This window comes from Cyprinodon tularosa, unplaced genomic scaffold (assembly GCF_016077235.1).
Source record: "Cyprinodon tularosa strain WSP-4 unplaced genomic scaffold, ASM1607723v1 ctg829, whole genome shotgun sequence".
Classification (NCBI taxonomy): Eukaryota; Metazoa; Chordata; class Actinopteri; order Cyprinodontiformes; family Cyprinodontidae; genus Cyprinodon; species Cyprinodon tularosa.
Window position 1 is genome coordinate 213004 of NW_024039595.1, and position 137307 is coordinate 350310.

A 137307-nucleotide genomic window follows, 5' to 3' on the forward strand; every position below is an offset into this window, starting at 1 on the left:
AGGCAAAGCTTTCCTACAACCTAGCAAGTAGCATGTTCTTTCACCAAACTGTGGCACTTTATAATAATTTAATAAAAGAATCTGACATCTCTTCTACTTGTCCAAAGTAAAGATTGTATAGAACTGGTTTACATGTTTGCTCTTAAGGAGATTTTAGTTTTGTTCTTCAGTGAATGAAGACAGACAGTTTTCCACTGGTGTTGATGGATTATTTATACCAGTGTCATGAAGGGTGAGGAATAACACACAGTAGCAGCAGACAGCCTATTTATGGAGGTCCTATCTGATTTTGTGGCCGAGTACCAAAAATAAATATCATACTGTAAAGGAAAGATTGAAGGGTGATGTAATTGGCTGCTTTCTGCATTCATGACTGGGACACTGTGTAACACTGAGCTAAACTGAACCACTGTTTGCAGTGACTTAAAAAAAAGAAAAAAAGATGAGCTGTAGTCTACATATACTCAGTCTAAAGGAACTTTAAGGAACTCACTATATGTTTATGTTTAATTTAGTCACTAACAGTGGCGTAGCCAGAAACCTTATTTAGGGGTGACCGATAACAGATAGGCGTCAATCTATACTGTTCCAAGGGGAAAATGAATAAGAAAAACATCTGTATTTTCCAAATAAATACAAGCTAGTTTTTCCTGAAGCCACTTCTAATAAATAAGGGCATATATTTACATATATCAATGCTGTCTGAATGAAAGGTATATTTCAGCTTTGATTTTTCAGAGATAAACTGAACACTATGCTTTTTAGAAATAATTAATATTGGCATATACTAATACCTCAATTAACTTAACTTATTTCTAATTACATTGAATATTCCTACATAACCTGCAGAGAAATACAATTTTCTGTTCAAAGCAGAAGTACTAGTTCTGAAAAACATGCATACTGTATTCATCATCTTAAATATTACTATATATATATATATATATATATATATATATATATATATATATATATATATATATATATATATATATATATATATATATATAATTTGTTAGAATATTCCACTTGAGGGTATTATTGCTACCAGCAAGTCTGATTTAGAGGGGAACTGCTTGTGAATTATGTTCATATAGGATCAACTGGTAGGGGTGGCCAATGATGCAGTAAGGGTCGTCACGGCAACACCTGGCCCCCATCTAGCCCTGTCCCTGCTCTCTAGACAAAACATATTTCTATTAAAGTACAGCATATGATTGAGGCCAAATAACATTTTGTACAGCATTTGGTCCACTTGTACAATTTAGTAGATTTGGGTCTAGTAGACTGGAAATGTATTAAATATTTTTTATATAACTAATACTTGAATTACACTTTTTTTTTTTGCCTGACTCAGAAAATTATTGTAAATAAAAGAACAGTAATTTCATTTTCAAGTTACTTATAACTCTTTAATACATATTCTTATCCTCTGTTAGTAGTACAGCAGTGACCTTCTTTCTTTCATAATTAACTCAGAATGACTCATACAGTAGTTACAGGTACTAATACTGTAGTACAGCCTCTGTTTTGATCTAGACTCCAGAGAATAACGTATAATGTGACTAACGTCAGATTTCATAGCTATGCACGTGTTTGTGAGCAAAAACGTACCGATTGAAACTGACACCCCTAACGCCTTTAGTAAAAGCTGCTTTGCTCACCTGCTAATTTATTTATAGGCCAATGTTTTACTAACTCTATTATTTCAAAGCATAATCTTATGTTTTAACTGGCCTCTTTCTTTTTAAACATCCAACGCAGACAAAAGCATTCTACTCCTACTGGTCAGAACCTTCAACCATCAGGAATCTAAAAAGAGGCATCACCAGCTTGTTGCAGTTTCAGATCCATACTGGGAAGGTTGTTGAGGTGAATTGCACTGCCGTTCTTATATCACAGATGACCATTTTGTCTTTAGGCTTTTTAGCCAGTAAACAAACTCAAACCATGTCTCCAAATAGAATGATGTGTCCGGGAGATGTACAGTTCAGTATAAAGCAGCAGAAGGACAAGTTACAAGAACCAAATTCCTGGAGACATGTAAGACTTCAGAGACGGGATTCACCACTCATAGTACGGTTAGTCAGCATCCTGATCAACTCTTTGTCTTATAAAATTGATTCTTGGTTGGTTACGGCTTGTTTATTTTCTTTGATTTCTCGTCTCATTCAGGTGTTGGGTGTCAGCAGGAAGTCCAGTTCTGTTACAGTGTTTAAACTTGAAGATGGTTTCATTAAATCTGCCGTGGCTGAAGAAACTCACTCTCTGGCTGTTAGCGCTCGTCGTTCCACCGCTGCTAAAATTGTTTCCAGGTAATAGGGTTTTTCCAATTGATCTACTTGAAATCAGATGTAATATAACAAGAGGTTAACTAATTTTAGTTAGCTTTAAAATTGTCTAAAAATTGTGTCTGATCAGTCCTGTTGTGGTGTGACTGGAAGTTAAATAAGCGAATTGGTGTTTCCCAGGCAAACCCTGCTGCTGGTTGGGAAAGAGGCTGGACCAATGGAGATGGCTGGAAAAGATGTTGCTGGGGTTGTTAAGTCCATTGATGACAAACTGGCAGCTGTTGGGATTGTTCCTGAGAAGCTGAAAACCCAGTGCAAAGGCTGTCCAACTGTGAGTTTCATGTTGGGTTTTTAAGTACTGTAGTGTTGCCTGTTTGTTCTTTTATTTGACTTCTGTGAATAAGAGACTTCAAAATTTTCCTTTAAAGAAAGATACCATGTTTTAAAACCAAAAAAACTAGGAGCCTTGAGATACTTGCTCCCTGACTTTCCTGCTTATTAAAGATATTCATGAACTTCTTGCATGGAAATAAAGGTCAGCACAATTGAAAAGACAATATATGCAAATAACACAAACATATCCTTTAGCAGCCCCTCAAAAAGCTTTTTCTAGACATATCTTAGCTTAAATGTTGACGGCAACAGAGCGGTGCAAAACATTAGGGTTCTCATTCTATGCCAATCCTGCCCTTTTCTCCATTAGTTGATTATGAGAACAAGTCTGGATGACTAAATAACTTTTATCGCACTGTTTTATTAATCAAAGTGTATTTTTATATTTGAAATGCTAACTGAAGATGATATGTCCTCTAACCCTTCTCTGCCCCCTCCCCAGCTCTTCGAACATTGGCAGGTGGTGCAGAAGCAGCTGGAGCCAGCGAGCCTGTCCAAAGCCACAGCTCCTCGCAGCTTCCTGGGCTTCATCCAGAGCATAAGGAAGGCGTCCAAGGATGAGATCCTTAAAGTGCTGAAAAGTGCCAGCAAGACCACCCTGTAAACCAGATACTCCTTCCTTTTATAGATTTGATTTCCCTGCTTTTTCACGCTTGCTGATCATTTCACTCTTTTATGATTCACAATTTCGATGCTCTTCCAGATTGCTTGTTGCTTTAACTACCTTCCTCCTCTGACAGGCCTCAGGTGGTAGATGCAGTGACGTCTTCCCAGACGCCAGCATCTCTGGACGCCATGCTGGAATTTCTGAATTTCACAGATGCAAAGGGTTTGGTTCTGCAGGAGCGTTTTCTCTATGCATGTGGCTTTGCCTCACATCCAAATGAGAAAATGCTCACCGCTCTGCTGGTAAGTTTGGCAAACTTACCAGTACGCTTGATGTGTTGTCACATTAAACTGTGGATTCAGTTTAGTTTTGAAAAATGCAATAAGAATTAGCTGAAAACATCAACCTCAGGGTGTTTTCTTTTATCACTTAATGCTCCCTTTTCCCTAAATTTGGATTAGAGAATTTATTTTTAGTTGTATTAAACATTAATAGAATTAATTAATCAGCTTCATTAAAAAAAGGAATCCTGTTGATTTTACTAAAATTCTGTTATGTTACAACCCCAAACAAAATATATTCTGTTTATTTGAATTCTGCAGACGGCCTTGGGGTTGTAAATGGCTGTGATGTGAAGACCAAATAAGTTATTTTTCATTTAAAATATTTCAAATAAAGAAATGACTGAACATCCTTTTGTTGCACATTGAACTGTATCAGGTCCATACATCCCCCTAATAACTCCTAACAGCTTCCCTATAAAAGCATCTCCACAGCATAATGCAGCCAGCACCATGTTTTACAGTGAGGTGGGTGTTTTCAGTGTATTTAGTGTATTTTTTTTTCAGTGTGGCATAAAATGAAATTTTGTTCTCATATGTCTAAAGCGGCCCTTCTATATGTTTACTGGGCATGTTTTCTTTTTTTTTTTAAATAGGACAAATGTGCATTTTGTTTTTGTTTTTCTTTTCTGGTTTGCTTTAACAATGCCTTGATGCAATTTTATATTAAAGCTTATTTTAGGAGTTTAGCTTTTGCTCTATCTTTTTATTACTAATTAGAAAATTTACTATACTAATAAGATGACCTATAGGGGGTAATTATGTGTTAGATAAATTCTAATGGGACTTTCTTATGCTTGATTTTTCTTCATTTATTTTAGAGGGCCCTGAATAGAATTTCTGCCCCTTTTTCTCATAACGTTATTAGCAAATTTATTTGAAATCTTATATTCTTTCTCTTCCTCTTTGTAAATACCATCTTATTTGTGGTCTACCATATTGAAGTCCATTAAAAAGTATCAAAGTTTATTATGAATAAAACTGAAACAATCGAAGGTTTATGGTAAAAGCTAAAAGATGTGCTGTACTTTTAATTGAAATGCAACAATGATCTGTGTCTTTACAGAACATTGCTAAAGGAAAGATTGGATCTACAGAGATCAAAGAATCAGTGGTGATTATTATGGGAGCTCTGGTGCACAAGTTGTGTCTGAAAGGAAGCTGTGATTTACCGGTGAGTCATCAGTATGATTCATCTTAGAGATGCTTTGGAGATTAAATTAATTTGAACATGTTTCCCTTTCAGACAGTGGTGCAGGTGAAGAACATGATTCTAGAGGGTCCTGAAAGCACAAACGTTGAGTCTGAGGTCCAGATGTACCTTCTGGCACTGAAGAACTCTTTGCTCCCTGAGGCAATTCCCATTCTCACCAGGTTTGCAGAGTCAGAGGTGGGATCTTACAGCACCATCGCCCTTACCGCACTGCAGCGATATGATGTCCACCTCATCACCCCAGAGGTAAACCACACCAAACATCCCAACTCATTTAATATGTACAGTATCACTCCTATATGCAGGTAGACAGACAAATCCTAAACTTTATTTGACTTCCAGGTCAAACAGACAGTGAACAGGGTTTACCACCAGAACAGGCGGATCTATGAGAAGAATGTGAGAGCTGCTGCTGCTGACGTGATTCTCAGTAGCAACCCCTCATACATGGAGGTAAAAAATCTACTCCTGTCCATCGGAGACCTGCCACATGAAATGAACAAGTACATGCTGTCGAAGATCCAGGACATCCTCCGCTTCCAAATGCCTGCCAGGTGTTTCCTACAGTAATCCCAGAATAACAAAATTGAGAAATAAATCCATCAGACATAAAAATAAACTAATATACATAGAATTGTAATACACACACCATTATAAAGTCTTATAACATGAACTTATTTCATGTATTTCTGCAGCAAAACTATACGTCAAGCTTTGAAGGACATGATTTCCCATAACTATGATCGCTTCGCTAAAGTTGGGTCCTCCTCTTCATACTCAGGATTCATGACCCGTAAGTAGCGGGGGGGATTTTCATTTAGAAAAATTGGAATGCAGATCAGTGCAATATTATCCTTAACCCTTACATGTGTCCCCATTTTTATTTTTTAACTGTAATATTTTACTGATAATATTATACTATAAACAAACAAAATTCAGTCCTGGGCTTTTTTTTTTTTATAGCAGCATGTATTTGTATATATAAGCCAACACAGTAAGCACTAACATTGTCCTTCTTAATGGCGATGCTGGCTTTTATTAACCAGGTACCAGATTAAAGGTTAAAAGAACACTCCATGCTTTTTTAGATTAAAAGCTCTAACAAAGTTTAAGAAATTGTGTATCTGGTTCAACTATAATTAATTACAACTTTTGTCTTAATATTCCATATAAAATATGACTTAAATGATGTGAGAAAAGAGTTAAAAAAATTTTTTTTTTAGTTTTGCAAGGCAGTACATTTACCAGCGATAAGATTTCTACAGGCCACAAACTGATGAAAAGCGGCTCTGGAAAATCAAAGCTGGCAGAATTGGCACCACTTTAACACATTATAATGGGATATTTTATGTTATTCCTATTGTTAAACCCGCAGAATCCCCTGATGTGACTTCCACGTACAGTTTGGACATTCTGTACTCAGGATCTGGGATCCTTCGCAGAAGCAACATGAACATTTATGGTTCAAGTCAAGGTTCAATGCTACATGGACTGCAGGTGCTTGCACAAGAACACAAGTTTTTTATGTTGTTTTCTTTTTTGTGAACTAAATGTAATGCCATTCCTTTTGTCTTTCAGGTGGCGATTGAGGCTCAGGGTCTGGAGACTCTAATCGCTGCCACTCCTGATGAGGGGGAGGAGGACCTGGAGTCATTTGCTGGTATGTCAGCCCTGCTGTTCGATGTTCAGCTGCGACCAGTCACGTTCTTCAAGGGTTACAGTGACCTCATGTCCAAAATGTTCTCCATGACTGGGGAGCCCATGAACGTGGTGAAGGGACTCATCCTGCTCACGGATCACTCTGAGGTACACGGCTTGACAGTGGAGTGTTTTTGTCATTATAAGTCTAAAATCTTTCCTAAATATTTATTGAAAACCAACTTACCCTGTGTATGGGTCATTATTTCCTTTCAAACTGTTTCAATTAGACTGTGGTTGCATATGATTTAATAAGCACGATCAGAACAGGCTTTCATACTCCATCCTTAGCATGTGCACCATAAAGTCTTTTAATTTTCTGATATGGTGAAGGTATATCCAGCTTCTCTCACCACAGTGTTGGTATGTCTGTGTCAAGCCTCCAGCAGCTTTAGGATTTAAGGGAACTGTGTCTTCAGGACTGAATACCGTCGCTTTAACGGGTTGATGAAGCCATTCTTATCTTATTTCTGTATGAGAGCTTATCCATTTGGATGTCTGTGCCCTTTCTGTTACAGCACCTGCTAAAGAGAGGGATTAAATGTATGCAGTTAACACTAGTTGGACAAATGTCAGTCACACCAAGTTAAATAGTGATGTCTTAGTTCTGGTCACATATATTGACACCTCAGGTGAAAGTATGGGGAAAAGGCAGCCTTTATTTCCAGTGTCATAACCAAAAATCTTCATCGTATTTACTTTGTAGGCCTAATCCCACTTTTTCACATAAACTGACACATATAAAAGAAGTGTTGACATTGCTGCTGTTAAAGCCTTCTACAAAATCCCAGTTCTTACTCTGCAAAGTTTGAGCATACAGACAGGGAATTTTTCCATTCTCCTTTAAACAATCTCTCTGAATCACACTGGTTCCTACCTACTGCTATCAATCGGATTCAGGTTTGAAAAGTGGGATTCCATGGAGGGAGAACGCTTTTGTCTCCAGTGCATTATTTCTGCATTGATTTACCCATTTGTTTGGCATCATTATAAAATGGAAAGATCCTTAATGACCCATATTTATTTTTTTTTATGTTTTTTTTTTTACTTTTTACAACTAATTTCTTTAGGAATGCATTCTAAAAATAATGACATATCCAAATTATCCCACTGCACTGCTTTACAATAGAACAATAGGACACAGAAGGCTTTTCTTTTCTGGCATTACTCCCAAACAACCACTGGGTATAAGGAGGGTGTATCACTCTTCTCAGCTTTTCACCAGAAGTTTGGTTTTAGGCCATTGTTCTGGGAATTCTTATCCTAAAAAGTCATGTGAATTTGACAAATAATTGATTTTTTAAAGGGATCGTTAGGGCTATTAAGCTTAAATTCAATCTGGAATACTCTTATCAGCTACACTTGAACCACCTGTCATGTCCCTCATTCAGCTCCAGCCAATCAACTTGGGGGCCGCACCTTTTCAAAAGTCATCGTGTTTCATCTTGCAAGATCCCCTTCATTTAGCTCCTGGCCTAGCCTCTATCTCCCGCACGCAAGCAAATTTTCGCCCACCTTCACCCAATCTCCATCCACATTCTCAGTCCCACTCACCCTCTGGCTTATTCCACCATCAGTGTCTGGGCCCCGGGGGGAAGACTATTCTAATCCTTTTTTAGGTTACTCATCCAAGCATATATTGATTCACAGCATCATCTTTTGCCAGGGCCTGGGCGCCAAACACATAATTTTGTTTATGTCTTTATCTGCTTCTGTCAGCACATGGCCGCTAACACTGAGCCTGGTTCCGCTGGACGTTTCTTCCTGTTAAAATTTATTTTTTTCTCGCCGCCATCTCTATATACAGTGTGAGGGATTGCAGAGTCCATCAGCTGCTTTTTCTTGGATAGAAATACTTTAGACTTAGACAGATTTATCATTTAGTATACACAAGTGTAAACAAAACGAAATTTCGTTTAAAACAGCTCTCTAGATAATTTCATTTTTTTAAGTGCAGCCTTGATAAGGTAAGCAGCAGTTGTTGTTGAGCTGCTACTACTGCCTCCAGCTCCTGAAGCACTCGCTTCTCCTGGCTCAGGGGAGGAAGAGGACGATGATGACTTTTGATTGTGTTACCGCTATAAATAAATGTTATATTTTCTAATGGCAACTTTTCTTTGTGTGAGTCTCTCTAGGTTGAATTCATTGGTAGCTCCTCTTCTCATGCTTTAACTATCAAAAACTTATAATACTGTGATGGGAAAACATATTTTACACTCTATTCCTGTCAGGCCTCTAGTTAATGACTGTTGTTGTGAGCTTCTTTTGTTTCCTTTACTACACAAAAGTATTCACTCTAGAGCACCTGCTAGACCAGGCTAGATGTGCGTCTTTTCTAACTGACTCCTCAGAAGCTGTTTTTCAGTTTTAGACATTTTGGTGTGAAGCTAGACTCTTTTAGGTCAAGGTTATTTCAAAAATCTTTCAGATTGTGGAAACTGTCTACTTGTCTGTGAGAATCCATCCCTGTGGTTCTAAGTAGATTGGAAAATCCTGTTTGACCTGAAGATACAGAAACCTTGGTAAAGACTGTATGTTCTCCCTTGCAAGGATTAATAAATGCTGCTTGAATGAAGAAAACAGATCTAATTTAATGTTAATATAAGACTTTTTTATTCTGATAATATTACAGAGCCGATCTCAATATTTATATGTAATAGAGACCACTGAGGTTTAAATGCTTTTTGTTGTCCTGCAGGTCATCCAGCTTCAGTCAGGCCTGAAGGCGAGTGCAGAGTTTCAAGGAGGCTTAGCCATTGATATTTCTGGAGGGATGGAGATAAGCCTGTGGTACAGAGAGTCAAAGACCAGCGTCAATAACAGGTACCGGGCAAAGACAATAATAAAAACTACTTGCATCATCAGTGAATAGGTCAAACATCTGCTATGTTGTATGTGTGTGAGTCCTGGCCAAAGTGCAGTCAGAAATGTATGGATTAACTCTCTAAGTCAAAGAAATACTATATGTGCAATATGACGTAAGGCACTTGCAGGTCAAAGGGCTTGTTGACGTTTAGGCAATTCTTAGAAAACAATCTTGGTGCCTTGAAAGGGAGATAATTTTAGAAGGATTTCTGTTGATGGATTTATCTGAAATTTAGCAGGTCTATAAGGACGGTCTGATTCATACCTTCCACCGGTCCCCTGGGCATGCTCCAGGATCGTGCTTTACGCACAGATCCTTTGTCTTGTGCCGGCAACGTCGGTTGTGTCTGCTTCTTTATTTTAAAATCATTACAGTCAGCGCAGATGGCTCCTGGCATCCGGTGATGAAACAAGGCTTAAGGGGAACACAAAAATAATCTAAACCTTGAAATAGAGTTTCAGGGCTGGGCTGAATCATGTTACTGTGGAAGCTACATTCAGGTTTAGTTGATGTGCTGAATTCCTAACGACCAGTAGTTGAGTTTTCTGAAAGGCTGAATTCTCTGCAACCTTTGAGAGGGTCACTAAAACAGGATGTGACTGCAGTTATGTAGAATTTCCCTGAATCTTTCCAAATGTCCTGAGTCACATTGGACTCGAAGATAATTTCTGTGAATGCAAATGGCAGAGGGCAGGTTAACTGACCAGCATAGTTGTACCTCTTCAATGCTGATTATAGACTGAATGGCTATCTATAGGGAAGGACCAAACCACAGTGGTATTTTGACCGAGGATTGCCTCCAAAGGCCTAGATAGACAGGTTTGGTTTTGCTTGCATTGTAATTTTGAAAACATTGTTGCAACTTCATTGTTGAACTTTGTTTGGTTTTGTAAACCAAAATGCTTTAGAAACAAGAAGAATAAGCAAGATATGGTTAAGGTATTTGATAGTTCCCTGCACACAGTTTGGACCTTACTCACACAACCAATTAAGTCCTGTCTGTCTGAGGTCACTTGTAGACAATGATTGTGTAATCAGTCTATAGACTTTTTAATTTTTTTTTACAGCCTAATGGGCATCGGCATTCAAGTTAAGAGCCGTCAATTTAAAAATGGGTTTTATTGCTGCTTTAAACCGAAACAAATAGCTTATTATCTTGTAGACCTTCTACAACTTCAGGCGTGCAACTAGTTTATTGAAAAACAAACAATTGAAATTGTTAATGAATAGTTTTTACTGACAGTTTTAATTATATTTTACATGTCAATTATTTTGGATAGAAAGCTGGTTGACTTGTTTGTTCGGGAAGCTTATTTTTTTCCCCCTCATAAAATAAATCAAGATTTGAAGGTGCTTTTTGTATTTTTTTTGGATTAATGTTCGATTTTTGAAATGTTTGTGTCTTGTCAAATGTGACAAAAAATAAAAACAGTAAAGATATCTGATGGGGCAAATTATTATTAATAACTCTGTAAATTTCATGTCTGCAGAAATATGAACGTGCTTGTTGATTTAACATAAAAACAACAAATCTTTTATTATTTCTCAGATGAAACTTTCAATTTTTTTTATTTTTATTTTTTTAAGAAAAATTAGGAATGAGGTTATTTATTAACCCAGTCTGTTAATTTCCTGAACCACGCTGACCGTGCGATCCTTTGGTTTTCTTTCCAGAGCGGCATTGGTTGTCACCGGCAACGTAACAGTGGACATGGACTTTTTAAGAGCAGGTTTGGAGGTCAGCTTTGAGACAGAAGCCTCATTGGATTTCATCACTACAGTCCAGTTCTCTGAATACCCCTTCCTGGTGTGCATGCAGATGGACAAGGCTACTTTCCCTGTCAGGTTAGGATCAACTGAAAACCAATTAATCCTCTTTTAGCTAACAAAAGCTGTAACTTACCTCTGATTTTTTTTCCCCTCTCTTAGTGAATACTTTACCAGGTATGAGAGCTTGCCATCGGGGAAAAGCATTAAATCACGAAAGGGTAAAAAGCAACTTGTGCCTGGCTCTGAGTTCCCTCTCCATCAGGAGAACTCCAACATGTGCAAAAGGGTGTTTGAGTCCAGCTGGTAGAGAGGCCATCATGATGACTTGACTACAAAAAGTGTAAACTGCTTTCAGAGGCCGCTGTCACAGGCCAACATGGAAAAAGTTTGTTAAAAGGGGAAAAAAAGAAATGATGCTTTTAGCAACATAAGCAACGTTTACATTCTGTGAGTATTTAAGGGGGTGCTGGTCATTTTGACCCTTCAGCATTTCATGCCTTTATGTTTTTAGCCGTTTTGTTTCCAAATTTCTGATTTGAATATGAAAATAATTCATTTTGTTTTATACCTTACCTTACCATACCTTATTTGTACCTCTTTAGGATTTCTCACATTAGGTAACAAAAATATAGGATTATTCATCTACATAATTCATAATAAGTTCTGAAATAGCATGCTAAACGGATTTACAATTATTAGGTTCTTCCTACAAAATAATTTCTTTACAGATTCAAATACAAAGAGGTTGGTAGGATATGGCTATAAATTTAAGTTATGAATTGATGAAGGGGCAAAATGAGCAAGGGTTATATAAAAAAAACATTTGAAGGCATTCATTTTATGTTTTTTTTTTTCAGAAATTGGGAACTTTTGCCTTAGTATTTTTGGATTTCTATGAAAATTGTATTTATAATGGGCACATAGAATAAAGCATATTTTGTTCTGTGTGTACTTAGCATGCATAGTATTGTTATCCCCAAAACCCCTAATAAAGCTGCAGTAACGAAGAACTTGTAAATATTGGTAAAAGGAAAGTGTGCATTATAAGATTTCAGGACCAAAAATATTATTTTCCACTGTGATATTGTATTTCCCTGTGATATTGTATTTTTTAGAATTAATTTCCAAATGAAAATTAACAGTTTATCCCAAAATGTTGCTGTGCCCTAAAACACAAATGTGAAATGAATAATATTCTGCAAATGTGATAATTCTGTTTGTTTTAATCTAGATGTTAATACTAATACTTATTTAATTATTGGTACATTGTTTACTTTGTACTTGGAAGATTTGGGATGTAAGTTAAATGCAGCTTAAATTGCGAAAAAAAACAAGTAACAGTTGGATTTCCTGTTTTGTTTGTTGTTTGTTTGCTTTTCAACATTTGTGGCTGATGTGGCTCTTGATTTTAGAGATTTGTCTCCTAATGGTGGTTGCCATTGTTATAATTTGGCTAATATTATTAGTTGATGAAAAAAAAAATATGTTCATAAAACTTTAATTTAAGCTTTTCATATTTGGCGCTGAGCTAGAACAATAAAAACGTTCCAAAGTATTCATATGAAAAGAACATTATGACATGTATGTATGTATGTATATGTATATATATATATATATATATATATATATATATTAGTGCTGTCAATCGATTAAATTTTTTAATCGCGATTAATCGCATCAATGCCTGAGTTAACTCGCGATTAATCGCATTTTAATCGCACATTTTTTTCCTGATTGAAAATCATTTAAATACTCTCGATGACATACAAAAAAATACATACAGGCTAGGTTTGTGCCAATGTTCTTTTTTTAAAATGAGAACAGGTCACAGACACTGATTTATGCCAAAAATAACAAATATGTAGCCAAAAAAAAAGGCCCTGAAAACAGGCTGATGTAAAAGACAGTCTTTACAGTTAATACAGTCTTTTGAACAAAGACAAGCATTTTACCCTACTGCTATAAAATTTAGTAGAGTTAACATTAGATGTTAATTAACCAAGATAATAATGAACAATTTTCAATCAATACATCAAAATCAATAGACCGACATCACTAGATGGAGGGTAGTCTATGCTCTAGAAAGTTACTTTTCAGCCTCTTACCCCAGGCTCACACCGACTCCGGTCTTACCGTTGCGGTGCGGTGGGTGCTGCGCCGCAGTGATTCCAAGTCATTAAAAACACGTAAACCTCTCTCACCGGCTGCTGAGCTGTCCGGCTGCGGTTACCGAGACACTCTGGCGCTGCAGAAAATTCCGCAAGAAAGCTATTCTTGCGGCGTGCCGGAGCCCTCCGCAACAAGCTCTTGCAAATATCCTTATTTGGGCCGTGTTATCGCGTGAAGTTACGTGAACTCAAGTGAACTTCTGTTCTCGCGAGTTAAATCTCCGGACCTGTTGCCGGACCTGCAGAGCCGCACCGCACCGTAGTCAAAAGGGCGGTGTGAGAGGGGGTGTGCGGGAGTTGCGGTCTCCGTCGGCTCGGTAACCGCACCGGAGCCAGTGTGAGCAAGGGGTTAACAAAAATGAGAACACACACACAAGCACCCACCCACCCACACACACACACACACACACACACACACACGCACACACACACACACACACACACACACACACACGATACCGACCTGTGGCGTACACAGACAGCAAGAGTGCCGTAGCAGATTCCATTTCACCTCAGTAATCTGTTTTCTCAGCGTATTTCAGGTTGCTACTAGTTACCAGACACTCAACTTGTTTGTTGGTGGTGGGGCTTAAAGAAAAGGCACTAGCGTCACCCAGTGTATGAGCGTCTTTTTCCCTTGAGGAGGTCCGCTCTCGAAGCCTATGGAAAATGCATAGACTGGGGGAAAATAGCCCCCATTTATTTATTTATTTTTTTTATTTATTTATTTTTTTCCTAATGAAAAAAATCTCTTAGATTCATCTGGCCACAGATGTAATTTAGTCAGCAAACAGAGTACATCTCTGTCTTCTTCAGATGTAGTCGCAATTTTACTCTTTGCTTATTAGGCATGTGAGAACACGCCATCACTACTGTAAAATGCAGTGAGAGCAACTTAACTCATTTCACACATTTGTTCTCAACCAAATCAGAGGGCAGTGCTGCTCCCTGCCTGTCTGGAGAGACATAATGAAATAAGGCACCAGGCCCAGATGGTATCAGCTCCAGAGTTTTAAAGGTCTGTGCAAAGCAGCTCTCTGGGATGCAGGAGTTCCAATAAGAAAAGGACCAAAAAGTACCAGTTCCAAAAAAAAAAAAAAAACTCAGTCCAGTGACTAAAGACCTGTTGCTCTGACATCCCACATCATGAAGGTCCTGGGGAGACTTCTGTTGTTTCACCACTGCAAACAGGCAGCAATCAGGACCCCCTGCAGTTTGCTTATCATTGTGTTGGAGTTGAAGATGCCATCATACAACTGCTTAAACAAACCAGCTGTCATTTAAACTAGGCAGACAGAAATGTGACGATCATGTTCTTTGAATTCTTCAGTGCATTTAAAACAGTTCAGCCTGACTGACTTTGTGATAAACTCCAGAAAAGTCAGTTGGAGGCATCAACAATCACCTGGATCAAACTGTGGTCTGTTTGTCAGAAGATACCTGACAAACAGACCACAGTTTTTTAGACTGAAGGGTCAACTGTGTAATCACGAAGTCAGAAATACACAATCACCACTGCGGGCTGTATTTTTTTTACTCTGTACACCTGACAGGTGCAACTATGAAATCTTTTACAAGAAAGGACAGAGCAGACTCTGCAGCAAGATGCTACATATCTTCCATAAGAATGTTGTGGAGAGCGTGATCTCCTCCTCCATCGTCTGCTGGGATAGCAGCATCAGAGCAAATTACTGTAAAAAACTTCAAAAAGTTGATAGTCTGACTCTGCTCTAGCAATTCCTTCAGAAATTGTGGAGATTATTTCACAAAGAAGAATTCTTATAAAAGTGAAGAACATGATGGACAACAGTGAGCAACCTCCTCAGAAGATTTTTTAAATTACAGTGTCTATAGGCTTCTCCAGATGTGGTGCAAAATATACAGATGGAGAAGACACTTCCTGCTATTAACATCTACAACTCATTTAAAGCTACAGTGTGTAATAATTACAGGGATATACAGTCAGAAATGTAATATACATAACTATGTTATTTATCATCATCTACGAGCTCAGCCTCTTAACCTTAATATTTGCGTTGCCTTAGAATTCGTTATTTATAATTACATAGGAGCGGGTCTTGCAGCCATGGAGGTAGACATCTTTGCGCTACGGCAGCGCAGAGCCAACAAACTAGCGATTGCGAGATCGCCCATTATGCTCGAAAGTAACTACGGCAAGTTGAGAGAGATGAACTGAGACGGTACTGAACAATAGATGGCAGTATTAAAATTATCTATGTAAACAAACCTCATCACTTGAGAAGGTAGGTGCGGACGTCGTGGAAGACATTTTGTCCCGTAACGCTCGCCGTACTGTTGGGGGGGAGAAGCGGTGGGGGGGAGATGTTCATGTTGCTGCAGTCTGGACGTTAGATGTTGCTGAAAATTACACACTGTAGCTTTAAAACAGAACAGCGAGTTACAACAACATTCACAGAACATGGAAGTTCCTTTCTGACCGACTTGTTCTGATTTGAATTAAACTGAGAAAGTAAAGAATAAGTTAATGGTAACAATTCAGTTTGTTCACACAAATGTTTAATTGAACGACACCTTCATGACAGACCCGACTCAAGTGTGAGAAATATTGCTGTTTGTAAATAGTTTTGAAAAATACTGGTATATATGGGAAGATAAATAAAAAATCTTCTGGCAAATTTGAATGGAATCTCAAATGAAGTACATTTGGGTTAACTTACATTAAGAAATGCTGTCTACACCAGGTATGAGCAACTTAACAAGTTAGGCAAAAGGTCAACATTATTAAATTATTAAAGAATTATAGGATCATTCTGATCAAAGATGGAACTTTATAGTTCCTTAACACCTTATAAATGAGCCCCATAGTTTTTATTCAGTTTAACATTAAAGCTATGCACTTATAATTTGTTTATACAAAAAAGCAAATTATATTTTACCCTTTTTTCTGACAGATTCTAAATGTGTTTAATTGCATGTATTTTCTCCCGAACTGATTCAAGGAAACACTTCTAAGATGACTTTAGCAAAAGTCTGCAAAGACGAGATGTACTTTGACAGCTTAAACATGACACTCCCTCGCTGATCCAGGTAAGGCCATAAATCTTAACTCTTCCCATGTCACAACTGTGACATCAGAGCCCCTGCTGGCATCCAAAAGCAACAACTGGGCCCTAATGTAGATTCTTTAGAAAGCACAGGGAGCAGCTGGGGGCAGGCGGGTGTCTGCCAGTTTCACTGCATCCACAGCAACCAAGTAAACACAGCAGCAAACTGTCAGGTTAAACTTAAGCACCGGCGGGTGATGTTTCACTGTCACCAGAAAGCTAACCTCGCACGCATGGCACATGCCAAACGTGTTCTCCTGCTAGCATAAATCTACTTGATTCCCTCTCACCTATGTTATTTTGAAGTCATTTGATCGTATTCTATACATATGGGTAGTATGTTTTTATGATTGTCAGTGGGAGTTCTAAGGGATGACTTCCTCTCTCTACGCCACCCACACGCTATTTTCTTTAACCTTATTTAAATGGAAATGAAAATAAATTGCAGTACATTGAGACGTATTCTTATTAGGTTTTGATCGAACAGAAAAATAATAGTCCCAATACATTATGGCCTAATTTTATTTTACAAAACATTTGAATGCGTTTTATGCATCATGAGTAAAAGTTTCAATTACTAAATGTCAAGTTTGAAAGAACCTGAAGTCAAAATAGAGGATTTATTCACACTTACTAGAAAATTTTGTATTCAAGCCAATTCTGTGGATCATGTACAGTTATATCCCAAAAAATTCACACATCATATAGATATATGTTCAAAGTAATCATTTAGAGGCCTAAATGTGATCAAAGATCTGTGAAGAAGCCAAAGTTTAGAGTAATGGTCAGGAAGCCTTTCAGCCTCAAAGGGACTGGAATAATCACCAAGATTGATTATAAAATTAGAGTGAAAACATAACAAAAAGTAGGCCAGAAATGATGAGGGTTGTCTTTGCCAGTACAGATTTTCTCATCATAATTACATATATATATACTTTTTTTTCTCGATTAAATATAAATTTAGAAAGATGAATTTTGTTCTTTATTTTTTTTTTTAAACAGAAATCTTATTTAATTTTACAAAAAACTTAAAGGAATAGTGGAGGATGTTCTTTTTCCAGCTGGGCCATCAAAATAAGTAGTCCTCCTAATTGGAGGTGACATGATGGTGATATGTTTACATAAGGCTGTCCTACTTGCTTGTCCCCATTTTTACTTACCGGTAGTGAGTCTGATATTGTGGAAAAATTGCAAATCTTCTTTTGGAAAGTAAGCTTGTATGAGCGAATCAAACAGCAACTTTGAAATGGGCTTCTGCATGCTCTCACACACATTTAGAATAGGCGTTCCCTCTCGGGAGCAGGTACAGGTTGGAGATGGCGGGTGTTTTCAAAAATTAGCAAAAATCCTCCACTATACCTTTAAACCTGAGAGCTTGTCATATGGTCTGCAACAGCACAAAAAAATCATCTTCTTAAGCAGGAAGACATTAACAGATTTTATGTAAGGAATATGGGCCTAAGACTGATGCCTTAGCGCTGTAGTGGGTTTTGTTCAGAACAAGGTCAACATTTTCACCTTGTCAGAAAGTGCTCTTAACATTTTGCTTAGTTGGGGCAGTATTCAACCTCCTGAAAAGAGACTATATATTAGAGTCTCATAAAGTAAAAAAAAAAAAAATTCTAACATTATTTCAGTTGAGAGTTCAATTTCCTTTCTATGTTTTTTTTTTATCATAAACACCCATAAAGTTACCACTCTGACCAACAGGTGGTACGAAGAACACAAAAATATCACCTCTCTGACTTTCTTTAAGGCGACAGCAAAATGAGACAGAATTACAAACATCCATCAAATTATTCACAAGGAAGAAACATTTTCGTGGTTGTACATTTTGAAATTTATTGCCAACTACTGTGGATGCATAAGTCTGCATTACATTTATCCGTCACACTTCTTCCTTTCGGTACAGTAAAAGCAAATACTGCATTTGCATCCCCCCTTAAAATAATCACACCTCTCTTCCCATCATTAAACCTACTCACAGGTACGGAGGACTATTTCCAATCAGTGATGGTATCAATCTAAATAGACTTCAGACATCTGCTCCTTATCTTTAAACTTTCTCTATGCACGTATCTCAGACCATCTCAACTTTATCGTCACATATTCCTCTTTTCTTATACAAGATCATGGATAAGAGTCAGTTTCCCATGTTTTATCTCGAAATTCCGTCAGGTTTCATGACATGACATGCGAACAGTACAGAACCTCATTATGGCATCTATACTGGTACAGTTTGTCTTTAATGTGTTATTTTTCTCAACAGTTTCACCTGATTTTAGTTTCCTCTCACTGTGACTCTCATTTGTCAAGGTAAAAGATAAGAACTGCCCTTGGTGTGTCATTCACATGTAATGCCATAAACCTGAAGTCCATCTAAACAATGTTATAAAACAGTTAGAGCTTTGTTAATGGTTTTTAATGCTGTATGAGCTATTTACCCTGTTACAACCACATTCTTGAATGTACTTTATTCAGATTTTATGTGAGAGACCAAAACAAGTAGCACGTAACTGTGCGGTTTAAGAATAATCGCTACATCATTTTCAGGGAGTTGGGGGGTATTTCATATAACATTTTCCCCTTTACTCTAATACCGCTTAGTAAAATTATTGCAAGAAATTACATTTGCAGGTAGATGGAAAACAGTGTGTACAGCTCAGTATAAATAAAGCTGAACAGGAGGTCATGTGTTCAGTTTGCCAGGAACCAAGAGGGCAACATGACAAAAGTAGGAGATCATCATTTTTTGGCTTACATTCAAAACACTGTGGAAAATCAATATCTCTATAGATATAGTGGCACTGTGCTTCTGGAATAATTTTCCTTTACAACAAGAAAGCTGGGCAGAGTTAATAGGAAGGGAGAATGAGACAGGCTAGCTTGGAAGGAAAGGTTGTTGGAGGCTTCAGATTCCCCTTCCCTTTTACAGTTATGCACTACTTCTTGTTGGTCTTCACATACAATTCTAAATACACATTTTAAGAGGTGTTTACACTTCTAGATGGTACTGATTTAAGAAAAAGTAATTTAAAAAGTACCAATAACTCTTTCCTGATGAGGGGTTAAAGCCATTTCGTACCATCGTATTTGGTATCTAACCAAATGCAAGATTTAGAAAAGCTTAAAAGCTAAATATATTTCAAATGTCTGTTTTAATATATAATTCTTACATGTCTCAGTGGAATATACACAAGAGCTCTTAAAAAGTTCTTAAAAAAGAGAGAAAACTATTATTTTTAGTCATCCAACACTGGAAAAACTATGTCAACTTTACCCACCGTGAATAATAATTTTGCTTTTTATTCAGTTAAATGAGCCTCAGTAGCTTAAAACATTTCACCTCAAATTGCACCAAATGCTCCATTTTTGATTATGCGTTTGAGGGGAACTTTAAAAAAGTGAAAAAATATGTTAAAAACCTGGATAAATCTTAGTAAAATAAACTTTTAGGGAAAGAGGAGAACTGATATGTATTTTAAATGGAGGTAAGTAGACTGACCAGCAGCTCCAAATACCTTTTATTTTGTGCTACGCTTTGAAACATTCTGCATATAGCAAATCTACAGAGGGTTGGTGGTATACATCAGCACAAAGGCAAATGAAGCCCTGCTACATATTCAGCTGGAAACAGGACAGAATATATTATTACTTTTATAAAAAAAAAAAAGTCAAAATCAAGCGAAAAACATTGATCCTTCTGGTATAGTGTTTCTAGTAAAGGTTTCACATCAGTCTGTGTCTTTTAGAACCTGGTATTACGGTGAGTGTTAATTGTAAAGATATGCTTCACACGTGTTCTCGGGGTGATCCTGTTTGCAGTTAAGAAACGCAACTCCTAGTTGTGCTCATAGAATGCTCAAATGCCACGCATAGCTAACGGCCACAAACACGTACAGGCACACGCACATCTCATTACACAAAAGTGTAAACTGAACCAAGACAAATAGAGGAAGTTATCCTGTAAATGTCTCAGCTGGCTCCGACTCATTAGGCCCAACACTACTTATAGTGACCTGAGCACACTGCTAAATCAGAGTCGCAGCTCTGTTTTCATCTGAGGAACATACATAGTGTTACTACTCCTGCCTCACTGGTAAATACAAGAGATGTGCATTAAAGAAAGAACAATAAAACACTTCATATATACATTATTCAGGTAGGCATTTGGAGCATTTTACAAACCTCAGCAAAAGGTTTCTCTTGTGATGGCAGACAGAAAAACAGTTTTGTTTAATGATTGATGATGAATATTTACGTGGAAATAAACAAATTTGAAATGTAAATATTTCAAATAGGATATGGACCAGATCCATCATAGAACGAATGATTCATTACAGAGAAATGGTCCCTTTCCATAAATAGGTGGGAAATCCCCATTAGCGCATTTATATCCTCTTTAACTGCAATACTACAATATTTAAACAGTCCCATGGCATCATCTCCTTTCATTTGGAACCACAAATTTATTCTCTTTTTTTAATTCCATTGTTAGAAGACAGCACCGTCATCATTCCATTCATTGATTAATCACTAAGGGTAAATAAATGTGTGTAATTTACACTTTAGCATGTTAATATTATAGAGGCATGTATTAATCTGAGCATGTCTCTTTCTCTTTAGCAATATTTCATTTTTTTTCTTGGAGGACCTTGAGGCATTCCTATCCAGGACAGGGTATGTAATTCCTTCAGAGTCATCCGGACCTACCCTGTGATCTTTTTTTTTTTTTTGGCGTGACATGAATATCTCCACAGAAATCTGAACAAGAGCCTGATAGATATTGATGATAGGTCAGAATTATATTTATCCATAGATGTGTGCCAACAAAGGAGGGGGGAGGTTTGTTCAAAGCTAAACAGCTCTTATAAATTATCTTTCTATTTTTGCATTATATCAGAATTTTATATACAAAAGCTATAATTTTTGCAAATATTATAAAATACACATGGTGATGGTTTACTCAAAAGTACAGCTAACCCTATTGTTGCCAAGTTTCAAGTTTGAACAACTTAGTGAGGCAATTCTTTGCCTATACACAGCAACGTTAGCTTGTTTGATTTAATGAGATGCAAACAATCTAGATTCCAAACAAACAGCTTATAACTACATCTTACCAAATAGGCAAGAAGTGGCAGCCATGTTGGATTTTGAAGTTCCTGTGAGAAACCTCTAATTTCTAAGTCAGAAATACAGACATCATATCGATGCACCAGTAGTTTCTACTGACTAAGTACGACCGAGAAAATGGAACACCACATTGAAATGCTTCCAAGCAAGCTAAAAGCTATACGAATGAAGCAGAGCTGCAGCACAAACTGCAGTGAACCAATTATCTACTTGTTGACTAGTAAATCTGGTTCTTCAAACCTGTAACCCCAAAGAACACAGTTAAACGTCTGTGGAAACTTAACTGGTCTGCTAATTCTCCTAACAAACACTACAGGTCTGAGTTAACTGTTAGCTTTCCATTAATCCATCACTTATAGACTAATGAGGAGAATTCGCCTCAACCCACAACACTGCTTCATCATACCACTGATGTCTGTTCATGCATTTTCCTGAACACACTAAGGATCACATTGAAAGTATTCCAATGGTTAGAGTTGCATCCATTAATTTAAAAATGTTGCTAATTTGCAAGCTAAAAACCTCAACTTTTATATTTAATGTGTGCTATATTTCCTACTTGATTTAATAACTGCTAGATAAAATTAAAAAAATGATAATTCCATATCAATTAAGGTAAAATAATGAGAGAACAAACATGTCTTCATATTAAATCCTGTTGGCATTACAGTACATACATGATGCCTCTGTTAATATCAATATTTTGTTAATAATAACAGATAGCATAAACTGTCATTAAGCAGACTCAGGATGCTATAGAAACAAATCTTCTGATTTTAATGATGCTACCTTTTGATTTCTAAGGAACATACATTTCATTCATATGAGCATATTTTGTGCTTTCAAATTAAACACAGTCTCACTTTAAATACATAATAATCTTAAGTTATTAATAAAACAGATTGGCTGTAAAATACACTTTATTTTAAACAGAACTGTCTTGTTTCCTTATGAATAGATTGCAGGGCACACATGGCATTTAATTACAGTTCGATCTAAACAGCACCTGAATGGAAAGTATCTCTACGATTCATATCTATAAAGTGCTACAATGCGTACAGAAAACAAGAACAAACAGCAGAGGAGAGTAACAGGTGACGACGATGGTGGAAGTTGTCCAGAGAGAGGTTCACAGGGATGAAAACTCCACTTACGGTGATTGAACGCAGATTCCTCTGCAGAGTCATCTGAAAATAAAAAAGAGATGCAACAATGTTAGTGTGAAAAGTGAGGTGGTATTATAGGCTTTGATAGTTACACATTTTTACTTATTTGTTTCTTCTGTGGATAATAAAGCATCTTGAGCTTTATCAAATGTATTTATGTTAAAACCACAGGCTTAAATACTGTATGTATCACTGGGTTTTGTGGCTCTAGAACCAATACTACTAGCAGTGCATTATTACGAAATGAGAGTTCGGATATTAAAGGAATTAGAGGCATGATGAGGAAATTAGACTTAAATGCCGGTAACTGCAGAAACCTGCCAAGCCTGAAGTCTTATATTCACAGCACTGCGCTGGTGATGCTGTAATGATGTTTACTATGGGACTTTTTTTACCCCCTTGTTGCAGTAGATGTAGATGCAGGAGGCTTCCTGCATCAAAGCTGTAGGGGGTAGCGTCAATTGACCTCACACCTGGGTCATTGGTTTTTAATGCTTCATCAATTCATTTATATAGCGCCTATTCACAACACATCACTCAAGGCAAATTGATTCAAAGGGCCGGATCTATCAAAGGTTTGCGTGTATAAAAACGTGAGCTATTTCACTGAAGCAAGGAGACGCAGAGAACGCATTTTTTCACTCCGTGTGAATATTTTTGGAATGAACGAGGAAACGATCATCAAAACATATAGTTTATCCAGCATTGCCATTTTGAGGCTGTTGGGAGAATCCGAATGGATTTGGAGCCAACCACAAGGAGGACCCACGCAATACCAGATAACATAAAACTCCTTGCAACATTGCACTTTTTTGCATCTGGGTCATTCCAACGTACGGTTGCAGCGAGAGCTGGGATCTCCCAATCTCGTTTTTCAGAAGTGCTGTCCGACGTTCTAAATGCCGCCCTGTCGCCCTACCAGAGAACCCCGACCTCCCCCCTGCGCCTGTGGAGCAACATGCCAATGATGCGGGGATGCGTATGCGCAGAAATCTCATCCATAGTCACTCCTTGTGAGCCACTTGGTATGTGCATTTTTCTATAGGCCAATACAAAACACCTGTTTTTTTTTTTGTTTTTTTTTACTGCAGTGAAGTAGAAATTCAGCCACATAGGCTACCACCTTAGGGAATAAAGGTTGCCAAAGTTTTTTTATATATATATATATGTATATATATATATATATATATGTATATATATATATATATATATATATATATATATATATATATATATATATATATATATATATGTATATATATATATATATATATATATATATATATATATATATATATATATATATATATATATGTATATATATATATATTATTTTTTTTTTATTTTTTTTTTTTGGAGGGGGGGGTGTCACTGTAAGATTTAAATTTCTTAATGCACTAGTTTGTACAAACTACAAACTACTTTGCCGCAAACCACAAAACGCGCAAACCATCATTTAAATAGGGCGTCTCCAACAGTTTTGCGCCTGCCACCAGTTACGCAATCGCTCTTGTTAAATCACCCGCAAACCATGGTTCAGCCCCTCGCGCAAAATTCCAGTTTGCGAGCGCAAATTACTGCACGCAAAGTTGGATCTTGATAAATCAGGCCCAAAGTTTTTTATCTAAGTAAAACCAATTGATTGCATTGACTCATTGACTCAAAAGCAATCCTCACACTAAGCATGCTTGCAGGGACAGTGGAGAGGAAAAACTCAATTTTAACAGGAAGAAACCTCCAGCAGAACCAGGCTCAGTGCTCATTACCCTTTAGCATTAAGAAAACTAGACATGCATGTGTATTTTTTCACAATTCCTGACCCTGGTTCCTTTAGCATTCGATGCTTCAGTGATTGTTTTCTAAATAAATGTGATTGAATTTTTCTACTAACTAAAATGATTTAAAATCGTACTTTGTACAGAAGCTCAGAGAGGCAAGTAAGAAAAACATTGGATGAGAAAACTTCTAGGTTTTTTTTCTCTCCACCAACACAATGCAATTATTTTTTTCTCCACCAACAGCTTGATGAAAAAAATAAACTTCACACCTGGAGAGAAGTAAAGGTTATTTTGTCCAATAAGAAAATTATGGAGCAACATTTTGTATAATAAAAGGAAAAGGCATTTAAAAACACTTGCAAATATGATAAATAGCTAATGGGAAAGCCTTTTTTTGGTAGTTTTTAATCAAACTTTTGTCCTCTGTAGATTACATAACATTAATTGTTTAGGTGTGATTTTGATATATTTTAACTTAAACATTCTTCATCTTTAGAAGATTCTGAGGCACTTTTCAATCCACTCATCTCCCAGAGTCCTTACATTGAATTTTAATTGAATACAAGTGAAGTAATTTATTGGGCCATTTTACCAGTTTCACTTTATTATTATAAAAATAATCAAGAGTTTACATAGCTGTATTTAAGTATATCTTGGTGCACAACTGTCCATCTTATTCCATTTTCAGCTTCTCTTAAAAAACACTTTATCTTATCAAAAAAAGAAATATTACATTTCTCAGTACACCTTTGCTTCATTTACATAAAACCTCCCAATATGATCTTTTTTAAGACCTACACCATATAGTATTCCCTCTTGCAAACTTGTCTTTTAATGTTGTGGGTTTTTTTTTTTTTATTGGTGTGCTTAACTGTTCCTCCTGCATGTATGATGTGTTCAATTCACCTAAAAGCCTCAGCTTTGACCTCTCCTGACCAGACTGTATTCGACCAGTATTTCAGTGTTTTTTTAAATCTACTGCAACAATTTTTAAACAAGCCATAATGCAATTTTTGGCGAGAAGTCTTGTGCTGGGAGTTTGTTTCAAGGCCATTACAGTTGCTGGACTACTTTTTGTACTATGAGTGTTAATCTTACGAGAGAAACTTGGCAAAAGCTGGTTTTTGGTGAAATTCTGTTTATGGCTCCAACTACACTCACTGATATATTAAATGAAACTGATCCCATTAAGTAAAGCTTTTTTGTAAAGGTCTATTTTCTATCACTAATATTACCATTTATTAAATCATAAGTTAATGATTAACCAGTGGATAATCGTTTTCACACTAGAGCATGATGTTTTTCTAAACACTACGACGGAGTATTAGGGCCACACATGAAGAGAAAAAATATTTTTGCCATGACGAGATTAAACTCGCCATTTCGAGAATAAAGTTGATATATCGTGGCGACTTTAATCTCGACATTCCAAAGTTTGGAGAAAAGAGCAACCGCGCTCCACAGCTGCAGTCTGCGTTTTAAGAGTGAAGGTAGTCTTTGACGTGCTGCAACTGTATAATCATCACAGGAAGCGGTGGCCTACCAATAATAACGTAACGTCTTTCCCTATGCTTATCCAGGCTCGCAGTTCTGAATTTGAGAACATGTCAGTCATTTCAACTTTATTCTCGAAATGGCGAGTTTAAAGCAGACAGGGCGAGTTTAAAGTCGACACGTCGAGATTAAACTCAACATGATATTTCAACTTTATTCTCGAAATGTTGAGTTTAATGTCAACATGTCGACTTTAAAGTCGACATGTCGAGTTTAATCTCGTCATGGCAAAAATATTTTTTCTCTTCATGTGTGGCCCTAATACTCCGTCGTAAAATACAGACAGATTTCAGCTGGTTTTTTATATTTCTTTTTATTTTTGCGCATCCTCTTCTTCATGCTTCTAGTACTGTTTGGAATACCTTTCCTTTGTATCATTAAAACTCTTAATCCTTAACTTCATTTGCTGACTTTCATGCCAAGAAAAGTTTAATGCAGGATTAGTTTATTGGATAATATGCATAACTCTGAACATCCCACAAAACAGCTTTTTATCTGTCATTCTGAAATTAACAGAGCAAAGCTCTGCAGATCTAAAAAAACATGGCAACCATACTGGAACCAGCAAGAAAAAAAACGTCCCAAAAATACCTCATACATCAACCAAAGATCGGCTTAGAATTAACAAATGGAAAGTCATATGAGTTAAATAATTGATCTCGATAAGGTAAGTTATATTAGGCTATTCCTGATAGAAATGCCTCAAATATCTTATAGCTGAGTGTGAGGAATGGAAAATTGGGCCAAAAGTCAGATTAGTTATTAAAGGGAATAATAATAATTGATCTTTGGATCTCACATTGGAGAAATGTATCTCCTCATTTAACCCATCCCCTTGGGGAGCAGTGGGCTGCCATCGTGTGGCCCCCGGGGAGCAGTGTGGGGTTAAGGGTCTTGCTCAGAGACCCAGAGTGGCAGTCTGTGGGAGTGGGACTCAAACTCAGAACCTCAGGATTCCAAGCTCTATGCCCTAACCAAGATGTTCAAACTTTTACTTGGTCAGAATACACGTTTGTCCATGTCTTTGATTTAATTAGTAAAACAAGTCTAATTTTGCAGATTAGTGAAAAAAAATTAAACAGTATCTTTCAATAATTTTGAAAGAAAATGGTATTTATTAACTTACTGTATTATTTATCTGTATTTAAACTTCACCTTCCTGTCCTGTGCTAACCTGTTTAGAAGTATGACATATATCTAAGTTAAATACAAATGAAAAATAATGATTACAATGTATAAAAAAGAACAAACACTTTAGCGGATATGAACATTTGTTCATGATACAGTGGTTAGGTTTTGGGCTTTTAACAAGCGTTGCAGTTTGGGCTAATTGATCAGTTTACCCAGAAGGAATGGAGTGATTTCTAACTCCTTCTCTGCATTTAGTAAAAGGCAGAGGTGGGGAAAGGGGGTGGCAGGCCGGGTGTGTGCGTGGGTGTGTGTGTGTGTGTGTGAGGCTATAAAAAGTTGACCCTCTCGCAGTCTGACAGACTCGCTCCCAAGTCAGAGCTGCAGCAGTATCTGATCTGACCAAGCAGCTGTCCTCTCCCTGCATCAGCACAACAAATACTTTGCATTGCCTGACCTTTTCCTTCTGCGTCACTATTCCAGCCATGCCCCCATGTCCCCCAACCCCCAACGCCATCGGCAGCTACACACAAATCCTTTAGCACTCACACCACTACTCAACCCCAAACTAGGCCCCTGGCTGACACGCTCTTAGATAATATCTATCCCCGTGCTCGTGCAGTTGTGTTCTTGCTCTGACACATTAGCTGTGAGAGGTCTAAAGCATGGTGTGAGTGTGTACATATGAGAAAATATTGATAGTTTGAATGTTTTGGAGGATAATCTTGAAAATTACTCTGTGTGTAGTTTTATGTTAATGGTTGGTTGAAAAAATTGCATCAACTTTTATTGCTCTAAACCGGGCCTGCCCAACATTGGCCCTCGAAGGGTAGGTTTTAGATGTTTTCCTGCTTCAGCACAGCTGATTTCCATTGATAGCTGATTAGCAGGCTTTTGCTGAACAGCAGTCATCAGAATTAGCTGTGCCGAAGGAGGGAAACCTCTAAAACCTGGTGGACAGCTGCACTCGAAGGCCAACTCTCCTTGAAACCCAGTCGGCCTCAGCAGAGGGCTGCTCACAAAGAGCCCGGTTCTGCTGGGGGTTTATGCCTGTTAAAAGAGAATTTTCCTCTCCACTGTCGCTACATGCATAATCAGTGTGAGGGACTGCTGAGGATTCAATGACAAAATGCAAGTGAAGGTGATCGCCGCAAGCTCATTTGGGAGGAATATCTCTTGCAAATAAATGACTGGATGCAATCAACTGGTTTTCCAAACCCGTCTGACAGTCTCTGTAAAGGTTCTTAAGATGACGTGTTTTAAATTTGCTCATTATAAATAAACTGAATTGAATAGAATTGAGCTTTCGGCAGGCCTGCTCTTAATGTTTTGATAAAAAAAAAAACATCTATGTGACATACTGTAGTGATAGCAGTGTAGAGTCACATTTCAAATAACAGTCATTTATTGATTTTTGTTGTGATACTTGTGGAATATTCATATTTTTATAAAAGAACTTCTCTCTTGAACCTGATTTCATTCAGTAGAATCCTGAGGGAAACAAGATTGCAGGCTGAGGTGCTCAGCCCGGTCCCTCTTTACCCATGGCTGCAGCTCCAATATCTCTTCCAAGCCTATAGTTGATTTGCTAGTGACAGCACTATAGAGATGTGTTGTGCACTGAATAGGTTAATATTTTTACTGAACGGTAAACAGAATGGATCAGATTTGAAATAATGAACGTAAACAAGAGCAACACTCACTCTGAGAATAATGAGCCAAACACAGCTCACATCCGCGTTCAATTGATAACACTTTTCATTGGATATCGTCAGGTCTTTGGCACTTATTATAGCAAACAGCATGACAGGCCAGCATGTTTACTGCTAGTACTAGTCTGCACGATTCAGACTCTTCTACTGGTATTTCGGATTCCAGTTTTGCAGAGCGCTTGGCAGAATTGGATGAACTACCAAAGTAAGTCTCAAAAACTCATGTTTTTGCGCAAACTGTGCCCACTGCGACTTAAGAAACAAGTCCGTACATCAGCCACTTCCACTTCAAATTTATAGCGACACATCGAGTTAAAGCATCCGAGCTATCTTAGCAAATATCAGCTACTGGTGAAGGAACATAAGAAATTATTTTTCGATACAGATCTTTTCAGCAGAACCTTAACCTGAATTTAGCTGTATGTTTTGTTCTGTGTTTTTGGCTAAATAAAGGTTTCAATGCACATACAGTGTACCTTGACTGCATCGAGTATTTTCAGTTTAATTCTATATATTATGATCACACATTTAAAGGGTGAAATATGGAGTTCTATTGTGTAGGATTGTGGCTTAATTTACCAAATGAACTTGAACTAGTTAATTTAGCGGTTTTTGAACTTTCATTTTAAGAAAAAGTAAAGTATGAACATTAACTACTTCATTTTCATCTGTGTGAACTGAAATTTGAGCTTGTTCTTTTTAATTATGAACTGGCACAACATTGCTGTACTGAGACTCATTCTTGATAATGATGACAACCATAAAGAGGCAGGAGTGAAACATGTAGCTGAGTTTTGTTTAGCCTAGAGATGCTTTGATCCATTTTTCCCCTGATCTAATGAGATCCCAATACAGGAGCTGAGCATATCAGCTGATATCTGATACCGATACTAGACTTAGACATTGCATACATTTACTGACAATATAATGAAATTGCAATTAAAAAAGATAAAGCAGTAGCAGCAGTGCATAGGACTGGATCATATTGCAAGGAGAAACAGTTTTAAAAAGTGCAAAAGATTTTTTAACCATGTTGTCAGTACAAAAAAACAAAAAAGTTCTAAAGGTTTTCGATTAAAATGGATATAAAAATGTACAACCGTGTGGACGGAGCAAAAAAGATGGTGCAAAATGGCTGTAGAAGTTCAGTTGTGAACTTTTACATTTAAATGGATTTTTTAAAGTTCAACAATGTTGGCAGTGCAAAACAACAGTGCAAAATGGGTCCATATTAAAAGCTTAACAGTCTGATGGCAAGCGGGAAGAAATTGTTACTACTGATTTGGAGGAAAGACTTCATGCCGGACATTAAAAAAAGAAAAAAGATAACTTAACATCAACGCTCTGTGTGATGATGTAATCATACCTGCAGTCATTAAATCTAAGTCACTAAAAGGATGTAACTGTATTGCTGTGTATCATATCAATAACAATACAAATGGCTGGATCAGAATGCTGTATCAGCATTGTTCTGATATCTGATCCACCTAAATTGTCAATATCGGAATCGATAGCTGATCAGATTCATCTCTATTTCAGACAAGGGTTAAGTACCAAAACTTTAGAAAATTGTTGCAGGTTTAAGTAAACCCAAATTGACCATATTGCCTCCACTCCTCATAATTGGAAGGGACTTTTCTTAAAGCCCCTTTTTAAATTATTGAGGAGCCTAAATTTTTTTTATATCAACTAAAAAATCTTTGTAGGTTTTTCATCAGAAGGTTGGCTTCTTACTAATCTTTACAGAAAGTCTCTGGGGGCACAAGCAGACCTATATGCTACGGATGAAGAAGCACATTTAAGCATCCTGTAGACTGATGTGGGGCATCATCTTGAAGACATAAAGGGAAAACTGTGCTGTGATGGTTGACTGAGTAATTTCTGATTCTCACTTTATGTTGTGCAAGGGAACAGAATGTTTGAGTCCTTGCCTTACAATACATACATAGGTGTGCCTATTATGATCCTAACAAAGGTGTGTACCTATTCCCTGATATTAGCATAAAGCTCCAATTAGATTTTATCTTATGAAGTTAAGTAAAGTAGTAATCCTGACTGATGTATGATAGGAATGATCTGATTTATTGCCAGGGATTGAGAAAATAAATACTCCAATTCATCCAGCATTTCTAAAAGCCTGGTTTCAACTTTGAATAGCTGATTATTACAAAGTAAAATGTAGCCTATAGATTTCTATTGGCCGACGGTAATCCTTTTAAATAAAATACCACCATTTAGCAAAATGTTGCCTCAGGGGATGAACAGATTAGTGAGCTGTAATTCTATATAAAAGCTTTAACATCTGATTATGAATAAGTTAATGTTAAGGCGTCACTAACTAGAATAGTTTCCAGTGACACTCTGAGAATAAACCGTGTAAACAAACTCGCCTCACACTATTAAAATAGTCCGACGATGTGTAATGCAGAAAAAAAGCTAAGGCTCGAGGATGAAAATTGAATCTCTCGTGGGAGTCAGGTTACCTGTCATGAAGCTACTGCATGTCTATTAACACTGTCAGAGCGCCGCTTAAGTGACCAAGCTCTACTGCTGCTAAGAGAAAACATGGAAAACTTAAAACAACAGCCCAAATAACACAAACCTACTGAGAAAATGTACAGGCAAGATGGGTTTTTATCTATTAAACTTTATGTTCTTTAAAGTCCCTTATTTTTTGCCTTCTGTGATACTTCTGTTTTTAACATGAGATCCTTTATTCTAAACAATTAGTTTACCCTTTTTTCTATCTATCTTTGATCCTTTTTAATCACCTTTTTGTCACAGGAAAAACCTTTGTCTCTAAACTCTTAAAAGGTTCTGCAGCACACAGATTTCTTTCAGTTAATGCCATTTGCTGCGGTGCTCTAATAGTGAGCTTTGTGGATCTTCTTTGCCATCTCAGCCAAATCTCCACTATTGACAGGAGACGGGGCAATATAAACATAGGTGCTTTTCCCCAGTCTTAAACAGGTCGGTTACAATTTGATTAATGTGGTTTATTTTTAAGTAGCTATTTTCTTGCATGTTTCCTGACTTTCTAATTTAGATAAATGGTCAAGAGAAATTACTTCCTGTTAATGTGGCATTCATTTTCAATCTCTTTTGGGGGAAAAAGGAAGCAGCGGAATATTAATTAAATATTCCTTCAAACCCTGATCGACAACTGATGTATGATATTAAAATAAATACAATTATGGGATCTAAATTCTTAAGTTTGAATTTTTTTTCACCTGAATGAATGTTCTCCAATGAAAGGTTGGATTCTGACCAGATTTATAAGCGTGAGATTATGCTGCTCTAATAAAAGAACAATTTATTCTTGGGGTTTTTACACAGCTTTACAAGGGTTATCAGTAAATATATTAAGATAGGAGTATCGTATGATTGTTTACCTTTGGAAGGGGGAAACCCTAAAGCAAAATAGGTTAAGCAAACATATGTGTGTTTAAAAGTAAAAGTTTAAAAAACTGTATCTCAAAATGCTGTGCCAGTTTCTACTGATGCTAAGTTTGAGCTTGTTGAGTAGAGTGAAAAAATGGCACTGTGAACTGGCAAAAATGTAGTGTCAGCATACGATTTATCATGCAATATATTGCGATACAGTGACAAAGATGAGATTTTGCTCATTTTAAGATAATATAGCTCTGTAAAACTTCATGAGATCTCATCGCTCTGCTGCAGCCAGAGAAGAGCTGCTGAATTATAGGCTCTTGGGCGAAGTACTGCCAAGTAACTGATTATATAAATGTTATATATAAATGGGTTTAACTTTTATATAAAAGAAACACAATGAAACTCATATTTTCTTATAATTAGATATTTTTTTACATTTAAGACTGATTCAATATTTTGCATTAGTATAATTTAATGATGTGTCGCTATATTGGTATTGAATTGATATGGTTTCACTTACACCCCTAGTTATTACCCAGTTCGGAGTGCAAAACAACCAGTATGATTCATATGATGCCTAACAGCTGACAAGATATTGCATAAATCATTCTAAAGAAAACTGACCTCCCAATTACCTACTTATAAGAAAGTCTTTCTATTTCTGCCTATATAGGTACAATAGCTCTCTCCTCACATCCCTTCTTCTGAGTGTCTGTCTCCTCACCCCATGTACATCTGCACTTTCACAGACCACCTGTGGCACTGGGCTGTGTGCACTACTGCTACGCCCCTCACTGCCATCCTAAGGGCCCTGCAAACACTGAAATGTTTAAAAACCGGAGAAAACAATCTTTTTGAACTATATTCTACCTTTTAGATTCTATTAGACCTATATGCCAGAGGGATTTTATGTTCTTTGATGCTTTTTGGAGCCTAATAGTGTTGTTTTTTTACATCTATCTGCAGCAGAATCTATGTAACTTTTAATTGACTCAAAGCTTTTCTTTCTGACTCCAACTAAACATTTTGCCATTTAGTCTGAACCCTTCACCCAGACGGAGCATTTTAAGCTGGATTGTTTCATTAACTTATGCGTATATTAACTCACATGCATGAAGAGAAGTCGTTTTGGTCACCGATGTTCAACAACAAAGCTCATTGTTTTTCCATCAAATGAGGGTGGAGCGATGATTCTTGGACCCTGCTGCGTTGTTATGCTGATAAGTGGCTTTCTGTTGGAGCTTGCGGTCCCTCCTTTGGTGGTCACGTGTCCCAAACTAAGGGGTGAGTGAAGAGGTCTTTGCTGAGCCTCTGCTGTCGCGCTGTAGTATGCCTTCTCTGCACCATGGCTCAATGGGTTGTTTTTGATGCCTTCTCCTGCTGCATCCTCTGAGTGACAGGGAGACTGCGGCATCACCGCCTCTGCTGCCAACGTGGGAGAGATGAAGCCTGGGTAGACCATGTAGGTGGGGGTGAGGGCTAGAGGGGGCAGAGGGAAATGCATGGGTGTGACCTGTGCCACTGGTGAATGAGGCATGGGGACATCCACATATTTTCCCGTCTCGGGGTCAAAAAGTCTCTTGGTGGCCTGTATGGGGGTGTCCACCAGATAATAATGTCCAGTTGTGGGGTCCAGCAGCATCTTGCGCTGGGTTTGAGTTATTGCTTCTCCTCCAGACTGAGTGGGGGACATATTCTGGATGGACGGGGAGAAACACAACACCTGCTGCTGTTTTTGAGGACTTGTTGCTACTGTTGGAAGATGGTAGATGGTGGCAGATGGACAGTCCACAGTTACAGGAGACCTCTTTTTTTCAGGTACCTTGGTATCACCTGGATTATCTCTGCTAAAACTTGAATCCCCCTCAATTGACACACACTTCTGATTGTGCAGCTTGGTTTCATTTGTGCATCTTGGTATGGTTAGGTAGTTCTCAGGGTCGGAGCAACCTTTTGTATTGGTAGGATCAGTGGAATTAGTTTTCTCTTTGTCCTGCTCCACCATTTTTACCGACACCCGATTCATCGTCGATGTTTTAGAGCTTTTCAGTGCAGATGTTTGTAAAGCAGAATCTTGAGAATTAATGCTGACATTTTTCTTATTGCCAAAATAAAGGGCACTTTTGTTGGTGAAGGTTTTACTTTGCTGTGATTGTGTTTTAAAAGTGTCATGGTCATATGGAACATGTATGATATTGAGAGATTGTTTTTTCTGTGTATCTTTGCTGGTTGTTAGAAAGGGAGGAATCCTGCCACCGTTTTTTACTTCCAGATCAGCAGGAGGTCTCTGTTCCTGCTTGGTGAGGAGAGGCAGCACATGGCTGTCTGCGGCCGGTTGAGAGGCTTGAGTTTTCCGCTTCCATTCATTCCTGTCGAAAACATAAAGCTGTTCCATGGTCTTGACTGCAGCTTTGAGCTTTTCCAGCGCATCCTGTTTTGGCATTGCAGGATCATTTCTTCTCTCATTTGTCTCCCCAGTGAACCTGTCCTGTCTCTGTTTTCCCAGTTTGGTCTCAGGATTTTGCTGCATCTCAGATAGATCTGGGTTCCCTTGCTTTGTTACAACTGTGGGAATTCTGCTGGATGTTTCAGAGTGTGTATCCGCCTCCACCTGTGCCTGGGCCGTGTCACCTGTCTCTGATTTGATGTTTGTTTTAACAGAGTTGCATTTGATCACCATAGGGGATGGTTTATCTGGCTCCACTTTGGTGTTCTCCTCAGCCACTGTAGAACATCCCTGATCACTTCTGTCCAAAGAGACAAAACGATATGAACTTTTCACCAACTTGCGCACATCCCTAACATGATATATTGGTGTCTGAAACTTGCACTTTGTGTCCCTGATGTTTCTAACAGTGAAGCTCGGAGCCTTGTCTGCTGAGGACAAAACATGACACCTACCGTTGTCTCCTGCCCTGAATTTATTGACGTTATAACTGATTTTAGGAGTAAGAAGATTTGCAATATTCAGTGTGCAGCCTTTAGTTTCTTTTACATTTCTAAGGCAGATTTTAATCTCGGGTGGTTTTCCCAGCCTCTCATTTTTTTCTTTACCCTCTGTATTTGTATCATCTACCTTTTGCAGCTCCTTCCCACATGACTTTGCACCTGTGTTAGGTGTGTGGGGGTTTAAATCCTCTGCCAGGCTTCCGTCTTTTGAAAGTAGCTGGCAGTTTGGAACAAAAAGAAGTTTTGTTAAAACGCTGCTGCTGTCCAGGTCTTCCCTTGCTGTGTTTTGAGAATATTTCACAGATGCAGGCTCTCCTTCCTTGCTAATCTGTGGCTCCTGTGGTGCTTCTTGGTGCTCCACAGAACAATCAGTAGTCTTCTTATCACCCTTAGAATCCTCTGCAGGCCCACAGGAGCTGGGTCTGTGATCAGTGGGGGAGTTTCCGGTGAATCCTAACTCAGAGGTTCGCCCCTGCAGACCTCTGCTCTCACTCCTCTCCTTCCCACCCTCCAAGTCTTTGATTTGAATACAAGAGGACACTGAAGGATGGGTATCTGAGATTTCCCCTCTCTCCATTTTGCGTTCCTGTTCAAACTGCATTTTTTTGGAAATGACATTTTTCAGCAGACTTGAGGCAAAAATAGCCCGCTTATGTGTGTCCCCTGAACCATCTGTGTGATGATACTGCATCTCACACCCTGATCTTGCCAACACCTCATTGGGTCGGTCCTTTTGAAAACACTTGGGGCTCATGGGAGTTCTGGATTCCACATTACAATGAAAGTTTAGGGTAACTCCTTGCTGTGCCGACTGCTCTTTCATTTGGAATTTTCTGCCAGTAGATGTCTGCTGTGAAGTTATTCTCTTATTCAGTGCACAGATTCTTGTCTGTTTATCTTTAATCCCAGTTTTGCACCTGTTATTCGCCCTGCTGTCCACAGTCTTGTTCATTGCCAGTGTCGCACTGGAGGTATTATGCGTGATATTTCCATAATTCCAGTCCACATACGTTGACCACTTATTTAGGCCATATTCCGACATGGATGACTCGCTGGAAGTGCTGAGATTGATGGCATCAAAGTAGGGACATGCCAAGCTTCGGAAGGACTTGGCGGTTAGGTTACGCACCTCTTTATCAGCGTCGTCCAGTTCACTAATGGAGCTAGACGCTCCGCTGGAGTACTCATTAATATCTTTCCGTCTCAGCTTGGTTGCGAGGTGCTGACGGCCCGGAGCTGGGATGAAATATTGACCCCTATCACACAGGGGCCCCGCTCTGGCGCCAGGGTTCACAAAGGAGAAATGGCTCCCATCTCCGATGTGTTTCGGAGATAACCACTGCGCGTTATTGTCAAACACGTCTGCAGGGTCATTCAGCGTCCTGGAGGAAGCTTTAATGGACAGGTGGATTTTCCCCGCTGACTGCTCGCTCTGTGTTCTGCACAGGCTCTCATCAGAGCTGGCGCACAGATCGCTCTCCTCCTGCTCGGTGCTGACAGCCGCTCCGCTAAGATTAGACTGCGGCTTCGCCTGGCTCCGGCCGCCCTCCAGGATCAGAGTGCCCTCCTGGGTCTCGTCGCTCTCAAAAGAGGCGTAATCCACAAAGGCGTAGACCAGGTTGCCGTCCTCGAACTCCCAGCGCGTCCCCCGGCCCAGGTCGTAGTCCACGTCGTGGTCCAACTCGGTGAGCTGGATCTCATGCGTGGTGATGTAGTGGGACTCGGACAGCTCGGAGTCGCTCCTGCCGTTCAGACACATGTCGGTGTAGCGCAGCTCGCCGCTCTCGCTGCAGTCGCTGGAGTCAAACTCCTGCTTCTCGCTCTCTGACTCCGGGTCAGCGGTGGGGAGCTGGGTCGGGGTGTCCAACAGGGACTCGGTTGAAGTGGATTTGTTCTCATCCTGCTTCGAGCTGTCTCCTTTACTCACGGACAGCTGGTTCCCCTTTCCGGTGAAAGTCACTTTCACCGTCTTCAGCCCGTCGGGTCTCATGTCCAGATCCACATAGTTTGACTCGTCGCTGTTTTTCTCGGTGTCCTGACCCCTGGTGTCCTCCTTTTTGATCGGTTTAAGCAGCTTGTTGCTGTGAAGTCCGGTGTCATCTCGATAGGTGAGAGTTTTCTCTGCTGCTTCCATTTAGTTCGGACTTCACGGTCAGGTGGTCCTGGTTTACGATGTTACTCTGACACTGGACGGAAAACTCTGCAGGCAGGAGCGTGGGGGCAGCTGGGAGGGTGGGTGTGTGCGTGAGGGAGTAAGTGACAGGTTGGAGGGAGGGGTGTTCCACAGAAATTCCCACGACACTGTCAGGCATTTTTGTGTAACTCTAAAACCAACCTTAACCGTTTTCAGCACCTCCCTTAGAAGAACAGTTCCACACAGAGTCAGAAGTAGCTATTTTCCATCTCCAATATATTAGAGTTTTTAATCTTAAACAAATATTCTCCCATTTTCTATTGAATTATTTAGTTTTAATTGTCAAATTTTTGTCATGGAGAAGAGAAAATCTTTATTTTCCTACATCAAATAAGAGTGAAACTGCTGCCTTAGCTTCTGCGGTTGAAAAACCTAAATTAGATGCTGTAACCTACTTCCCTTTATGTTAAGGATGAAAAGCTGAAAAAGATGGAAAATCGAGAACCATTTACTTTTTTTAAGTACAACTAGTGTTTACTTTCTGTCAGTACAACAACAGGAAAGAGAGCATTGGATTAAGATAACCAGTCAAGATTTAGTTGGGTGCTGGTCCTTATAGAGTTTTCTGTGGCATTTTCTCTTTATCTTGGCATGTTGTTTGGGGTCAGCTCTGAGTTCTTAACTGAGAAAGGTTCTGCTCACCAACAATACAGCCAGTTAGTTTGGAGCCCTGTTATGGGTTAGCTTGCTAATGGGCTGTAAGAAGCAGATTTTCCTTCACCATTGGCAGCAACTAATGTATTACAATCCATTATTGGTCTTTCATCCTTTTAAATGTTGGATTTTATTTTGGTTTTGTTCTCATTTTTGTCTGTTCTAATCTCAGATTAGGTCGCCCTGACAACAACGTAAATTTTCTGTTTAGAGTTTTGTAGTCGCTCCAGAGGTTTATATTTGGATTCCAGTTGTAGTCCATAGTTTCTATTTTTTCAAGGAGGTTATGTTTTGTTTTATTTCAACATTTGCCCTCCTTTTCTGCTTTTTCTCAGTTAATTCCCCTTCTTTTGTCACAAAAATGGTTAATAAATGTCATAATTATTCAAGCAATGCAGCATTTATCACAAACTCAACCTAAACAGATAATTTGATTAATTTTAAGACTAAAACTTTTGTCTATGTTAAAACCTACATTCAAAGTGGCTTATCCAGAGCTATCTGTTTAGCTGTGCTACTATAGGCTTAGGCTGCAAGAGGACATAAAGAACACTTTTTCTCACTCTGCTACATTCTATTTCTATTATCCTTGTGCGCATTATTTTTTAAAACCTGTAGTTAAAGTGGCTTATCCAGAGAAATCTGTTTAGTTGTGCTACTGTAGTTATTGGCTGCTAGAGGGCATAAAGTTCACTTTTCATCACTGTGTTACATTCTACTTCTGTTATCTAAATGTTCATTATTATTAAACCTTTTTAGCTTCTTACTCAGTCTGTCTTTTTTTGTCATGATTAATATATATCTGGCTTGGCATAATTTTTTAGCTTTGAGACTGTTCTAGAGGGAGGCATCAACTTGGCTGCTGCTGTCAATAACTTGGTGTTGTGGATGATGTAGCTGTTTTTCAGTGTTTTTCATTCTTTCGCTTCTAGAGATCGACCAAGCTACTCCAGCTAACTGTATATGTCCTCTGTTCCATCTTTTGACCTTTAAATTTGCCCTCCACAAAACTACATATACATCTACTTTACCATAATCTTTTGAGAATTGGTAATATTTCTATATCAGCGCTTCTGTGTTTCCTTTGTGTGTATGCTGTGTTTGCTCAATCCCCCAGTCTGTTGTGGCAAAGGCCTTTCTCACTATGCATGGTTCTCCAGGATGTTTCTTACTGTTTAAATTGACTTTTCCTCTCTACTGTCAGTATGTGCATACTCCATATGAAAGATGGTTATAAAGGTAATGTCACTATGTAGGGACTTTCCAATATCGCTACAAACACAGCCAGGAGTGATTGCTCTAATCTTTTAGCGAATTGACTGTAGAGCTCTGAAAAATCACATATGTCAGGAAATAGTGCTTTATAAATAATGGCTTTATAAATAAAATTGAAATGCACTTAAAAAGGAAAAAGTATGAGCTATCCAGTAGCTTTGATTTCTTTATCCACTGTGTCACATATTGGTATTTATAACCTTTGTAGACACAATAACATCCGTCAGTTCGCTCTACATTTGAATGCCCCAACACCTTTAGCACTGATGGACTCTACCTGAGCATTGCTGAATCAGGATGCCTGCATGTTGGGGATCCAGTTGTCAGACGTCTGTCTAGGTTTTGAAGGCACAAGTGTTGTTCCTGGACAGGGCCCCAGATTGGTGGTATGCAGCGAGGGAGGGGATGGGCTAACAGCTGTTGCATGTGGAGGGCACACTGACTGGAGTATCAAGGACAGAGGCCACAAGTATAAAGCTTCTGACACCCTCGGATCCTGTTTTTAGTTTCATTGTTAGTAACATGGAGGAGATGCTCTGTCAAACTTTGGAAACCTTCAAATGAAGTAATCTTTGTTTTTATTGAATAGCGGACACATAAGGTCTGCAGATTCCAGCTTATTTCATTTATATGACATTTCAGTCCTCTACAGTTTTTTTGGTATTGAATGTGACCCGCCATATTCACTGGGACAGCTGTAGTTATTTACAGATTAATCTTTTCCATAAAAGCAAATCTAAGAGATTTGATCAGCTAATAAAACTGTCCTTAACCTTTTTAACAGGTGACCTCTCTTAAAGACTGTTGTGTCAGGTTTAATATAAAAAGAGTGAGAGTGTGTGTGAATTCCAGCTATGAAAGGATTTTACAATCTTTGAAAGCATAATAATTTGGCCTTAAAATGTTTTTGTATCAGTATAGAAGAATAAATGAGGATTTCAGGTCTTTACTCTGTAACGTTTCTGTAAGGTTTTCCCTCATGTTACAAACATCAAATGTAAACAGGTTGAACAGGCTCACACAAAGCTGATAAATTTAGGAGGCTATTTAAAAAGGGAGCATGGCTCACGCAAGCAAGTTGAGATCAGATTCTTACTGGGGCCACATTAAAACAGCAGGTGCTAAATCATGAGCGCCATTAATCAAAATATAGAATTGAATGAATGAGGAACACCCCTCTCAGCCCTTAAACCCCTTTTGCTCACACAACTCTTAATGCAGAACTAAGAAAAACTTTAGAAAGCTTAAACGCTGCTCTGAAGTAATTCAATTCAATTCAGGGAAATTAGATTAATTCGATAAATTGGTTCAATAAATAAAAGCCATAGGTTTGACAGAAATTGTTAGGGTGCTGGTTTATTCTGGATGTTTTTTTTTTTCTACATAAAAATAAGTCAAATTCCACCTTCTAATCAACCAATGAACTTCTCTGTTCCTGCACAGTAAAAGTATTCAGTAGCAGGATGCAGCCGGTGGGTTAGTGTATTCAAGCTGTTTTAAGCGGGAATGTACAGTACATTGCTAGCATTGCCACCCACATCTAATGTGACCAGAGCACCTTATTCTATGAGTTTTCTGTGACTCCTACACGAGTAGGAACATTTTAGATTAAAATTCCCTTTGCTAGCTTTTAAAATTGTCTCTCTTGTTGTACTTCTGTCATAAAAAGAACAGATTGGTGGTCTCTATCTTTTCATGATTCTACCAACTTAGCTTTAGCCCTCTGCAGCTCCACTGGAGTTACACTGGGAACCTTGATGTATTCGAGACACACTTTCATTGCCAGCCTGTCACATTTTGGCAGATGTCTTGATAGGTTTGTTGAATTAAAAAAAAAACACTCCAAGCTTTGATTAATTTTTCTAGCCTAACTTTCTCCCTTTCACAACTAAGTTTTAGTAAGACACCTCTGGTACCTTCATGAAACTCCTGGATTTATATCGAGATATTGTAAAACACAATTAGACTCTTTTTACGAAATAGCTAAATCTCAAATAGCCGCACTTAACTACATTGATAGAGCCCACTGAATTATTTCTGAATACTACACACTGGACTTTCAAGTTTAATATTTGTAAAGTAATAGGAAATCCACTATGTTTCCATTAAGTTTCATATGAAATTGTTTTTTGAGTTTGTGGTTGTAATGAGATAAAATAAAAAAGTTCAAGGGTTATAAATATTTGCAAATATAAGTGTTAATATGAACATATCTACTTCAAAAAGAGCTAAATTATTCAACTCAGTTTAAAGAGATGGTGTTGGAGGCTGGAGAAGTTCCACCCTTCTCCAGCAGAGTCCGCCGTGGATCCTCCTGAGCAGAGCCTCCTGCACAGCTGCTGCTCGTTACCATCATCAGAGGATCCACTACTTAAGCTGTCTTCAGACCTTGCCTCAATGCCGCAGTGTTGATCCAGTTGGTTAGCACCTAAGCCTAGAACCTCTGAGAACCTTTGTTGACTTTGAATCCAAGCTTGATTCTAACTTTGTCTCTGTTTTTCCAGGAAACCAGTTTTTCTCCCGTGAAGCTCTGGAAGAGCTTAACCTGCCGAGCCTGCCCTCTGAGTCAAACCTGAAGACTCCCTCTGGTTTCCCATGCAGCTCTGGACCAAGAGCCTGGGCCCGCCAGAGGATCTGAGGAGCCTGGCGGGCCGAACTAATTCTAAGAAATCTCCTCGACTGATGCTTCCAGCCACCCTGTTTTTTGATAATCAGAACCTCTCCTTCTCTGCATTTATTGATTCAGGCTGTGAACGGAACCTCATTTATTCCAACCTCGTCCAACAGTTAAAGATTGAAACTATTCCACTTTCTCAACCTCTTCGTGTCTCAGCTATTGATGGGAAGAAACTCCACCAAGTCACCCATCAAACTCAACCCCTCGAGCTACTACTCTCAGGTAACCATCGTGAAATCATTACATTTTTTGTTTTTCCCTCTGCTTGTTCGCCTCTGGTCCTCGGCTTCGAATGGTTGGAGAAGCACAATCCACGTATTAACTGGTCCGACCGTCACGTGGAATCCTGGTCTACGTTATGTCATGAAACATGCCTTCGTGCGGCAGCCCCTATGGTGGGGTCTCCTAGAGGTGGGGGGGAGATGGACTCTCCTGACCTTTCTACAGTTCCCTCTGAGTACCATGACTTTGCTCCGGTCTTCAGTAAGGTCAGTGCTACGTCCCTTCCTCCACACAGACCATATGACTGTGCTATTGAATTACTACCTGGAGCACCGTTACCCAGCAGCCGTCTATACAACATCTCCAAGCCCGAACGAGAAACCATGGAGAAGTATATTAACGAGTCTTTAGCTGCTGGAATTATTCGCCCATCTTCTTCTCCTCTGGGTGCAGGGTTCTTTTTTGTTGGCAAGGAGGATGGTTCTCTAAGACCTTGCATTGATTACAGAGGTTTGAACCAAATAACAGTTAAGAACAAGTACCCTCTGCCTCTCCTAGCCTCTGCCTTTGAGCCTGTCCAGGGGGCTACAGTCTTTACCAAGTTGGATTTAAGAAATGCATATCATCTCCTCAGAATCAGAGAGGGAGACGAATGGAAGACAGCCTTCAAAACCCCCTTAGGTCAGTTCGAATATTTGGTGATGCCCTTTGGATTAACTAATGCCCCCGCCTGCTTCCAAGCTCTAGTGAATGACGTCCTCAGAGACTTTCTAAATGTGTTTGTGTTCGTTTATATAGACGACATACTCATTTATTCAAGGAACCTATCTGAGCATAAAAGACATGTCCGCCTGGTGTTACAGAGGTTATTGGAGAACAAGTTGTTCGTCAAGGCTGAAAAATGTGAGTTCCATCAATCTTCAGTGACATTTTTGGGGTTTGTGCTCGAGGGCGGGCAGGTTAAGCCTTCTGAAGACAAAATAAAGGCGGTTTTGGAGTGGCCAGTTCCTGAAAATCGCAAACAGCTACAGAGATTTTTGGGGTTTGCCAATTTTTACCGCCGGTTCATCAGGAACTATAGCCAAACAGCTCTACCATTAACCTCATTAACATCTGTTAAAAGAACTTTCCAATGGTCTCCCGAAGCTCAAACCGCTTTTGAAAAGCTGAAATCTTTGTTTTCCAGAGCACCCGCGTTAATTCAGCCTGACCCTTCTAAGCAGTTCATCCTGGAGGTTGACGCTTCTGATTCTGGCGTTGGAGCCGTTCTGTCCCAGAGACTCGACACAGATCAAAAGATCCATCCATGTGCTTTTTTTTCTCGTAGGCTCTCTTCAGCAGAACAGAACTACGGCGTCGGAGATCGTGAGTTACTGGCCATTAAGTTGGCATTGGAAGAATGGAGACACTGGCTTGAGGGAGCTGAGCACCCGGTTCTAGTTTGGACAGATCACAAGAACCTTGCTAGCATCCAGTCAGCCAAACAGGCCAACCCTCGTCAATCCAGGTGGTCCATTTTCTTCTCAAGATTTAATCTCATTATCTCCTACAGACCCGGATCTAAGAATGTGAAACCAGACTCCCTCTCGCGTCTTTACTCCGTCGATCAACCTGAGACACCTGAGCCTGTCCTTCCGGCATCATGCACTGTTGGAGTTGTGAACTGGGAGATCACTGATCTCATTAATTCCGCCCTGGCCTCGGAACCCGACCCAGGTAACGGTCCGGCTAACAGAACCTATGTTCCATCTTCTGTCAGGTCCCGATTGATACAATGGATGCATGCTGCCAAATTTTCCGCCCATCCGGGAGTCAGTAGAACCATCGCTCTCATTAAAAGACGTTTCTGGTGGCCCACGCTTCACAGGGACGTAAAAGAATACGTGCTGGCCTGTCCCACCTGTGCCAGAAACAAGGCCTCGCACCAGCCACCCTCGGGTCTGCTACAGCCTCTTCCGATCCCTTCTCGCCCATGGTCCCACATTGCTATTGATTTTGTCACCGGTCTCCCAGTCTCTCGAGGTATGTCCACCATATTCACCATTGTTGGTCGTTTTTCCAAGTCATGTCATCTCATTCCTCTCAGGAAGCTCCCCTCTGCATTCCAAACGGCTCAGCTCCTTGTGAAACACGTTTCCGGTTACACGGAATTCCCCAGGAGATTCTGTCAGACCGTGGGCCTCAGTTCATATCTCAAGTCTGGAAAGCATTCTGTGCAGCTTTGGGCTGCAGGTCATCCCTGACTTCTGGCTATCATGCACAAACCAATGGTCAGACCGAACGTATGAACCAGCATCTTGAATCCACCCTCCGCTGTCTAACCTCCAACAACCCCTCCGACTGGTGCCAATATCTACCTTGGATTGAATACGCCCATAACTCCCAGAGATCTGCATCCACCGGTCAGTCCCCGTTCCAGGTCAGTCATGGTTACCAACCTCCACTTTTTCCCGCAGATGAAAAGGAGATTTCCGTCAAAACCATTAATCAGCACATCCGTCGCTGCCAGAAGATCTGGAAGGAAACCATCACCACCCTCCACAGATCCTCTGAAACCACAAAACGCTTCGCTGACTCCAGGAGACGTCCCGATCCCGAGTACTCCATTGGACAGGAGGTATGGCTGTCTACCCGAGACATCCCCCTCAAGGGTATGTCTCGAAAGTTATCCCCGAGATTCATTGGTCCGTTTAAGGTTTCCCAGGTCATCAACCCATCTGCAGTTCGTCTCCAGTTACCTCCTACTCTACGCATACACCCCACCTTCCACGTTTCTCAGATTAAGCCCGTGGTTTCTAGCCCCCTGTGCCCACCATCCGACTCCCCACCACCCGCCCTGGAAGTCGATGGCCATCCTGCATTCACCGTCCGTCGCATAGTGGACTCCCGTCGGCGAGGTCGCGGCTGTCAGTACCTCGTCGACTGGGAGGGCTACGGACCAGAAGATCGTCAGTGGGTTCCTGGCTCTTACATCCTCGATCCTTCCCTGATCGAGGAGTACGAGCGTTCCTGCCCATCAACTTCCTCCGGACCGCCAAGGGGCGGTCGTTGAGGGGGGGGTACTGTTGGAGGCTGGAGAAGTTCCACCCTTCTCCAGCAGAGTCCGCCGTGGTTCCTCCTGAGCAGAGCCTTCTGCACAGCTGCTGCTCGTTACCATCATCAGAGGATCCACTACTTAAGCTGTCTTCAGACCTTGCCTCAACGCCACAGTGTTGATCCAGTTGGTTAGCACCTAAGCCTAGAACCTCTGAGAACCTTTGACTTTGAATCCAAGCTTGATTCTAACTTTGTCTCTGTTTTTCCAGGAAACCAGTTTTTCTCCCGTGAAGCTCTGGAAGAGCTTAACCTGCCGAGCCTGCCCTCTGAGCCAAACCTGAAGACTCCCTCTGGTTTCCCATGCAGCTCTGGACCAAGAGCTGGAAACTCAAACCCAAGGTCAGCTCCCACCTGAGAAGCAAGACGCTGAAACAGCTTGCGGACTCTGCAACCAAACCTTCTCCAGTTCCAACAACCTTCCTCTCCAAGCCTCATTCAAGGACCCACAAGGTACAAGCCAGAAACAATCCTAAAGACAAGTTCCTAAGTGCTCCGCTAACTAAACTGTCCTCCACACAGACTCCGGTGTACCAGTCTCCCAGGACCAGAACCAGAACCCGTTTCATTGTGCTTGTGAACAGTAAACTCTGTTAAACTTTTAAACCTGTTTCCATCTAGTGGTGTTCTGCATCATTGGGTTACATTAGAGAACCAATCATGACAGATGGTAGCTCAGCGAAGAAAAGCCAAACTAATTCTACAATTCCAACATAAATGTTAGGAATCCAGTTTGTGTAGGTTGTTTGTGTGTTTCTCCTCCTCCCTGCACACCTGCGGCTCGTTGGTTAATTACCGGAGGAGTATTTGAGCTGTGGGCTGTCACTACCTCGGCGCCAGAGTGTTTGCCAGTTTTGGGTACTCTAGCCAAGCTGAGATTACCAGAGTCAGCTTTGTTTCCCTGAGTCTTATGTGTTTTTGTCTTTGCTCTTCAGCAGGAAGCATTCCTGTGAAAACTAGATACTTGGACCTTCTCCCCCTGGAAGGACTTACTGAGTTTACACTGTGCAGGGGAAAACTTCCACATGATCCGTTCAAGTCCCCATCGGAAATCCAAGTGACAGTCCGCTCCATTACTCCTCTGGGTCCAACGTAGTCTACCTGTCGGCTCTCCAACGAGTTCCCTCTTCTCTGGATAAACCCACACAGACTGGATTCAAGGATTGACAAGCCCTCTCAAACGTTAGTCCCTATGCAGCATAATTCAAGCTGCAGTCTCATTTTCCACGGTCCCTGAACTTATCTCTGTGATCTCCCCTTCAGACTTTCCAGTTCCATTTTACCAGTTCACTGAGTTCCAGATCCAACCTCTGTTTACATTACATCAAGTAAACCTGTTAAACTTTTCCCCATGTTCTCTGAGTGGTTTCTTTGCATGTGGGTCAGATTCCTTAAACCGATCATGACAGTAAAGTTATTAACAATCAGATTGAATAAGGGAAATTATTTGACAAACCTGGAAGTTAAAAACTTAAACTTGAAAACAAGCAAGATGAATGTTATACGTGCAAAAAAAAATGCAACAGATAAAAAGAAAAACAAAAAAACACAATTTGACAAGGATTAATATTTCATATTTTATAGGTAAATAAGATGTTTATTTTTATAGCAGCTATAAGTGACTGTTTGTTCTCCCTCTACAGAGCAGATGCCCACTCAAGGGTCTAAGCCCCAGTCTCTACCATTGCCTGTTCAGGCCTCTCATTCAGGCGAAAGGGACTGCGAACCTATGCAGGTGGGACATACCAGGCTCACTCCTGAGGAGAGACAGAGGCGTTTTCTAAGTAGACTATGTATCTACTGTGGTGAGAGTGGACACTTCATCGCCTCCTGCCCGGCAAGATCAAGTGGCCGGGGCCAAATAAACACTAATAAATCTCCTCAATTGTTGCTGCCAGCCACACTCTTCAGTGAAAACCAAAGTCTCTCTTTCTCCGCTTTCATCGACTCAGGTTGTGAGCGTAACCTAATCGACTCTAACCTCGTCCAACAACTCCAGATTAAAACCGTTACCCTCTCTCAGCCTCTCAGTGTGTCCGCCATAGACGGAAAAAGACTCCATCGTGTTACCCACCAAACCCAGCCCCTCGAGCTACTCCTGTCAGGTAAACACAGAGAAACAATAACTTTCTTTGTTTTTCCCTCTGCATGTTCCCCACTGGTCCTCGGGTTCGAGTGGTTGGAGAAGCATAACCCTCACATTAACTGGACTAAACGTCTCCTGGAATCATGGTCCACTACGTGCCACGAAACATGCCTTCGTTCCGCTGCCCCTATGGTGGGGTCCCCTAGAGGTGGGGGGGAGATGGACTCTCCTGACCTTTCTTCAGTTCCCTCTGAGTACCATGATTTAGCCCCCGTCTTCAGTAAGGTCAGTGCGACGTCCCTACCTCCACACAGACCATATGATTGTGCCATAGAACTTTTACCTGGTGCTCCTCTTCCTAGCAGCAGATTGTATAACATTTCCAAACCCGAAAGAGAAACTATGGAAAAATACATCAACGAATCATTAGCTGCTGGAATAATCCGTCCTTCTTCCTCTCCTTTGGGCGCCGGTTTCTTCTTCGTGGGCAGGAAGGATGGTTCCCTGAGACCTTGCATTGATTATCGAGGTTTGAACCAGATCACAATTAAAAACAAATACCCACTGCCTCTTCTGGCCTCTGCTTTCGAACCAGTACAGGGTGCAACAGTGTTTTCCAAGCTGGACTTGAGAAACGCCTATCATCTCCTTAGGATACGAGAGGGCGATGAATGGAAAACTGCCTTTAAGACACCCTTGGGCCAATTCGAATACCTGGTGATGCCCTTCGGTCTAACTAACGCTCCAGCCTGCTTCCAGGCCCTAGTAAATGATGTTCTCAGAGATTTCCTCAACGTGTTTGTTTTTGTGTACATTGATGACATTCTCATTTATTCCAAAGACCTCCAAGAACACAAGAGACATGTCCGTCTTGTCTTACAGAGACTACTGGAGAATAAGCTGTTCGTGAAAGCCGAGAAGTGCGAATTCCACCAACCTTCAGTCACCTTTTTGGGGTTTGTGCTCGAGGGCGGCCAGGTAAAACCTTCAGAGGACAAGATCAAAGCAGTCTTAGACTGGCCAGTTCCTGAGAACCGAAAACAGCTACAAAGGTTTTTAGGGTTCGCTAACTTCTATCGTCGATTCATAAGAAACTACAGTCAAACCGCCCTTCCATTAACCTCTCTGACTTCCATCAAACAAACTTTTCAGTGGACTCCCGAGGCTCAAGCAGCATTTGAGAAACTAAAATCATTGTTTTCCAGAGCTCCTGTACTAATTCAACCGGATCCAACTAAACAGTTCATCTTAGAGGTGGATGCTTCAGATTCCGGGGTTGGAGCGGTTCTCTCCTAGAGGCTCGACTCAGATCAGAAAATACACCCATGTGCTTTCTTCTCCCGTAGGCTCTCTTCTGCTGAACAGAACTATGACGTGGGTGACCGAGAACTCCTGGCTATTAAGCTGGCGTTGGAAGAATGGAGGCATTGGCTGGAGGGAGCTGAGCATCCGGTTCTTGTGTGGACAGACCACAAGAACCTGGCTTACATCCAGTCAACAAAGCAGGCAAATCCTCGCCAATCCAGGTGGTCAATCTTCTTCTCACGATTCAACCTTATCATTTCCTACAGACCCGGATCCAAGAACGTGAAGCCCGATTCTCTCTCTCGTCTCTACTCCGTCGATCATCCAGAGACACCTGAACCTGTCCTCCCTGCTTCATGTACCATTGGAGTGGTCAACTGGGAGATAACGGACCTCATCAATTCTGCCCTAGCCACTGAACCAGATCCAGGTACCGGTCCGCCTAACCGTACATATGTCCCATCATCTGTCAGGTCCCGTCTTATCCAGTGGATGCATGCCGCCAAATTCACCGCTCATCCAGGAGTGAGTAGGACAGTAGGTCTCATCTCCAGGCGTTTCTGGTGGCCCACACTCCACAGAGACGTAAAGGAGTATGTGTTGGCTTGCCCCACTTGTGCCCGCAACAAAGCCTCACACCAACCTCCTTCAGGCCTGCTTCAACCACTTCCTGTTCCCTCGCGTCCATGGTCCCATATAGCCATTGATTTCGTCACCGGTCTCCCTGTCTCCCGAGGTATGTCCACCATACTAACCATTGTTGATCGTTTCTCGAAGTCCTGCCATCTAGTTCCCCTCAGGAAACTTCCATCGGCCTTCCAGACAGCCCAGCTGCTAATCAAACATGTTTTCCGGCTTCATGGCATTCCCCAGGAAATCCTCTCGGACAGAGGCCCACAATTCATCTCACAGGTATGGAAGGCTTTCTGTTCTGCTCTCGGCTGCAAACCTTCTCTCACTTCAGGTTACCACCCTCAATCAAACGGCCAGACAGAACGAATGAACCAGCAACTGGAATCCACCCTCCGCTGTCTCACTTCCAATAACCCCGTGGATTGGAGTCAATACCTTCCGTGGATAGAATATGCCCACAACTCCCTCCGTTCTGCATCCACTGGACAGTCCCCATTCCAGGTCAGTCTCGGATACCAACCACCTCTTTTCCCTGCAGATGAGAGAGAGATATCTGTGCTGTCCGTTAATCAACACATCCGTCGCTGCCAGAGGATTTGGAGGGAGACCATCGCCACACTCAACCTATCATCCGAGTCAGTCAAACGTTTCGCCGACGCCAAGAGACGTCCTGCCCCCGAGTATTCTGTGGGCCAGGAGGTGTGGCTCTCCCATCGAGACATCCCCCTCAAGGGGATGTCTCGAAAACTCTCCCCGAGATTCATAGGACCCTTCAAGATCTCACGCATCATCAATCCTTCTGCTGTCCGCCTTCAACTTCCCCAGTCCCTCCGAATCCACCCTACTTTCCACGTCTCCCAGATCAAGCCTGTTTCCTCGAGCCCTCCATTTTACCAGTTCACTGAGTTCCAGATCCAACCTCTGTTTACATTACATCAAATAAACCTGTTAAACTTTTCCCCATGTTCTCTGAGTGGTTTCTTTGCATGTGGGTCAGATTCCTTAAACCGATCATGACAGTAAAGTTATTAACAATCAGATTGAATAAGGGAAATTATTTGACAAACCTGGAAGTTAAAAACTTAAACTTGAAAACAAGCAAGATGAATGTTATACGTGCAAAAAAAAAATGCAACAGATAAAAAGAAAAACAAAAAAACACAATTTGACAAGGATTAATATTTCATATTTTATAGGTAAATAAGATGTTTATTTTTATAGTTTTTTTTTTTTCAAAGAAAACTATATCTACAATTCCCTAAACAGATGATGTTTAATATCTACTTTAAATACCGAATTGTTTTTGTTATAAACATCTTAGAATTGAACTATAACAATTTAAAGTCCTCAACAAGTCCTCCTGAAATCAGCAGAACCCAGAAAGAAATGCTAAAAACCAGGAGAATATCTCTATAAGTGTTGGGAGCTGGATAAAATCCCATCTTTCTCCAGCAGAGTCCGCCGTGGATCCTCTGAGGGAGCCTCCTGCACAGCTGCAGCTCATCTAGATCATCAGAGGATCCACTATATAAGCTGTCTTCAGACCTTGCCTCAACGCCGCAGTGTTGCTCCAGTTGGTCAGCGCTAAAGCCTAGATCCTTGTTGTATCTCCATGACTTTGAATCCAGGTTGGATTCTAACCTCTGTCTCTGTGTTTCCAGGAAACCCGTATCTCCTCCGTGAAAGCTCTGGAAGAGCTAACCTGCCGAGCCGACCCTCAGAGCCAAACCCTGAAGATTCTCAGAGAACCTCCAAGCAGCTCCGGGCTAGAGCTGGGAAACCAAGGCTAAGGTCTGCTCTAGCTAGACGTAAGACGCTGAAGCAGCAAACGGACTCTGCTGAAAACCTCTTCTCCAGAACCAACAGTGACTCTCCCAAAGTTAACCTCAAGAACCCTCAAGGTACAATCAGTGAACCTTTGGAATTCAAACCCTGTCAGCAGTTACTAACTGTGCTGTCTCTCACGCAGACTCCGGTGAACCAGAATACAGACCAGAACCAGAATCAGTACATTCTGTGTGTTGTGCTTTAAATAAACTGTTAAACTTTCCTTCCTTGTGTCAGTGGTGTTCTGCATAACTGGGTCTCCATTTGAGAACCCATCATGACAATAAGATACTGAAATAAGAAAATCAGAAAACTCTGTCATCGATGAGTTAATAAAAACTACAACAAATATGATAATTAATATAAAACAGATCCTTAACTCTCAACAAAAATTTTTGGATCATACACACAGCATACTAGGGTGATATGTTAAGCTCTTGTACTGTTGATCGGCACCAGTGACTTTCTGACCCTGGTTACTGAGCTCCCTGCTGCTCCCAAGTGAGAAATAGAGAAGACTAAGAGTTCTAACACCTGCTGCAACGTAGTCCAGGTTACACACATACACATAATCCTTCAAGTTTTCACAGAGCAAAGGTTGAAAGGCTACTTCTGGAGCAGGAAGTGTTGATTGTTGGTGGTGATTTTCTAGGTGGTCGCCATACGGTGATGCCAGTTCACGTAGAGAGGGTAGCACTCTGTGGTTACTTGTTCTACATTACTTGTGAAACATTTTATAGGTTCACCTTTATTGTTCATCACAATGAGCTTAAAAAATACAAATGTGCTGCTTTACACATAATAAAAGCTCAGGTAATTTACTTTCCATTTTATCCATTTATTTCATTTATTCCATTTTATTTCATTTACTTTTCTTGTTCTTTGTAAATCTGGATTACCAATGTAATTCTCCAGCTTTTTTTTTTTCTGAATTCTGTTTGTTTAATGACATAACATTTATTAATGGAATTGTTTTAAACTCTTTTACATTTTTTTTTATATATCGTAAAATTGCTTTTTAGGCCTAATCACTTGGATATCCTTCCAAAGGCTTCTAATAGATGCTGTCATTTTGACACTTTCCTTCTGACAGTGTGGTTTGTCTGAGTCAGTTTTGTGGTCTTCCTTGTTTGTCCCACATGTCTAAAACTTTTCTATGAGAAAGAAGTTAGAGGTTTGTGTCTTTACATGTTCACAATGACACATTTTCCAGCTTAATATAGCAACTTCACATGGTATTTTTCTTTAGTTCTGAGGCTGATACTCTCAGAAGCCATTTCCTTCCTGAACACTGAGAGCTGTGCATTTCCAGGATGTTTATACTTGTTTATACTCTGTTTTGAGAAATATTAGTCAAGTATAATGCAGAATTATGTTCCTGAATTCTTGATAAATTTGTTTTGCTTTCTCCATGATCTCGAATAAGATAGCAGTGGTTGGATGTGTTGTCAAAATACATGTAATGTCTCCTTCCCTGAGTTTGGAAGCATATAAAGAAATTCTACCATCACTCGTGTTTTCTAGAACGGTTTAAAAGCATGTTAATATTAGTGTATGCAAACATTTGAATCTGAAGAGTGATAAAAAACAAACGTTCTAAACAATCTTATTCTTTATTCTGGCTGTTATAGAATAGAAATCATTTTTGATAATCGTAGCTTTATTATCAAATCGTAGCATTATTATCAAAGAGCTCAAGATGCTTCAACCTCAATGAACTTTTTCTTTATAAACCACAGATAAATTCAATGGACAAGTATTTTTCAAAGGTTTATATATATATATATATATATATATATATATATATATATATTTATACATGACAACCTCCTGATTATTACAACAACAAAAAAAACACTGCAACATTTGCTGCAGTTTTCTAACAATAAGATTATCTCTCCCCATCCCATCCTCCATGTAAGTTCTCAACAAACGTGGGCCCTCCTCCAACTTTGTTTGTTACGGATCCAGTTGTTTTAATCTTTACAATGACTTTTTATGATCGCAGGTATGGGAAGATAAGCTCTTTTTCTGTTTTACAAAGATAAACACACATCTTCTGTACTTCAAGGGTATCTTAGTTTTTCTCTCCGATTCAATAAAAGGCAACAAGAAAATAATTTCTGGTTGACAACACCTTTAAGCTCTGGAAAACTAATACTAACAGATTGCTAATATAAATTTGCTAGACACTTGGATCAACTTACAAAAGTAATGCATACATAATAAAAGTGATTTGAAAAAGGGATATGTTCCTTTCAGTGAAGTCAACCATGAGAAATTTGAAAATGTGTTGGCAGAAAACAAAAACAAAAAAAAGCTACAAAGCACACCACTTTATCTAAACCAGTAGAGTATTTCAAGCTTTCTGTTGTGTGCTCAGGGTTTATTCTGTTTCATGTGAAGTCATTCATCGATTTTTATGGAGCTGTGCAGAAATCCAAGACACGAGAGAAATGCAAGACCTGTCAAAGGTCACCACTGACGAGATACTAAGGGATGTTTTTTGGACACTTAATGGGCAGATTTATGCTGTTTGATGAGAGATGCACTATAAAACAAATTTCCTTTAAATAAACACGATTGTTTAAACATGCATGTGACTAATGACATGCAAGTGAAGCAGCTTTTGCTGAGGGGCATCAGGTTTCAGCTTGCACGTTTCCTGTCAGTGTTTGGGGATTCTGGATCCTAAAAACAGCAGTGCATGAGGCAGAGCTGTCATGAATTATGCCAGCCATTGCAGACATGTATGGTTGCTCCCGGTTATTTGGTTTCACTCAAGTTCACAAGCTGCTGGAGCTTCTGGAAAGGTCACCACCTTGTTAGGACCCACAGGGACATCAAACGACTCCATTGTTCTGTGTTTCATCCATTTTAAGAATAGTGCACCCCCGTTACCCTGTGCAAACGACTTCATCTTCAAGAAAAAAAACCTGAAACATTGACTGCTTGACACTTTGCATGAAAATGCTTTAAGAGTCAAAGATATTTACTTTAAAACTGTTATTATTACAAAAATGTTTTAGAATTGTTTGGGTTTACTTCCAATGTTTTTGTTAATACATCTATGTATTCAGTTCATTCACCAGTGAATCAAGTCAATGATCGAAAATGGTGGAAAACAAAAGCAAGAAAGATTTCCCTTTGTATCTTTGCTCAAGGCAAAGAGACAATTCAATCATATTTGTTTATTTTTTCTGTCTTAGGAAAACCAGCTGAATAAATAAAGTCTTATGATTTTCGGTTGGATTCTGCTTTTGGCTCATCACCAATCCCACATAGTGAGCATGCATGCAGCGACAGTCAAGAGGAAAAACTCCCTTTTAATAGGAAGAAACCTTTAGCAGAAGCAGGCCCAGTGTGAGCTGCCAGCAATGAGAGCACATACAATTAGTAACAATAAAAGCTAAGCCCATAGCTATTGCTAGAAGAGAAACATGACTAAACACTAAGAAAAGAGGCCAAACTCTGTCATCTATAACTGAGGGAATTGACAGCAGAAGCCCAGCTGATATTTCTCTCTAGGATGGTGTCACGACCCAACAGGAAAAGTCCAGATGAAGTTACTATGATAACAAAGAAAAAACAGAGAGCAAATAGTTGGCGGTTGAACTAACAAATACTGCCAAAAGGGAGAACAAAGTTGGAATGAAAGAAAATGATGAGAAGCGGTTCCTATGTCCTCCAGGAGCCTAAGCCTAAAGCAGCACAACTAGAGATGGCTCAGAATAACTTGAGCCACTTTAACTATAGGATTAATAAAAATAAAAAAAAAAGTTTTATGACTACCCATAAAAGCAGATGGCAAACGAAAACTGGTCATTGGTTCCACAGGAGAGGAGCCTAATAACTAAAAGATCTGCCTTTCATTCTACTTTTGGAAATTCTAGGAACCATTAGTAAACCTGCAGATGGAGAGTGATGTGCTCTGTTATGAACATAAGGAACAATCATTTCTCTGAAGTAAGATGGAGCTTGGCCATTTAAGGCTTTATATGTTTTTTTTTTTTTTTCAGTTTAAAAAAAACGTGATCGGCTTTTTAATAAGGTATTTCAAGTGTCTTGTTCTTATTTCTCTGTTAACAGCTTCCCTCTAGTGGTATGATTATGTAACTGCCCTTGACATCCTAGTGAAATTTTCATGGTATGTTATAAAGGAGTAGATATGTTTTTATCACAAATATAAAATAGTTTTTATATGTAGTTTTTTTTTTCTTTTTGACAGACTTGCCACTTATGCCCCTTGGTTGCAGTTGTCCGGGTCATTTGTGAACTTTGGTTCACTTTCTTAAGATGTGTCTCCAATGTTAGTCATACATTTTGCAGAGTTTATATAGGAAGATATAATTAAAGAAAAGCACCAATGCCAGTCTGTTTGCGGAAACTTTATTGAAATTACTGCAGTCATTTGTTTTGCATACAAAAGGAACTAAAACTCAGACCTTTAAGTGATGAAAGTTCATTCAGATAGAAAGGAGAACATCTAAATACATTCATTTGTTGCTTTAAATCTTTTTGCATTTTGTTTGGTTCTCCATCAATTTCAAATGTTCTCGCCTCAAACTCCAGCAATCTAGCCCCCTTTTTTAAATCCCATGTCAAAAATCTCGGGGTAACATTTGATAATGGGCTCAAATTTGACAAACAGATTAGCTCCTTTGTCAGCTCAAGCTTTTTCCAGCTCCGTCTTTTGGCCAAATTCAAGTCTTTTCTCAGTCGGCAGGATCTTGAGATGGCAATCCATGCTTTTATTAGTTCAAGACTGGACTACTGCAATGCCCTTTTACGTTGGCCTCAGTCAGTCAACAATTTCTCGTCTCCAACTTGTGCAGAACGCTGCTGCCTGATTTTTAACAAACACATCCAGACGTGAACACATTACTCCTGTGCTGTCGTCGCTCCACTGGCTTCCAGTCCGTTTAAGAATCGATTTTAAACTTCTGCTGATTGTTTTTAACGCCATTCATGGCTTTGCCCCTTCTTACTTGTCTGAGATTTTAACTTTCCGCAATTGTGGCAGAGCTTTACGCTCCTCGGGTCAGCTTCTGCTAGAGGTCCCTAGGTCAAGACTCAAACAGTGGGGTGATCGTTCTTTTGCCGTCGCTGCTCCCAGACTGTGGAACAAACTACCCCCTGACATCCGCACCACTAGTGACCTAAGCCTTTTTTTTAAAAGGCTTAAAACACACTTTTTTAATTTAGCTTTTAATTTTGACTATAATACTGTCTCTTAGATGTCATCTTTCTGTGTGCTCCTTTCTATGCACCTCTGGAAGGCTTTTAATGTCCTGCAGCACTGCACCACTACAGCACTTTTAATTGTATCTTGTATGTTTTTATATGTGTTATGTATTGTTTTTATGGCTTTGTTGTAAAGCACTTTGGGTACCATTTGGCTAAAGGGCTATACAAATACATTTGATTTGATTTGATTTGAAGAAACCCATCCCCCACAGCATGATGCAGCCACTAGCATGTCTAAGTGCAGCACTGGTGCTTTGAGGGTAATTTGTGGATTTCAATGTTTTTAATCATTTTTGCAGGTCCTGCAAAAATGCTTGGCTTCTTCTCTGATTAATTTCTTGTTTAGATGGCCATCGTATAATATTTTTTAAAAATTTTATTGCTTATTCCTTGAACATAACGTCTTTGAGATTTTTAGTCACTCATTGCATATTTTTAATAATCTAAGCTGTCATTTTATTCATAACTGTTATTCATAACACTACAATTATTCATAACTTTGTGTTTTATATTATAAAAAGACACTAAGTACAAATGGTTTTAGTTTAGATCATTTGAGATAAATATAATGTAAAACTCAGGCCACATTTTTTACTTTCTCATTACAATTATTTTTCACTTTGGTTTCACATAAAACAACAATAGAGTACTTGAATGGTTGGAATATGAAAAACTGCAGTATAGTCTTGCAGTATAGAATGAAAGAAAGCACAGCATAATACATTTCATAAAATTTAATAAATCTTAAAATTTTATAGGGAATATAAGAGCAGTTGCCCATAAAATGTATGGGCTTGTCATGCTGACTTGAAGGAAGCAGAAGTCTAGCCAACAATGCAGTATTTTAAGCTGCCATGGAGTAAGTGCTGCAGAATTTTATCTAACTCCAGTGCCCTAAGCATTCAGCGGATTTCCAAAGAGAAGATCTGCAGAAAAGTTACCAGAGAAACATACCCCCCACACACAAAAAAAGATGTAATCTTTAATATATATATATATATATATATATATATATATATATATATATATATATATATATATATATATATATATATATATATATATATATATATATATATATATATATATATATATATATATATATATATATATATATATATATATATATATATATATATGGCGAATTCCCTCTGCTTTCTGGTTGTTTTGTCAGGCATGAATGCTGTCCATGGTCCTGAAAACTTCCTCCACCTTTGTTCCAATCCATCCATCCATCCATCCATCCATCCATCCATCCATCCATCCATTCATCCATCCATCCATCCATCCATCCATCCATCCATCCATCCATCCATCCATCCATCCATCCATCCATCCATCCATCCATCCATCCATCCATCCATCCATCCATCCATCCATCCATCCATCCATCCATCTCTGTCACGCTTATCCCAGCTCGGGTCACGAGGGGTGCTGCTGCCTATTTCCTGGTGTCTAAGGGCAAGAGGTGGGGTATACCCTTGATAGGTCACCAGTCTAGTCAGGGAAACACAAAGACAAACAGGACAAACAACCATTTACGGAAACCTTCTTTCTGCAAGGCAGCAGTGCTCCCAACTGTTCCACACATTTGTTCCCTTGGTTTAAAATTCATATCACCAAAAAATGTTTGATTTTTAAGAAATATTTTCTTGTAGTTTATATCATACTATCTTTCAAGCTTCTTATAAACAACTTATTTCCCCGAAACCACATGTCATTAAGCATGCATTGATTTTTATTTTGCCCAAGCTCAGCAGCCTCTCAGCTGCAGCCGTATCAGTCTGTGTCAGGTCTTTTCTCTGTGCTGCTGCTGCTGCATGCTGATGTCCCGCAGCTACCAAGCCAGACTACTGTTTCATTAGCATTTTATTCTCAGCTTGAAGGAGCAACATGACACTCCTTGTGCGCTGGCTGGTGGTGGTTCTTATGTTATTGTGTCTGTCAGGAGCTGCTGAATCTAAAAGAAATGTTAAATGTCCTTCAGGATGCACCTGCTCCAAGGAGACTCTCATCTGTGTTGGAGCTACCCAGATCCCTCGGACCATCCCGGCTGAGATCAATTCACTGTAAGTAAACAACCAAGGAAAAGTGTTTAAGGGAAAAATTAAATATCCTGAGATGAATTATGATTAGTGTTTGAGCTAAAGCTGCCTTGGCTCTGGCTTGGCTATTATTCTCTCCTTTTTTTCCCTTTCTGTTCTTCACAACAGAAGCGTAGTTAATGGATCCATTGCAGAAATCACAGAGGGGATGTTTTCTCTTATGCCTTCTCTTCAGCTGCTGTGAGTGCCATGAATCACCTAGCATTGTCAGCAAGGACTTCTCTTGGTGTAGTTTTCCTGAGTATCATCCTGTAAATGGATGATACACAAAAAACTATAAACCTCCACTGACATGAGGTTTCAATTTTAATCCATATGTCTTTTGCAGACTTCTCAATGCTAATTCTTTGACCACAATCAAAGATGATGCCTTCTCTGGCCTGTCTCATCTCGAGTATTTGTGAGTCCACTTGAGAAATATATTTCACCGCATGTTTATATGTCTTTTGTAGAGCTCATCTCATTTATCCACTTTTACCCTTCACAGACTACTTGCAATGCCATGCAAATGTTTCCTTACCTACAATTTGACAGATAAAAACCACAAACTTCAACTTGTTTTGTTGCAATTTTATGTTAGAAACTATTTTAAAAATTTAAATTGTCAAAATAATGGTACATTCAATACATCTTAAAAATAGAAAAGCCTTAAAAGGTTGCATATTGACAAAATTAAGCCTGTGAAGTCTCCACAGATTTGTAAAAGAATATCTTTGAATAAGAGGAAGAAGGAGAAGGGGGGTTAGATTACAAAAGAATACCCCAAGCTTTGAATCTGTCATGGAGCACTATTTAAAGCATTTTGTGCAAATGGAATAAGCAGCTAGACTAAAAGCAACTTTTCACAGGTGCTCCTTATCTATTCTGACTTAAAACTGTTTGAAAAGTATTTTGGGCACATCTTATCTCTAGATATCAAACACTAAAGATTTTGTGCTCAAAGGACGTGAATCTGTAATTGGAATGGAAGGTTGTTTCATCAACTATTTATTCAGGGGACTGGATAACAAGAAAAAGTGTCAATTTCAGTTAACACAATTTTTTTCTTTAACACAATATTTTTCTTTAACTTCTCAACTACAGCATGCACAACATATTGAAGTCTGTAGTTTTTATTTGACTAACATAGCTAAAGAGGTATATACAATGTGCTCTTATAATGAAACTATATTATATAGTTACATATAGTCATATTTCACTTTGTTTTTTTTGTTTTTTTTACTGAAAAACAGATTCATTGAAAGAAACAAGATTGAAACCATCACCAAAAATGCCTTCAGAGGCCTACGAGCCCTCACTCATCTGTAAGTTATAATCTCTATTAAAAAAGAAAAAGAAAACTGAGCAGAAATTTTTAGTGTTAAGATTTCATAACAGTAGGCAAACTTTTGCTACTTCAACATAAAAATAGAAATAGAAAAAAGAGAATGGACAAAAAATGCCTGTATTGTCCCCTGGTGTGTCTGCTGCAGATCCCTGGCAAATAACAAGATACGGTTTCTGCCAAGAGATCTCTTCTTCGACTTGGATTCATTGCTGGAGCTGTGAGTAAGCAGTTGTGCTGCCAACGATGTGTGTATATCGGTGTGTGTTTCTGTGGGCTTGTGTAAGACTCAGCGGTATAGAATGCAACCGTTTACTTTTTCCATAATGCGTTTCAAACTGAAGCTTGCCTTACTGTTTGGGTTTAAATCCCTCAAGACTACAGAAGCATACTTCAAAACTGTTTAGTCATCCCACATTTCTTTTAGCTCTTACTTCTAAAATATATTTCTTTTTTCTTTGTCTTTTATTTTTTGTAGCACTTAGAGATTAGAAATAGATTAAAACATTAAACTCTTTCCACCCATCACACAAACATGTTTACTTTCTATAATGCTTTGAGCATCAGGGCCACACCTACCACAAACCTTCTCGTTTCCCATCAGAGATCTTCGAGGCAACTCCTTCCAGTGCACTTGTGAGAACAAATGGCTGATGATGTGGCTGAAAAACACAAACGCCACCGTATCAGATGTCTTTTGCGCAGGCCCCAATGACATGAAGGGCAAGCGGCTCAATGACCTTCCTATTCCACCGGGTGAATGTATTTCTACAGGTAAAATAACAAAGACACTATGCAAAAAGATACAGCAGCAGATAGGAGATGGTTGAGTTAAGAATAAACAGAATAAGCCACAAAAAAAGGAAAAAAATTAATGAAGTGGTGTAATTGTTTAGGAAGATATCCGTGAGTACATGAAATTAGGAAACCCAAGGTCAGCTGGCATGCACATATCACACATTCACTTTAATGAAGCAACAGCCTCACAGTGCGCAGCTCACTTTAAACAGTAGAAGCTAGGTTTATAAAAGGCTAATGTGCTAACAAATAATACAAAAAACATGATATTCTTTGTTCATGTGAATAAAAACAATCAAGATGTCTCATCCACGAAAAAAAAAAAAACTTTATTTAAAATGGGACAATGCATATTCATCTACATGTTCACGGCAAAGTCTCAAATGTAAAAATACCAGTTTTAGCCATACAAGCTAATTTCTAAAATGTTTGCTTTATTAATTGAAAAAAAAAAATTATGCAGCAAAAGAACATGTTACCTTGTTTCACACATTAAAAAAAAGTTGAAACTAAAACCCCAAAATATATATTTATGTCTTTATCTCCATTTTCTGTTTCATCCCAACAGTAGTAAAACCTTTCTGTAGCAACTTTTAAAATTATATAGTTTTTGGAGCCTTCTTTGAGCATATTGTCTATCTAACCTTAGATCCAAAACGCTGCTGCCTGCATTTTCACTGGAACTAAGAAAGTAGAGCACATCAGCCCGGTTCTGAAGTCCTTTCACTGGCTCCCTGTGGCGCATAGAACAGACATTTTTAAATCCTTCTGTTATTCTATAAATCACTGAATGGATCAGCACCTCAATATATAACAGATTTGTTTTCAGTGTATCAACCATCCAGAGCACTCAGGAGTTCTTCTAGTTCAAGCCTAGTCTGTACACCCAGAACTAGAACCAAACATGGAGAAGCAGCATTTAGTTCCTATGCTCCACTTATCAGGAACAAACTCCCAGAAGACTGTAAAAGTGCTGACAGCCTGAGTTCTTTTTAGTCAAAAGTAGAAACCCATTTGTTTAGAGCTGCCCTTGACTGTTAAACTAAACCGAGGTATTATTAGTAGTGCTTAATTCATATACTTTTAATTGTCTTTGTACTGAATTGTGCTATACAAATTCACTTGCCTTGTCTAGTACTATTTACAGGCAGACAATAAATACTGAACCCAACAGAAGCTGAACAATTACTTCAGTATGATTAAATAGCATAAGACTAAACCTAAAGGCAAAAGGAAGATTAAGAGCTGATGTTTTATATATATATATATATATATATATATATATATATATATATATATATATATATATTGAAGCATTATTGTAAGTGTTGTTCTAAGCACTTTTTTGCAAATGAAAAAATTTTATTACAAAAAATTAAATAACAATAAATGAAATTTAAAAAGGAATGAAGTGGAGTTCTTATGATAGAATTCTCCTTTTCTAATACTGTTTATTCAGTTTTGTGTTCCCAATTTTTTGTTTTTTTTTTATCTCAACTGTATGTTGCCTGCCTATTTGCTGCACCTCTTCACCAAAACAAATTCCCCATATGTGTAAAACCCTCCTTGGCAACAAAGCCTTTCCTGATTTTGATGCATTTATAGAATCAACATAGAAGAAGCCCACAGAGATAATAAGAAAACACATCACTGACTCCTACTGTTAATCACTGCACTCCATATGTTAAGCTTGTCACTACGGAAACAAGCCCTCGATCCGCAAACTTTGTTCTGTTTTGCAGACTTCGTGCGTCATCAGTCTATTCCCATTCAGTCCATGTCAGCAGACATCTTTTCCTTTAAAGAGGACATCTTTGTAGCCTTGGCTGCCCCAGACTCCAGCAGCTGTGTGATCATGGAGTGGGATCACATTGAGATGAACTTCAGAAAATTCGACAACATTACAGGTCTGACAGCTGTTTTCAGCTACAGCAACAGTTGTAATCTGACAAAGTGTGAAAATGTTTATCTTATATGTAAACCTCTCCTAAAGCATTAAAAAAGAAAATTACATTTCTGATCTAAAATCAATATTTATTTTTTTATTTTTTTTCATACAGGGAAATCGGTTATGGGATGCAAGTCTTTTCTATTTGAGAACCACATGTTGATAATAGTCACCCAGCTCTTTGGAGGCTCCCATATTTACAAGTTTGATGAGCAGCAGAACAAGTTTGCCAAGTTCCAAACTATCGAGATCTTCAACATCTCAAAGCCGAATGACATGGAGGTCTTTAAGATGGATGGGCACTGGTATTTTCTGATTGTGGACAGTTCAAAGGCAGGCATATCTACTCTCTACAAGTGGACTGACCAACCAGATCGCAACGAGACCGGTTTCTATTCTCACCAGTTCCTCCACGAATGGTTTCGTGACACAGATGCTGAGATTGTTGAGGTGGATGGGAAGTTCTACCTTGTTTTAGCAAGCCGCTCGCAGTCACCTGTCATATATCTGTGGAACAAAAGCACCCAGAAGTTCATCTTTTACAGTGACATCCCAAATGTTGATGATGTGGTGGCAGTCAAAGCATTTCGATTGGAGGGGGAACTGCACTTGGCTCTGGCTTGTTACATTGGTGATTCAAAAGTTGTCAGGTGGGTCAATAAGCAGTTTACTGAGGTGCAGGCTCTTCCCTCCCGGGGAGCTATGATCCTCCAGCCTTTTAGCTTCGCAGACAGACACTATCTAGCTCTGGGCAGTGATTACTCTTTCACGCAGATCTACCTGTGGGACACAGAGACCAAAACGTTCCACAAGTTCAAGGATATTTACATGCAGTCACCCCGCTCCTTTACTGTGGTGTCCACTGATCGCAGGAGTTTCATTTTTTCCTCCAGCCTGAAGGGAAAATCCATGGTCTTTGAACACGTGTTTGTCGATCTGAGTTTGTAAAAATAACACCAAAGAAGCCCCTTAAATCAAAATTGTGTGAACCCTCACGGAGGAGTCTTCCATGCTGTATAACATTACTTATGGAATCAGATCTACTGGAAAAGTCTGGTAGTAATAGAATATGTCAGAAGGGTTTCTGCAAATCCAGCTTAACGGAAGTGCCGCCAGAATAATGGACTTCCAGAACTTAAGGACGCAAAAGCAACATTTGAAATGAAGATGCATGAAGATACTGTCTTGGCAAAGCAGAGCCTTGCTATGTGATGGTTTTTATAATAATCCTAGCAAACAAACTAAAGCTGGTCCAGAACCTTTCCAGTCTCATAGAAGACTTTAGGAACAATAACTTGACCAATTTACATCTGAAATGAAATAATTTATTCAGGAAAGCCCATGATTCTTTATTAAATCTGTTATCTAGACACAAAGTTTGTAGTTTCAAAGAAGTAGACAACAAACATTTCTGATGATCACTTTAGTTGCTTACTTTATGATACTCTGGCAATAATTTTAAACTATGTCAGGGGAAAAGAGCCAGACCTCCCTTAAAGTGGAGCACTTGGTTAAATTGATCTTTACGTTGTGGTAGGTTTTGATTTTATACATTCTATTGAACTGAAGTTATTTATTTTTTCTAAAGTAGATGGAGTATACCACAAACAAAATTATGGAATTTCAAAAACAAGTTTAAAGAAGAAAGGTTAGAATTGATTTGTATTACATTTTTTCTCAGGTTTGATTTTAAAGTAATATTTTAATTTAATGAAAGAATGATTCTTCTGGGGTGAAAATTAATTTTGGAATCCAGTACAGAATTTCTGGAGGACTTTGAGTTTATCGCTAAATATAAATAATTAAAATACCCCTGAAATCATTTAAATGAATTGCTAACATGGTCATTGTTAGTTAGGGTATTATTTTCACTGGATATGTCCAGATTAGCTAATTTTTGGAAAAATCACTTTAATTCAGAAGGGCTTAGCCCTACTTAATCCTTTCCTAAACCATTTTTGTCTTTGGGAGCAAGTTTGCAGAGTAAAAATTCTGATTTGAGGATTTTATTATTCCATCCATATTCTCCAATGCTCCCGTTCCTCTGTCAATAAAACAGACCTTTAGAATGATGCTTCCACCACTGTTTCTGATAGTTGCCTCAAAATATTATCCACACTCTTTTAAACAGTACTCTCATCCCTGTGGCCAAGCATGAACATCTTTGGAACATCCGATTATAACACTTTTCTTCAATCGGCATTTTACTGGTCCATGCGGCTCGTTTCATTTCTAAGGGTAGAAACCAATTAACTTTGTTTAAGTTGTGACAGTTTGGTTTAGAAAGTTGAAACTATGATACAACAATGCTTCAATTTACAATATCTATAAAAATCTGCAAAGAGTAGCAGGGAAATATGCAGCCAGGATGACTCCAGCATCTTTGCAGTGGCTTTTAAATTATGCATTTTCTCTGAAACTTGCTACCAGATATTTAGCTAAATAATCAGGGATGTATTTATTATCCTAAACCTAGATTGATAAAAAAAAAATCTGATATCTGATATGAAACATAATTACTGATGTATATCCACAACTATGAATGAAATGTGGATAGAGTTCAAAAACTGTGCATGTTCATGCAGCAGAGTCTGTTCAGCTTTTCTACCTGCCATCCTGACTGGGATTATTTCTTCAAAATTAAAAAAACTGAATGCACTACATTACTAGTGTAAGCTTGAGTGTCATAACCATAACAAGCTTTTGCAACTAAGAGTGTGAATGACAACAGGAATTATATCTTATCTATGCAAAGTATGTAAATAAAAATGAAAATGTGTGTGTTGCTATAAATTAAACATTTTTAAGGAGGAACTTGTAATTATTCCTCTGAATAAATATAGTAAAAATATAGTTTTCACCAGCTGTACTGGTCTGACCACACAAATCATGCCTTGGTGTAAGACTGACTGATGAAAGCTATGCTATGTTAACCCTTGTAAGCAATATGTTTTTGTAGCATAATGATCATTTGTGTAGGTAATAAAAAACTGTATTTCTTTCTCACAGCTCCTTTGTATGATCCTGTGGTTTTGTTTTTTTATGTTTTAATTTCTAATAAACTGAAAGCAATTATAAGGAACAGCACGTTCAGCTCACCTACTACTAGGTTAACCTAAAAATGAATTGTGGAAATGCATTAAAGACTCAAACTATGTGGAATAAATTTGGATTTATTGTATTTTCTATAGAAATGCACAAGTGCACCAGGTAGTTGAGAGACAAGATATTTAGAAGTACAGCAATCAGTGAGTTGAAGTTGAAACGCAAACAGTAAATAAAAAAATTATGAAATTCCATCCATTTTTATTGAAAAGGTTTCACACATTTTTGTTAGTGTCCTCGTTGAATTCTATTTTTATCCCCAAGCTGCTCCTGAATACACCAGACACTGCAGCTCTGAGAGTGTTCATAACATAACCTAATACCTGCAGGTATTGAGCCCTGATTAAATTCTGCAGTTTCACTTGTTCTCTGCCAGCTCCTCTGCCATTGTACCTGGATGAGGTTTATTTTTTTATTTTTTTTTTATTAATAACCTAATTTATGTTTTGGTATAGTTTTGCTTCTCTGACTGAATTGGAGAAAGGTTTCTGTGTTTTCTGATAGGAAGCTTCTATGACGTGTGAAAACTAACACATTAATGGCATACGGTGACCCAAAAAGACTTGCAAGCTGGGATTGATGGTGTAGGCAGCCTTTGTTAAAAATCAAGTGATGCTAAATAAAAATTTTCCCGTATCCTAGCACTGTGGCAAAGACATTTCTTAGAAATTAATCGGTATGATTGTTATGGAACAAGGATATTCATAACTTGCCTTTTCCTGCATCTCTGAAGAAAAAAAAATATTTTTAATAATATTTGTATTTATGCATTGAAATTATCGTATAATTACATCAATGGCACAGTAATTGCCACTTAGCCAGTTTTACCGTCATTGTCTGCTTAATACAGAAGGGCAAATGAAGGCATGACGCTTTAGCCATTGGTAAAATCAACTAGATTCATGGATCCTCAACCAACAATGATCAATTTACACTGTAAACAGGGCCAGTTTTTTGCCCAGAGTACCACTTAGTAAATCTTTGCTTTGAATCAGCATATGTTCACCCCTACTCCCTAGCTGTGTTTATAAATTGATCAGGAAGGGAAGAGTTTCTTGCAGCCATTGCAAATGCTCCCCATCCCATAATTTCATTCTACCGGACCATTCCTCTGGATTCCTGCTCATCCTGCAAAGACGGGTGGAAGACCTCCATGGAATAAGAGGTTGCTTTTACCCAAAAGAGTCAAATGAATGGATAAATACATAACTTTATTTCAGACAGTCACTGTCTGAAATATCAGCTTATATATCAGCTAGATATCAGCTTATATTTGAGTTTTTGAAATAGTTTAAATCATATAACAGGATATAGTTTTTTTGCCATGTGGTCCACACTCCAGTTGGTGGCGGTAATGCTCATCTAACGTTTTTGCGAACCGCCATAAAAATTTCAACAAGAAGGAGAAGAAGAACGCACCATGGCGCAGTGACGTAGACACCATGTCGGAAGTGATGCAGAACACGTCCTCCATCAGCTAATCCAATTTGATGATGTGAAATGTCTGAATTCAGCCGAACTGACGCAGTAATGCAAAGCTGAAATTGAGAAGGTTTTTTTTCAGCTTCACTCGGTTGAATAGAGCTGAGATGGATCCATCTAAGAGGAGCGACAGCGACTGGCAGGGGCTGCTTAATGAGGTGATTCTCTTTAGACTTTAGTCAGATTTTATTTGTCATTTTGTTTACACAAGTGTAAAACAAAAAAGAAATTTCGTTTGGAAACAGCTCACTGGACAATTTCATCTTTTAAAAGTACAGCCTTGAAAAATAGTAAAAAAAAAAATACTGTAAATGTACTGTTCTAACAACCCTAGTTCTATATCCCCGCTAATGTATCCAGTTTGGTCTGAAAATGAAGTTAGCTATCGTTATTTAAACTAAGTCTGGCTCCACAGACAGATAGATACTGCTCTCCAGGTCAACAATGCGCATACAGGTGCTGGTCATAAAATTAGAATATCATGAAAAAGTAGATTGATTTCAGTAATTCCATTTAAAAAGTGAAACTTGTATATTATATTCATACATTACATACAAACTCATATATTTCAGATGTTTATTTTGTTTAATTTTGATGATTACAAATGACAACAAATGAAAATCTCAAATTCATCATATCAGAAAATTAGAATATTACTGAAGACCAATAAAAACAAAGGATTTATAGAAATGTTGGCCAACTGAAAAGTATGAACATGAAAAGTATGAGCATGTACAGCACTCAGTATTTAGTTGGGCCTCCTTTGGCCTGTATTACTGCAGCAATGCGGCGTGGCATGGAGTCGATCAGTCTGTGGCACTGCTCAGGTGTTATGATAGCCCAGGTTGCTCTAATAGTGGCTTTTAGCTCTTCTGAATTGTTGGGTCTGGTGTATTGCATCTTCTTCTTCACAATACCCCATAGATTTTCTATGGGGTTAAGGTCAGGAGAGTTTGCTGGCCAATTAAGAACAGGGATACCATGGTCCTTCAACCAGGTACTGGTAGCTTTGGCACTGTGTGCAGGTGCCAAGTCCTGTTGGAAAATGAAATCTGCATCTCCAAAAAGTTGGTCAGCTGCAGGAAGCATGAAGTGCTCTAAAACTTCCTGGTATGTGGCTGCGTTGACCCTGGACCTCAGAAAACACAATGGACCAACACCAGCAGATGACATGGCACCCCAAACCATCACTGACTGTGGAAACTTTACACTGGACTTCAAGCAACGTGGATGAAGTGCCTCTCTTCTTTTCCTCCAGACTCTGGGACCTTGATTTCCAAAGGAAATGCAAAATTTACTTTCATCAGAGAACATGACTTTGGACCACTCACCAGCAGTCCAGTCCTGTTTCTCTTTAGCCCAGGCAAGACGCTTCTGACGCTGTCTGTGGTTCAAGAGTGGCTTGACACAAGGAATGTGACAGCAGAAACCCATGTCTTTCATACGTCTGTGTGTGGTGGTTCTTGAAGCACTCACTCCAGCTGCAGTCCACTCTTTGTGAATCTCCCCCACATTTTTGAATGGGTTTTGTTTCACAGTCCTCTCCAGGGTGCGGTTATCTCTCTTGCTTGTACACTTTTTTCGACCACATCTTTTCCTTCCCTTCGCCTCTCTATTAATGTGCTTGGACACTGAGCTCTGTGAACAGCCAGCCTCTTTAGCGATGACCTTTTGTGTCTTGCCCTCCTTGTGCAAGGTGTCGATGGTCGTCTTTTGGACAACTGTCAAGTCAGCAGTCTTCCCCATGATTGTGTAGCCTATAGAACTAGACTGAAAGACCATTTAAAGGCTTTTGCAGGTGGTTTGAGTTAATTAGCTGATTAGAGTGTGGCACCAGGGGCCATCAATTTTGAACCTTTTCACAATATTCTAATTTTCTGATATGATGAATTTGAGATTTTCATTTGTTGTCATTTGTAATCATCAAAATTAAGCAAAATAAACATCTGAAATATATGAGTTTGTATGTAATGTATGAATATAATATACACGTTTCACTTTTTAAATGGAATTACTGAAATCAATCTACTTTTTCATGATATTCTAATTTTATGACCAGCACCTGTAAATCTCAGCTGCTGCAGCATCAACCTGTTCTGGTTTTAGGAAGTCAGGTTTATCTTCCTGTAAAAAGTCTTTTCACAACCCATAACCTTAGCATGTTAGTTCACTTTTCAAACTTTAATGTGTTGTTTTGTTGCTTTGATTTTAAAAGGTACAAATGGAAGTATTAATTGTGATATGAATAAATAAAATTCTAAAATGATGTTGTGTTATTATGTTTTCTGGCCCTTTTGCGCTGCAACATGGCCAGTTTTAGATGGGGGCCTACTGGGGGCCAGTGCCCCTATAGGACCGGTCCTAGCCCCTGTGGTGACCTCTATACTGAAAAAATGATACTAAAATAATTTCTTATGATATGAGCTGACTGAAGGGACTGAATTTGACTGGTCCCTTGTATCAATTTAATATTAACCATTACTATTTAACTGAAAACTTATATAGAATCTAAGATGTGGGACCCTAAGATTCAGTTGAATTAATATAAATTCACAAGCCATGTTTCCATCCCAACAAAATTAGAATTTTAAGCAAGCTTTTAAAAGTAAAAAAAAAAGAAAAAATTGAAAGGAAAAAAAAGGAAATGTGGATTTGCGTGTTTCCATTTGGTTTGAAGGGAATTAACCAATCACCACGTAGTGTATGGCCGTCATAGGTCCTCATCCAAATTACATCATAACGCATCACAGTAGTAAACAGGAAGTAGAGACTGCAATCTAACACTGACCAAAGATCAGTAATGGAAGAAAGTTTTAATACTGTGTTGCTATTGGGAAAGTTGTTCCCGTATTGATATGTCAGCTAGTAATGGCGATGTTGCTTCCGACCATCTGTATGTGCATAATAAGAACGTCCAAGAAGACGCTGACAGCAGAAACAGCTGATTAGTCATGCAAGGTAAAAATTTGCTACATCAGAGGTGCATACCCCCACCTTTTGTGAAAAAGGTGGGAGACTGAATAAGCTGGTAGGTAAGGCCACTTCTGTCCTGGGCTGCCCTCTGGACTCGGTGGAGGAAGTGGCTGAGAGGAGGATGCTGTCCAAACTCACATCCATCATGGACAACACCTCTCACCCACTGCACCAGACTGTAGAGGAGCTAAGCAGCTCCTTTAGTCAAAGACTTAGACACCCTGTCTGTAAAAAGGTGCGCTACCGCAGGTCATTCATTCCTGCTGCCACCAGACTCTATAATAATGCACTATAACCACAATAACTCCTGTTAAAACCACTGTGCAGCTATATTCTAGTTTTTTATTTATTGACTGTGCAATATTCTGTGCAATATGCGGACTGTGCAATATATGTGAATAGAATAGTCATACCACTACCTCACCATTGTTCCTTAACTTCTACACTTTAACGTTAAAGTAAATCCACCTGTATATAAGCCACCTGGATTGTACATATGTCACCTCAAACCTCTGTGCTACTACCTTGTATTTTTTTATTTCTTATTTTTATTTTATTTTGTTTTTCATTGTGTGCAATACATGTACACTTGCACCTTAATCCTTATTTATCTTGATATACTGTATATACCTGGATATACTGTGTGTATGTGTGTATGTATATATATATATATATATATATATATATATATATATATATATATATATATATATATATATATATATATATATATATATATATTGTTCTTAATGCACCTTTTTCCTCCTTGTTTGCACCTTCTTTAATTAATATGCCAATATGTGATGAGTGAATTTCTCCGCTGTGAGATCAATAAAGCTCATCTAATCTAGTATGCGTTGTAATGTTGTGTACTTTACCACCTGCACTTTCAGGTATTTTTAGTAGCTATGGTGCCACTGTTTTAGGTACTTTTCACTTTTTAAACAATTTTGTTGTACTGCGTTTTAGAATGCGAGTAAACTATCTGTCTGCATAACTCAACGTGCAATGAAATAGATTTAATATTTACTTATTTAGCTGTCTAAATAAGTAAATGATTCAAATATTAAATATACAATTATTGTAAAATGAGCAATTAAATAATTAAATGTCCCATTAGATTACTGGCAAGACTTTTAAAATGATGAATTCAATAAATTAATGTCAAGTTAGTTGTGCTGGTTGGATACTTTCAGTGTGTGATCAAGTAATAAAAAAATATGGCTCATATTGTTCTAGATTACACAATGAGACACGTTCCCCTTGCGTGCACGATGGTCAGGTTTTTAATCACGTTAACCAAATGGATTTAGAACTTCTCTCATATTTGATGTCACCTTGTTACTAAACATAACAAACATTCCTGCTGTCTCTGTGTCATATGTGCAGTTCGTGGTTTGTAAGCGCAAGCTGGAGAGTAAAAAAGAAGCTCTTCTGATACTCTCCAAGGAGTTAGACAGCTGTCAGCAGGAGAGGGATCAGTACAAACTGATGGCCAACCAGCTCCGCGAGCGGCACCAGGCGCTCAAGAAGAAGTACAGAGAACTCATTGTAAGCTGAAGAATGGGTCAGTTTAAAAGATTTCCTATTGGAAAACAGGGTAATATCTGTGTTTACCTTTTGCTCTTCGGTTTTTCTACTAACAGGACGGAGATATTTGTCTGCCACCTAACAAAAGAAACCAAGTGAGTAATTTCATCCTGGTTATATTATTCACATTCAATGTGCTGACATCCCAAAGCTGCTGTTTGAAGTCAAGATGAGACAGTATTAATGACAGAGTACATTCCTACTCACGCCCTCTCCTGATGGAACACAGCCACAGCTTTTCTTTACATGTTACTTTTAAACACCATTTGTCCCTCAGGTGAATTTGGCTCAGCTGCTAAGAGACTCCAGAGAAAGGAACAGTCAGCTTTCTGAGGAGGTCAAAGAGCTCAAACAGCGGCTGCTGGAAGCTCAGGGCGACAACAAGGTATCACCATCATATCCACACGCAGCTGTTCACTAAATGTCAGTGTTCAGCTGTGATGTGGTGAATAAATACAAAAAGTTCTGTATAAAATAAATTATTTAAGAAATCTTTTTCGATCTTCCTGCAGCTTCTGCGGATGACGATCACCAAGCAAAGGCTGGGGGACGAGGAGGTGGGTGTTCGACATTTTCCTGCACATGAGAGGGAAGATCTGGTGAGGCAGCTGGAGCAAGCAAGAGAGCAGGTGAGGCCTGACTGCTGGATGTAGATTCATCTCTTCACCTTCACCAGCATTTTATCAGTCTGAGACTTTCTGTAGTTTGGTTTGTTTTGACAAATTTAAAGGCTTCATTTCAGAGATAGGATCTGAAGTAAGTACATCAGAGGATCATGTAATGTTAGGTTTTTTTGAGATTAAGCTGAGGGGAGCAGACTAAGATGGTTTAGACATATAGGCAGGTGGAGATGCTGAGAACATTGGCTGGAAGATGCTGAAGCTGAAACGGTTCAGCAGGCATAAAAGGAGACCGAAGACTATTGCATGTTTATTTTTAGTTGACATTAAAAAAATAAATGCGATACTTATTGAAACATAACAAGGTATAGTTCAAACAAAACACATTGGCTGTGATTTGCTGATACCTTTTTGGCTGCAGAATGTAGGGTCAGGTGGAGACTGACTGTTATTTGATGTTATCTGATATTTCATATCCTAAACACTTAAATCACACAATTATCTATTTTCATTTGTTATAGTATTTTGTGCATATATATGTGTATATATATATTTTTTGTCATTCTTGCAGAACGAGGTGCTAGTGCACAGCGTGAAATCACTGACGGATGAGCTCCAGGATGTCCGAGCAGAGCGGGACGTGTTTCAGCAGAAGGCTCACCGACTCAACACTGAAATGAACCACATCATGGGCAGCGATGAGAGCCGCTTCCTGGACATAGATGCCCTCTGCATGGAGAACAGGTTGGTATTCGTAAATAAAAAGTCTTAACTTGTAATTTTTTAACACTTTATTAGTTAATCTTAAGATATATATTTTTAGCTGACTCCATATTATTAAGGCTTTCCTTTTGTTATAGGTACTTGCATGAGCGGTTCAGCCAGCTGCAGGAAGAGGTTCACCTCCTTAAAGCTAACTTAGTGAAGTACAAGGTAGATATAACTACTTCACAGGGCTGCCAAGGTTCACGCTTTGAGTGTGACATTCATGCAATTAAACCCATTTTCACGCACCATGCCACACCTGACATTTCTGATGCATATTTCCTCATTCAATACGGCTTGCCATAGTACGAGTAACTCTGATTGACTGACTCAGATAACAATCCTAGACCGATCCATCAGTCCTTTGTGGCTAAAACTAACCAACAGCAGAAGGCACAACACAATATTAACCAATCAGAAGCGAGGTAAGGCAGGTCTTAGTGTCTCTCACAATCTGGATGGGATCTGGGAGCATAAAACTAAAGAATAAGACAGAAACCTAGGGCAAGAGTGTTTTAGATGAGCCATGAAGCCATGGTTGCACATTTTTTGATCTAGCGGACAAAAAGTGTGATCCTTTCTTACTACGGCTGAAGCTTAAAGCTGACGGTAAAGTAAATTGTTAAAGTAAATTATCTTGAAAAAATGTTAAATTGTTCCAAGGTACAAATGTAAAATTATCTTCTGTATCACGTATCATCATAAGAAATTGATTTAGAGTTACACAGAGTTACATAGATCTAAAAAAAAAAAAAAGATGGGAGATTTTTCTTTTCTTATTTTAAGCATAAATCCTATTAATCATCTGCGAATTGTCTTACCTCCTTAAGTCAAGGGAAAATACACTCTTTTTTTTTTTTTACTCTCCTCTGTTTTATTTTCAGTTCAGGGGCCATAATATGGTCCTGGACCATTTTTACAGGGGCTCTGGCCCCTGCTGGCCCCTGTGTAGAACCACACATGCGCTGAACTGATCCAAAACCAGCTCTCAAATAAGCCACCAAAGTGTGTAACAAATACAACATTAGACATGTCCCCAGCTAAACCATGTTATTGTTTTTTTTATTTGAAATAAAATATTGTCAAACATGGGCGTATTTAAAGGGAGGGCCAGGGGAAGCATGGTCCCCTTTTTAATAATTACATCATGTAGAATGTCAAACTTTAACATTTTTTAAATCAGTATATTATCTAAACAAATTTGAAAAATACGGCAGTGAATTCTTTATTATGATGTACTACAATTAAAGATTATTTAGATTTAGGGGTTTTCTATATTATTAAGAATAAATATCAACTACTCAAGAAATTTAATGTATATAATATGTAGAAGCAATAATCAATACAAACGACACCAATTTATAAATATGTGTGAAGCTTTATTAGCAAGGACCTCATTTAATTCTTCTCTCTCTAGTGGTTTAATTGGAAAATATAGATGTAGGTTCATATGTAGGTTTATTGGGATCAGCATAGGTTGACCCTGTACTGGTTTCGGTTTCCGTTTGGTGCCCCTTCAGTGCACATTGATCCCTGCTTGGCCAGCCCTGTGAAAATTTCCTGGAACTACCACTGTTATCAAACCTTTGTCCAAATTCTTGTTTAATTTTTAGTTTCTGGTTAATTCAGACTAGCTGGAAGCCACAGTGCAGTTAGAACAGCTGGCATGGAGGGAAGACATCTGTGCTTAGCTATAAATCAACGTTAAAAAAAGTCTCACTCTTGTAATCATTTGAAACTTGGCAGCTTTGGTTCCATGTACATTTTTATTTGTTGTTGCTCTTGTTTTACATTCCATTGAAACACTTGATGGTGAATTTCAGAGCGCATTGGAGAGCAGGAAGAACTGCAAAATGAGCGGCAAACCCAACAGCAGCGCTCTAACTGGAGTCCTTTCTGCTAAACAAGGTCAGAAACCTCACATTTCAAAGATTTCTTTCTAAGCCTCATTGTTTTTTTGGTTTTTCTCACGATAAACGTCCTTTGCTGTGACCTGTGTCTGGTGGGGTGTGGATTGCAGTAAAGGAACTGCTGCTGTCTGAGGAGAACGGCTGCAGTCTGCCAGTGACTCCTCAGTCCATCTCAGACCTTAAGTCTCTGGCCACAGCCCTGCTGGAAACCATCCATGAAAAGAACATGGTCGTCCAGCACCAACGCCAAATCAACAAGTACTGAAACTGATGTTCTTCTTTATGTCCCCTTGTTTGCTCTGTCTGGCTTTTTTTTTTCTTTTTCTGACCAGTGAAGGTAGTAACCATCTTTTATTTATTCTAATTAGGATTCTTGGAAACCGAGTGGCAGAACTGGAGAAGAAGCTAAAAACTCTTGAGATTTCTGGCTTGTGGAGCCTTCCAGGTGGATACATGTTTTACTTTAGAGTACCGAGACGTTTATCTGGCTAACCTGCTGCTGCACAACCATCTTTGGCTCCTTGGACCCTGTCAATACCCGATCCGTCCAGCAAAAAAATCCGTACAATCAGTTCATTTGTGCATGCGCAACCAGATAAACATCCAGGTTTTCATAAGTAATGTAATTATGGTATTAAAATTACTTATTTCTATCCATAACTCACTAAACAATGCTAATGCTCAAAAAATGTATTACGACTATTTCTGAGACCATTGATGCTTTTTACATTTCTACGCTTGTCTGACGTCATCATCGGACATGTTCAGAGTAGTCGGGCAAGATATAATTAATCCATGTTCATCTACATTGTAGTTGATTCTTTCTTTAGATTACGCATTATCAGGGATTTAATTATGCCGGCCCCAGGCTGGATTTCTGGCTCGTAGCAGTTGCCTGTGTGTAAAAAATTTTTTAAAAAATCACTCGAAAATAAATAGATGGTAAATAAATAAAAAAGACAATCAAAATCCATCTTGCGTTTCTCAGCCAATCGTAGCAAATGAGCGCTCAGAAACAAACATTATTAGCCAATCAGAAGAACAAGGGGACGGGTCTTAGGAAAGCATGATCCTCCTCTTCTCGTTTCTTGCTCAAGTCGCCAGATAGATTGTGGTACAGTGCTGTAGTTCTACACAGAAAGTCACCTTGCGCCGTTGACGGCTCCATTCAACAGTGAGAGATGTGTAAAAAGTCAAAAAATAGATAAATTAATTTGTGTTTGGAGAGAAGGACAATGGAAAGAACGGAATTGCATGGAGTGGCCTCAATGCAGTTCATGAACTCTGGGGAAGATGTCAAGACCATAGATAAAGGTCTCAATAATAAATGGCACTGAGCATGGCTGGAGGAGACGGGGCGAGATGGCATTTAGCAGCTGGTGCAGGAATTTGGTATTAGATTTTCAAAAGTCAAATTTAGTCTTCAATCATTAATGCAATCTCTAATCCCATATATATAAGATATATATAATATAAATATATATACAATATAAGTTACCTCCTGGAAGTAGCATCCCATTTCCGATGCAGAAGGGGCACAGATGAGTGGTAAAACAGGATTTTTATGCATTTATTTTCTCAGGAAATACATTATTAACCTTTAACACATTATAGTTTATTACTCTTACTATTTTTGGGTAGGGAAAAACGTAATTTAGGTCTTCTTTACAAAATAAATTAGAAGGCGACCCGAATGTATATCTGGCTCCGCATGCGCAAATAAGCTGATGGTACGGATCCAGCTTTATTTTTTTTTTTATTATTAAAAAATGTAACTCTCTGAATTGAACCCATCCCCTTGTGGAGCAGTGGGCTGCCATTGTGCAGCGCCCGGGGGCAGTGTGGAGGTAAGGATCTTGCTCAGAGACCCAGAGTGCCGGCTGTGGGCTTGAACTCAGAACCTCTGGATTCTGAGCACAATGCCCTAACCACTTTGCCACACTCTTCCCAGATCAGGTGGTGACAGGCCCTCCACAGTCGCTCCTCATAGCTTTGGCCAGAAACAATAAAGACCTAAAAATAGTTTTACAATATACAGTTCAGATAAGACTGTTTCTTGCACCTTTTTTTCATGCTTTGTTTGCATAGAATCTTTAATTCTCTCATGATGCTACAAACTACAAATTCTTCCTTCATTTCCCCCAAAAAGGGAACCTTTCATTCATGAAAATGGTTTTATTGTATTCTTCTAAGTTTGATTACTTTCTTTGTTATAAACCTGCAAGTTAGATTTCAGAATGGAATTTTAATTTCTTTAATTTACCCACAAAAAACAAACAATTGATTAAGTAGTTGTTGAAAGTAAAGAGGAATATGTCGGTTTTTATTAACACATTTATTAACAATAAAGCCAAAAAAAACTTCTCTCATTGTAGGAGTCTAAAGCTTCCTGATGCTTGCGCTAACCAAACCAAACTTTGTTTACAATAACTTCTTCTTCTCCTGCTCTTTTTCTCTCTGCTACCTGAAGGCCTGACTTATAATGTGTCTCTTGGAGGGTTTGGAAGTAGGTTCTTCTCTTAAAAACACCTTTATATTTAATCTGACATTAAATATCATACATATATATATTTACATATAGATATATATATGTAAATATATACATATATTTCTATGTTTCTTTCACTGTTATCTTTGAGGGTTTTTTTTCCTGGGGGTGTAACAGTACATGTTTCTGTGGCAACAGTAATTGTACAAACTCATTTTGACAAACTGCAGCTAAATAGTTTTTATGTTTTCTATCAAAAGCAAATGAATTGATAAACTAATTTCTCCCCAGGATGTTGAGCATAGTAAAAACAGTCTGAAAATAAATCTTTTCTGATTTAATTTCAGCTTTAACAGAGTTTGATGGGATAAGAGTAGAGTTGATGATTTACAAATTGCAAACAAACTACGGCTTCAGTAGACTTTGGAAGATTAGCATTTGATGATAACAGCAGCTTTGGATTGTCTGTTTCTAATGATCAGTGTGTTGGGTTTTTGGTTATGAACAGTAGTGTTTACAATTGTGTTGTGGATGTATGGAAAGCCAGAAAGATCACAATTGGGGATGAACAGAAATAAAAAAAATTAGGAAACCGAGGCCGAAAACTGAAACATCAGAAGAAATTATATCAAATATTAGAACCAATGCAATTTTGGCTACGTTTACTAACCTTCACTAAACTTAAGGCATTTCAATAAATTAATTACAATTTATTAATTACAATCAAAAGATTTATTTTCCTCTGATATTATGTGTTATGGCCTTTGCCTTGGTTGAATCCCTGGGAAACGTTCTTGCCTTTTAAAACACGTCAGTCACAGACAGACAGACAGTGGTCATGTTCGGTGTCAGTTTCCTTTTCCATGTTGCTCCCCTCTCAGAATGGTGATGGGAACATTTGGACTTCTTTATTATAACTTTTGTGCCACTGACCTGAGCGAGCAGCCAGACTGATGTGCAGCATTAAAACTCACACATCGTCAAAACCCGTCATCTCTGAAAAACTCTGCTCCACCACTGCTCTCTGCATCCTGGCTGAGCTGTGTGCTTGCAATCTTTTTTTTTTCCCTGCGCAGGATAGGCTGTTTGTCAGGTCATCAAAAGCTTCGGCCGTATTGCTTCGATGTTAAATGTCTATCAGTCGAAAACTGAAAATGCACTTTTAGGTCATTTTCAGAGGAATTTTCACTGCATCCCCAATCACAATGTGTGTTTTTCTAATAGTACCATCTATTAAATATCATTAAAAACAGTAAAAGGTGTCGCTTGTGTTTAGAAAGTTTCAAGCCATTTTGGTAAGTGTTTAGTACTTTATTTTTATCCCTTATTCGTTTTTTATTTGGCAAAAACAACTTTAACCAAATAACGATTTGTGTGATATAGCCTCAGACCTTTGCCTCGCCTCACAACCAAATTCACTTTTTATGCCTCTGTTGTTTTTTCTGCTCAAAGTGAGAGAAATATCTAACATTTACCATTTTCTTTTTCCTGTTAAATTTAAAATTTTAAATGGAGTTACTTGCTGAACTGTGTACCGTTACACCCCTACCATTTACTTTAGCTCTGCTCATTTCATGTCCTACCTGCTTTTATACACTTCTTTTCATCATATAACCATTGTTGATGCTTTGGCATCATACCAAAACTGCAATTGCAAAAAAAAAAAAAAACATTACAGCCGCTCTATGATATAATAACTCATTTATTATTGAGAAGAACTAACTTTAAATATTATGTTGTGATAATAGGAGGAAAAGATGCTATAATCCTGAACACACGTTTACCTCAGCAAGTTGAATCGCTTGATCCTCCTCAACAGGAAGGTAAATATTCAGTTTGAGTGTTTATTAGTCTTTCCCATCTGTAAGCAAACTGAGTAATAATGCTTTTTTTATTATTATTTTTTTTGTTTCTACAGGTTTTAGAGTTTCTGGAATTACCCTAAGCAAAGCCAGTCCAGCTCAAGATGAGGTCCAAACATCTACCGTTCTTGAAGCGTCCAATCCAACCCTTTCACAGCAGCTGCCAGAGGAAGGCCCAGAGAGTGCCGAAGCAGAGGCAGCAGACAGTGAAAACTGCCCTAACGTGACAGATCGCAGACTCAGACAGATCGTACACATTCGTTACACCAGGAGCCTGTGAGTGACGCCTGTCCGAGTGAACTTCCCTCATCGTCCGATCTCAGTCATCACTGTGAGAGCTCTGAACTAATCACAAGAAGATGGGAACCAGAAGGAAGCAACAGACAGGTGGAAGCAGCAGAAATAAGGTCTGCCGAGAACAGGCAGCAGAGGGACGTCCAATCAGACGAGGAGGCTCTTCTATGTAGCAGTGACGATACTCGGAGTCTTCCAGAAGAGGCTCTCTTTTTCTCGCAGCATTTAGGAAAAGATCCTGTGGATCTACAGCAGGTCTCTTAGCTTTGTCTGAGCTCTGATTGTTGGAGAGGTCTCAGCTGTGTCTCTTTTTCACATTCAGATTACTGAATGCCTGATTTCCTAACTGCTGCTTTAACGGCGCCCACTGCTGGCTGTTAATATATAGTACGCACAGGAAGAAAAGCTGATCTAAGGTGATACGAAGCACAGAGCAGCTTTAATCTTTGAAGCAGAACTTATCTGATGCTATAATTTAATGCAGCACATCTGTCTCATGTCTGATGTAGTCCTACTTTACGCTTTATTGTGATGCATCACTTCAGAGACATTCTATTTTTTTAGACGTTACCACAAACAGACTCCTATAGCTTTTGCTTTTTAGTCACATTAAAGATTTTATCATTGATCCATTTAGAGGCATATTTCAGACCTGCAGTCTCTTAAACTTGATCAACAAAGAGACATTGATGGCCAAAGGTATTTCCACACACCTGGAAAAGAGATGTCCTAAAATATTTTATTGTAGTTGAATAATCTATATAATACCTGAGTATATTTGTTCTGTGGGGAATTAAAGCAAATTTAAGTTTTGTTGTTTTTTGTTTTCTAATGCCTTGGTGGTTGCCTTTATTTAGCACTGTTATCAAAACATTGTACAGCCTTTTAATGTTTTCTTCTCTGGTGCTGCCCACGTCAATCCTACACCCTGCTTATAAACTCACAATGTGAGTTTTCTACACAAAACATCTTTTTGCTCTGTGGATGCTTTTAATGCAGACTTCAGAAATCCTCTTTGTCATTTTTCAAAATATTTTCCCCCAAGATCACATAAAATACAATATTTTCAGACGCCCCCATCGTGTTTTTCTGAAACCTCAATTATTAGTGTTCAGTTTGGTTTTTGATCCAAAGCATCGCTTCACTGTTATATAACAGCTGTTATATAACTTACCCCTTTTTTTTTTGCCATAGTTAATGATTACAAAGACTGCAAGAAAAAAATGGGTATTTACACATTATTGTACAGTAAAATATTTCTATTAATGCCTCTATCTGAATTTTACTTACAGATAACCACCCATAAGTTTTAATGGTTGATTTCTTGTGGAAACTGCAATGAACAGGAAAATAACTTACAGACACGTAAGCTGCTCTATTTGGGGGAAAAAATAAGTTTAACAGAGATTTGTTAATACAGCCAGAGGTTCATATAGCTGGGAATTATTTTTGTGACTTCAGAAAACATGATGGCTGCTACTTTATACAAAGTTTTATCAGGATAACTTTTTATTGTTCAAAGAAAAACGTTACAGGTTTAGACAAGTTATGTAGGCTCATATTTGATTCATTTAGGTCAAGTGAAATTGTCAGAAAAGCTATTATCTATAAAATACTGTAATTTCAACTGTTAGTAAGCAATTACTAGTTGTTTTTTTGTATCTTTGTGGAAACCTATTTAAACACCGGGATAGATTCTGCTGGGAACAACACTTCCCTGTGTTGGGCCTAGCCCCTCCTGAACTGCCTTGCGGCACACAGATGTTGAACCTCCCAAAGGCTGGAGGAGGACATCCCGATGACGCAGCATGCCAGCCGACGGCCTGCATTGCCATGCAACAGGCTTCCGGCGTCTCCGCCACGCCCCAAGTCGTCCATCTTTTCGTGGATCACCACCGCCCTTCCAAGCACAGACAGGCCTCCAAACAGCGTAGCATCTGATTCAATCAGTGCACTGATTTTCCCCTCCTGAGGGGAGAAGTTCCCAAAGTCTCCTGGGTGTTGAGAGTGGTTGACACCATATGGGTTGTAGTGGCCACCGGTTGAGTCACATCCCCTGCTGAGGTCTCCGTACTGATGGATGTGCACGGCTCTTGGTTCTGAAGAAGCCTCTTCAGGGAAGCCACTAAGGCGGAGAAGGACATGAAGCCTTTGTTCTGAATGCTCCTGTTTGAACAGCACCTGGCCGTATACCTTGGGAAGCCCCTCGGGAAATAAAGTGCTGGGTCTCACTTTGCAGGCTGCATACAGGGTTCCATTGTACTGAGAGACCTCTGGAGGAAGCAGAGTATCGGTGTGTGCTGAGACGCATTGACAGCAGGCCAAAAACAGCAGCAGAGCAGCCTGCAGTCCACCCAATGACCTGGAGCACAATGGAATTAGTCAAACAATGCAAAAGAATGGATTATGTGAGCCATTAATTTCATAATAAGCACCAAAATCAACAATTACATATTTTAAGTTAATTATCCTGTAGTCTTTAGAAGAAAAAAAAAAACAACTTGGGAGTTTTATGATGAGATCTTCACCACTGATGATAAAGAGATATTACACCATCCAATCAGCTGTTAAATGTAAAACATGGCATAGATAAATGTATACTAGCAGATGTTAAACTTAAAAAACAATAACAGATCTTTTTTTTTTTTACTCTGTTGAATAATATATAACATGGGTTGGCTAAAGCAGGGCTTTCATAATCAAAGTTCACTCCCATGTGTCCTACTAATGATCTAATCATTTGAGTTGTGATAACGTAGGGATGAAATCAACCCTCTGGAGCTGGAGTTTGAGACCGCTGACCAATTCAACAAAAAAAATTAGTAACCATTATATCTTTAAAATGGCAAGATATAAAAAAATCTCTGTTTGGATGGAATAAAAAAAGGACAGAACAAAAACTAAAGTATGCACAGTGGTGATCATGGGAAGCCAGCTGCTTTAAAACATCAGATCAATCCAACAAATTTTGCATTTATGTGTCCAAATTGGAACCTATACCAAATGATCTGGGGAAACAGTTTTACAAGACTTGTTCTAATTGATAGATTCTTGTAACTAGGAATTTAAAGCATAGATGCAGAAGAAGAAAAAAAATGTTTTTTGGGTTTTTTTTTACCATGAAAACTGTATTGAAGGTATGGCCTGGATTTGTGTTTTTGAAGCTCATTGATATTAAAATCAGATTAATAGAACAAATGTTTGGATTTTTATAGCCACGTGTTGTTTTGTTGCAGATATTGTCCTTCTGTTTGTTTTACGTCTATAAAAGCAACTGGCTGACCGCTTTAAAGGCTTTCATAAACTTATTAAGTAAGCTTTCCATAATTGAAAACAACAAAAAACATTTGATTGCGTTCTTGCTGTGCCATGAATAAAAAAATTGTATAAAAATCGCGCACTTACCTGTTTAGACGCATGGTTGGCGATGAAAGCAGCAACACGCTTCGATGTTTCTTTGGTTGATCTCTAAAAGGCGATGAAGCTGTTTCCTAACAGTGTCCGTGCGCGTCAGTGCGCGTTCACGTGATGAGGGGTGGAGCGGCTTTTCTTCAGCTGGTTTTCATTGTTGAGAGTTTTTGCAGCACCCACGTCAAAAAACTCTGCAAATAGACTGAATGGTTAGTGCAACGTTAGTGCAGATTTGTGCAGAAAAAAATATTGTTTGTGCTACTTTTGTTTAAGAGATATTAAAGATTATTTTTTAGGTCATCCAGAGGTCACCATCCCCCCATTAAACTCCAATTTGAACCAAAGTGGTCTCATTTTTTAGTGCTTCGTTTGTGCTGATTTGTGCAGTTAAAACGGTCATTTGTGCTATTTTAGTTTTGAAGATATAATCATTTAAATCTTTGGCTGATGACGTCACCATCCCCCCATCAAGCTCCGATTTGATCCAAAGTGGTCTCATTTTTTAGTGCTTCGTTTGTGCTGATTTGTGCAGTTAAAACGGTCATTTGTGCTATTTTAGTTTTTAAGATATAATCATTTTAATTTTTGGCTGATGACGTCACCATCCCCCCATCAAGCTCCGATTTGAACCAAAGTGGTCTCATTTTTTAGTGCTTCGTTTGTGCTGATTTGTGCAGTTAAAACAAACATTTGTGCTGCTTTACTTTTTAAGATATAATCATTTAAATTTTTTTGGCTGATGACATCACCATCCCCCCATCAAGCTCCGATTTGATTCAAAGTGGTCTCATTTTTTTGTGCTTCGTTTGTGCTGATTTGTGCAGTTAAAACAAACATTTGTGCTGCTTTACTTTTTAAGATATAATCATTTTTATCTTTTGGCTGATGACGTCACCATCCGCCAATCAAGCTCCGATTTGATCCAAAGTGGTCTCATTTTTTAGTGCTTCGTTTGTGCTGATTTGTGCAGTTAAAACAAACATTTGTGCTGCTTTACTTTTTAAGATATAATCATTTTAATTTTTTGGCTGATGACGTCACCATCCCCCCATCAAGCTCCGATTTGATCCAAAGTGGTCTCATTTTTTAGTGCTTCGTTTGTGCTGATTTGTGCAGTTAAAACAAACATTTGTGCTGCTTTACTTTTTAAGATATAATCGTTTAAATTTTTTGGCTGATGACATCACCATCCCCCCATCAAGCTCCGATTTGATCCAAAGTGGTCTCATTTTTTAGTGCTTCGTTTGTGCTGATTTGTGCAGTTAAAACAAACATTTGTGCTGCTTTACTTTTTAAGATATAATCGTTTAAATTTTTTTGGCTGATGACATCACCATCCCCCCATCAAGCTCCGATTTGATCCAAAGTGGTCTCATTTTTTAGTGCTTCATTTGTGCTGATTTGTGCAGTTAAAACCGTCATTTGTGCTGCTTGCATGTCCGATTCAAACTATATTCTCTATACTTGCAGGTGATGATCACAACCGACTACATTTATTACACATCTACAACTGCTGTTTTTGTTTCAGGCCGCTTTTTATTCTGTAAATTCTTGTCAGTAATTTAGTCTGGGACAAAAGTAAATTATATCTCACTGCCAACACTGGAAAGAAGGGAAGTCTTTTTTAAATGTTTCTACTGATAAATCAGTGTCATTATTATGAAGATTACCGAGCCTGTTTGTCCCCTTCTTATTAGATTATTTATATATTCATGCTAATTGGCAAAGATCTCTAGGGAAACGTGTTTTTATTGTTATTTTATTATTATTTTTTTTGTACTTTCCACTGTTATAAGAATACTTATTTTATACAGTGGCTTGGTTGCCCCATGCTGGAAAGGAAAGTAGTTATTCAACAACAGCAGTTGTTGTCCGCAGTCAGAATGCCTTGGTGGAAGAAGATGTGGCCAGATGCAGCGTTTGGTCTAACCACTGTTCTCAAGAAAGCAGTTAATTTCATATATTTGTTTTATATTGCAAGTTGTTTTAGCTGTTATTGTTGTTATGTGTTTTATATTGTTTTGTATTCCCTAATAAAGATTGATTGCAGCGTGATTTATTGTGCCTCATTTAAAGAACTTTGCTTTAGATAGCAATGTCAACAAAGCCACCAATATATTAACCTTTCTCCACAGAAATGCAATATTGTTGTCTCACAAATGGAGAGGGGGACACACCTGCCTGAGCCTGCACATGATCAAATCCTCACATTCTGCAACAGTTATATACTATACAAACTTCTACAAATATTTTACCTGTTACTTATATTCCATTATTATTATTCTAATATTGTAACTGTGATTTCTTTTAAGGTGGTTTTGATAGTCGTATTCACATTGTTGACCCTTATTTTCCGCACATTGAGCAGCAAACTGGTTTAAAAAAATAACTGAGATGCGCCAGAAGGATGAAGTTAGAAGTGCACAGCACGTAGGCAATTGAGTGTCATTTCAATAAACCAAATTCTTTATGCTTAAATAAAATGCATCAAGCTTTAATTTGTAACTTATGACATTAAATGTAAGAGTTATTAAAACAGCATTGACTGTTTGGCAAATTTGAAGTCCTCACACGACTTTACAGTGAGTGATGCCACCTAGTGAGTCAGTGAACTCTGAGTAGAAAGATAGCAAATTAGATCATATATATTAATAAAAGTGAAATCCTTTAAACTTCAACATCTGTCAAACGTGATTTTAGAGCAAGGTAAGATAATAAATAATGGGAGATGCATGGTTGAATGCTATACATACAGGGCTAGCAGCCACATGGCAGTAAATGTTAGCAACAAATAAGGTTTTAGTAACAAACATGTCACGATCAACAGCAACTACGTTATTTTTAGCTAAGTTGGCCAGGGTATCCAATATTTAATTTAATACAAAGCAAACAGATTTCTGTAAATCCAAAATTCAATTACATTTTAATTCCAGATTTTTTAAATTTATTAAAACATACAGTTATCTATGATTAGGCACATCTGTAGACTCCACGGGGCTAAGGCACATTTTTAAAGTTGAACTAATACTTTAAATGAAAGTTAACAAGCCATAAAAATGCTATATGTGCAATAACCAAAAAACAGACTATAATTACAATTAAGCATAAAAGGCATATTGATTTAGGGAAGAACAGTAATTTAAACTGAAGTTTTTAGTTGTAGCAGAATTCTATATGTCAGAATATTTGTATTAATGCTAATCAAATTCTTTTTATCCTTCAACGAGATACCTCGAAAGCCATCAGTAGACAGGGATTCCCTTTTTGCAGTTGTCTGCAATTCAAAAGAGGCCATCCTTCTAAATGGCAAAATAGCCACTCCTGCTGCTGCTATTTGGACTGAATTAAGTCAGCAGCTGGAAAACAAGATGTCTCCAAAAGCTGTGTACACTTTCGTAAAGTTAAACAGACATAACATCTGGTCATGAGTTTGACTCTGGCTCTATTTCTTCAGGAGTAGGCAGCTGCTCATGTTTTCAGATTGAAGTCCCTTTTGAGGAATGGATCAAATTTCAAAAGAGCTGTGTGAGGGCAGGATGGAGCCGGCTGTATGGAGGTCAGCAAAGGCATCGGAATTGATGGATATTGGAGATCCTGAACCAAGTCACCTCCCAAATTTGGCGACCCTACGAAAAGCAAAGCAGGAGAAAAAAGATTTAGAATTAGGTGACAAAGATCCAATTCTGTCTTTGCAGTTGTCAAAATATAGCAAACACAACTGAATTTCCTTTGTGTAAATGTCCCTCTGTTGTGGCTCCCCAAGGAAAGACACTGACCTTAAAAGGAGTGATCGCTTTCAAGGCTAGCTCAACCAAACACGGTCTTGGACATTACACTGCCTACTGCCGAAGAGCTCCATGTACTGTATGTGGGAACTTTATGATGATCTGGCAAAGGTAGTGAAGACAGTGCCTGAAAATACCTAAGTACAACCACATGCTGTGTTATACACAGCAGATTGAATGCTGTTAAGAAATATACTTTGGAGGTCAGTTTTGAGAAGCCCAGAAGAGTTCCCAGTTGTTAGGACCATATTACAGTTTTAAAAAGGCGTTTTCTTTTATCAAAATGTTCAAATGTTAACATAAAGTTTGTTTTCCAAATCAGAAGTGTTTGTTCTTCTTTGAAAGTAAAAGGTTTATTACATATTCAAGGGCACTTTGTTATAGTTGATTTTTGAAGTCATACTTCATTACATTATCGTATTTTCATCTCTCTTTTTATTTATCTTTTGTATTATTTGTAAAGTGACCTTGAGTGTCAAGAAAGGCGCTGCTAAATAAAATGTATTATTATTATTACTCCTTTTTGGTGTTTCTGCACCAAAAAATAAGCTAATTACAGTTTATAGGCTAGCAGTAAACTTTAACAAAATACAGCACTGTGGTTAGACTATAAAGTAAAACAGCATCTGTAAGGAACAATATCCAAATTTTTTTGTCTGTTTAAGCTAAAGGTTCAATTAGGCTGAAGGTCCTCTCCAGTTCATTACTAGCTTCATGCGTGGAGTGGGAAATATTGTCCAACAATTAATATATTGGCTTAATTAAAGAATTAGAAATTACTAACAATGTAGAGCAATTTGTTTTTATTTAATAAGCTCAGCATAAACGTTATATTAAAAACGTAGCAGTCTGCACATAAAGTATTACTGGGCTGCAAATCTTAATAAAACTTTTCATTCCAAGGTTATTGTTGATAAATGAAAAAGAGCCAACATGGATGTTCTATGTAAGACACAGATACAGTTTGTTTTGAACCTACTGGTGATGGTAAATGACACAGCTTCATAATAATGTCACTGCTTTATCAGTAGAAATACATAAAAATATGTACTGAAGAAAACTAGAAGACTTATAAATGAGGTTCAGGTGCACTGGTGTCTGCCTGGAAGGTCGGTAAAAATACTTACAGAGTGCAGCTTTATTGGAGGGCTAAGGTATACAGGTAGTAGATGCAAGGATCTTGAAGTTGGTCTAAAGAAAAACACAAATAATATCATACTAAATATCAGTAATAATCAGTAAGCATAAAGTTAGTAATCAGGCATGAAATAACATTCACCATAAAGAAATATAATTTAGCCTGCTGACACCTAGTGGTCAATCTAGCCCAAAAAACTTAACTCAACAAGATGATAGTCAAACAGGATTATAAACTCCGTATCACTGTGCATAAAGACTTAATAACAAAACATGTAATATAAACTTAAACGTTCAGGCTAAGCCCAAAAGATTAACAACATTGACTATAAACAGTTAGTTAGTACTACTAAAGCTGCAGCTACAAAACTAAAGCTGCAGCTACAAAACAACACAGTTAAACAGGTTATATAAGGAAATTTTACAACACACAAGGCATAATAATGTCATCAGTTACACACTTGAAACATCCACTAACATGCATAGGTGACTCAAACTAACTTAGACGAGACTCCTTTGCTTTGCCGCTGACTTGTCCACTTCCGCAGCTCTCTAATAGGGGGGTGGTGACGTCACTGACCTAAATTTTAATCTATTATATCTTAAAAAGTAAAGCAGCACAAATGTCGGTTTTAACTGCACAAGTCAGCACAAACGAAGCCCTAAAAAATGAGACCACTTTGAATCAAATCGGAGCTTGATGGGGGGGTGGTGACGTCATCAGCCAAAAATTAAAATGATTATATCTTAAAAACTAAAATAGCACAAATGACCGTTTTAACTGCACAAATCAGCACAAACGAAGCACTAAAAAATGAGACCACTTTGGATCAAATCGGAGCTTGATGGGGGGATGGTGATGTCATCAGCCAAAAAATGTAAATGATTATATCTTAAAAACTAAAATAGCACAAATGACCGTTTTAACGGCACAAATCAGCACAAACGAAACACTAAAAAATGAGACCACTTTGGTTCAAATTGGAGTTTAATGGGGGGATGGTGACCTCTGGATGACCTAAAAAATAATCTTTAATATCTCTTAAACAAAAGTAGCACAAACAATATTTTTTTCTGCACAAATCTGCACTAACGTTGCACTAACCATTCAGTCTATTTGCAGAGTTTTTTGACGTGGGTGGGGTGTCAGCTTCACGCAGCTAGTTTTTGCCTGTAATCACTGAATGCTTGTTTTCTCGGAAGGATAAAAAACAACGGGCAGGGGGCCCTCTGAATTGAGACGAACACATAAAACAGACCCATTATACAGATAGAGAAATGTTTATAGAATAGATCTACATTATTTAATCTAGGTTTTGTCCCCCCCCCCCCCCCCCCCCCCCCCTTCTTGTCCCTTGTTGTTTTCCTCTCTATGTTTTGTTCTCAGCTGACTTTCCATGCTGTCTCAAAAGGAATGAAAGATATTTTTCAAGCACTAAGCTCACTTAGCTGATTGCTCCTTCCCGTTTTTCCCAAAAAGCTGAAGGCAAAAGTAAATGATAGTCTTTCTTTTCACTGTAGACAACCATCTGCTTATCTGTTCTCCATTTTTCATTTGGATGAAATACAGGTGCTGGTCATTAAATTAGAATATCATGAAAAAGTAGATTGATTTCAGTAATTCCATTTAAAAAGTGAAACTTGTATATTATATTCATACATTACATACAAACTCATATATTTCAGATGTTTATTTTGTTTAATTTTGATGATTACAAATTACAACAAATGAAAATCTCAAATTCATCATATCAGAAAATTAGAATATTGTGAAAAGGTTCAATATTGATGGCCCCTGGTGCCACACTCTAATCAGCTAATTAACTCAAACCACCTGCAAAAGCCTTTAAATGGTCTTTCAGTCTAGTTCTATAGGCTACACAATCATGGGGAAGACTGCTGACTTGACAGTTGTCCAAAAGACGACCATCGACACCTTGCACAAGGAGGGCAAGACACAAAAGGTCATCGCTAAAGAGGCTGGCTGTTCACAGAGCTCAGTGTCCAAGCACATTAATAGAGAGGCGAAGGGAAGGAAAAGATGTGGTCGAAAAAAGTGTACAAGCAAGAGAGATAACCGCACCCTGGAGAGGATTGTGAAACAAAACCCATTCAAAAATGTGGGGGAGATTCACAAAGAGTGGACTGCAGCTGGAGTGAGTGCTTCAAGAACCACCACACACAGACGTATGAAAGACATGGGTTTCTGCTGTCGCATTCCTTGTGTCAAGCCACTCTTGAACCACAGACAGCGTCAGAAGCGTCTTGCCTGGGCTAAAGAGAAACAGGACTGGACTGCTGGTGAGTGGTCCAAAGTCATGTTCTCTGATGAAAGTAAATTTTGCATTTCCTTTGGAAATCAAGGTCCCAGAGTCTGGAGGAAAAGAAGAGAGGCACTTCATCCACGTTGCTTGAAGTCCAGTGTAAAGTTTCCACAGTCAGTGATGGTTTGGGGTGCCATGTCATCTGCTGGTGTTGGTCCATTGTGTTTTCTGAGGTCCAGGGTCAACGCAGCCACATACCAGGAAGTTTTAGAGCACTTCATGCTTCCTGCAGCTGACCAACTTTTTGGAGATGCAGATTTCATTTTCCAACAGGACTTGGCACCTGCACACAGTGCCAAAGCTACCAGTACCTGGTTGAAGGACCATGGTATCCCTGTTCTTAATTGGCCAGCAAACTCTCCTGACCTTAACCCCATAGAAAATCTATGGGGTATTGTGAAGAAGAAGATGCAATACACCAGACCCAACAATTCAGAAGAGCTAAAAGCCACTATTAGAGCAACCTGGGCTATCATAACACCTGAGCAGTGCCACAGACTGATCGACTCCATGCCACGCCGCATTGCTGCAGTAATACAGGCCAAAGGAGGCCCAACTAAATACTGAGTGCTGTACATGCTCATACTTTTCATGTTCATACTTTTCAGTTGGCCAACATTTCTATAAATCCTTTGTTTTTATTGGTCTTCAGTAATATTCTAATTTTCTGATATGATGAATTTGAGATTTTCATTTGTTGTCATTTGTAATCATCAAAATTAAACAAAATAAACATCTGAAATATATGAGTTTGTATGTAATGTATGAATATAATATACAAGTTTCACTTTTTAAATGGAATTACTGAAATCAATCTACTTTTTCATGATATTCTAATTTTATGACCAGCACCTGTAATAGCTGAATGAATCATGACAGCAGACAAGATAGAGGAAAGCAGGAGGCGGGGTTACCAATCTACTTGCTCTGGAGAGCAGAGTTCGCTGATTTTAGATGTTGTTGCCAAAGTCTCCACTAGCAGAAAAAAGTCGCTTGATTTGGTACTAGGTGCTTTTTTCAAATAAAAGTCTGAAAAGTGGCTAAATATAGCGATAAAAGCACTAAGTTGGCAACACTGCTCTTCACATCATTTGTTTTCAACTATTTGATAGTTATACAAAATTATGAAGTGAAATAAAATTGAGTTTTGTATTTGTTTTTTTTTTTATTTTTAGAAAAGAAAATATCTGAGTGGTTCCAACCCTCCGAAATATTTTTTTATAGAACCATCTATCGCTACAAAACAGGTACTGAATATTTTGTCTCCTTTATTGCATCACGAGATGGAACTGTGCTTAATTTTCTGTCAAAAACATTTTGCTCAGTAGGATGGGATAGGATCTAGATTTTGGTTTAGTTACATACATGTAAGATTTTAAAAAGAAGAAATGAGTCACCCTTTACATTACCTTATTTTTATTTTCTATTATTTAATATGTATTTTGTCTTAATTAAAAACAAAAACCCTAAACAACTTTATTTAACTTTAAAAGTATGATAGGCCAGGCTTCTATACTCCAGTGTTTGGTGATCTCAGAGATCCACACCAGCAGGGGGCGATGTTACAATCTGCCGAACAAATGTGAAAAGACAGCGTAGGAATCAGGAAACTGTTAGCTGCATTTTGCGCAGCCAGATTTTGTTGGCGGCATAGATAAACTACGTTTTCATCAAACAAAATGTCGAAAAGACATCGTCTGGATTTAGGTGATGATTACTCCTCCAATAAGAAGCGCTCTGACGGGTAGGTGAAGCTGCGAAGATTGTTTGTTGCTTTACAACAATGAAGCTACACGCTATATGTTAGCCGGTGCTAGTTTAGAAAGCTAGCTGCCAGCCAAGCAGCCGAAACAAAATAACCTCTGATGTGTCCAGTACAGCTTTTATTTAACAGTTAACATTATCGGCACATCTTCGACTCTCTAAGGTTGGCTAGCAGCTGTTATTGTTCTGCTGTTATACAAAGGTCATCGAAGGTTAGTTTACCTGTAAAGCGAATTATCAACGATCTCTGCACGTGCGGGGCTAACGGCGTTAGCCACATGCTAACACAGCCCATTCAGAACATCTTTAAAGTTGCGCTTGTAAGATGGTATCTGCCGCAGCTTCAGTGACTATAGTTTATTGAAATACAATGAATGAAAGCTAATAAATTGTTTTACACCGATATATGCAACCATACTGTTTTGCTAAACCACAGACATTTTATTTATTTAACCAGCACTGAGCTGCACACCGGTTATCAACGATGATTTAATGCAACTTACATTTCCTGAACCGGTGCTGATCATCTTTCGTATTACATTTAACTTGGAACGTGTTAGATTTTCTTTCATTTTTTAAATTGAGGCAAGTTATGTTGTTCGTTTTTGACATTTAGTACTGTCCATGCGCTTAATGAATTTTGTTGCACTGATTCTTAAATTGTTGAAACCTATCATTCCATAAGTACACAGTTCTATATGCTCTCACGATTTCTATAACATTTAGTTATACTTGATTAGAGCATTGAATCTTGTGTTGGGCAACATTTCTTGTTTATTAATTTATAGATTTGATTTGTTCGTGTTTTATTGTTGTACTTTTACTCAATAGCTCAGTTTTTTTATTCTTTGTTAAACATTGTTGTTTTGACTTTGCTCTTGAAATATAATCTGATTCTATGTCCATATCTTAAAACAAAAGTTTAATAGAATACTTTTCTAGCTATTTTGGCATAAATGGTAATTAGGAAGCAGTTTTTTATATATGTGTGTGTGTGTATATATATATATATATATATAATATTACATATAAATTATTTGAAGTGCGTGCCTAGAAATAACATTTCTAAGTAAACAGGAAGAATCCTTCAATATAACATGTTCTCTGTGGTCCTTTCCAGATGTCTGACAAAAATATTATAAGATTGTCACGTGTCTGCATTTACTGAAACTAAAAATCCACCTTTCTGAGTCCATCACAGCTTTTTCCTTGTTTGTCTATGTTTTGGTTGCTGAGTGGATCATATAAAATAAATTTCAAACGTGATCAAATTAACACCACATAAAGTCCAAGCTAAAATTATTCTGATCTGTCAGATTCAATAAAATTTTAATTCAAGAATTATATAAAAAAAAAAAACAGGTATATTTCTAAAATATAACTATGTATAAAGTTAGAAATAAAAATTAATATTTTAAATTTATTATAATGCTATGTTTAGAATTTGGACTTCTCTACATACATTTATAGTAGCCAATTTGACCAGTTGTTGAGCTCAAATTTACAATTTACTTTTATTTAAATGGCGCGAATTCACGTCATGTCATCTCAAGACACTTTACGTCGATGCAATCAAATACTTAGACAAATTGGTCAAAAGCAAAAAGCAGATTGCAACAAGCCTTGACAAGCAGAATTCACTCCTTCTGAAGGAGCATAGAGCAACCATTTATTAAAAAAATAGTAATAGCCATATTGTGTGTGCATGACTTTGTATCACATGTAATGTAAGACTGGTTAAGGTTAGGGATGCTCTGATCACAATATTGCAGCAATACTGAGTTGGACTCTGTATTATTTTTTGTGTGATTTAGGTATAAATGTTGCAACTGGCCTTGTGATCTGGCAAATGGATAAAAAAAACACCTAAATTAGACAAAACATACAAAAAAAAGTGCACATGCAGGAAGTATTTAGTCAAAAGGGCATATGAAAAACCTGGCAGGTTTAATTTAATAGATTTAACAGTTAGTAAAAAATAATTATCCAAAGTCAAATGAATGTTGAAAACATACAGTTATAAGTTACTAAATCAAAACCCATGGCTGATTGTTATGTGGATGTGCAAATTCTCTGTGCTGCAGCATTAAGGAGACATTTACTATGAGACTCCACTGTCTAGTGGAAATGAATGGCTGTCTTTGAAATATTTACATCGCAGTAGCGCCATCCTATATTGACAGCAGTCAGAGGAACCCAAAGTATTTCACAGCTGGTCCTTTACATGATTAATTACATCAATTTGAAGGTTATTTCCTCTAATCATCATGCTCATAGAGGAGAGGGTAGGCAATTGTGCATCACTTTACCTGCAGTCTTTTTTTTTTATTAAGCCTCAATTGCTCATCACTCTCTGTAAACTGCTTGTTTTAAATGTCATGCTGTATTAACTGTATTGAAGCATTTTTACATGCTTCACCATTCACTTTTTCATTACTAGATGCAAACTTGTTCCCAAAGCACAACAGCTCCACATGACAGTTCTTTGCTGTCGGATTTTCCTGCATATGCTGCAGTAAAAGCCTGTGTGATCAGTTTTAGTAATAGACTGCAACAGATGGTGATTGCTCATCATCAATCACATACTTTTTAATTAACATCGGCTGATTATGATTGGTGGCCAGTCAAGCAGAACACCACTAGTTAAGGCACTGGAAAGCTTGAAAACTGATCTTAAAAGTCCTTTAATATGACCATGAAAAAAGGTCTATGAACCCTGTATGAGTAAACATCTGGTAACACAAACATGATGGACTAATACAGGGTTGAATGATTTTTGCCAAAAATCCAAATTGTGATTATTTTCAACCAATGTCGTGATTGATATTTTATTGTGATTTTCCTTTGAACTAAGCACAAAAGCATGTTTCCATCCAGAGTTCCAGTTGAAAGCTTTCTTTTCCAGAGTCCATTAATGCAGGAATTTATTGTTGCTTTTCACTGACAAAGATCTTGCTTCTGCTTTGCATGGATCTGCATGCAAGCTGCAATTTTCTCTACCCGTCTGTGTGGCCACCTTATTTACAGCCACTTAAAGGGCTTTAGTTAGAAATGTTGTGTGTCTTTTTAAATGTAATGTGACTAAAATTGAGTGCCTCTGCGATTTAAATATAGCATGTTTATAAATTGCAATTATATTGCAAATGCAATTAATTGCCCAGCCCTAGACTAATTTGATTATCGGAAGCGAAACAGGGCAATGGTGGAAAAGAATGCAGATTAAGGTGAGGCAATGCGATACAAATTTCCAACCGATATTCGTCAGTCCAAAAAATTGTGGTTGATGATATGTTTGTACAGGCGAATTACTCCTTCGAAAATGAGTCTTCTGCAACGCTGGTAATATTGTTAACCACCTGCACAAACTGCTAAAACGCAATTAGGTAAACATGCTGATCCATCACAACTCTAAACAACGTCATACCTATATGTGTTAAAAGGCAGATGTTGATACTTTTGCACATCAGTTACTATGGTCTTTAAAATGTTTTTTTTTTTTTTCAAATCAGGAAATTGTGTGTCAGATATAATTTCATGATTTGTTTGAAACACAGTATTTGTATAAATAAAGATTGATGGTAACTTTTGCATTGTAAATATCCTCAACCTGCACTGTCTCTATGCTGACAGGAGAGACCGAGACCGTGACAGAGAGCGCGAAGACCGTCCCAGGGACAGGGATCGAGACAGAGATCGGGACCGGGACAGAGACCGGGAAAGGGACTCAAAGTCATCGGCAGCTCCTTCTAACAGCCTTCCGTCTGTGTCAGGTTTTCCTCCAATCAAGCAGATGGCGGTGAATCAGCAAATCAACCCATACACCAATCTGCCACACACGCCCCGCTACTATGAGATACTGAAGAAAAGGCTGCAGCTTCCAGTATGGGAGTACAAAGAAAGCTTCAGCGATATCATTACACGCCACCAGAGCTTTGTCCTTGTTGGAGAGACAGGGTCTGGAAAAACAACACAGGTAAGATATTCTTAGGGATCCAACCTAACCAAAAATAATAAATGGAATCTTATTTAATAATATCGCAGGCCAGAAAAAATCAAAGTGTATGATCTTTTAGTCATCTAAAAGATAAGAATCATGAAAGCTTTCTGTATTTATACCTAAGTAGTAGATTTTTTTGGGTAAAGTTTCTGAAAGAACCTAGTTAAAAACAAACTGCTTTTCATTATTTCTAATTTACCAGACTTGGATTTCTTCACCTCACTTTATAGGATCTATATTGTCCAGATTTGGGAATATATTATTATTATTACTCCAGATGCCTATCGGTTCTAAAAAAAAAAAAAAAGGTTTTTCACACTTCTGAATCTAATACAGCTTCAGTTTATTAAGATCTCACTTTTTTTACTCAAAGGTTAACATTCTAAAGTCTCTGTGAAGAAAGAGTCTGCAAAATATTTAGATGAAAGATTTCTAGAATCACCTCTCATGATTTAATTTTTTAAATAGTTTTACCCTAGGAAGTCAAATGGTAAATAAGGTGTTATTAGTTTCTAAAAAAACAAGTGTTTTCTAGTTTCCTTCTATATTGTTACCTTTTATTTCTATCTCCAGATCCCACAGTGGTGTGTGGACATGGTGAAGGCCCTGCCTGGTCCTAAGCGGGCCGTTGCTTGTACTCAGCCAAGGAGAGTGGCTGCCATGAGTGTGGCTCAAAGGGTTGCAGATGAAATGGATGTCATGCTTGGGCAGGAAGTTGGCTACTCCATCAGATTTGAGGACTGCAGTTCAGCTAAGACTATACTAAAGTAAGAGCCCAATTAACTGAGGGGGATTTGAGGTCAGGAAGTCTCAGCTCATCAGAACATTTTTCCACAGGTACATGACAGACGGTATGCTACTGAGAGAAGCCATGAACGACCCCCTGCTGGAGCGATACGGCGTGATCATTCTGGATGAGGCTCACGAGCGAACTCTAGCTACAGATATCCTGATGGGTGTGTTAAAGGAAGTGGTCCGCCAAAGACAGGATCTGAAGGTTAGCTTGGTTATTTTTATATAAATGTAAATGTGTCTTTTTGTATTTTAATTTTATTCATCTTGCAAAGTCAATCATTTAATTATTTCAGATATCTTAATTTATGATGTAGAGATTTATTTTTGATTTTTAAAGTTTTGACCCACCAGTTTGATTTTCTCATTTAGATACATTTCTAATCTGTGTGCCTTTTTTTTCTATTTAGGCAAATTAGTTCTATAAGACACCTATTGCTTTATAAAAGATTAATTAGTAAAAAGCAGCTGCAAAGACTCGTCTGAGGGGCCTTTTTCAAACGTGCCCCTTCTAGCCTGCTTCACCCAAATTGAAAGCAGCTCTTAGGAAGCTTAAATAAGCCGATGCCATCCTTATGAGGGTTGCAGCAAAATGCTGTTCAGCTGCAACTAACAACAAATTTTCTAGCGCATAATCTTTTGACAAATTTTTCGATGAGTCGATTAATCTTAAAGCTGCAGTCTGTTACATTGAGAAGAGAGCAGACTTCGACTGAAAATTTGAAGAAAAACAGGTTTCACGCCACTCCCCCACCCTCTCTGCTTCGCTCATGCCCCACCTCCAAGCTCCACCCCTCTCACAGAACTGCGCGGCTACAGCATGCGGCCAGAAGCGTCCAAGCAGCGTACGCGGCAGCTCTTCCATTGACATCTTCTTTTTTGAAGTCTTTGTCGTGTAAGCAGTTGTCGGCGGGGGCAGTAAGGGCAGTTTCTCTTTCGCTGGTGGCTGTCGCTCCGCCATGACTTCCACGCGCGTCCTCCTGACTGCAGCAGCCGGGCGGCAGCGGCAGGTTCAGCGGTGAGAGGGAGGGGGCGGGATTCAGCGTGTGTGAGCTGTGATTGACACTCCATCAGACGCTCCTCTGGCTATGATTGGTTGTTTTGTCTCGTCCCGAAATATTCTTTCCAGATTGCAATACAGGCAGTAGGCGGGACCAATTGAAGCAGTTTTTTTCACAGGTTACATATCACATTTACTGCTGTCTGGGCATAGGGACAGTTTTAGCCAATATGATAAAAAAGTGATTTTTAAAAACTTACAGACTTCAGCTTTAACAACATATTTCCAAAAAAATCTTCACTGTTGGGGCTGGTGACGAAAAAATAAAATAAAAATGTCATTCATACTATAAAATTACTATAAATGCACACTCGTAGTGTTGTTCAACGTTTATTCTGTGTATGAAAAATTACTATCGGCAGTGAAACTCCAAAGGTTAGAAAAAAAGTCAGAAGAATGGATTATGTAGAAGGAACAGAGAGCTAGCGCTGATCATTATTGCTGCACAAAAACTTTTTTTTTTTTATTAACTATGTTGGAAAAAATTTATAAATACCAAAATTAACTAGTAATGTTTAAACCTACTGACAAAAAATATTCGATTATATATTCTGGTACTTGCAGTTTTCACCAGAAACCTTAAAAACTCTTTATATTCACCTCCAGCCGCTATGAAAGGTAGTAGGAAATCCACCACAGGCTGGCTGCAGCAGAGAACTCCCAGCAGGGATTCCCAGCAGTGCCTCCTGGTGGTATGCTGGAAGTCTGGCCCTCTGAAAAAGAACTGTGTATTTTAGTTGGATTACAATCCTGATGAACTGACTGCACAGATTATGTTTGGGGGTGGATTTTTTGTTTAAAAACGTGTCAAATCTATTTTTCCACATCGACTAATTGTGGCAGCACTAAAAATCTGTGACCCAACATGAAGGCGTAGCTGTATCCTAATTCATGAAAACTTCAGCCGCTGTCCCAGCTCCCAGTCATTCTGCATACGTCATTCCTGTTTTCTCCCTCAGACACTGAGTGGCGCCGGCGTCCTCTGGCAAATGGTTTTTAATGAAAAGAATTTTATTGAGGTGCACTTGAAATGACTCCCTTGATCATCGGTATTAACTTTTTGGTCTGCAAAAAAATACTAGAAAATGTCAATATCGCGTCATCAACACTCAATTGTCAAAACTACAAAATTGCATTGGAAAATTTGACAAACATGCAGATGGCTCAGGATGGAAAACACTGTGGACAATCAACAACTGCTACTGGCGAAGGATTGCAAGTATAGATGTTTGTAGACATGATGTTATTTGATGCATAAATATCATTGTCATCAACATATTGTGGGATAAAAATGACTCGAAATGGCATGACAGTGTTGGAAAGAGCTGCGTTTTCTACTTGCTTGTTGTCTGGCTTGCAGTCTGTTTTACACACACACACATAGAGTTGGTCAGGGTATTAGGTACAAGGGGAAAAGCAATGCTGAGTATAAAAGCTGTAGGCTGTGCCAATCATAGCTAAGCCTTCAGTGAAAGTGCTTACAATTATAGCTATAAATATTAATTCTTTATTTTCTGCATAGGTAATTGTGATGAGTGCTACCCTGGATGCAGGAAAGTTCCAAGTTTACTTTGACAACTGTCCTCTGCTGACCATTCCTGGGCGGACCCATCCTGTAGAGATCTTCTACACCCCCGAACCAGAGCGGGACTACCTTGAGGCGGCCATTCGTACCGTCATTCAGATACACATGTGTGAGGAGGATGAAGGGGACGTCCTTCTGTTCCTCACAGGTCAAGAGGTAATACTCTAGATCCTCTTTAGTCCTTTATTGAACATTAGTGCTTTTCACAAACAGGAATTTTAAATTATTTTTTATTTATTTTTCTTTCAGGAAATTGATGAAGCGTGCAAAAGAATCAAACGAGAAGTTGATGACCTTGGCCCTGAAGTCGGAGATATCAAAATCATTCCACTGTATTCCACATTGCCCCCACAGCAACAGCAGAGGATCTTTGAGCCCCCTCCTCCAAGAAAGCCCAATGGAGCTATAGGGAGGAAGGTTTGTTAGCAAAAATGGATCAGACTGAAAAGTTTCTACTTATCAGATATCCAAACAGGTTTTTAAGCTGTTGCTTTCTCCCTCAGGTTGTGGTATCAACAAATATAGCTGAGACCTCTTTAACAATTGATGGTGTCGTGTTCGTCATTGACCCTGGATTTGCTAAACAGAAGGTGAGCTAGAATGAAGGATTGTCTGTTTCAAGACCAACACTGACAGCTCTGTAGGATGGTTTTATTCATAATGGTAGCTTAGTTAGCTTAAGGTTAAGAGCAGATGTGTTACATTCTTTGAAATATGTGTCCAGGTGTATAATCCTCGTATCAGAGTGGAATCTCTGCTGGTCACAGCCATTAGTAAAGCCTCAGCGCAGCAGAGGGCAGGAAGAGCTGGCAGAACACGTCCAGGGAAATGTTTCCGCCTCTACACAGAGAAGGCCTATAAAACGGAGATGCAGGTGAGTAGCTACTAAAGTGTGAATTTTAACTGTAGGCAGTGGTCTGAAGATAAATGTGAAGGAATTGATGGATGGTTTACATTTTGAAATTAATTATCCCACCTGTATATTCTCTCGGCTTCTCAAAGTGTTTAATTGTTCTCTGTGACTAAAATTAGTTCCCACCGCTTTTGCTTTTCCCATTTGTTTTGTTCCCTGTCCTGCTTTCAGGATAACACCTACCCAGAGATCCTTCGTTCCAACCTGGGGTCTGTGGTGCTACAGTTGAAAAAGTTAGGAATCGATGATCTCGTTCACTTTGACTTCATGGACCCTCCTGGTGAGTAAATGTCTGTTTTGAAAGACTTTCACATCGACCAGCTGATTCTATGATTTTCATCATCTCTCATTCCCCTCCGTTGCAGCTCCTGAGACCTTAATGAGGGCGCTGGAGCTGCTGAACTATCTGGCTGCACTCAATGATGATGGTGACCTGACTGAGCTTGGCTCTATGATGGCAGAATTCCCACTGGATCCTCAGCTGGCGAAGATGGTCATAGCAAGCTGCGAGTTTAACTGCTCCAATGAGATCCTCTCTATCACTGCCATGCTGTCAGGTAATGCCCAGGACTGGGCAGACATCTTCTTGCCATTAAAAGGCCAAGCTTCCTAAGGATAGCAATTAGGTATCTATGGATATAAGTTTATGTAGTAAATATTACGTCTAGGTAGAGGTTATTAAGTCTGGAATGCCCTCAGAAGGTTCCCTGATCAACACTTATGACTAAAGGCTGATTTATACTCCAAAACTAGGTCGTCTGCGTAGGTGTCGCGTAGAACGCAGAGACTCAAATTGTAGGTGACCGCAGACACAAACTATTTTCAGTTGAAAACAAAAATTAGGCTGTGATGTCTTAAGAATTACACAATAGGGAGATTGTTCAGATGCAATTGATGCCACTTGGACAAATGTATCATTTCTCAGCTTTTTTCTTTTCATCTGTGCTTCTAACAGTCTACAGAAAGGTTACCATCAACTCTTTTACCTTTTCGAAAAAGCCTAAATGCACTAAATAAGAGCCTTGGTATACATTTTTCATATAAGTCCTCTCGCAATGAATATTTACATCAGGTGTTTCTGCCGCCGCTGGAGTCATGAATCTAGCATTGGAATCATACTCATCTATCTCTTTATATTAGGGGTGCAACAATGAAACGATAAAATCGATAAAAATCGATGGCAACGAATTTCATCATCGATTAGTTGTGTCACGCGATTAATGCGTCATCCGCCGCCGTCGTCATCACATCCACTTGACTGAAACGGGGGAAGAAAAAAAAAATACGGCAGAGCAAGTCAGCGCCGCAGGTGCAGTGTTGCCAACTCAGCGACTTTTCAGACCCCTCCAGCGACTATTTTTCAAAAAAGCGACTAGCGACAAATCTGGCGACTTTTTACGGTGTCACTGGCGGCTTTTGGAGACTCTTACGTGAAAGCATGTATCGTTCCTACTCTGCCGTGGGGCGCCTCCCCCATCCCAACCCCATTCTCCGCTCCCACAGGAGTCCCTCTCAGCGCTGCAGTCAGAGCCGCAGGATGTTTATCCTCAGCGTCCAGTCTGCAAATGTAGCGCGCATGCACCGGGATTGACGGCGCAAATTGATCACAATAATTAAAATAGCCTGCGCTTTGTAAAGTGAAAAAAAAGTTGTAACATGCAACTTTTGTAAAAACAAATTAACATGGCACGGAAACACTGTTATGATGCAGCACCTGAAAAGGAAACACGTTGGAGCCTTCGATGGCAGTGAAGAGAGCTGATCAGCAGGATGAGTAACCATGTTTGTTTCATTTTAAAGAGGGGAAACGTAACGTTAGTTTCTCAGGTAGCTCATCTGATGCTTTCCTTACCGTGTTAGTAGGTTACAGACAGTGATAAGGTTGGCTACTTATTTTACTTTTAATTTCATTTGAATTAGCTTAAGCAGCGTTTATATTTACTTTATTAATAAATTAACTTGCAAATTATGAGGGCAAGGCTTTTAAAGTTTAAATCTTCTGGCAAAGATAAAGTAAAGAAGATCCTGCAATCTATGGAAGTAAAGCAGAATAAAATCCAGCAAGATCAGTAATATGTCAATAGGGCTGGGCGATATAGAAAAAAAAACGTATCGATAAAAAAAAAAAGCATATTGATCGATATTGATAATTATTGAAAAGATTTGAAACCATATTTTATGTGCAGCTCTGCCTGGACTTTTTATAATATTGGTAAATGATTTAATTTTAATAAAAAATACAAACACAGACTTCGAATAAAATCTTTATTTAACCAACTTTTTTAACCATAACAGAATTGTTTTAAAGAAAAATAACTTAAGAGACCTGGGTTTTGTTATTAAATACTGACAAAGAATAAACTAAAGTGACCAAAATAAATATACCAAATAAATAAATGCCCCGCCGCCGCCGCCCCCGTTTCCTGCTTTAACCTGAGTTATTACTTTGAAGTTTCTGACCCCTCAGCATTTTTAACTCAATTGTTAGAACTACATGGGAAACTGCCCAGAACTGAAAATATATATATATTTTCCCGAAATTCCCGAAGATTCCTCGGAGGAGAGCCGCGCCGGAGATTACACAGCTCGTACTCCTGCGGCTGTGAGCGGCTGAGATGATAAAAAAAAAAAAAGTTGCTTGCGTTATCAGACTTGGTTTTCACTGGTTCCCTACACATTTTACAGATGATTGTGGTTTGTTTTTGGTCCGACTTGCCATGACCGAAATACTGCCAGACTGCCGAACTACAAAAACCCTTCTTTGAAACAATTTCCTCCGCCTCTCCTTGCTGCGACATCTTCATGTGCTCTGTGTTGTGGTTTTAGAGGGCGGCGCTTGGTGACGGCATGCCTGGGTCCGCGATTGTGATTGGTTGGGAGGAAGTAGTGACTAGCATAAACCTACATGCTAGGCTACAATGAGAAGGAAGGAAAACTGCGTTTCTTTTTTATCGAACTTTTATCGACCCTCTTTTTTTCTATTGCGCCACACGTCTATCGATCGATATATATCGTTATTGAATTATCGCCCAGCCCTATATGTCAATTAATTATATGCCACATTCCCATGTAAATATCTGTCTTTGGAGGATGTGTTTTTTAGCACCCCTAGTTCTCTCATTTTTATTCCAAATACAATTTATAATTTGAATCACAGGGCTATTTTTATCTCTATGGTTAAGTATTTTCTCAAGTAGCAACTTTAACTGCTATACTTTCCTATCTTAAAAGGCAGAATTCTTCTAGTCTAAAAAAAAACTCATTTGTTGAAATGGAGGGTATTGTTTGAACCCCTTAGGGGCTTTTAAAAACAAAAATGTATTTTTTTGCACTTTAGGCAAGACGGTAGCCTATACTTTGTGGATGTACAGCTAAATTTCTCATGTAAGTTTGCGTAGTTTTAACACAAACATTTATTTTTCATATTGCACCAGGACAGTTAATGAGCAACCTGTACTTGTGTGCTTGTTTGTTCTGTCTAAAATGTTTATTTTGGAATAAAGAGGTTAATATAAAAAATATTTTTTGTCCGATTCATCGATTAATCGAAAAAATAATCGGCCGATTCATCGATTTTTAAAATGATCGTTAGTTGCAGCCCTACTCTATATATCTCACATGAACCATCGTTAATACCAGCCGAAATGATAAACTTATTTAACTACAACACATTCATTAAAACCTCGCACCATTACTGGTCCTCCATACAAGCCTAAGCCTGCAAATGACAGCATTATGTTTTGCATTGCCTCATTAATTCGCTCCAATGGATGGAAACGCGACAACTTTACATTTACATTTTTCGGCTTTTCAAAACTTCCCTCAAAATTTGCATCACATTTGTTACACGTGCTGAAACGTTTTCCGTTTGTTTTGCAGCTTTATTGTTCACCATCCATAATAATGATGAAGCATTCTATCACAAATATTTAGCTTGTGATATAAATGCACTAGCACTGAGCAAAGGTACTGAAAGTATTTTCTTTAGTACCTTCAGAAGAAATAAAAAATTATCTTTAAATGTCGTTTTTTCACTAGGATCATTTTGTAAACGAAGCCAGTGGATAGGGCAGGCACCACTTGTATTATTACCTCAGATGTTGTTTGATGCTTTTGATTTATTACAAAATCAGTAATAGTACACATGATCAGTATTAACTCTTTTGTAAATGTCATGTAGTATGAGATAAAACCTTAGATGTTTTCAATTAAAACCTATCGATCCTGCATCAATAAAACCATGCTGGTGTTTCTAACGCTTTTTAGTTGTGTGAAAACTCTTGTTTTACAGATGTGGTTAAATGACCCCTCCCCCCTCTACGAGCTAATAGCCATTACAGTTGGAAATGACCATGAGAAAAGCCTGCAGACCCCCTTCCCCCCTTTGATAAAGAGTGTGGTCCTGCCCTGTCCCAACGCAGTGTCAAGTGCATCATAGGCTTTGCTCCATTTTTCTGTGAATGTTTGACTCATCCCTATGGGCGGCTTTGTTGGGGCCCATACCAACCTTGTTTAGTCCCACAGTGTTTTGTTCGTCCCACGGAGGCTAAGAAGGCAGCGGACGAGTCCAAGATGAGGTTTGCTCACATTGACGGGGACCACTTGACGCTGCTCAACGTCTATCATGCCTTCAAACAAAGTATGTATCAGGCTTTTTGTTCCTACTTGTTTTTATTTTTTATTTAACATTTTTTAGCTCTCATTAATTGATAAATAAAACCTGATGGAAATATAACTTTTTATTATTTTCTCAGCTTCTGATGCAGACAAGAATTAACAATAATTAAGTCTCCCTTTTAAAGGCTGTTAACACAATTTATGCGTTTGCTTTTATGATACACTGGTAATGATATTTACACTGTTTCTGTATTATTAATGCAATTTTAGACACAGTTTACCTATTTTATTGACCAATAATTTGCTTTCAAAAGAATAAATGCAGAACACACATAAATAACTACATCAGAAAAATTAGGAACAAAAATCAAAGTCTCTCTTGTGATAGGTTTTGGGGTGGGGTTGCAGTTTGTTCTCTCGCATGCATCTAGTAGTTTTGGAGATGATAATGTTTCATAAATATAAAACCTTTTCAACATCTAGAAAATTGAAACTTTTTATTGGTGTTTAACAGGCAGTGAAACAATGGATATTCATTTTTGACATTTTCTGTCTTTGTGTTTCTCTTTTAAAGAAATTGCTTGATTTTTAGGCTGGCATTAAGGTGCTAATCAGATGCAAAAGAATTTTACTTCCATGCTCCTCACTATTCCTCCTGCTGGCTAATCACTGTGGAATCCACAGTACCGTATTTTCACGACTATAAGGCGCACTTAAACGTCTTTTTTTTCCCTCAAAATGTGCGGTGCCGCCTATGGTGCGGTGCGCCTTATGTGTGTTGTAACTGCGACTTTTGAGACCACCTCATTGAGGAGATGATGAAAGAGTGGCTGAATGTAAGGAGACCAGGTGTTTTTTTCCACTCATCACCATCACTGTTAATATGTAACTCCATGCGTGCCCATCTCACAGCTGATGTGAAAAATATGGGGAAACAAATTAACCCTGTGCTCGCTGTTCAACCGCTGGACATCGGTGTGAACCGGACCCAGCAGGTGCAGCAGAAGCAGCGAGTTTACATGCAAAGTTAATGGTTGACGCGCGTATAGGTGCAGCAAAAGGTCCTGCAGCGCGTTTTGAGCTGCAGGTGCAGCGCGTCGGGAGCGCGCCGCCAACGCGCTGCTGCTGCTCGAGATGGAAAAATTGAAGTTTTGCTGCTGGACGCGCCGCATCAACCAATCAGAGAAGCTGATCTGGGAGCTGACAGCGAGACAGACACAGCGCTCTGATGACATATGACATTAACGCAAATGAAACGGGCTGGGGAGATGATGAAAGGCAGGTGTATGTGAGGAGACCAGGTGCTTTTTTCCACGCATCACCATCGCTGCGTGCCCATCTCACAGCCGATGTGAAAAAAAAAGATGAATCAAATAACGCTGTGCTCGCCGTTATCCCGGGGGTCTGACAAAGGAACTTCAAGCGCTCGACATCGGTGTGAAAGCGGCCGTTCAAAGTAAGGCTGCGAGCGGCGTGGGAGCGATGGATGACAGACGGAGACCACAGTTTCAGGATAAGTGGAAGGCAGCGCCGGGCAAGTTACGCCACCGTTTGCGGATGGATTGTAGATGCTTGGACTAACGTGTCTGCTGGCTCTATTGTTCAAGCTTTCGCAAAAGCCGGCATTATTTCTGAGGAGCCGCGCTGCACGGAAAGTGACTGACAGCGAAGAATGGGAAATTGGCATATCTGATTTAGCGCAGCTGTTTAATTCAGAAACAGAGGATGATGACTTTGATGGGTTTGATTAATACTTTGTAATAAATACATGAATAAAGCACAAACATACTCAGTTTTGCTCCCGCTCTATTTTTCTACCTGAAAACTTAATTCAACAGCAGCCTCTGGGCGGGTCTCCTCCTCTTCACCGCGGTGGCTGGCAGGTGTTTTTTCATCTAAATAATCTAAATCTTGCAGCTATATTTGCTGTGATCAGTGGGAATAAAGTAGTTTTAATATGTTTTTAAGTGAGAAAGTCCACCTGAAAACTTAATTGCAGTCAGTTCATCCAGATTATCTATTTCTGTCGGAGGCGCTCAGAGCCCCACATACCAGCGGTACACCGACAGTAAATCCCTTCAACAGCAGCCTCACACGGCGGCTGGCAGGTGTTTTTCATCTAAATAATTTACAGTGCAGGCACCAGGATACCGGCAATAAAAGCGAACATATTCCGTCGGCAGGTTTCAGGATTTTAAGTTAATTTAGGAGTAATCACAGCGCTGTGTCATCTGCGATGTGTCTGTCTCATGGCCAGCACGCAGTTTTGATTAATTTGTAATAAATACATGAATAAAGCACAGTCATACTCAGTTTTGGGCCCGCTGTATTTTTAAAATACGCAGTAGAGCTATTTAAAGGTAGTAGAGGACATGTACCTGTATATAAAAAATGCGCCCTATAGTCCGGTGCGCCTTATGTGTGTGTTAAATACAGAAATGGGACACATAACTGAGACTGCGCCTTTTAGTACGGTGCGCCTTATGGTCGTGAAAATACGGTATACAGGTGCTGGTCATAAAATTAGAATATCATGAAAAAGTAGATTGATTTCAGTAATTCCATTTAAAAAGTGAAACTTGTATATTATATTCATACATTACATACAAACTCATATATTTCAGATGTTTATTTTGTTTAATTTTGATGATTACAAATGACAACAAATGAAAATCTCAAATTCATCATATCAGAAAATTAGAATATTACTGAAGACCAATAAAAACAAAGGATTTATAGAAATGTTGGCCAACTGAAAAGTATGAACATGAAAAGTATGAGCATGTACAGCACTCAGTATTTAGTTGGGCCTCCTTTGGCCTGTATTACTGCAGCAATGCGGCGTGGCATGGAGTCGATCAGTCTGTGGCACTGCTCAGGTGTTATGATAGCCCAGGTTGCTCTAATAGTGGCTTTTAGCTCTTCTGAATTGTTGGGTCTGGTGTATTGCATCTTCTTCTTCACAATACCCCATAGATTTTCTATGGGGTTAAGGTCAGGAGAGTTTGCTGGCCAATTAAGAACAGGGATACCATGGTCCTTCAACCAGGTACTGGTAGCTTTGGCACTGTGTGCAGGTGCCAAGTCCTGTTGGAAAATGAAATCTGCATCTCCAAAAAGTTGGTCAGCTGCAGGAAGCATGAAGTGCTCTAAAACTTCCTGGTATGTGGCTGCGTTGACCCTGGACCTCAGAAAACACAATGGACCAACACCAGCAGATGACATGGCACCCCAAACCATCACTGACTGTGGAAACTTTACACTGGACTTCAAGCAACGTGGATGAAGTGCCTCTCTTCTTTTCCTCCAGACTCTGGGACCTTGATTTCCAAAGGAAATGCAAAATTTACTTTCATCAGAGAACATGACTTTGGACCACTCACCAGCAGTCCAGTCCTGTTTCTCTTTAGCCCAGGCAAGACGCTTCTGATGCTGTCTGTGGTTCAAGAGTGGCTTGACACAAGGAATGCGACAGCAGAAACCCATGTCTTTCATACGTCTGTGTGTGGTGGGTCTTGAAGCACTCACTCCAGCTGCAGTCCACTCTTTGTGAATCTCCCCCACATTTTTGAATGGGTTTTGTTTCACAATCCTCTCCAGGGTGCGGTTATCTCTCTTGCTTGTACACTTTTTTCGACCACATCTTTTCCTTCCCTTCTCCTCTCTATTAATGTGCTTGGACACTGAGCTCTGTGAACAGCCAGCCTCTTTAGCGATGACCTTTTGTGTCTTGCCCTCCTTGTGCAAGGTGTCGATGGTCGTCTTTTGGACAACTGTCAAGTCAGCAGTCTTCCCCATGATTGTGTAGCCTATAGAACTAGACTGAAAGACCATTTAAAGGCTTTTGCAGGTGGTTTGAGTTAATTAGCTGATTAGAGTGTGGCACCAGGGGCCATCAATTTTGAACCTTTTCACAATATTCTAATTTTCTGATATGATGAATTTGAGATTTTCATTTGTTGTCATTTGTAATCATCAAAATTAAACAAAATAAACATCTGAAATATATGAGTTTGTATGTAATGTATGAATATAATATACAAGTTTCACTTTTTAAATGGAATTACTGAAATCAATCTACTTTTTCATGATATTCTAATTTTATGACCAGCACCTGTATTCTATAACATCTCCCATCATTTCTGAATCTTTCTTCCAATGTTTTTGATAAGACTTCTTCATGATTTAAGTCACTGTAGTCCCATTTAAATCACTAAATTGGTGCTTGGCCCACCTATCTTTCTAAGAATTTACTTATTAGCCTGTTTCATTGTTCTTACATGGTTTCATTATAGTTTTATTGGTCTCGTCGCTTCTTGCTGTTGTTTTTTATCAAGCTTTATTTTTTATCAGGCTTTATTTTTATACAGTATAGAACAAAATAACATTTGGCAACATCTCATTTTAACAGCATCAATGTCAGTTAGATACAGGTACATTTTAATGTACGTTAAAATCGTGCAGTCAATTTATAAACTAATGATGTAGCAGTTTTTTTTTTGGTTTAGTTTTTTAAGTTGACCTCAAGTGTCTTGCCTGCTGCCCTAAAATAAAAGAACAAAAATATATTTTAATATACAATTTTTTTGTTCTCACTGAAAGCTGAACAAGCTCCTCTCCTGATTAGGGAAATTCAGTTTGTCACACATGATCAAATGAAGATGCAGAGAAACTAATGCACTGAAGACAATGAAGGAAGAAAATCTTGCATACTTCAATCTTGCAGGACAGAATTTAAAGTAAATTCACCGCTAGAGGCCTGATGGATGCAAATAGCATCATTTTAAATGTTGTAGTAGCATTTAACTAAAGCGCATGTTTCAAATGGAGAGAAGAAAGTTAATAGGTCAAAGTACCTTAAGTTTATTGAAAGCTTCCACTTCCTAGTTGAATATCAATCAGTTTGGTTGCTTAAAACTCTTAAAAGATAGTTAACTTGATATCAATTTTGCTCTTTTTTTTTTTTTTTTCCATCCCCAGACCATGAAGCTAACCAGTGGTGTTACGACAACTTTGTCAACTACCGCTCTCTGATGTCTGCTGACAATGTACGTCAGCAGCTGTCCAGGATCATGGACCGCTTCAGTCTGCCTCGGCGGAGCACAGAGTTCACCAGCAGAGATTACTACATCAACATCCGTCGGGCCCTCTGCACCGGCTTTTTCATGCAGGTGAGCCGAGACGTTACCCAAGGTCAACAGGTGTAGGCTCATTTATGCAGAGATTCTAATGTTAATACTTCTTGTCCATCTTCCAGGTGGCTCATTTGGAGCGCACAGGCCATTACCTCACAGTGAAAGACAACCAGGTGGTCCAGCTCCATCCATCCACAGTCCTGGACCACAAGCCTGAATGGGTGCTCTACAACGAGTTTGTTCTCACCACCAAGAATTACATCCGAACTTGCACAGATATCAAACCAGAGTGGTATGTGTACTGATGTCTGGATTTCTCATAAAAAGCTTCCAGGTTCCAGTTATCTTACTGATGGAAATGTTTGTTTTCCTTTTTGTTGCAGGTTGGTGAAGATTGCACCCCAGTACTATGACATGAGCAACTTTCCACAATGTGAAGCTAAAAGACAGCTGGAGCGAATTATTGCCAAACTGGAGAGCAAAGAATACACTCAGTACTGAACTAGAGTGGAGAAACAACCTGCATACTGTAGTTTTAGATCTTTCTGTATCATTGTCCCTTAATGTTCAAACGTTGGCTTTTTGATTTTTAGTATTTGTTTGCTTTTTTTTTGTTATTTTTTTTCATCATCAGTTCTTTAAGTAGGTGTAATGATGAAATATAAGCAGCAATTGTTAGATCCAGCTGTTATGATTTTTCAAAAAAAAATTGCAACAGGTCTTGATGTGGTCGAGTTTAATTCAGGAGACTTTGGAGCCATAACAATAGTCTGTGCTTGCTTTGTTTCTTTAATAAATGAGCTTTGACTTAATTTTTGTGTATAAATTCTTCAAGATTGAAAATCAACCTGGTTTAATGGTTGCATTAAACTCAACATTTGCCATATGTAAAAATAAACATCACAAATTATTATTGATTGTGTTTTTTTACAGTTCAACATATCTGCAAATTATTAGCTAAAGTAGCCCCAGCTATGTCTTATGGGGAATGTCTCTTAATATTTTGAGATCTATTTAAAAAATTTTTTTACAAACTTTAACGAATGTTTTTTTCAATAAATTTTTTTTTTTGGAAGGGGAAAATGGTGTTTAAGGATGTGATCATCCTTGTATTGAATATACAGTTATAAGGTAAATACCCAAGGCTGAAGAGATCATTCCCCCATAGACTTCTGAAACTAAGACAGTGTATGATGTTGTGACTTAAGACCTAACAAAATCTAAACACTGTAAAATCCTAACTTTTTTCTAAATAAATGCTATCTTCATGCAGTTGCCAATAAACACACAAATCAAGTCTACAGAAACACTTAATTGGCATTTTCTATAAAAAAAAAATATATATATATATATACACTGATAACTTTTTACATTTCCTCAATATCCTCGATAGTCTCTGGCAGACACCTGTCGCGAGTCTCTGCCAACGTCCTTGCTACCAGTGCTCCCAATATAGCTGTTGAGCACAAGACCACCTGCGGCAGCTCCTTCCAAAAGTCGTCCAATAACAGGATCATAGGAGACACAGCGACCCCAAGGCGAGCCATGAAGGAGTTGTAGCCCATTCCATTCTGCCTGTAATGGATAATGGTTTGAGATACGGTTAACAATGAGCTGCTCTGAAGTCACCATCTTAGGTTGTATTTTCAGTACTCTTTACACATTCTGGGTGTTGGCAAGTTAATATTCACTACGTTAGCCTCATAGCATAACTCCCTAATAGTTTGGCCTATTAGAACTTGGTTTTACAATCCAAAATCTTTATCTGCCTAGGTCTTCTCTTTGACAAAGGCATGTAAAATTAGCTCTGTTAACCACAAGTGTATGAAGGTAGATTTGTTTTTTTTTTATTATTCAATCTAAAAAAAAAAGGTTGCTTCAATCAAAAAATATATTTCAATTAAAAAAATCTTCACTTTAATGAAAAAAATACTTTTCAATCAAAGAAAAAATGTATTTGAGACTCAAAAAAATACATCTGAACTCTGCGTTTCTTTGAAAAGGTTTTATTTGATAGAAGTGCAGTCTTTTGTTTATAGCAACTTTTTTAACTGAAGTAACATTGTTTTTTGATTGGACCATATAATGGGTAGGACATTTGTGTCTTTATTATTCAATCACAAAAGAAGTTCCTTTAAACAAACAACAGAATCAATAAAAAAAAAGTAAGTTCAATGAAACGATAAACGTTTTCAATCATAGAAAATAGTTTTTGAATGCAAATAAAATATTTAAGACTCAAATTATTGCATTTGAACACTTTTTTTATCGTTGAAAATGTTCTCTTTGGTTGAAGGGATCTATTTTGTGTTTGGGCCATACGTGGGCAGCACATTTGTGTCTTAATCATTCAAATCCCAAAAAGTTGTTTCAATCAAAAAAATAAACAAATTTACCTTCATACAAGTGAAGCATCAGCTCTTGAAATGCAAGTGGATTTTTTTTTAAGTGTGTACAGTTAATACATTTCAATCATAGGGATAAGCAAATTTTACAAGGTACAATATATTGTGGAATAAGACTTTTTGTACTCAGAAATCTTAAACCTCAACCTTTTTGTATTTTATATAGATTCAGTTATTCTGTTTCTCTCAAATGTTCACAAATCTTTCAAAGTGCCATCTTCTCCTTTGTTGACATAATCCACCCGTGTGGGTGTGGCATATTAAGATGGTGATTAGACAGCAAGATTATTACAAAATGTGCCTCAAGGCTGGCCATGATAAAAGGTCACTAAGATGTGCAGTTATTCAGAGGGTTGGGTCAGTTGTTGGTGTGGCCACAGTTACCTCATCCAGAACAACAGATCTTCTTTACTTGGTGATTCAAAAGTTGTGATGTTAAGCTTCACCTGTGCTTTTATTGTGAAATACCGACAGTGAGGTCTTCACAGGAAATGCAATGGGGTTGCCAGGGGTAACGAATGGCAGGTCCAAACCAAAGGGTCTAGGAGGCTGGTGATTTACTAAATATTAAACAATCATTCCAGCCACTAAATAAGGTAAACATGCTCACTGTTATATTCAATACCAGCAGGAATGACATGTGATGTTATGCAATAACTTTGGAAAATGAGCACAGCTCTAATGTCTGCTGGGATGGCGATTTCATCTGCCTTAATTAAAAACTATTAAATCTTAAAAACCAAATCAGCACGAACAACAAAAAAGTAGGCTAGATCATTTTGATTCAATTCGGAGAATTGTTTAATATATTTAAATTTTCATTTTTACAAAATATTTTTTAAGTGCACACCATTAGGTTTTTATTTGTTCTCATTGTTTTTGGGGTTTTGCACCTTATATATACATAGTTTACTGTGATAAAACATTCAGCAGCTCTTCAGTTACTTCCGTTTCAGGGTCAGAATATGACAGACAAAGAAATTACATGGAAGAAAAAAACTACGGTTGTTTCTTTTGAATGACAAAATTGCCAAGTCATTTTTATTTGTCATACAATTGCTGTCTTGCAAACGCATCTGGTTGAACTTACTGTTCCAATATCAATAGAAATACTCATGAGCCTGCTAATATTTTTTGTTTTCCAACAACTCTTAAATATGGCTTAGGGAGCTGTCCTATGAGGCTAACGATTTCCTGAAATAACCAGAGCTCCCCAAAGCCCCAGCCAACTGCAGTATCAGTACCCTCACACACTCGACATAAGGTAAATTAATCTTCATGAGTGCAAACTGAGCATCTGCATAGTTTACTATGAGATGGTTAGCTATAATCTAGAGATCCCTGTGACATTTGTCATTTCCTTAAATCTTGATGTGGAGAGTAAGAATAGTTTAAAGTTTCAACATGTCATGGGATACCATGGCGGTGCTCCAAGGCAGCGGCCAAGAGCAGCTCTTCTCGACCATTTCACAAAATATGCCACTTAAAATGATAAAAACTAGACATCAACCCCGCATCTATGATCGCCAACGCCTGCTGGAGCTACGGTCACAAAATATTTTAAATACTGACATTTTTGACCATTTAAAAAGCTGCGCAGTGTTACGGTTGGATATCAACAAGATACCAGTGGAAGAGATGCGAGAGACGGGGAAAGCGAGGCTTCAGAGGGGGCCTAACTGCGAAGCTAAAGAAAGATCCCCACTGACCACCACCTCCATCAATCCTGCTCTCCAACGTCCGCTTGTTGGAAAACAAAATGGTTAATTTCCGAATCAAACTCTCTTCAAAAAAGGAGATATGTAACTGCTGCGCCATCATTCTGAAGGGGTCTTGGCTGTGTCCAGCAGTACCGGACGGTGCTGTTGGCCTGGGGGAGCTGATGCTATACCGCGCAAATAGAAACAAGAGCTCTGCGTGAATGGAAGCTCCTCTGAGAATGTTCCCAGGCAATCTTCAGCATCTAGAGCGGAAGCACAGCCCTCTGCAGGTGAAAATGAGGAGAGCACTCTTGATGCTTCCCTGTGGATCGATGACGCGCCCCACCTTGTTTCTGTCACGTGACGGGAGCTTAGGAAGATGGTGGAAGGGAAGCCACGTTGACACAAGAAGTGTTTGAGGCTCGGTGGATGGTCGTTTGGTGCATGGCGCGTGTTTTGAAGCTGCTTATGGAGAAATGTCTTGGGCCGTGAGTAGTGAGGAAACAGGAAGCGATTCTTGTGGGATGGAAGAGGGAAATAGTGACAATGAAGGTTGGAAAATAGCAACATCAAAAAATGAGAAAAAGCGGAAAAAACAGAGATCAGTTCAAGGGGAATCTAGTTCAGAACAATCCAGTGATGATCATTCCATACATTCCACAGCACAACAAAATGAATTCAAAGTCATATTCAAAGTCGTTAATCAGGCAGACTCTTTTACAAATTGGAATCCGGTTCACTTAACAAAAACCATCAATAAACTTGTCGGAGAAGTCAAAGGTGCCAGAATTCTGTACAGTGGAGACCTGCTAATTAACTGCAGAGACAGCGCCCAGCAAGGCAAAGCAATACGTATCAACAAAATTGACGGGATAAGAGTTCAGTGCAGCCTAATGGAGAACAAAAAGATCAGCAGGGGAGTCATTGGAGGAGTTCCTCTAAAAATTTCTGAAAAAGAGATTCTGGAAAACATAAGCGGTGCAAAAGTAAAAGAAGTAAAACGGTTAAAAACAACAAGAAACGGAGAAAGATCTGACAGTTTATCTGTGCTAATTAAATTCGAAGAAGAGCAATTACCAAGCAAAGTATTCATCGGTTACATAAGCTATAATGTCAAAATCTACAATCCTCCACCATTGAGATGTTTCAAATGCCAAAATTCGGTCACGTTGCAGCAGTTTGTAAAGGGAAACAGAGGTGTGGAAGGTGTGCAGGAGAACATGAGTACGGAAAATGTGGAAAAGAAGCTAAAATAAAATGCTGTAATTGTGGTGGAGAACATACTGCTGCCTATCGCGGCTGTGAAGCAAGCAAAAGGTCTGAGGAAATTAAAAAAATGAAATTTGAGCTCGGAATAACCTACGCTGAAGCTGCAAAAAGGATCCCATCTCAGTCAGAAAAACCCAAACCTACAGTTCAACACACAGCAAATTCCAAACCTCTAGAGAAATCTCCAAAAATTAATGAAGACTCACTTATTGTTAAAAAGACAAATTTTGTTCTTTTCATGGTAGAAGTAATTAATTGTACTGCACAGACAACAAAAAAAACGGAAAAAATCAAAATAATAGTGAAGGCTGCAGAAAAATATCTGGACATTAAAGATTTGAACTGGGAGATGGTTGGAAGTATGATGGGAGGACCGATGGGACCATCAGAAACTGGCAGAGTTAAGATGACCTAGAGTAAATTAAAAGTATATGGGCAAATGTGATTTAGTATTATGTTGGTTTAAGTTACACAGGTTTTTTTTTTTTTTTTTTTTTTTTTTTTTTTTTTTTTTTTTTTTTTTTTTTTTTTTTTTTTTTTTTTTTGGGGGGGGGGGTGAATCGTTTCCTGTTATCTTGCTTTACTCCATATCAGTTGGTGGCGGTAATGCACAATTCACAAGTCTGCCAACCGCCATAAAATCCCATAAGAAGAAGAAGAAGAAGATGCTTCCCTGTCAAACGCTGAACCATCCCAAGCCGACTCCTCCCTGCCCCCTCCGGCTTCCACACATTCTCAAACATTGTCTCTCGCTGCTAAACATGCAGATGGCACCACTGCTGCTTCAACCACGTCAGCCTCTTCAACCCAGGGAGCTAGCACCCTCACAGCATCAAAACGAAATATTGTTTTGTTTACACTTGTGTATACAAAATGACAAAATTAATCTGTCTAAGTCTAAGTCAGATAAGATCAATGGCTCTTCGACTTAGCTCGAGATCATATGTTTATTACAATATTGCTTGAGCCCTTCCTTGTTTTAAATGGTTTATCGTCACATGCCATTGAAACTCATGGGAGCTGCACAATTGTGTGATGCGATAAACTGGTTATCATTTCATTACCTCACTACAGTTGGATACAGCTCGGAACTGTACAGCACAACCGTTCCAAAGGAGGCAGAGGAAAAGCCCTTCCCAAAAACAGCAACAACTGTTCGGGCCACTGGCAAATCTGTAAAACAAAAAAAGGGGTTCATTAACTTTTTTCAAGTTAAAATTGTGGACATTGATTTATTTTCTGTGTATTTTTTTCTGAAGCAGTTGGCATGTCTACCTTTTGGTATCACAATGTTGATTCCTAGACAGAGAGCAGCCAACAGCAGAGCTCCCACCTCAGTTTTTCGCCGGCCGATCTTATCCAGAAGATAATAGACGGAGAGTTTGGCTGGCAACTCAATTATAGCATAGGTGAACTGAGTAAGATAGATATTTAGGCCAAAACCTGCAATGTTGAAGCTTATTCCGTAAAATGTTGTTGCCACAAAAAACCTGTGGGCATATATGTTTACAAAGTTTTCATTTAAATGTGTTTTTCATGTTAGGAATTTATCACGCTATAATAATAGAGGACAATATCAAAGGTTGTACAAACCATAATAAACCAGTCTTCATGGCTAGTTTTCTCATCTTTGTGGTCCGAATCAAGTCAAGGTAAGTATAATTCCGTACTTTTGCCTCTCCTGCCACAATAGTTGATAATGTCTGAAAAGAATCCAAAAATCAGTCATTCTTAAAACCCGGTCATTAAAAACCAATGGTTTAACTCAAGACTAAATTTCAGTTGAGTAAGTAGAAACCTCTGCTTTGAGTGTTTGAATAAAATCTTCTCTTTTATTCATCTTTGCACACTTCTTCAGGTACATCTGAGCCTGTTCCAGTTTTCCATTAGCAATGAGCCACCTTGCTGAGTCTGGAAGCCACCTGATGTTAACAGAGATGGTTTTTAATATATATACTTAGTGAAAATAGAATGTAGAAACTCCTCAAGATGGTGACATTGTTACTGTATGTTAAAGGAACAATAAGCCAAATGTCTCCACTAGGTGGGCTGTTGAGCACCCTCTGTAGACCAAAACAAGATGTTATGCCTTTCTCTACCCCCCACCCCAGCTCCAACAACAAGCAAGAAACTAATTTCTTTATAAAGCTGTTTTGGCAAATAATAATCTTTAGCTGAAGTTTTAGATCCACTGGACACACTCTCCTCTTTTTTACTCCTCTACTACTCTTCTCTGGTAGCATTTTACAGGCAGGGAGAAGCTAAGCTCTGAGTGGTAGCTGTTTACATGGACATACATGCACACGCGGCGTGCCTGGAAACAAGAGACTGGAAAATAACATGGACAGATAGGCCATGCATCCATCTTCTCCAACTTATTCCGTCAGGGTGGGGATCGAGCCAGTGCTTATTTCTGTCAGTCTATGGGCAAGAGGCGGGGTATACTCTGGACTGCTCACCAGCTTGTCACAGGGCACAGAGATTGTTTATTTCTTTATTTAAGGATTGGCATTAGTTTCTACCAGAGTAGAGACTACTCTTCCTGGGGTCCATTTTCAACTTAAAACATCACAATAATAGATCTATTTGGAGAAGCAATATTTTAATCATGCTTATTCATTTATTAGTGATCAATGGCTAAATGGTAAAATATGTATCAAATTTTATGTAAACGTGTAAAGTGTGTAACGTGATGTAATAGATTGTATCGCCACATGGAAGATTGGAGGGCCCCAGGAAGAATAGCTTTTAGCTTACCGGTAAGCTGAAGCTAATGGGGATTCAAATAAAACAAAGAAAATATAAAAAAACAAATCGTAACAACATACACCATGTCGTCCCTAGTTAAACAGAATTTCCTTGGTAAATATAGAATTCCTACGATTTCATTTAAAAGAAAAAATTATTTTGTATTAATCTTATATCCTGTGGAAACATAATCCTTAGAGAGATGGCCTGGTATATAAATGTGTTTTCTAATGCATTAATTCAAGGAAGTGGCACAGTAAATGTCAGAGTAACAGCTTGTCTTGTATTAGCCCTGTGTCTGCTGGAAGTAGGCTCTACTTTAGAGAACAGGCCAAAGGGTTTGTTGAAGTCCAGATTTTATTCTGAGAGACCAAACAACAACAAGCCAAACTATCTTTGCCTTTCATTTATGAAAGTCTTGAATGCAAGACAGCAACGCTGATCTGAAATGTACATCCCAGGGCCAGTCTTGCTCCCCAATTCTTAACTATCTGGAGTCTGCTGAGCTAATTGGACCACAGCAATAGTCCAAGTGACATGAAACTAAAGTCTGTATTACTAATTTATTTGTTTCGATTGACATTGCAGTTGAGATGTATCTGTTCATTGTAGTCACAATATTATTAGTATGCAGTGAAAAAGATATGTCATCAACAGAAAACAAAGGCCTACTATAGCCTAGTTGGGAAAAAAAGATTGCATTAGTTTCACAGTTAAAATAAAACCATTACTGGCTAAGCTTGTTCTTTGACCCCCCCAAACCCACACACACACGCACCAACCACCCCACCCCCCCAAAAAAGGGCAGAATATCATCAGTTTCTGCAAAATTCCAGATTCCTACCTCCAAGTGATGATGGCCAGGATTAAAGGTGATGTAACACTGAGAGTCAGCCAACGCCAGTCAGTCACAAAGTAGCCAATGGCTGCAAATAGCGTGCTCCCAAATGTCCAGGATAAACTATCAATCACTCCCACCAGTTTTCTGTGCTCAATGTCTACCCACTCCACACCTGCAAATGAACACTTGATAAAAACAATCATAGCAGCTCTTCAATAATTGACTATTTCAAATAATCTTCCTTGATCTTTTTAGGCTAGCTTTATAATCAAGGCTGTTGAGAAGCAAGAAATGAATTACTAAGAGCAGCTGAAATGATGACAATGCCAGTGATGCAGAACCCAGTGAAGAACCTCAGCACTGCAAACATTATGTATGTTGTAGAAAAAGCGCTTGCTACAGCAAACAACATGCCAGACACATACGACACCAGTAGCATGATCTTACGGCCAAACCTGTGGAGAGTCACAGACACAATTTAACTGCATACAGCTGAATATAAAAGACAAACATTCTTTAGTTTAAATATTGTATTACAGGGCTTTAATACCTGTCACTCAGACTTCCAAAGGTTATTGCTCCAAACATTACGCCGACAAAAAAGATTGTAGCTGTTGCTCTGTTTTTCCCTCGTTGGTCACAAACGAGGTCCCACTTTATGTAACAAGTGTGGAAAAGCAAAAGTCCCCCCCAAATTAATACTTTTGTTCACACCAATGACAAAGCTTTTTTTTTAACACAGAGAGGGAAATAAGTCAGTAAGATTACCTCAGATGTTATAGTTGATTTAAATGTTGTGTTGTCATACACCCATCCATTCTGGCATGGCACAGTGGGTGCATCACTACTGTCAGAGGAGTTAAGCAGCAGATGATACTGAGGCTCCGCAAACATCCGACAGGAGCTCGGCTTCCCATCTTTCTCCATTGGAATACTTACAGTCATTTTCTCTGCCTGTGACAAATTGTCAAAATCCCCCTGAAAGCTGACATAACAGTAGTGAGCTGGTGTTGCAGCCGCAAAATTATTCAGCACGAAGTGGCAGGGAAGAGTGACGCGACCAACAAAGTTGATCACAATGATCATTATCTGGAATTTTCCAAATCCATCAATATCAGCAAGAACATTCTCAAACTTCATTATTGCTTCGTTCTGTGGTGCAGCAGGTCTTCTTGCAAGATCGACAAGAAATTAACAGATCAACTCCTCTAGCTGTATACTGGAGAGTCCCCCACTGTTTTAAATGTATTGCTTTGAATTACTGCCGAAACAGGGCAACCTTTGGCATCTGACGACATCACGGGCTGTGAGATTACAGGTGAAGTGAGTGAATGTTTTATCTTTTAAAACCACCAGAGGACACAAAAGCGGGTAAGTCCAAAGCTGAATATTCTGGCATATTGACAGTTAATGCTCACTGAACACTTTATCAGCTACATATGACTAGTGGCACTTTGGACCCTCTTTTGTTTCTTGGAACTGCTCCAATGTTTTGTTGCATAGATTCAACAAGGTGTTAGAAATCTTCTACAAAGATTTTGGACAATAATTCTGTGACTGTTAGGCAGCTGTTGATGATTTGTTGGCTCCAAATTCATGATGTAAATCTCCTGTTCCACCCTATCAAAGAGGTTCACTGTAAAACTGGTGACTGTTAACTCTTCGTGTTCAAGAAAACAAAGAGAAGTAGGAAATATACTTCTCAGAAAATTGGTATGATGTCAATAGGCATGTTCTTTAGCATAAATCATATAGGCTATGGCATTAAAACAAATGTAATTTGGTCCCCTGAGACCCATACTGTGTTAAACATTTACCAATGCTAGAGGTGGGTAATTCCAGTCAAGACTGGTATCCAGCAACTTTAAGATGTTTCTTCAGTCAAACACACCTGAATCAGGTAATTAAATGATTAAGGGGACTCTGAAGAAACTGCCTGCATACAGAGGAGGTGATTCAGCCATTCCTTTCAGATGTATTGGACCACAGGCAAATCTAAAAGTTGCAGCCCACAGAAACTAGAATTTCCCATCCCTAACCTATACAACACCACCATCCCTAGTACCCTGAATTGTTTATGAAAAATGGGATGGATCGATGATGATCTCTTACGTGGACTACAACATTTTCCAATCTGTTTGTAGAGCATTTCTCAACCTTAGACCTTGTAACATGCCTTTAACTAACAGAGGAGGTGCCTGGTTTGGTCCACGCCATTGTCCTTCATTAGGTGGGATTCTTGTTCTCAGGGACTTTTCTGCTGCTTTTGAAACAGTTGCACACACAGTTTTAATCACTGATTTGGCATAGTGGGTTGGCATCAGGGATGCACTAATGGATTGACTTAGATCATATTCAGAAAACCAAACCTTCTGTGTCTCACTTGGTGATTTACGCCATCCTTTGCTCTCTTATTATGTGAGGTGCCACAGGACTCAGTTTTTGACCTTCCTCTTTTTGCTCTTTATCTACTTCCTTTTTGGCTTAATGATGAAGCTTGGTATGTATCTCCAATGTTATGCTGACGATAACCAAATTTATATTCCACTAAGCCAAAAAGATGGGGAAGAGGCTAATGCTTTTTATGTGGCAGTCCCGAAACTGTGGAACGTCCCATTGTGTATTAAAGAATCTACCTCTCTGTCTGGTTTTACATGTAATCACTCCTAAAAACGTATCTCTGTGTCTTGGCATATGAGATGTTGATCTTAGCTTGTTATTTTTTGTTTAATTACAGACATTTTTAGTTTTTATTTTCATTTTATTTATTTATGTTATACTTTTAAATTACTTTTTTTAAGGTTTTGTGCAATAATTGCAGCATATCACCAGTTCCTGAACTACTTAGAGTACGTAGCCTTTCGGGTACCAACACACATGCCCTCTTAAAAGTTCCATAATAGCCATTTTTTTCACTATTCTGATGCTTGATGCAAACTGCAGTGGTCTTTCTCATGTGTAAATTAATAAAAGCATGGCATAACTACCATGTGGTACTATTTAAACAGGTATAGCCTGCACTGCATTCTGAGAGTCTCTCAAGTGTTCCTAATAAAGTGGCCTATGAATGTATTAAATTTGATCACAAAACAAATTATTGAGTGAGCTCACATCGTACTCGTGTCATAGTTAAACCTGTCAGCTGCTAAAAGGTTTACCAATTATCTTTTGTGTAATTAAGTTTTTGAAATTTATAATATCTTTAGGATTAAAAAATAATCAGCATTTTTCTCGTGGCTCTGTTTCCAACAGCTGATCTTAAGATGCTGAGAGATTTGCTCTCTATTTATTTATATTAATCTTTATGTGTATTTTTTTAAGCAATAATGACAATAATACATTTGGTGGTTCAAATGTCACTTTAAAGCCTAATGAGAGATTGCAATTGGAACTCTCTTCCTCATGCTTATCTTCATGCTCAGTCTGACATCATATCATTTACTGGTAATTAAGGAAAGCCTTAAAAAGGAACCTGCTTTTACTCTTTACTATTAACAGATCAAATTTACGTTGAGAAGAACAAGGTAATACTACTACTGATCTGCACTTAGGTTTTATAATTCTTTAAATTATCATTTCTGATAGATGTCTCAATAATCACAGATTATAGGCAAAAGTGAAAATGGGCAAAGATTTATAAGTCTGTAATATTTAATAAAAAATGATTGTGAGGGCATAAATCGGTTGGACTTTTTCAACCTAATACTAACTTTGTATGGCAAAGCCTTATTAGAAACAGAAATCAGGAAAAAAACAAATAGCATTCAACCGTTAATTTAATCCTTTAATGATATATGCATTTTTGCTGCTTTTGTTAAATGAATTAAGTTATAAACAAAGTCCTTTTTACACCAGCATGAAAGTTCTACATCAAAAAACAAAGCAAAAATTTTCTTATGCACAGCTCTTTGTTTTTAAAAGAATCTCTTTAATTTGAACTCTCGATTATTCTTCTTTAAGATTTCTACTGGATCTTGATGAGTCATACCTGAACAATGTATCACTAGATTCATGGATGAAATGTTGAATATTACCTGTCGTTACTTATTCCTGGAAAAAAACTGTGGTTTTTTGGTATAATACCTGTAATTTTGTAAACCAATCCTCCATGAAGTAGTGCAATCTAGTTTAGCAATAGGTTGCTTTAAAAAAAAATCAAGGCCTCTTCCATAAGCGCAGCTCGCTCAACTGTATTTTGTACTTACCCCATTTTTGGTTGATCTAAAAAGTCTGTATTGTTCTACCAATCAAAGCATTTTATTATTTTTTTTTTTTTTACATTAACAACTGTGCTTTGGGTGAAAAAAAGTCCCAGTTGTTAAAACGAGTCCTGTGTCGTCCAGTAATGCCTGGCCAGATCTTAACGGGTGTAAACACATTCAAGATACACTGGGGATAGTTTTCCAGAAAGTACATTCAGAGGTAGTCTTGGATGCAGTTTTCAAGCTTAATGCAGTCAGTCCAGGTACACGAATGAAACACCACCGCCTGAGGAGTCTATCTCTACCGAACAATGTCAATGTGACACCTCCAACTGCAAGCGGTGTCGCCAAAATCAGTGTTGCTGTCATCTTCTATAACAGTCCTTCTGCCATTTTGAAATCTGTAATGGCTGGATATTTGTCCTTTTTTATACTGTTTTTATACTGTTGTACAAGTGGCCTATAAGCCATTTTCCTTAAGGCTCTGTTTTAAGGGTTCCATATTAAGTAAGTTTTGCTCAAATCTTTTCTGTGAAACTACGTCAATAAATTTATTAAGATTTAGTGATGAAATAATGTGCATCAATCACTCTTCCATTACTCATCAGCCATCTGACTCAGGAACCCACCTTAACAGGATGAAGGGTTGACTGCACACGACAAACTTTCAAAATATTCATATACCGGTAGCTAAAAGTTTTTTTTTTGTTTGTTTGTTTTTACCACTAACCAGCCTTAATGCTACATTCCTGTTTACAGTTTTAATCTCACCATTAGCCTACATCCTTACCACCAACACACTACAGCTAACAACAGTGGGGAGGTCACAGTGGTAGTCAAGTATCTCCAGTCATTCATGAAATAGGCCACAGCTGGTATCAGAGCAGTTGAAAAACTTCAGTCCAAAGTCATTAGAACTCCCACCATGGTACGATGCTTGACGTCCACCCATTCTATACCTGGAAGGCAAGGCAGATGCATTTATATAGAATTCAAAGAGATTCACATGAGAAAACCAATAAATAAAAGTACTGTATATTGCAGTGAAGAAGCAACATTAATATGGAAGAAATTAAATATTGAAATAACTTAATTATATGAATAGTAAAATCATTAAGGAAATAAAACTAAATTTGTGAGGAAGGGAATATTAAAAAGGCTGAAAACCAACTAATCAGAATAATAAAGATTTAATAATTGGAGTTCAGTTCTTTCTTTCAGTCAAGGTGTCGGTTATAAATGTAGGACTATTAGTTTTAAATGCTAAATGTTTTGTTCATGGACTATGTTTTGTTCAGAAACTGTATATTTTTAACAGAGAGCACCAACCTCTGACTGACCACAAGCTGGGTCACAACCAAATATATCTGAAGCTCCTGTTAACACATATAAATTGACTTTTAGTTGAAAGACAAAAAAAAAAACAAGGAAATTTTGATTTGATTTCCTTTGGAAATGTTTGGGTAGGATCAGATCCATGTTTTCTTTTAAGGATCATTCTCTTTTTACATCTAATAAATCCTATCATCAGATGAATAAATGTGATCAGATTCGGTTCAGAACCTTTAACGGCACCACATTCTAGTTAGAAAGTCTTTAACATAGCATCGGGCAGCTATTTGCCGTTGTTACAGCTAACCCTTGTGTAAAGGCTTTTGACACTTTCTAGTTGGGTTCTTCCAGAATTATATGTGTGAGGCCAGAAGCTAATACTAGATGAAGCCATTGGTTCAAAGTCTCCTTCCTCTTTTGGAGTAAGAACTGTTTTGTTGGGTAGAAATGAATACTCTGTTCTGGCCAGGCAAGTTCATCCGCATCAAACCCCTTCATTCAACTTTTTATAGACCTGGCTGTATGCCATGGACCACTATCATGGCATACAGCACAACATATTATACAACCATGAATGGGAAGGAAAAATGTGTTGTATTGTGTTGTATTTTAATGAATGATAAAAAAAAATTTGTATCTGAGTGTTTGATATTAGTTTCTTAATACAAAAGACAGTACAAGTGTTAGATGACCACCTGATGGCTGATGGTAAGTACTGACAGAGATTTCTGGATTGGACAATGAACTCTGACCCTGATTCTGAAGAGCTGAACTGGTCATCTGTGTGAAACATCTTTGTGGTAGGATTTTATCATTTTGCATTGAGACTGATTTTTTTTTTAACTTTCATGTTTTTTTGTTGTTGTTTTTTTTTTACTTTTAATGAGGTTTGTTGCATTTAGGCGCTCAGGTTAATCATTTGACTTATACTTTGTAGACATGAAGGAGTCTATTTTTTGACTAACCTGAACTTTTCTCTTTCAAGGGAAACAAAAAGGGTAACTGATATTGATAAGAGCAAAAAACAAAATTCTCTAGAAAAATAGAACTTTTACCATGAAAAGTATCATCATGGGGAAAAAAGTTAAAGTCTTGCCAACTAGAATGTGATTCCAGGGTTCTATTTATTGCCAACATATTTTAGTTCTCATAATCTTTTCCATGATTTTTCCATCTATTATAATCATCCAACATTGTCCACTTGCTTGATTGCAGGTGTGCATTTTTGATATATACATATCAGTTGGTTTTAGTTTTCTTTACATACTATATTCACAATTTTAGTTAATTCTTTTTTTTTTTTTTACATATATTCATTCTTTTTCCTTTTATATTACCGATTATACAAGGATAATATCATTTTATAATCAAAAGGCTGGAACTGTGATCTGAAAATTAAATTTCTCTTATTTCATATATTAATTTATGCTATTTACTCACTATAAAAGTTTTCCCCTGAGTCTGTTTCACCAGCAAGGCCATACAATTCTCCAAGGTGAGGGTGTTTGTGTTGGGATCTGGAGGTCTGTCCATTTTTCTCCACCAGAGGGCGTTCTAGGTCTCCTGGAGCTGGAGCTGACTTCACCACCTGCGGCTCGTTTGCTCATCAGGAGACCAGTATATAAGGAGGCAGAGGACATCACTCCGATGCCAGAGTGTTTTGCCAGTTATGGTTAGCAAGCCTGAGCCAACCTGCCTGTCTGAATCTCTGACTCCCAGAAAGCCTGAACCTAATCTGTTTTTGTCCTCTCTGCTTCCCAGGTTGAACCTGCCTGAAACCTGGAAGAGTTTCTCTGCTGGAAATCTGTCAGCCTGATCTCTGAAGAACCCTGGAGAATCAAACCTGTCAAAGACCTGCCTGCCCGCTCTCAGAAGAATCTGAAAGGGAAACTCAAACCTGTTCCTGCAAACTCTCAAACCAAGCTCTGCCTCCGCCAAGCCCTCAGCCTGCCGACACCCTCTGGACCCTCCTGGTTCCCCCTCTCTGCCGCTCTGCTCAACTCCAGATCAGGTACAGACCTGCACTCTCAAACTCTGCAAATTACCTGGACTTCAGCTAACCACTCTGTCCCCCTCTGCAGTCAACCCAGTCTCATGGGAAAATGTACCCCCACTACGTTGGTCCACACTGCAAAACGTAGTGGAGGTACATTAATGGCCATTTTTTTGTGGTACTTCTACATTTCTTCTGCCTATACGCTTTCTATTGTTTTACGTCCTAGTCACGTGACTTTCAAGATTCCAGCTGGGAGAAGAAAAAATATATATATATGGCCGACATTCGCTCATTTTTTTGTGGAAAGATTAATAACTTGAGTTTGTTTTTGCATTAAAATGAGTTTTGATTACATTTCTAGTGAGAAATGTATAGTTTGTTGCCAGAATATTTACTCAGGGAATGTACATATTCACTTGCTTGTTCGTTTCTTGCAAAGATTTTTCAAGATAATGTGAAACTGTAACGTTTTGGTATAAACATGGCCGAGATTTCTCTAACTTTTAGTGGGAAAATCAATAATTTCAATCAGTTTCTGCATTTAAATGGGTTTTGATTACATTTATAGCGAGAAGTGTAGGGTTTATTTATATAATATTTACTTAGTGAACATACATAATCACCCGCTTGCTAGTTTTTGCTACGGTTTTTCGGATCTAGTCAGGATTATGTGAAATTGCAACGTTTTGGCTGCTACCCATCGCCTAGCATTTAGCTGCCGCCCCGATTCAACATTGAATTCTTTGTGATTTAACTCCATCTGACGGATCAAACCCTCGCCACTGCGTGCGTTGCGTCTGAGGTTGATTTTCAGATCAATGCATTACGTCGTGGCATACGGCAGAAACTTATGTTGACAAAATGATCATGGGTTAAGCTCGGACGTGTTTTATTTGGAAATCTACCGGATCCTTTGTGCATTTAACTTCCTGTTTGGTGCGATCTCATTGATGGGTTTTGACCAAATTTTGACCAAAGAGGAACTCAAAAAAACAAAACAATTTAAATACACAACCAGCATATCTGGAATCAATGACAGAGAGCGATTGGGACCAGAAGTTTATTAATTTCTCCCCATTGATTTCCATTCAAAATGTTTTCGATCCCACCGGGCTCTAGGGAAGGGGCGTGCATACCGCCACCTACTGTTCATGAGTGTGTAGCAACATTGTTTTACATCCATTAAATTCTATTTTTTAATTTTGCATTCTGAAGATAAATAAATAATGCTTTCCTTAATCTATAAATATCTTTTATATTTCCTTTATTTCCCAGTAATCCTTTAAGACTCCATTCTTGGCCTGTCCTTTCAACTCTTTTCAATTTCTCCCTTTCAGGTTCATATGTTTTACAGTTCATCAATAGGTGTTCTACATTTTCTATCTCTCCACATCCTTCACATTTGTCATTATTTTTCCTCCCTATTAAGTATAAATTGTCATTTAAATATGTATGACCTACTCTTAATCTGATCATTATTATTTCTTCCCTTCGGTTTCTCTCATTAATATTTCTATTTAATACTGACTTTTGTACTTTATATAACCTTCTTCCTTTTTTATCTTCATTCCACCTTTTTTTTTTGCCATTTTTCAATTTCTTTTTAATAAATGATTTTCCTTTCCCTAAAGGAATTGTAATTTTTATTGCCTCCTCTAAAGCCCTTTTTGCTAATTTGTCTGCCTTTTCATTTCCTTTTTGTGCTGGAACCCAACAAAACCAAATATCAATGCCACTCCTGTATAATCTAAATAAACTGTGCTGAATTTCTAATACTAAATCTTTCCTATTATTTCCTTCTCCTTGAATACTTTCTAAAACTGCTTTGGAATCCGTGCAGACCACCAACCTGTCTGCTCTGACCTCCTCAACCCATTGGAAACTCAGTATAACTGCCACCATCTCTGCAGTGAAAACAGACAGTTGATCTGAAATTTTTTTAGAAATGTGTATTTTGAACTCTGGTACATATATTCCTAGTCCCACACACCCTTTTAAATTCTTAGAACCATCAGAATATATTTTAAGGAAATTATAATATGAGTTTGCTTGTTGGAATCATTAACTGCTTTAAAAAAAGATTATTATTATTATTATTACTATGCTTGTTAGAAAAATCGAACAAGCAAGTGAATATGTACATTCCCTGAGTAAATATTCTGGCAACAAACTATACATTTCTCACTAGAAATGTAATCAAAACTCGTTTTAATGCAAAAACAAACTCAAGTTATTAATCTTGTCGGCCATATATATATTTTTTTTCCGTCTCCCAGCTGGAATCTTGAAAGTCACGTGACTAGGACATAAAACAATAGAAAGCGTATAGGCAGAAAAAATTTAACAGTACCACAAAAAAATGGCCATTAATGTACCTCCACTACGTTTTGCAGTGTGGACCAACGTAGTGGGGGTACATTTTCTCATGAGACTGGGTTGCCTATGCGGCTGTTTCTCTGGCTGTAGATCAAAAGATGTGCAAAGAAATTGATAGGACGCTATGCAACTTTATTTGGAAAAACAAAACTCATTACAGAAAAAAATCAGTTTTAATGAATAGTTATGATGCAGGAGGTCTTAACTTTCTCGACTTTACAACAATCAACAATACATTCAAAGTTAACTGGATTAAAAATTGCCTTAAAAATCCTACCTCCATCTGGAATTTTATTCCTCACTACTTGTTCTCTAGGATAGGTGGTCTTAAGTTTTTTTTGCAAAGTAATTATAACATTGATCGCATTCCTGTCGCTCTGTCTAACTTTCATAAACAAGCCCTTCTGGCCTGGTCATTGATCTTCAAACATAATTTTTCTCCTAATAGGTACTTTCTTTGGAATAACAAAGATATATGTTATAAGAAAAAATCTCTGTTTTTTAAAAACTGGTTTAGGAATGGTATCACACTTGTAAGTCAACTTTTTAATGAAAAAGGAAACCTCTTTAATTATCAAGATTTTTTGTATCATTTTAAGATTCCTATAAGCCCAAAACAGTTTGCTATTGTTTTTGATGCTATTCCTCCAGGTGTTCTAATGTTATTCAAAGGTCAGACTTCTCTGTTCTCCAAAGGCCCGAGACATCCAACTGAACTAACTGACACCTATGTAGGTAAATTGTGCTTTCACCTAAATCTCCTAAAAACAACAAACATATTCATACTTTATTCTAAGCAAACTGCATTTCAGTTCCTTATGTAATTTCAGTCTGGTCTGGACTGGCCTCAGAGGTCTGCTGGAACAAAACTTGGTCTTTACCTAATAAATATTTAGTAGTAAACAAGGTTAAAGAGGTTTCCTTTAAGATCATTCACCGCTGTTATCCAGTAAAGTAATTTTTAGTTAAATATAAAACGGACATTGATACCACTTGTACTTTCTGTAACTTTTACTCAGAATCTGTCTCTCATCTGTTTTGGTCCTGTGAACACACCAGGCGTTTTTGGCAAGGTATCTGTCCCTTCATTCTGGACAATATTTATGATAAATTTGAACTTTATTTTCAAGATGTTTTATTTGGAATCACAAAATATAAAAAAATAACTTTCTGAAAATTTTTTCTTATGCAATCTTTTGTTACTGTTGGCCAAATTTTATATCCACAAATGTAAAGTTATTGTGACTAAACCCTCCTGTATTTCTTTTCTAAAGGAAGCAACTACTTATTTTTCTACATTGTTCTTCTCCAATAATAAAAAAAGCTGCTAAAACTATAATCTTATGCTCTAAATTTAAAGTATTTATATAATCCCTTTTTATGTTTCTATTCACTATTACTTTTTTACTTTTATTTAATACATTTTTATTTTATTTATTTATTTATTTATTTATTTTCTTTTGCTCAAACCACTGGTGATTGTTCACTGTAAATTTTAATTTGTCTCTGTATTATAATTTTTGTTCTAATAAAGTAAAAAAAAAAAAAAAGTAGGGTGGGCGTGTCCTGGGCGGGTGGGCGTGTCCCGGTCGGGTGGGCGTGTCCCAGCCGGTGATGTCATAGCCTATGTCACTTAGAACAATTCTAAAAATAGGTTTTAGTTTAGACTAGCTTCCAAGGTGATCAGACCAGACCATATGTCTAACTTTGACAGGAGCAGCTCGTATGTCCTTGAAGCCCATGAGGCAATGAGAACTTACAAAATAATGACTTCAGAAAGGTTGGGAGCCACAAACAACTCTAAGAAAAGAGAAACCTCCTCTTCTCTCTGTCCAGGCAACGATGGCCCACCAAAAGGTAAAACGGTCATTTATTCATCTGATTCGGATGACAAAATGACCATCCAGACTCCTTTTGGAGAAATTACAACTGATTGTGGGCCATTTTGGTCGGAACTTTTTTCAACAAAGGATTTTGTTTTCAAATCTAAAACAAGCAATTACCTCTACATAGAAGCTGTGGACATAGGAGGAACAGCTATAACTACCAAATGTAGAAACCAAGAAACTGGAGAGATTGTTGTAATAAAAATTCCAATAGACAAGGATGATCCCGAGTCAAAGGCGGAAAAAGAGATCTTAACTAAAATCAAAGAGCTTGGACCGGACAACTACAACATAGTGAAGTTTTATGAATATTTTGACTACAAAACAAAACATTGCTTCGTGTTTGAAAAGCTGGATATCGATTTGCTAAGTTTTACAGAAACAACTGTAGGTAGTGGACTACATTTGTCTGACATTCGCCTTATTGCGCAACAGGTACTGGTTGCTTTAGATTTTCTACATAGTAATGGAATAGTACATAAAGATATCAAGACTGACAACATAATGCTGGTAGACCGCTCCTCTCTAAAACTTAAAGTAATTGATATGGGTTTCTCTGAGGAGATAGGATCAATGTCAAATATTTGTGTTAACCCTGTACCTTTCAGGCCTCCGGAGGGAATTATGAGTGACAAGCTAGATGCCAGTTTGGATATGTGGTGTCTAGGCATCACTTTGATCTGTTTCTACCTTAAAGATTTCCTGTTTGATTATGATACTCCTGACGAAACATTGGCGGCAATTGTTAAAATGTTGGGTGAACCACGCTGCAGTGAGAATTTTTCCACTTGGAAAAGTGTAATTAAGAAGTATGATCCTGTGCTGAAGCTGCAGTCTTTGGACGACCTGCTGAAAATCCGTCCAACAACACAAGACCCCGCTGAAAGGGAGGATTTACTAAGTTTGATAGATTTTCTAAAGCAAATGCTAGTTCCTACACCTCAGGACCGTATTACCTCAGCAGCTGCACTTAAACACAACTTTATTACCATGGACCATTTGTCTAACCTTGACAGGAGCAGCTCTTATGTCCTTGAAGCCCATGAGGCAATGAGAACTTACAAAATAATGACTTCAGAAAGGTTGGGAGCCACAAAACACTCTAAAAAAAGAGAAACCTCTTCTCTCTGTCCAGGCAACGATGGCCCACCAAAAGGTAAAACGGTCATTCAAGCCCATGAGGCTATGAGAACTTACAAAATAATGACTTCAGAAAGGTTGGGAGCCACAAACAACTCTAAAAAAAGAGAAACCTCTTCTCTCTGTCCAGGCAACGATGGCCAACCAAAAGGTAAAACGGTCATTCAAGCCCATGAGGCAATGAGAACTTACAAAATAATGACTTCAGAAAGGTTGGGAGCCACAAACAACTCTAAAAAAAGAGAAACCTCCTCTTCTCTCTGTCCAGGCAACGATGGCCCACCAAAAGGTAAAACGGTCATTTATTCATCTGATTCGGATGACAAAATGACCATCCAGACTCCTTTTGGAGAAATTACAACTGATTGTGGGCCATTTTGGTCGGAACTTTTTTCAACAAAGGATTTTGTTTTCAAATCTAAAACAAGCAATTACCTCTACATAGAAGCTGTGGACATAGGAGGAACAGCTATAACTACCAAGTGTAGAAACCAAGAAACTGGAGAGATTATTGTAATAAAAATTCCAATAGACAAGGATGATTCCGAGTCAAAGGCGGAAAAAGAGATCTTAACTAAAATCAAAGAGCTTGAACCGGACAACTACAACATAGTGAAGTTTTATGAATATTTTAACTACAAAACAAAGCATTGCTTCGTGTTTGAAAAACTGGATATCGATTTGGAAAGTTTTACAGAAACAATTGTAGGTAGTGGACTACATTTGTCTGACATTCACCTTATTGCTCAACAGGTACTGGTTGCTTTAGATTTTCTACATAGTAATGGAATAGTACATAATGATATCAAGACTGACAACATAATGCTGGTAGACCGCTCCTCTCTAAAACTTAAAGTAATTGATATGGGTTTCTCTGAGGAGATAGGATCAATGTCAAATATTTGTGTTAACCCTGTTCCTTTCAGGCCTCCGGAGGGAATTATGAGTGACAAGATAGATGCCAGTTTGGATGTGTGGTGTCTAGGCATCACTTTGATCTATTTCTACCTTAAAGATTTCCTGTTTGATTATGATACTCCTGACGAAACATTGGCGGCAATTGTAAAAATGTTGGGTGAACCACGCTGCAGTGAGAATTTTTCCACTTGGAAAAGTGTAATTAAGAAGTATGATCCTGTGCTGAAGCTGCAGTCTTTGGATGACCTGCTGAAAATCCGTCCAACAACACAAGACCCCGCTGAAAGGGAGGATTTACTAAGTTTCATAGATTTTCTAAAGCAAATGATAGTTCCTACACCTCAGGACCGTATTACCTCAGCAGCTGCACTTAAACACGACTTTATTACCATGGACCATTTGTCTAACCTTGACAGGAGCAGCTCTTATGTTCTTGAAGCCCATGAGGCAATGAGAACTTACAAAATAATGACTTCAGAAAGGTTGGGAGCCACAAACAACTCTGAAGAAAGTTCAAAGCCTGTCTGTAAAAAGCCTGGATGCTGTGGGACCCCCAGTCCTCAAAAAAGCCCAGTGATTCAGTCAGGTTTATCACCTATTATCAGATCCTCATTTTCATCTGAGACCTCTGATCTGAAATATGAATCAACAACCAACAGCAACAGCAACATCAACAACAAAATAATGACTTCAGAAAGGTTGGGAGCCACAAACAACTCTGAAGAAAGTTCAAAGCCTGTCTGTAAAAAGCCTGGATACTGTGGGACCCCCAGTCCTCAAAAAAGCCCAGTGATTCAGTCGGGTTTATCACTTATTATCAGATCCTCATTTTCATCTAAGACCTCTGATCTGAAATATGAATCAACAACCAACAGCAACAACAACATCGACAACAAAATAATCTTGCCGACTAATAATCAACAGCAACAAAATGATTGTGGTGATAACACAAACTTGACAAGCTGTAAAGATCCCTCACATCTGGTTGAGGTCAAAGCCCGCAAGAAATTTTGGAAGAGAGTAAAGAATTATTTCTCAAACATAAACAACAATCAACAGCAAACTGATTGTGGTGATAACACAAACTTGACAAGCTGTAAAGATCCCTCACATCTGGTTGAGGTCAAAACCCGCAAGAAATTTTGCAAGAGAGTAAAGAATTATTTCTCAAACATAAACAACAATCAACAGCAAACTGATTGTGGTGATAACACAAACTTGACAAGCTGTAAAGATCCCTCACATCTGGTTGAGGTCAAAACCCGCAAGAAATTTTGCAAGAGAGTAAAGAATTATTTCTCAAACATAAACTGCTTTGGCTTTCGTCTCGCAACAAAAAATTAATATCAATGCTACTTATTTTATAGGTGTATTGGACCCTGTCTGTCTCTCTATCTCTCTGTCTGTCTGTCCGTCTGTCTGTCTGTCTGTCTGTCTGTCTGTCTGTCTGTCTGTCTGTCTGTCTGTCTGTCTGTCTCTCTATCTCTCTGTCTGTCTGTATATCCATCCATTCATCCATCCATCCATCCATCCATCCATCCATCCATCCATCCATCCATCCATCCATCCATCCATCCATCCATCCATCCCTTGCATAGAGTTTACATGTTTTCCCTGAGCATGTGTGGGTTCTCTCCAGGTACTCTGGCTTCCTCCCAGTCCAAAAAGAGCATGATTAGAGCCAGAGTGATGTTTGAATATAAATACTATTCAAAAGTGGATGAATTGAATATTTCTTCGGAACATTTGGGATTATGAAGGTGTCTTATTTACTTTAAATGATTGTGAACTTTCAAACAACTCTGAAGAAAGTTCAAAGCCTGTCTGTAAAAAGCCTGGATGCTGTGGGACCCCCAGTCCTAAAAAAAGCCCAGTGATTCAGTCAGGTTTATCACCTATTATCAGATCCTCATTTTCATCTGAGACCTCTGATCTGAAATATGAATCAACAACCAACAGCAACAGCAACATCGACAACAAAATAATTTTGCCGGCTAATAATCATTAATAATCAAACATAAACTGCTTTGGCTTTCGTCTCGCAACAAAAAATTAATATCAATGCTTCTTATTTTATAGGTGTATTGGACCCTGTCTGTCTCTCTATCTCTCTGTCTGTCTGTCTGTCTATCCATCCATCCATCCATCCATCCATCCATCCATCCATCCATCCATCCATCCATCCATCCATCCATCCATCCATCCATCCATGATGAAAGCTTTATCCTTTTCCTGGACTTTTACAAAGCATTTGATTCAATTGAACACAACTCTATTTTTGAATCATTAAACCTATTTGGTTTTGGTCATTTTTTCTGAAGTACTATTAAAACATTATATAATAATGGAAATAGTTCAATCAAATTGAAAAACGGAACATCCCCAAGATTCGACTTGAAACGTGGTATACGGCAAGGTTGTCACATTTTCCCTTATTTCTGCTATCAACTCAACTATTGGCTAATCACATAATAAATAGTCAATTGGGTGGAATGTCAGTTCTGGACAAAAGAATTATCAGCCAACTGGCTGATGATACAACAATTTTCTTAAAAGACTCTTCTGAAGTTTCTCTAGCACTTGAATTGATAAAAGTATTTTCTGAGGCTTCTGGTCTTTACTTAAATGTGAGCAAATGTGAATTAATGGCTGTTAAGAAATGTGAACTCTCTCATCTCTGCAATATTCCAATTAAAGAAACCATTAATTATTTAGGAATAACGTTAACCAAAACACAGAATACTAGGTGTGACCTCAATTTTAGCCCAATTTTAGAAAGAACAAAGAAAAGATTTAATGCATGGCTCCAAAGAGATTTATCCCTTCGGGGCAGAATTTTACTTTCTAAAGCTGAAGGAATATCCAGACTGACCTATGCCAACCCAGTCTCATGGGAAAATGTACCCCCACTACGTTGGTCCACACTGCAAAACGTAGTGGAGGTACATTAATGGCCATTTTTTTGTGGTACTTCTTCATTTCTTCTGCCTATACGCTTTCTATGGTTTTACGTCCTAGTCACGTGACTTTCAAGATTCCAGCTGGGAGAAGAAAAAAAATATATATATGGCCGACATTCGCTCATTTTTTTGTGGAAAGATTAATAACTTGAGTTTGTTTTTGCATTAAAATGAGTTTTGATTAAATTTCTAGTGAGAAATGTATAGTTTGTTGCCAGAATATTTACTCAGGGAATGTACATATTCACTTGCTTGTTCGTTTCTTGCAAAGATTTTTCAAGATAATGTGAAACTGTAACGTTTTGGTATAAACATGGCCGAGATTTCTCTAACTTTCAGTGGGAAAATCAATAATTTCAATCAGTTTCTGCATTTAAATGGGTTTTGATTACATTTATAGCGAGAAGTGAAGGGTTTATTTATATAATATTTACTTAGTGAACATACATAATCACCCGCTTGCTAGTTTTTTGCTACGGTTTTTCGGATCTAGTCAGGATTATGTGAAATTGCAACGTTTTGGCTGCTACCCATCGCCTAGCATTTAGCTGCCGCCCCGATTCAACATTGAATTCTTTGTGATTTAACTCCATCTGACGGATCAAACCCTCGCCACTGCGTGCGTTGCGTCTGAGGTTGATTTTCAGATCAATGCATTACGTCGTGGCATACGGCAGAAACTTATGTTGACAAAATGATCATGGGTTAAGCTCGGACGTGTTTTATTTGGAAATCTACCGGATCCTTTGTGCATTTAACTTCCTGTTTGGTGCGATCTCATTGATGGGTTTTGACCAGATTTTGACCAAAGAGGAACTCAAAAAAACCAAAACGATTTAAATACACAACCAGCATATCTGGAATCAATGACAGAGAGCGACTGGGACCAGAAGTTTATTAATTTCTCCCCATTGATTTCCATTCAAAATGTTTTCGATCCCACCGGGCTCTAGGGAAGGGGCGTGCATACCGCCACCTACTATTCATGAGTGTGTAGCAACATTGTTTTACATCCATTAAATTCTATTTTTTAATTTTGCATTCTGAAGATAAATAAATAATGCTTTCCTTAATCTATAAATATCTTTTATATTTCCTTTATTTCCCAGTAATCCTTTAAGACTCCATTCTTGGCCTGTCCTTTCAACTCTTTTCAATTTCTCCCTTTCAGGTTCATATGTTTTACAGTTCATCAATAGGTGTTCTACATTTTCTATCTCTCCACATCCTTCACATTTGTCATTATTTTTCCTCAACATGAGGAAAGTTGAGGAAAAATTGAGGAGTAAAA

General features: G+C 38.5%; 7 protein-coding genes and 1 long non-coding RNA gene across 13 annotated transcripts in view; 4 read left to right on the forward strand and 4 right to left on the reverse strand.

Moving 5' to 3' along the window:
• The window catches only part of LOC119774733 (microsomal triglyceride transfer protein), a 16081-nt gene extending 3571 nt beyond the window's left edge, over window positions 1-12510 (forward strand). For all 3 annotated transcript variants that reach the window (XM_038272403.1, XM_038272405.1, XM_038272404.1), the window contains exons 4-18: window positions 1765-1872; window positions 1965-2081; window positions 2176-2315; window positions 2472-2622; window positions 3127-3284; window positions 3425-3593; window positions 4699-4806; window positions 4879-5091; window positions 5188-5399; window positions 5541-5638; window positions 6221-6342; window positions 6424-6651; window positions 9242-9366; window positions 11084-11254; window positions 11339-12510. In XM_038272403.1, coding sequence (XP_038128331.1) covers window positions 1765-1872; window positions 1965-2081; window positions 2176-2315; window positions 2472-2622; window positions 3127-3284; window positions 3425-3593; window positions 4699-4806; window positions 4879-5091; window positions 5188-5399; window positions 5541-5638; window positions 6221-6342; window positions 6424-6651; window positions 9242-9366; window positions 11084-11254; window positions 11339-11486 — 2268 coding nt within the window. In that variant the 3' untranslated portion in view covers window positions 11487-12510. The remainder of the gene's footprint in view (window positions 1-1764; window positions 1873-1964; window positions 2082-2175; window positions 2316-2471; window positions 2623-3126; window positions 3285-3424; window positions 3594-4698; window positions 4807-4878; window positions 5092-5187; window positions 5400-5540; window positions 5639-6220; window positions 6343-6423; window positions 6652-9241; window positions 9367-11083; window positions 11255-11338) is intronic.
• A 7428-nt stretch (window positions 12511-19938) lies between these two features.
• Window positions 19939-37455, reverse strand: LOC119774730 (uncharacterized protein C4orf54-like). Its single transcript, XM_038272399.1, has 2 exons — window positions 33406-37455; window positions 19939-22753 (listed from the first exon to the last, which is right to left on the reverse strand). The coding sequence occupies exon 1, from the start codon at window positions 37378-37380 to the stop codon at window positions 33430-33432; it is 3951 nt and encodes a 1316-aa protein (XP_038128327.1). The 5' UTR covers window positions 37381-37455; the 3' UTR covers window positions 19939-22753; window positions 33406-33429.
• Window positions 37456-58255: 20800 nt separating this feature from the next.
• LOC119774724 (leucine-rich repeat LGI family member 2-like) lies at window positions 58256-65800 on the forward strand. The gene is made up of 8 exons (XM_038272393.1): window positions 58256-58528; window positions 58673-58744; window positions 58893-58964; window positions 59797-59868; window positions 60037-60108; window positions 60493-60662; window positions 62429-62593; window positions 62747-65800. The coding sequence occupies exons 1-8, from the start codon at window positions 58353-58355 to the stop codon at window positions 63580-63582; spliced, it is 1635 nt and encodes a 544-aa protein (XP_038128321.1). The 5' UTR covers window positions 58256-58352; the 3' UTR covers window positions 63583-65800.
• A 1353-nt stretch (window positions 65801-67153) lies between these two features.
• Window positions 67154-80689, forward strand: LOC119774734 (coiled-coil domain-containing protein 149-like). The gene is given in 14 exon segments (XM_038272406.1): window positions 67154-67379; window positions 71584-71745; window positions 71841-71879; window positions 72062-72169; window positions 72297-72413; window positions 72976-73148; window positions 73265-73337; window positions 74993-75077; window positions 75190-75337; window positions 75448-75524; window positions 77550-77585; window positions 79316-79390; window positions 79486-79647; window positions 79650-80689. Coding segments are annotated over 14 exon segments (1644 nt in total). The 5' UTR covers window positions 67154-67328; the 3' UTR covers window positions 79988-80689.
• Window positions 80690-81207: 518 nt separating this feature from the next.
• LOC119774735 (extracellular superoxide dismutase [Cu-Zn]-like) lies at window positions 81208-83283 on the reverse strand. The gene is made up of 2 exons (XM_038272407.1): window positions 83129-83283; window positions 81208-82085 (listed from the first exon to the last, which is right to left on the reverse strand). Exons 1-2 carry the CDS (start codon window positions 83140-83142, stop codon window positions 81452-81454), a joined length of 648 nt encoding a protein of 215 aa, XP_038128335.1. The 5' UTR covers window positions 83143-83283; the 3' UTR covers window positions 81208-81451.
• Window positions 83284-86189: 2906 nt separating this feature from the next.
• Window positions 86190-88111, reverse strand: LOC119774736. 4 transcript variants are annotated; one of them, XR_005279566.1, is made up of 3 exons: window positions 88047-88111; window positions 86911-87021; window positions 86190-86760 (listed from the first exon to the last, which is right to left on the reverse strand). It is a non-coding gene; the product is annotated as an uncharacterized LOC119774736 (long non-coding RNA). The 4 variants fall into 4 exon arrangements; XR_005279563.1 differs by having other exon boundaries at window positions 86911-87056; XR_005279565.1 differs by having other exon boundaries at window positions 86911-87046; window positions 88047-88110.
• Window positions 88112-91960: 3849 nt separating this feature from the next.
• LOC119774731 (pre-mRNA-splicing factor ATP-dependent RNA helicase DHX15) lies at window positions 91961-111055 on the forward strand. Its single transcript, XM_038272400.1, has 14 exons — window positions 91961-92124; window positions 95775-96117; window positions 96715-96908; window positions 96979-97138; window positions 99516-99734; window positions 99828-99995; window positions 100082-100168; window positions 100303-100452; window positions 100663-100771; window positions 100857-101048; window positions 105008-105130; window positions 110089-110279; window positions 110366-110535; window positions 110627-111055. Exons 1-14 carry the CDS (start codon window positions 92060-92062, stop codon window positions 110742-110744), a joined length of 2289 nt encoding a protein of 762 aa, XP_038128328.1. The 5' UTR covers window positions 91961-92059; the 3' UTR covers window positions 110745-111055.
• Window positions 111056-111242: 187 nt separating this feature from the next.
• On the reverse strand, window positions 111243-120515 carry LOC119774732 (solute carrier family 22 member 7-like). The gene is made up of 9 exons (XM_038272402.1): window positions 119975-120515; window positions 119757-119860; window positions 119507-119661; window positions 119210-119378; window positions 117416-117539; window positions 117211-117320; window positions 116893-117107; window positions 116682-116790; window positions 111243-111818 (listed from the first exon to the last, which is right to left on the reverse strand). Exons 1-9 carry the CDS (start codon window positions 120344-120346, stop codon window positions 111611-111613), a joined length of 1566 nt encoding a protein of 521 aa, XP_038128330.1. The 5' UTR covers window positions 120347-120515; the 3' UTR covers window positions 111243-111610.
• Window positions 120516-137307: the final 16792 nt, after the last annotated feature.

What these genes read in the sequence shown, in the direction of transcription:
- LOC119774724 (XM_038272393.1), top strand. Translation starts at nt 58,353, where the DNA reads ATGACACTCCTTGTGCGCTGGCTGGTGGTGGTTCTTATGTTATTGTGT. An exon ending in CCGGCTGAGATCAATTCACT is followed by an intron (nt 58,529 to 58,672) that starts GTAAGTAAACAA and finishes TCTTCACAACAG; the next exon opens with AAGCGTAGTTAATGGATCCA. An exon ending in ATGCCTTCTCTTCAGCTGCT is followed by an intron (nt 58,745 to 58,892) that starts GTGAGTGCCATG and finishes TGTCTTTTGCAG; the next exon opens with ACTTCTCAATGCTAATTCTT.
- LOC119774730 (XM_038272399.1), bottom strand. Translation starts at nt 37,380, where the DNA reads ATGGAAGCAGCAGAGAAAACTCTCACCTATCGAGATGACACCGGACTT.
- LOC119774731 (XM_038272400.1), top strand. Translation starts at nt 92,060, where the DNA reads ATGTCGAAAAGACATCGTCTGGATTTAGGTGATGATTACTCCTCCAAT. An exon ending in AATAAGAAGCGCTCTGACGG is followed by an intron (nt 92,125 to 95,774) that starts GTAGGTGAAGCT and finishes CTATGCTGACAG; the next exon opens with GAGAGACCGAGACCGTGACA. An exon ending in GGTCTGGAAAAACAACACAG is followed by an intron (nt 96,118 to 96,714) that starts GTAAGATATTCT and finishes TTCTATCTCCAG; the next exon opens with ATCCCACAGTGGTGTGTGGA.
- LOC119774732 (XM_038272402.1), bottom strand. Translation starts at nt 120,346, where the DNA reads ATGAAGTTTGAGAATGTTCTTGCTGATATTGATGGATTTGGAAAATTC. An exon ending in AATCAACTATAACATCTGAG is followed by an intron (nt 119,861 to 119,974) that starts GTAATCTTACTG and finishes TGTTACATAAAG; the next exon opens with TGGGACCTCGTTTGTGACCA. An exon ending in CTGGCCATCATCACTTGGAG is followed by an intron (nt 117,540 to 119,209) that starts GTAGGAATCTGG and finishes TGTTAACATCAG; the next exon opens with GTGGCTTCCAGACTCAGCAA.